This window comes from Limanda limanda, chromosome 3, assembly GCF_963576545.1.
Source record: "Limanda limanda chromosome 3, fLimLim1.1, whole genome shotgun sequence".
Classification (NCBI taxonomy): Eukaryota; Metazoa; Chordata; class Actinopteri; order Pleuronectiformes; family Pleuronectidae; genus Limanda; species Limanda limanda.
The window spans coordinates 16269102-16413280 of NC_083638.1; the positions used below are offsets into that span (position 1 = coordinate 16269102).

The window sequence follows — 144179 nt, forward strand, 5'->3', positions numbered from 1 at the left end:
TATATCCTGATGAAGCAGACACAGGTTTATTGAAGTTAACGGTCACAAACTGACTTGTGGTTTTCCAGTATGCTGTTAGTCGCTCTGGGCTGTAGGCTAACATGTGAAGCAACAGAATAAGGCTGGAGAAGCACGGCAGACTATCAGAGTTCCCATCTGTTGACACAAACAGACAACAGAGGTTTCTTTGGTAGGTACAACGATGAAGATTGAAGTAAACATGAGTTATCTTAGGCTCTCTTTTTAGGCCGGTGCAGGGCTGAAAACCGTTTATCCACACTTAAAAAATAACTCTTCAAAGGCCATTAAATGTCACTGTGAGGAAATCTGTGCTAACCAGACATCAGTTTGTACAAAAACATGATTTAAATCAATTCTGTCTTTATACAGTCATTTATATATGACTGTATAAATTTAAACACATCAGACTAAACTCAAATGGAACATGGGTCTTAAATAACAAAAAAAACCTAGTACAATTGCCTCTTAACTCTCTACTGTTGTAAAATAGTTGTAATCTGAGCAGTTGCAAGGTCAAACAAGGTGAGATTAACCACAATGGAAAACAATTTCATATTAACAGTATAGCACATCAAGATTAACTCCTTCTACAGAATCAAAGTGCTAACCAAACACTTCACTATCACTAAAGTGCTAGCTCACATAGTTCGATCCCTTTAACAACTACTGTTAAATAAACGACAGCAAAGTGACAACTGCTCCTTAAACACACGTTTGATTGTAGTTATTATCATTATTCGGCTGCTACCTAATAAAATCTGGAAACCTACAATTTCTGTTACTTATATACTTACAAAGGCTTATTTTATGATTGTTGGACAATGACACTGTATTGGTGATCTGAACAAAATAAAGCCTAATGTGAGCAAACTGTTAAAACACAGCTCACAAATAAAGCCACGATTTTTTTTCAAAAAATGACAATAGCAATATTTCACATCACTATCGTCTATAATCAAACGCTTAAAAGAATCTGATGACTTGCTATTATTGTACAGGGCAGCATCGTAGACTGTATACAAAGATGGACGACATGACAGCTACCAAGAGTGAAGCAAAATCACCTTGATAGCCTCCTAGTGACTGGCTGCAGTACATGCCATGAACCCCACGTCATCCATGTTGGTCCATGGGACATGGACTAAAGTAAAAAGTCAAAGTACGAGTTGATAAGATTTAAGGTCAATCTTCGATACTGTAGTGTCTTAAATGGCGCTGAGACTTACTCATGTTTTGTCGGCCATGTGTATTAGCTGGACTTTGATACCACAGCTCCACACAACAATAATGACACCACAGACTCTGGCTCCAATTTATGCCAAAAGTGCAAGACGGCAGCAACTGTATCCAAGATATTTAACAGGAACAAATGGAAACACATCATCCATCTTTATATTCAATCTATGGGAAGCACCGAAACCTCTCCAGGGTCAAATAGCTACTGCAACAAAATGTCATATGCCACATGTGTCGTTGATTACAACATCAGAAGAATTCAGGAAAGTTGTCAATTACTTTAAAATATGTTACATTATCTTTGCTCTACACAGCAGATTCCACACATCGGTCTAAAAATTATAAAGAAAAAAAATGTATGTTTGCAAAAATTATTTTACTGGATCTACATTTGCTAAGTGCTGCTCAGATTTGCTCACACTTACTTTAACATCCCAAAACACACACACACACACACACACACACACACAAACACACAAACACACAAACACACACACACACACACACACACACACACACACACACACACACACACACACACACACACACACACACACACACACACACACACACACACACACACACACACACACACACAAATGCAACCCAGGTTCCTGTTACAGCTCCAAACAGCAGTTATCAGTCTTAGAAGTGACAATAACAACATTTAATCATCACAAATGTTGTTGGCTTTGAAATGAATTGACGAGACGAGCTAGACCGCACCCTCGTCCCGTCGCCTTCTCTCAAAACCTTTAAGACAACAAAACGTGCAGGTCAACAGAATGCACACCCCAACACATCAAATTCGGCCTAACAATAATGTCACAACACATAAATTATACAAAAATAAAGGCAACTGTTATCGGTGGTTGATTAGGTGAAGTCTGTCAGACTTGCTTGTCCCTTTCAGTGTTTAAATTAAACCCTGTTGCTGTGACTTTGTGTAAAAATGATAAGAATAAATAATTTCCCAAAAATATGATTTACTTCTTGCAGTGATGGTCGAACAAGGCTATTCAGGGGACAGTCCATGGCTCTGTGACAGGAGCTCCTTCCTGGGTAAAAGCTGAGTCCATGGTGGGAACAGGGCTGCCACATTTTTCCTTTTCCCTCCTCTCACCGTCTCTCCTGACCTGCCTCTGTCAGTCTGTGGTACGTGTCCCATCTCAGTGGAGGCCTGTGTTGTGTCCTTCAGTCTCTCCATCCTTCAGTTCGCCTCACTGGCTGACAAGGAAACCTCCCATCCAACGAAACTTACAGGCGAACCAGCGCCGCAGAGGGCAAAAGTATTCAAAGTGGAACTGCTGGAATTCAGGTGTCTTGCGGATGTCTCTCAGGAAGGCTATGTCCAGGTCGGACTCTGTCAGCATGATGAGGAGCAGCAGCAGAGCGAACAGCAATCCTATAGTGACCAGGAATAGACGTAACACGCTCAGGACAAACTTGTTCAGCTCCTCTGCGTCACTGGGTGGCGACGGCCTGCTCCTGACCATACGCAGCGCTCTCCTGCCAGGCCCGAACTCTGCCGTCTGCTCTTTCTTCGATGTTCCCGCCTTTGCCTCCTGCTCCTCGTCGTTGCTGCAGGTCGATCCGTTGAGGTTACGAGCCGATGGCATCTCTGCGCGGTGTTCAGCCACAGGTGTGGGCAGCATGCTGTCTGAGGGGCTGTAGGCCTCGTCGGAGATGACTGCTGACGTGCTCGCCTCGCTGCCGTCTATCAGCTGGCGCCGGGAGTACATGAAGGAGTCACCGTGGGAGACAGAGCGCACAGGCGTGGAGTGGGCGCTGTCTCGAAGGGACTCCAAACCTGAAAACCAACAGCAGAGGGTTCATGATAGATTATCTGACATGACTCTGATACCAAAGTGGGAATAAATGAGTTTAAAGATGATCTCCTCCCTCACACACAAAGAAAAAACAACCGTACCATAAAATAATGGCACTCAGTAGAGCACATAGCTCCACCAAGTTCTGACAGTCCTCTTCCATTCATTCACCACTTATTCCATTCATTCACACCTTATGCAGATCATAAAATCCGTATTGCAATCGCTTTTCGTCAAGATCCATTTATTATTCTCCAGGAAATCGAGGAAAATGACTAAAGAGCCAAAAGAGTAAAAAGGTGAAAAGATTTTCCAGATCCACACCAAATTTGAATGGATTCTTTCCTGATCCATGTCCCATCGTTTCTACAAGTTTCGTGGAAATCCGTTCAGTAGTTTTTGTGTTACCCTGCAGAGAAACCAACAGACCCTCCCACGGAAATGGGTGAAAACACAACCTACTTTCAGAATTAACAAATCATTTGAAGGAAATCGATTCACACAATTTATTTTTGCAATGAATTGAAACATCATCTAATCAAATCTCAAATTTATTACTGGAACAAATTCACCAGAGCATTTTTTCTTCCGATATTAGACTCTGTCTGTGCACGTCAAACCATAGTTTACTTTTCCATTTTCTATTCAGTAAACAGGAAGAGCATGTCCTTGTTTTTGAGGCAACTTAAAAAACATTTCCACTTTTCATTTAATTATTTCCAAAGTGAGATTCACTCAGCCCTTTCGATTTAGAGGCGGGTTTGCTGCGCTGCCAGAACATCAGGAACACTGTGTTCACTGTGCCAACATTTATTTTTCGTATATATGGCCAGAGGGGGAGGAGGATTTAGTTTTACATGACTAAAGGCTCCAGTATGCTTCTACGTATCCGTTTCTCGGAGAGGGCTCCACGAGGGTCGAAGAGTCTTTTTGATTTTTACCTCTCCGACCACCGTACGTTGAAAAAAATTCACCGCCAAACCCATAGGTGGCGCAACGGAAGACGAGCTCAGAGAAGCCTACCCCAATTTTGGGAAGAAGAAGTCCACGTGTGTCTGTTTACATCTGTTAGCTGGTCTCCCACACACTGAACCATGGCAACTAACAGAACTAAATAAAGTGACACCCAGCAGGTCAAAATGCTGATGTAATCGTTTCTTAGCGCAGCGGTTCCCCAGTCTTGTTTCCGAACTGTGTTGCTGATTCCACAGCTTGAAGCTCCGTGTAGCTTGAAGCTAGACGGAGCTAGCTCCCCTCCCAGCTTCCACACAGTCGGCAGGGACTCCCGACACTAACTACTACCCAGTGTTTGCTTCTAACCTGACGGTATTGTAGAAACAGTGTCATGATAGAAGTGGAATTAAAGTCGTGACGGCGGGTTTTTGCACCGTTTTAGAAAAGACGTACAAGCATAAATTGGCCTTAACTTGTCATTGCCTATTCTAAAGTCACAGATCCAATTGTCCCATCATGTAATGAAATACTCAACTCTGACCCTAAAGTAAACAGGAAACAGATCAACGACCTCTGAGAACATTTTCTATACCATCACTTAATCCTAATCTACTCTAGCAGTTCAAATCACAACATATATCATCTTAAGACACTTTACATAGCCAGATCAAGAGCGTACAAATTTCCATCTTATTGTATAGTTCCATAATTTGATGTGATACTAAGGGAATCCCATAGAAACAAACCTTTGAAATGCACTATTTGAAATCAGAGACAGTTTTCCCAGCTACTCTTTTCAATCCTATTCAGAACAATTCATAGCTGTTTACCTGCTGGCTGGCAGCCATGGAGCTGGGGTGGGACAGTGAGCCTGGAAGGGGTCCTGGAGCTCTGTCCCACTCCAGGACCCGAGCCTGAGCTCAAGGATCCCCCAGGGAGAGCAGGGACGATCGGTAGGACCCCCAGGGCCTTGCCCAAGAGCCGGGGTCCCATGGACAGCACGCGCACCGTCACATCTCGGTAACAATGGTTGATCATGCGCAGGTGAACGTTCATCTTGGTCTTGATCCGGATCAGACACTTCACCATGGTGAAAAAGGAGCAACAAACACCTGCGGAACCTAAGCTGCCTTCCGACTCACTGCTCTTTTATTCTCTTCTTTATCTCTGTCTTACAACTGTTTCTCTGCTCGTTCCTCCCACCGCCTCACCACAACCGCATCGGCAGGCAGCCAGGGTAAGCAGCACCCCCTCCTCCCATAGGCAGGCTGACAGCCATAGAGACACAGAGAGACGGACAGAGACTGAAAGACAAGGCACAGGAATATGTTCCACTTGGGCCACAGTTCACCTCGGGCCCCCCCCTGCTGTCAGCTGTGACACACACAGCATGGCCGCTGACAACAGGAGCTATTTTCAGCTAGAGATAATATTACCAGTGGACATACCAGCACAGACAGAGCAACCGGACAAAACACAGGGGTTCCTGCTCTCTGTGTCAATGACAAGAGGGGCCACTGTGACTAAATACCCGTTTTTATCTTATTGTAAACATACTAAAAGTCCATTTGGTTTCATTCAGGCTATTAAACAAACAGCAAACTGACTCACAGTGGCAGCGCCGGTAAAAGGTTAATAGCCTGTTGGAGGAAAGAGGGTAGAATAAGTGCCCTTTATGAACTGACAGCATGACTTTCTCATGTCAAAATAATGCCTGAGGCTACAGGCTGACGGGCGCTCCTCAGTCTGTGTGTGTGTGTTTCAGAAGGCAACATTACCAAGACAGGAGGGGGGAAAAAGTTTCAGATTTTGTGAGTCAATACCCGTGAAATATTTGCACTGTAGGTGTTAAATCCACTGCAGATCAAATCACGTGGAAGGGGGGGGGGGTAACACACACTAGGCAACAGTCAAACAAGATCCTCACGGTGCACTGATGGCTCCCAGCAAATTGAATTCAATATCCGTTTCTTTAGTTTTTACCAATGCCTGGTAAATTAAATTTGCTGGGAGCCATCAGTTTTTTGTTTTAAAAAAAAAAGAAATTCACATATTAAGCCAGCTGTAACACCTGAGCTCTAGATGATGCAATTGAGAGTGAGATAATTTTAAACAAAGAGCCCAGGACCTCAGCCAAGAGCCTTGGTCCCAGAGACAACATGTGGGCTAAACCTTCACATCTCAATAACAGTAGTTTCTCAATGGTTAAGATATCTAGCAGCAGCAGCGTTCAGTCAGGACAAGCAACCGTCTCAACTAGTTTAATTAGAAAGGAGAACGTTTCTAATCAATTCGAACAAAGTGTGGTGTATCTCAGAACAGCTTTCTGTCCCATTCAGGATCTTATAATCTACTGCCCACCTGTGGCAGCAGCAGGCTACTGTCTGACTGCCAGTCTTGTGTCTGGCATTACTGCCATTTTCGTGGGCGTGGCTGTGTCCTGTTGACTAAAGCTTGGGCTTTTCAAGCAGAGGACAGAGCAGGATTTTTTGAACTTTTGCACATGTGCATCGTGGATAGTTCTGGGATCTTAACGGGTGAGTATAGGTATAGCTACAGATGCATGTGCTTGACAAGCTGCCATTAGTTATGATACGGTACGGACATTATTACAGATGTGCGGATATGTGAGGAAACTGTACTCACACATTACAAAATTACTTTCTAAGTGTTAAGATGCGATGATTTTTGAATGTTCAACCAGAAGTTTTTATCTACTCTTGTATCTGTGTGTGTATTTTGTGTGTGTGTGCAAGTGTGCTCTACCTTCCATGATGGAGATGTGCACAGCTCTACGTCGGGTCCTGGGTACACTGGTCAGACGAGGGCCGTGGGTGATGGACGGACAGCTCCTACTTGGTACCATGCCGGCCCTAAATAACAGAAACAGGAGCACGTGGGACTCTTGGATACAAGAGGGTTTGAAATGTATGAATAATTCCTTGAAAATATGAAGATTGACATCTTACCTGTGGATCTCAGGAGGGTCTCTTTTAATTTTGGCACTTTGTTCCATTACCTCCTTTGCAACTTTCCCACTGAGAAAACAAAGACACTCTTGATCAAACAGATTCATACAAAACAAGCAACTCAACTCCCAAAATATTTGCACAGTTCTGTGAAAACTTATACAGAAAGTTGTCAGTAAGTAACATGTAGTATTGTTCAATGATAAAGTCCCATCTGTGTGTGTTTGATACCTGTATCGGAAGCGACTCCCCTTGAAGAAGAGATTACTACTGGACACAGTTCGGACTTGACTCGACTTATCCAGCCTGTTAGTGAATGGGGAGAAAAATCATGAATTCAATCTGGAACAAAGAAGTCAATGTTGGCAGGCCGTGCAACTCACTTGAAGAAGGCCTGATTCTCGACTCCACACTTCCACAGATGCTTACAGGCCTCAGGTGTCGGTGCAAAGTAAGTCAGTATGATCTTCTTATCCTGCAACAAGTCCAGCACATGAACCCATATGTATAATACATGTGTTTGACTGAAAAAAACATGAAGACACTTTTCTGATACTGATGGATGTTAAGATTATTTTAATTAAAGCTCCTAGATCCTTCGTCAAATTGACATTTCCTCCATGTAAAGAGAAAATGTCTGTAGCCGTCCCTGACATTAAAACTTTCAGAATTACTGAGCTCTTGGATACAAGGTATAATCACCCTTTGAGAATTTGTAGAATATACAGTATATTAACCAACTCCCACACTCTGCTTTAACACACCGCTGAATCACTTTTTTGTCCAATCATTTTTTAGTTACCTCTCTATAAAGGACAGATTACTTTAGCTCCCAGCGACAGTGTCTCCGTGCATTAAACAAGGCCACAGTCATTTAACTTCCTGAGCTCCACAGGCCCGAAAAGGCAGCAATTTAATAATGCATGCACGCCTACCTCCTTCTGATTTGCATAAATGTGGAATGTCTTTGCTTCGAACTTGAGTTTGGTCACCTCCTCCCTGAGATAGAAAAAGAAAATGATTGGAAATGGAAACATGATGAAAAAGTCAAATAAAAAGAAAGACAGAAGATGAAAGGAGGAGCAGAAACAAAATCAAAGGGGGGCGGCGGAGGCAGAGAGGGAAGAGAGAGAAGGGGGCAACAGCGAGTGGAGAAAAGGTGCTAAAATATTCATTTTGGCTGGAGGCACATTAATAAACCCATCAGTCGTTCATTTCAGAGGAGAAAAGTGTAGACACATTGATTAAAGAATATTACAAGAATCACAAATTACAAGAATAACCTGCAAGAGATGAAAAAACAGATTTCTACAACAACACACCTCGGAGTCTGAAAAAATGAGCATTCAGCATCACAGCTTGTCGACTGAGCAGTCTTGAAAAAGTGACTCATATTCTACTTTTGGTTTTGTTCACTCTCATTTGTGCAACACAAAGATACGTTTGCAGACAAATGTTGCTCCGGCTGCATGAAGCCATCATCACGACACAATGATTAAGGCCAAATCACATTTAACTCACAGCAGCGTTCCTGGCAGACTGGTACGAGCTTCATCAGAATAAAAGCTCCAAGCCTGTTTTGGGAGTTTTTTGGCTCATGGACATGTGGCTCAGAATCGATCAAATATATTTTATCATAATAAAGTAGTTGCACATTTTCAGATCTTGGATCTATGTTTATTCCTCCACAACATTTCACACAAGACATAAGGCCTCCCAGACATTTGATAAAATGACTGATTAGGTTTATTCTATTTGAAGATTTAAAGATAGGAAAAAGGAAGAATCTAAATCCTAAAGAAAATGAAAAAAAAATACAACAGTAATAATTTGGATTTCATTTAACTGGGATTAGGCCACACACGCCGTTTGAATTGATTTTGTGATATTCTTGTACTGGCACCTTAAATAACACTACCTGAAGCATGTCTGTTCTTTTGAAGTGAGTAAAGTTGATCTTAATGAATTAATGCAGGAAGGAATCCTAATTTGTGGATATACGGAGAGTTAATTTGCTCTTTAATTGTTGTATTTATCCATTGACACGACAGCCTCTAAGACTGGCTCTCTCTTGTGGCCAGAAACAAACACACATGCTATGACCTTTAACTTAATTATCTAGCTACTAATCTTACATACATGTTCTCACCATGTCCAGTTATAACTTTTCATCTGAACTCACCAGTTGAGTAAATGGACCCTCCTGTTTCCTTGCAGCACAGTGAATCCAAAAGGAGTGAAAGCCAGAAACGCAGGGTTGCCAGACACATCCTGACAGACAGAAGCAGAACTTTAAATATTGGTGAGATTTGACCAACTAAAAAATACTTTCAAATTTAAAAAACATAACTTGTTTTTCCTCAGAAGCTTCTAATTACAGAATAGGTTTATAATACAAAGACCACCTTGCATGGATGAGGGTCCACTCCATATGTCTCCAGCATCTGAGCCTTTTGGAGGAAGTTGAGCTCTGACGTTTCAGGACTCTGACCTCTGGAAATCAATCAAACAAAACAATAAGTCTGTTAATTGGATTGTCACAACCATCTATCAACTCAGACATCATGTGATTGAATATGTGATTATCCCTAAACTGAAAAATGCAGTAATAACCTGCAGCACAAGAGAAAACTTGTTAGATCTGGCAAAATGTATTTTTTTCCTGCTTTCATGATCCAGTGCTTCAGCAGGGTGTGTGTCCCTATAAGGAATAAATCTGAACTCGTAATCTTTGTCTGATAATCAAATATGGTTAATGTGTCAAAAGAATAATACTCACGCTGTGTGATATTTCAGAGGCCTGTCTGATCCAATCTTTCCAAGGACAGAGACCAAAGCTGTTACTAATGTTCTTAAAGCAGCTGTAACCAGAGGCTGATACCAACCAAAAGAAATAAAGGATTAAAAATCAGTCTGTTGTCTCTCTAATCCTCACTGAGAATCAAATGTGGGTACACTTAATCTCAGCCGAACCATGTGGGTCTGTAGTTTTGAATTCTGCCAGCCTGGTTATAGTTGAAATAAGAAAAAGCCATGACGTCAGGCGGGGGGCCATGTAACAAAGATAAAGATAGCTTAATTTTTACTGCACACAACTTCTCTCATTGATCGGGGTCTTTGGACTACAGGAGGCAAAAGCAGATGCCTACACATCCTGCTGTGACACCAGTCGGACACAAGGTCGATATATTTGACTATTTTAATATTTTCCATTTTTAGAACGTTCTTAATTCACAGGCTCGAAAGCAAAGCAACATTAGTGAACCTGACTGAGCAGCCCGGTCAGTCGCCTGATAAAAAACACTGCGTCAAGAAAGAGAAGCCTGACATACCAATCGTCCAGGAGACTAATAATACAAATGGCATCAATTTTAGATTTTCATACAGCACCTCTCACACACCAAGGCCAAGTGCAAAAACATGTTCCAATGGAAGTGTCACGTGGGATGGCCCTACTCATATAGAAGGATCTGTGTGGACTGTGGACCCACCCATCCTGTACCATGGCAATCACATGATACACCTTTACATCAGGATTCAGAAACCAACACTTGTGAAAGTCAAACTTTGACAGCAAATATTTTTGATAAGAAAAACTGCAGCAATTTCTTTTTATCAATATCGTGAGACGTTTTTCTTTGTATTCCATTACTCTGCCAATAGCACGATTGTATCTATCTGTGAGCGCCCTGACCTTGAATACTGTAAGTACTGCGTGTTTGAAAAGCACTCAGTACATACAGTATTTGAAATACACAAGCAGGAGACCAAGAAATCAAGGTTTTGATCCGCATTGCTTGAAAGACTTAAACACAAACTGATTGGAGTGTATTTTGCTCTTTGCTGCATGGCAGAAACTGTTAAGAACATACATGAATGCAGGGAGAATGTGTGTGGACCAGTACGTTTTATAGAAGGAACTCCCGTCTACATTCATTAGTTAATCAGCTGACGTGTCTGTATCATAATGGCTGCCAATGTTCTCTGCAGTGCTGCAGCCAGATGTAGCAGCAGAGTTTCCTAACTGACGCTTGATTACAGATGGTGGAGGAAGTACATGGAGAGTTTTGGCTCCTTCCCTGCTCTGCAGTGAGAACTGCACCAACCCAGGCAGCCATCACTGTTGGAAACTACATTTACAAGCCAAAATCCTCCAAGTTTATATGCACAGTAGAGATTATGAATTCACAAGGGATGACATGTGAAGTCATACTCTATAGAAAGGGAAGGTTAGTCAGCAGTTTTTCATCTTTCAACACCTTTTACACACAGTCAACGCATCAGGAACATTTGGGGTGTACTTCAGAGCTCAGACTGGAGGAGCCAGGGATTCAAACCACCGACCTGCTGGTTACTGGATGACCCTCTCCTGAGCCACAGAGTGTAAAATTATCAAAGAAGTAAAAGTCTTGCCAATGTTTCACCTCACCGCTTCTGAAATCTGATTCCTGCCAGCTGAGATGGTTGACTTAGATCACACTCTTTAAACACATTCATTTTACTGGTGGCGATCACCTCCCAAGGCAAGGTCCCTCCAAAACTGAGGGCAAACACTTGCAGTCTTCGATCTGCAGTCAAAAGGTTCTTTGCACCGATGCCACTGTTGAATTATTTACCAAACACTGTAGTGTACGGGACGCTGACGACCAGATCAAAACATGTGTAGCAGTCTGTGTCTGCCCTAAAGCTGCATTCTGAGAGGCACGCAGAGAGTGAAGGAAATCCTTATAACGTAGTATACACACACACACACAGACACACACACAAACAAACACACACACACACACACAAACACACACACACACACACACACACAAACACACACACACACACACACACACACACACACACACACACACACACACACACACACACACACACACACACACACACACACACACACACACACACACACACACACACACACACACACACACACACACACACACACACACACACACACACTCACACACACACACACACACACACACACACACACACACACACACACAAACACGCCACATCAACACAGGTGTTAACACAGCCCATTAAGTAGCTCTCCGTTTCTTCGAATATTTAATTGCATAGTAAATGTGAGATGTCATCCTTTGGTTTGTCGAAGTCCCAAAAAAATCATTATATTTCCAGACTGTTTATAATCTGTTTTATTTAACGGTGATTTTAGCATATAATATCAATATTTTACTGAAAAACTAATTTCAAATTTTTTCTTCTTTGACGCTTTATGATTGACTGATTGTGATACTCCAGTGTTACACCCATAACGAGTGTCGACCTCTCATGGGTTAATTCTTAAAAAAAACCTGTAAGAGCACATGTAGGAGCTATAGCGCCTGCTCTCTGAAGGAGGACACACAGGGAAATGGACAGGTGTCACCTTACATCAGCTCAGTCTTGTGGATCTCAGCAATCCGCCGCTCCAGCTTCTCTGAGTGCTTAGGGAAGAACTGGAACTTGGAGCTGTAGCCCTCTGGGTGTTTCCCAGGGTCATGGTCACCAATTTCGGCTGGAACATAGTAAAAAAAAAAGAGGAGATAACAAAGGAAATTTTAGGATTTTTCTTTTTGTTTAACCCATTTATTTCCCAAAAAATTGTTACTGAAATCTTTAAAATGCATTGTAGCCCAACCGTTATCTTACATTTTATTTGTGTCCAACAACGGTGAGCGATATCCCTTTAAGGATTTTCATAATACATGGACTGGCTGCTGGGTTGTTGAGTTTTGTGCTCTGCTCTGGGCATTAAGATCACAAAATATCTACTGTGGTAACATGCAGAGAGGCACAGTTTACGTAATGTCTTGAGAGAGGTTTGAAGAAGTAATATCAAGACCTAAAAAGCATTGTTACATGAGCAATAAAATTATGTGATATATTCTTTTCTGCCAAGAGCAAATGGCGATGGTGGGCAAATGGCTCACTTACTGACTAAAAGGTTGTTACATTTATAAAATTAAAAATTTGACATACAAAATGTTTGATATTCAGAACTATTTTAGTAAGTTCTTTATATCAAGATTATTTTATTTATTTCTTTGTAATTTTTAATTACTCTGCCAGGGGCATGTTTCTATTTCTATTTCTATATGGTCGTTCTGAGAAAAGCTCACAGTACACAAGTACACAATATAAAAGGTAGAAACAAAGAAATCAAGGTTTTGAATGCACCTTACAACATAAGTGTGCACAGTGAATAGGCCGAGGCCGACTCAAAGAAACTCCAAGCATCAGGTCTCAATCTAACAAAGATCCTCTTTGCATAAAAGACTTTCTACGCCTGCTGACTGTGGTTTATTGTGTAGTATATACTTAGTCGTTTGAATAGAGTATCTTTTAACAACATAGATGAATACACTAAAAATGTGTGTGGACCATTACGTTTTATAGAAGGAGCTATGTTGCCAATATTTATCCACATCTCCACTTATTAGTTGGCGTGTAATACCTCCTGCCAGTGTTCTTTGCAGTGCTGATTGCAGATGGTGGAGAAAACACACGGAGAGTTTTGGCTCCTTCTCTGCTCTGTAGAGAGAACTGCACCAACCCAGGCAATCATAACTAGTTTTTTATGGCGCAAGTAGATGTAATGCTTTCCCAGGTGATGACATGTTAAACAGTGTCAAAAAGTGTGTGTAAGCCTTAAACACCTGATGAAGACATGCTATATAGAAAAGGAAGGTTAGCCTTTATGATGAGGTTTTTACCAAATTAATAGATAACATGTAACAGTTATAATTGTGAAATGTGCCTTTAACATACTGTGTCGCCTATGACAGGAGCAACGTCATCTGCTTTAATCATTTTCCTTAAATTGCCAGGAAAGGCTGAACTGTAATAAATGTGCTTTAAATAAGTGTTGCAGAAGTTCCAGCACCTCTGTGGACAAGATTGAGGTTTATTTGCCTACAAATAAGCCAATATCAGCCAGTGTCTTTCAGTATATCGATGCTCTGTATGGTGGGTTAAGGACACACACAGAAATATGTAAATCCTGGGATTGTTAGAGAAGGAAAAGGTTGGCAGGAGCTGCTTGGCAAGAATTGACAGGTGAGCTGCTCCTACTCGCCTCTCAGCATGTTGATGAGCCAAAATGACAAAAGAAGCCAAAATGTTAAACATTTCTGCAGAACTGACAGACTCTCCGTTGAATTTGAATAATAACTGACAGTATATTTTTTTGTGCTGTGAAGGGTTATTAAAATGAGTAATTAGTCAATTCATGATAAACACAACAGATTCTCAAGGTATAAATCAAACACAAGCAAAGAGCCTTCAACATGCTGTGCTTGCACAACACCCACACACACTCTTGTTTGTTAACAAGCCAGGGTCGTATGGAAATCATATAGTCTACAGAAGGTCATAAACATGAATATTACATACAATTCCTGGAAATATGGTTTGAGGTGATGATTGAGGAGCACAAGAAGAATGAACAATGAGATTTAAAATAGCTTATTTCAGATTAAAGCAATTCTCAACATTTAGCATTTAGCTGAAAATGCATCAGTCAGAGTGAGAATCTGCAACACGTGTGTTTCTAGTCAAGGTAGCAACAACCTGTCTTGTCAGGATATGTTTGTGCCTTTTTGGGAATTGCTTGTAAATACAGTGTAGCTAAAGTCTCATTTCTTAAATGATCACATTGTCGTACCTTGTAATATGTGGGCAGCCAGCAGAGCAGCATCTGACGTCTTGCACAGCAGGCGACCGTGGTACAGATCCCTCTTAACCTGCAGGAAGACGAGATATCTGTGGAGCGGAACACAAATAAACTAATTGGGGTCATTATTTAGTTAGGGTCAATATATCGACAGCTGGACATTAACAACTTAGGAGACTGTTAGGAGAAGAAATATCTCCAGATAGTAAGTTAGGACATGAGGTTCAAACAAGACAAGCCCAGGAACAATCTCCCTAGAACCAAATTGTTGGACAGAATAATATTTTGACCTGATGGCAGTGTTTAAGAAGTCAAGGAATTGTGAATTATTTTAGTATTTTAGTAAATATTAATTTAATGGTCATCCAACCAATACATGGTGATAACAGGCTGAAAAACACATGACAGCAAGATATTGGTCTTAAAAACAAAACAAAAAAATCCATCATTATATAGCTAATGATGAAGGAGCCTTTGTGTTTACCAGCCTACTTCGGATGTATGATATATATTATATAATAAATAAATATCTAATAAATGTAGGCTAGCAACAACTACATTAGTCCAGAGCCTTTTCACAATCCATTTACAATCGAATGACAATTACGATTAAGATAATATAATTAATGTATGATTATCAATCGGAAGTTATCTTCTGGACCATTAGACACAGGACATTTTAGCTGTCTCGAGGCAGAACTTGAGCTAAAGCTTCAGAGAACTGACAGTGATATAAAATATGATTGCTGGTTCGCACTGAAGTCCACTGGGGCAGCTCGGCTGGTCTCGTCCCTAACATCCACAAATTACTTTTATGTCATTTTCCCAGACAGCAATTTGTCCCCAAGCAGCAAAGCAATAGATAGTAAAGCAGCACTAAGCAATGCTAAACGTCAAATAACAGTTAGAACCTGATGACATTACGGGATGTCTGTTGGTTTTAAATATCAGATGAGTTAATTTGAGTTCATTTGTTTGCAGTTGTCAGTGGGTTAATTTATTATTCACAAAGTAAGCAGATCCCAAGAAAATAAGAGTAATACCAAATGAGGAAACTGTGCTTCAGCTGGTGATCCCCATTCAAACATGAATCCTTATATATAAATTGAACCTTTTTGTTTGTCTGTGTGTGGAGCGCAAATCTCGCAAATTCTTCAGCTTATCGGCTTCACACTTTGTGTGTATTGTATGTGTATTTCATGTGTATTAATTGTAAATTGCCAGAGGAAGTGCCAGGTTCGCCGCGATTTGGACACTTGATACATTTAACATGAATAAAACTTGAATAAACAGGTGACCAGCGCTCAGTAGCAGTCAGTAGGGGTGGGGCAGTGTGCTGCACCTCTGAAATAGCTGATATGCAATAAATATAAAAAAGTGCTCTTAAGTAAACCATTCAAACTTATATATAAGCCACATTTGAACAGTAACAAAGCAAATTCAATTTTATTTTATGAAAAACATTGACTATAAAATCTTAATTGCAGATAGACCAGGTAGGATGAACCCAAAGTTTTCTTTCTTCACCCATATGACACTTGCGGTTGTATTTTTGTACAGGAGTCAAAGTTACCTATGAGGAAACACCTTGTGATATTTCTCCCCGTTGTCAGGGCTGTTTTATAAGCCAGACTGTTACTGTCTCTTTAAAGTTTAGGTTGATATAGTGACAGGTACACTTGACCTCAGCAGGGGAAAAAAACGCTCAGACTAACCATCCTTCTCATCAAACAATCTTTGATATGTTAGTTTGCGCCTGTTGTTTTTCTCCTTCCACCATGTTTCAGTCCTGCAGGAAGCTGGAACCTGGTATTTAGGATTTCTGAGAGATGCCAGAGGAGCTGTGATTTCACCTGGAGATGCTTAGAACTGTGAAGGTTGACGTCCCAGTGAGTTCATGATTGTAGCTCATGATGCTTATTACATTAGCTACTAGAGCATGCAGGGATTATGACATGTGGCTGGTACACATGAAACCAGTTCACTCATGAACATGTGATCATTTTGTTGTGTTCCCTCTGAGCTGCGTACTGCCGCTTAAACCATTTAGCTTGCAGGCTAGCTAAGTGCTGCACGTGAAAAGATGTGTATGAGGCTCTGCAGAGCTGCTGCGTCATTTCCCTGTACAACTGTATGTATATAAAATGTGTATTCACTTTGAAATGTCAATGTTTGGACCTTGAAGTACACTGTGAGTATGACATTTACATTGAGGTTGAGTTATAAAAGAAGAAAATTATTTTGAAATGGACAAGGACATTTATTTATGGGTTTTAATGAGTAACTGTCTTTTTTATTGAAGAGGTCTACAGCTGGAGCTTGAGTCGACATCAGTCTACAGTCTCATCTGCCGCCATCGATCAGCTGCTATCCAGAAAGCCTCCATGTCCTCTCAACGTCCTCCTGGGACGTCCTGATGGACATTCATTGAAGAATGGGCGGTAGGACTTTTTGTGTACGCTCATTTTATTTAACTTTTTTTAACGCATGTTTTATTTTCTTGACTTATTTGAACTTTAAAAGTTTCCTGAGATCTCAGAGTTTTTGGTTTGTGATCCAAAAATTACTTGGCCAGTAGAAAGTTAAGGTTTTATGAGGATATTTGTACATTTCTTTGGGGATTTTTCAGCATTCTCTATACTCCTAGTGACTTACTTGGAAACTGATTTTGTGCGTTTCTCAGGGGTGGATGTTTAATGTCTACTAAAGCAGACAAAAGAGAAGATAAGAGAACAATACTCCCTGGTTCCTGATCAGATACTCTGCACTATCCCAGTGGGGTTACATGTGTAAAAGACTTAATATTGCCAATCTAATTGTTCATGTCTCCACACTGGAGGCTCTATGTTTTCTTGTCGTCTCAAGAACTTCTGGAGGGAATTTCTTCAAAAATAACTTTTTTGCCTTGTGACTGTGTTCCACCTCAGAGAATCATTTTAAATCTGGGACAGATGTTCACTGAGTGTGACAGTTTAAATGATTAGATTTGGGTGGTCATAGTTCAAGGTCACAGTGGCCTTACAAAATATGTTTCTGGCCTCCTGAGCATGATCTCTCAAGTCTGCCCAAGGGAATCTCTACAAATTTGGACCAGTTTTCACTTCACACTCAAATATTAATTGATTAGATTTCAGTGGTCAGAGGTCATGGGGACCTCGGGTTAGTCTGGCAAATAAGGTATGTAGACTGAAACTGTACTGGTTGCTGGAGGCATACAACCACAGTGTAAAAATTCTAGATTTTTTTAAAACAAGCATAAAATAGGATCGTAAACGCAACATAAAAAAACAGGTTTAATGTTGTTACCTGCCCATTTACTATACTTGTTTGTCTGTGAAAGCCTCCGGTCTGAACAGACTGCGGGGGATGGAGGAGCGCTCCCTTGCCGGAGCTGAGCTCTATCAAAAAAAGGGTTGAATTGTGAATAAGAGATTTCATTGCATGGCAACCAGTGGAGGGATAAGATTTTGAGGGATCTTTGTGAGCGCTCAGTATTTGGCAAACCCCTCACAGCAGTTTGTTCAGCTGTCAAGGATGCCACACACAATATAATAGTGGTGAGGCGCCAGATGACACTGCAGCTTATAAAAAAAGCGTGAAGAGTCAAATCCCTCTGCACACAGGCTCACTATGGAGCTCTGGATGCTGTTATGAAATTAAACTTGGTGGTCTTTATTTTGTAGCTGTATCGAAACCAGCCTATCTTAACAGTTCAGACAAAAACACTCGGCTTCTGATCAGTTTATAAGATGGCTACTTCCACTCAAAGCAAGTTGAAGGGGAAAATATTCTTTTATTTTGTTATACAACACTTCAATTTTCCACTTTCTACTCTATAAATACAATAAGCAATTATGGGTAGGAAGATACAGGGTTTGAATAAGGGAAATACAAAAAACTGCTCTTCTGCTGCTGCCATTTTTCAATGATGTAAAATCTCGATGCAGAGACATAAAGTCCCATCAGCAAATTGTAAGATATACCTTTTAAGACAAAGAAGATAATACCGGACATGAAGACATACAAGTATCCCAAAGCTAGCTTTGCTCAATGTCAGCATTTTTAGAATGCTGCCCCAAAATAGTGATACATGTTGTTGTCATCCCTATTTGAGTTTAAGCAGTTTATTAAAGAATGTTAAAGTCAGGCCTCAGCTTTTTCCTGTCCTGTACTCCTCCCCATCGAACATCAATTCTGCATGTGATGTTTGATGCCACAAGACAGACAAACCAACAGGTAGCGGCTCTAAATAAATAGAACTGGGAATTCTAAGGATGTTCTCATGTGGCAGTGTTTGTAAAAATATTTACTATATGTAACTTTGTACTTACTCAGCCCTTTTTAAATATACGGGTGCCATAAATGTACATAATACAATTTACAGTTGGTGATGCATAAATATGCAAGAGACCTTTAGGTTCCATTAAATTTACTTTGCCTCACAAAACTTCTCTTTCATTTCCCGTTGACCTTTTGGCTGTCGGTAAAAACTCTATCTGTACGTCTGAATTCTTTGATTAGTTGCAGTTTCCTTGTCCACTATTTTAGCCATGCTTACCATATTTTGTAAATGCATGTGTGCAGATGTTGAATGAAGAATGTTTGTCTGTGAGAAGGGAGAGACAGTGGTTACCTCTGTGTATAGGTTTACACCCTCTTTGGTCCTCCAGTCAGATTAAATAGCTTTGTTCCTGAAGACTTATTGCACATTGATAAACCTTCATTCAAACGCTGCTAAGCTCCTTTGATTTGTTTTTTTAACTGAAATGATGCAAAAAAAAACTTAGTAAGAGAAGTTATTGAAAGAAAATTGACACTTGAAAGCTTTCCCACACTCAAATATATATTTCATCTCTAACTCCAGCCTTCCCACCTGCTCTGAGCCATCTTGAAATCTTACCTGGTGATTTCCTCTCTCAGGGCAGCAGGGTCGGGGGGGTAAAACTTGACACGCAAACACATAGTGAATGGAGGCTGGGCTGCAGAAGAAAGACAAGAATTTTCAAGTATGTTCTAAATTTGTTTTGTTATAATACCCAATTTGAAATCGTTATGTTATACAGCTTTCTTGCTCCTTCTCGGCACACAATAATATGGCATGTTATATTAGATACTTACATTTCATTTGTTTGGCAATTGACTTTGAAAACTCCAACCAGTGCTGAAAGAGACAGAAAAAGAAGATCTGCACTTTGGACTTTAGCTGCTAAACTGGAGGTACTGATTGCCCAGCACCTCAGCATGATGACTTGTAATCTGTAGCTGGAGGGCACAGCACAATTACTCCCATCTCTCGGCCCTCTGTTCATTCAAACTCCCACCGACACGGAGAGGAGATGTTTTGAAGGAGCGCTGTTTTCTGACAGAACGACGACCATTACATGTCGTGAACCGGCTCTGATCATTGAGATGATCACACGCTGACGATAATGAGGCACCGCCCCACACAATGACGCTACAGTACCTTTGTTTACTATTTATTTTTTAGCGATGCCTGCATCCACATTCTCTTTAAACGTCTCTCAGCTGGCTGATATCTTTCCTATGAAATATGGAGAAACTTTAAAGGTGATACGTTTTTAATCTCTAAACCTATATTCACAGTTCAAAAGTGCATGATAAATAAAGACATAGTGTCCACTCTGCAAATTCACTTTTGGTCTCCATGAAGTGATTGGTTGTGTTTATTACTTTCCTGTGAGCATCACAGACAGCGGCTGTTTTTCTTTTTTTATGGACTTTATTTATTTATGGCTATTGTGAAGAGGATTTCAACAAATACGATAAAAAAGAGTTTCAGAAACTAATTTCCAAGGCTATCTTTAATTAAAGGGGACAAATGGCATATTTGTACTCGTGAATTACCAAAGAGTAAAATGTGAAGGTCCTGTGAAAAAACAAAACTTTGCAGGATCTTCACCGCCACATTATGTGACTCACTGAAATTTTAATTGGGTTTATTCTTAAAAAAGAATACTTACCCTCTGCTTGTCTGGGTCAACATATCTAATGCCAAAGTAGTCTTTCTCGAGCAGGTTGAGATGGTGGCAAATCAGATCAAACAGGTACTGTCCCTTGGCATCCCGCTGGAAGAGACAGAATAACAGAAAATTCAACGCAGGAAATAGAAACACAGGACACCACAGGACTTCATTCTAATATTTGCATATTCACAGACACAGTTAATAAACCCCCAGCAAATCAATGGTGCATAATATATGTGAAGGCTCCACTCAAGTGTCCAGGTTTACAGGAGCAACTAGCATCACACATTATGAAAATAAAGATGAGATTTTCTTAAAAAAAAATTATCTGTGCTCATCAGGAAGTCCAGTCCTTTTGCAGCCTCTAAGAAGTCAAAACGGCCACCAGAAACAGTTTTTAATATTTAACCACTCTCAAGGGAGATATATAAGAACTATCAAATATTCATATCGAGGCAGCAGCCATCTGTGGAAGCTTTGAGACATTTATGCTGCCAGAAAAGACCTGAGAAAAGCAGTGAGACAAGGTGAAAGGAAAAAATATGCAGGCCAGGGACAGGAAGCCGCTGTCACACCGTCCAGTACAAAAATCTGACTAGTTTTTCGGTAAAGAAACTGGTAATACAACGATATATTTGTGATGGTTAAACAATCTCTGAAATGGTCACAGTATTGGAGAGACTAAATAGTTTGTCTTTGATTATTCTTTAATTTTTCTATTCGTACTATGACAGTAGAGGAGGAGAAAACAGGCCTGTTATCTTGGAACTAGCAGTTCAACTCAACATGAGCTGTTTCCTCCATGAAGCTGGATCTACCCCAAAAGACTCATTAGACTCATTTCAATGGAGTCTTGATTAAGATTGAACTGCAAAAATAAGGTGCAAGACAACGAGGCTGCCACTAATACACAACAAAACGTGAACCAGTAATTGGAATATTGCAGCGCAGGCAGCAATATTTTACAGTTAATAAAGACACTGCCATTTACTAACATAGTTGTAGTCCCCCAAAGGCCATTAAATGGTGGTACCGATCTGAATCAGGAGGCAGATCCAGTAAATATTGTTAAACATTTTAGTTAATTTCTCAGAGAACAATTTGTGCATCTTGTTTTGGGGATAAATATTTATGAGAATAGGCAATTTGGTTCAGATCCAAATTAAAATCATAGGAGGACTGTTGGTCCTTGGTGGCAGTATGCATGAGGATCTGTTTCTATGCTTTAACTCACTCACTACAAAACATGTCTGCTGAACATTGTTTCTGTCAGAAAATGTTCTTGTGCTGCTTGTTTGGCATAACAACTCTGCTGAAGAGTGTAACATTATGCAGAGCATTTGTCCTTATAACAGGACAATTTAGCTGCAGGTAACAGCTGTAATGATGCTCGAGATTTGTTCTCTTCATCTCTGCAACCACGTCCCTGCAAACACGGCTAGATTGTCTGGTCTTTACTGTCTTGATAGTCAGTTTCTCTTGTAAAGTGCATCATTATGCATCATCTTTTCTTGACAGATCCTCACACATAATAATATTAGTGTGTTTTTCCTTCACCCCATGTGACCTGACAGGCACACAGCTGGAAGGGACCGCCCTGAAGGACAAGATTGTCTCCATTATTTTCTTTTATCACAAAAAATGTATTGCAGTCATGAGAATTACTTTTTATTTATGAGTGTTCTTTTCGGATTCATGAATCATCTCAAGGGCTGGATATGGGGTTCTTGATCCCTGTTTTATGTCTGGAGAGGATCTCTTTTAGTGTTTATCACCAAGGAGATTTGTGCAGGCCAGCATAGTGAGTGCCTGCACATCTAGTGGAAAGTTTTCTGTATCATCTGTACTATAGATAGAGGATTCAGCTTTTCCTTCCCCTGTGGTAAAGGACACAATAAAATATCCTACTCTGCCTTTTAGAAGAGACACTGCATTCAAGCAAGTGACACAAAACTGCACAGTCAGAGAAAATCAAACGCAGATATATGAGAACGGAAGGGGGAACAGAGAGGAGAAAGACTGAAACCAAAATAAGAGAGGGAAAGAAAAGAGAGAAAGGGGAGAGATACAAATGAGGCCATTTGACACTGATCTGTCCTTGAATAGCACATCACAGCTCAGCAATCAAAAAGGGAACAAGAGAAAACCTGAAATGAGGGATCAGTCCATGTATGAACCATTTTTAGATATGACCCCTGTTCAGAAGAATTAAGGATTTCATGTCGTCATGATAACTCATTCTGAACCCAGGTTGTCTTGTTTCATTGAGCATCACATTATGTTGCTCCTTGTGACATAATTTCATTGAATCTTTACAGCACGTATTGTGAATACATTTCAAAACCAAAATGTAACTAAAATCAAATCAAATCTTTGCAGATTTAGAAAAATAATGGTCTAATATGAGTCTGATGATGAACCTGGGAAAGAAGTGTAAGAATAAGTATAACCTAAAAGATAATATCACAATAAAAAACATCACAGAAACATCATGTATGTATAAATTAAGTCAGGGGATGGGATTCATAAATAACAAATGTCTGTTCCTAGTGTTTTTTAATGAAATAGTTGCGCCTGAAATTGACTACAGCAACTCAACCAAAGCGAAACCCCCCAAAAAATCTATCAGTTCTAGTTGTGTCAAGCAGTGCACCAGTGGCCAGACCTTTCCCTGGCTGCTGACCCTCCATCGCCTCTGTCAGTGTGTCTGTATGTCACTGTCACCACACACACCAGGACACATCAGTACAAGCCTGCTGAGCAGCCCCACAGCCAAAATAGGAACAAACGCATCCATGTTCACACACACACACCACACACACACACACACACACACACACACACACACACACACACACACACACACACACACACACACACACACACACACACACACACACACACACACACACACACACACACACACACACACACACACACACACACACACACACGCTAGTAGTTTACACTGTAGTGTAAACTACAGGAGGGCAAAAAAAATTATGTGTGCATCATTATGTTTGTATATGAAATGCCTCAATGTGTATATGTGTTTGTGTGTGTATGAGAGAGCTAATAACAACAACAGAAAGACAGGGCAATTTATTATAGAGCAATATTTCCGCAAATTACTGAAAAGTGATCAAATGCATTAAAAAAAACACCAATGAACTAGATTGGCACTAAGTGGACTGCATTCCTCTGCAAAGGCACAACAGCCCCTTAAATCCAAGCAAGCTGCACCAAATCTACACCGCTCATAAATATCAGACCCCTAAACATGCCTGATTTCTTTCATCAAGAACCATGAATTATTCACTTAGAAAACGGTGAAAATGTTTAAAAAAGCCCTGTCTCACAATGTTAAAGAAAGTGAAAAAGAAATGTCCACTGCACCCCCCAAATCTGGATCTACACCAATATTGAATTGGTTCTTCCTTGACCCAAACCAGGTCCTTCCAGTTTTGTGGACATTTGCTCTGTAGTTTTTGTGTAATCCAGCTAACTAACAGACAAACAACAAGCAAATGCCAATGAAAACATAACCTTCTTGGTGGAGGTATAAATGAGAAAGAATGAAATGCCTTAAAAGAAGCAAGCTCTCACCAGCTGCAGTGCTTTTTACAGCAGCAGCACAGTTTAATCACACCAAGTTTGCACAGTGGTTTTATTAGCTGTTACAACAGAATTCAAACAGTGTGACTCAATGAAGGACTTGGAAGTCTTTTATTGTGCATCACAATGAGAGCAGGCAATCCTGTTGTTGCAGATTATTTACCTGACTCTGCACTATGATGCAGTTTGTAATGATGGGATCGAAGTGTACGCTAACTTTGCCCTGCAGTGCTCAGTGTCTGGCACGACTAATCAGTGACGGAATAAAGCGGCGGAGTTTCTCTTGCACATATAGGCAGCTGGACGAACACTTGTAATGTATATGTGGTGTTTTGTTGCATAATGATGAGACCCACTGAATTTCCGAGAGCTGACCGGGGCTCCGCTGGGATACAGAGGCAGGCTCTGAGGCAGAAACATTATTGATCTGGAGCTAAGCGTTCTTCAACATCCTTATGAGACTTTACCTAGAGCCAAGCTGCAATACGCTGCTGGCTGCTCGGAGGTAATTCTATATGTGTGCAGTTAAAACTCTTTTTTATTGTTTTTGAGTAGATAAACTGAAGCTCTATTATGTGGTTTGTGGTCATGTGATTTCAGAGTGGGAATTGCTTCTCTCACTTATCTCTCCCTCAGGTTTTATTGCTGCGGAGGAAATAATTAGATCCATGCTATCTTTGGATTAAAACCCCTTTGTTGGAAAACACCAGGAAATAAGGAAAGACAAGAGCCTAGAATTTAGATAAATGATCCCAACTTAAGTATGTATACATTAGGATTTGGAGTGTGATTCAATTTTGTTTTATACTCCACATAAGGACTGTACACTGACCATTGTGTATCATGAACTCATTCTTAATGAAGTATCCCATTGTGTTTATAACTGTTCCCACGCCTTAATGTAAATAATACACCATACAAAACTACAAGGGTCTCTCGCATTAGCCTAAAATTGTTTATCATAAACTTTTAAATTATACAGACAAATCTAAGTCACAAAGTTTTCATGTGAGTCTTCAGGACTGTAATAAGGCCACAGTAATTGTGGAGATTTATGGAGCTGAGTTGTAATCAGTAATGCTATGTCACATATCAGAGTAAACAAAGCGTGGCCTGCAAATTGCCTACTGTCATCTCCCCACACTGTTGTGTCGAAAATTGGAAATAAATGAACCTAATAATAATAATAATAGCTTGAATTTATATAGCGCCTTTCAAGAGACCCAAGGACGCTTAAGATGTGTCCATGGGGACATATGTAAAGCTTTTTTTGAAGATGGTGTTCCTAGTAGTCTCACCCAGTTGCCCAAACAACTTCTCCGAGTAATTTATCTAAGGCGAGCGCCACACTTGGCTAAGGTTGTAACATTTCTTACTAAAAATAAGATGATATAATCTTTAGGCTAAATCAACAAGTTAAATGGATTTATATTGTGATAAACATATCTGCAGTATGAGTTTGCCCAGCTACGAGCAAAACCACCTGCATTATAACCAGGAACAAACAGCACTGTCCCCACAAGCACTTTGTACAATGCTATATTATGGCACTGTGCATGCTGGAAGCCTTTGTTTAATAATGATAATAAAATAAAGAAGCTGGGCCATGATTGCCATGTCAACCTCCATTCACTTCACAGAGAAGTCATTAAGGTTAGATGTTTGATTCATATATCTTCCCTGATCAGGACAAATGGATTGCCTGGAGGCCCTGTCCTCTACATATTGTGTGCTAGAGTGTATGAGTTTGCTTGCACCTTTGATCATAACTGAACTCAGGAGACAACATAATCTCCAGTAACAACTCATTGATGTGGATTTTAGTAGAGGTGGGTCAAGTGATTTCAGCACAACTTGAGGTCTCAGAAGTAAAATATTGGGTGTTTTAAAAGAGTAGGCCTTGAGTATACTCCCTTTAATTAGCTTCCCCTGAAAGTATTAGAGAGGAGAAGTGTCATTGTTAGTCCAACTCAAGAGGAAGAATCTATTCTTTTGTGGAACAAGTAGATCAACTCTGTACTTGCAAGGACACTAGAGGAATTAAAGAATTACAACCTGTCAACACATACTTTGTGAACTTAATGAAGGCTTACAGTCCCTCCTCTCTTCCCTTGAGAGGTCTAGTTGAGGAGTAGTTTCAGAAACATAGGGTCCATTGAAAGGCTTTACTGGACTAGACCATAGGGTATTTTTTCACTGTCAGTATAAGGAAGAGGTATTTTCCAAAGGTGCTGCTGTCTGTCAGGGCTGCAACTTGCTAACTGTGACAAAACATTTTTATGATTCATTTTTAAGGAAACAATTTCAAGGTCCAGCGTGCATTGTCTCGGTGTCACAGGGTTGTTTGCAGCTGTGTGCGAAGCAATTGGAATAAAGATCAGCTCCTCATTGTCAAGTACCTGGAAAAGTGGGGGCTGGTAAAAGTTGCTGAAGGTAGCAGTGGACTCGCAGTGGATTCTCGTGGTGAAGAGTAAGCGTCTCAGAAGAAGCTCTCCGTAAAGATGTCAATTTATGATCTAATGTTTAGGGAAGAATATTTCACCTCTGAATTTCTGGGCACATTCCATCAGAGGTAGGTTGAAGAACTCAGAAACCAGTATCTTTGTATTTTGAGTTGCAAGACGCTAGTTGAGGTGGTTTGGCCATCGAGACCCTGTTTTGGAAGTTTTAAGGTAACTGCCAGTTGTATTAGCTGTCAGGTTTAAACCAGCATTAAGAGTAGTGGCAGTTAGTGTTGTGTCGTTTTGTGCACATGTTCATGAAATACTGTATGTTTCTTGTTAGTCTTCTGCGATTGGTTAATGATAAGAGTAGTAAAGGTTTAGAGCAGCTGTGATATTAGCCGCAGTGAGATATCACAAATGAGATTAGTGCAGACCTGTCAGTGGGAGACGAATGTATTAAACAAGCAGAGGCCTCTAAGTGCTTTGTGGAGGCATGCGCAGCGTTTCATCACAGCAACAATAAAAGTGATAAACGGAGAGCTGGAAATAACCCAGACTGGGGCCAAATGATCACCGCGGTCCTTAGCGAAGCGTCAGCAGCGGCACGCCGCTCTCAGCACGGCCGGGCCTTGCGTCATATTAATTATTGAGACAGGTTCCATATCAGCTTGGGAAATACCACATCAATAAATGATGGTGTAATTTCAAGCTAGAGGATGGAAATTGCAACAACTGAGCAAATGGACCTGAAAGGTTACTGCTTCTATAGCAGCAGCATTGGTGCTTAACAGGGATTGTGTTCGTGTTACATTACCGAACAGGTCTGAGCTCCTGGTGGCACGGGATTAAGTCGAGGAATGGTTATTTGATGTTTTTAAACAACACCCGCTTCTCAGGGGCTCAACCACAAGGTGGATAGTTGGTATATCTCAGTCCCCCAATGCTTTGATCTTTAACCTGATCTCCACTGTTGTTTAAGTTCTTGCCTTTGATACTGCCAGCAGGAAAGCCTGTTTACAGGCTTAGTATAATCTTATCACATGGTTACTTTCCATACTCCGGAAAGCAGACGTACATGTATAGGTGAAAGACTGTAGTGGATGCTCCTGTCAGTCGGCAGCTGAATAGTTTAAGAAGATTTACACTCAACATGGCTTTCCTCTGCTCCAAGAGGAAGCAATTAATATGTTTTATAACAACACTGCCTGCAGATTTGCGGAGTAGTTTTTCATGGTTCGTAAATATTCACATGCATTTGTGTTTTATCTAGTTCACAAAATGTCACAAATGCACACATGAATTTATGTGCCGTATGACTTCAAATGTAATAAAGAGCAGGAACCAACACAGGGAAATAGTGCAATCCAACGCATTAGTATATAAACCTGAATAAAGTGGTGATGTGTACAGCTATATTCATACAAGATTACCTATGTAAGTTAAGTAATTAGCAGAATATGAAAAGTGAAGGGGTCAGCACTGTTGCCTCACAGCAAGAAGGTTCCGGTTTGAATCCCGGTTCAGGCTCATGTTCTCATTGTGTCTGCATTGGTTTCTTTGGTTACTCAAGTTTCCTCCCACAGTTCAAAGACATGCAGACTTTTGGTCAGTTGGGATCAGCTCCAGATTGGTTCCCCAGGTGGAATCAGGTGGAAAGACCTAACCTGGCTCTCTCCAAAGTTCAAAAATAAACCTACCAACACTTGTAAACGCCAGTGATGAGTCAGTTTAAAACCTTCCTACAGTATTGCATTATTAAAGACAGAATCTCCTTCAGAATAAAGTACTCAAAAAACAAAACTTTGCAATGGGTCAACAACAGGCTTTCACCAGATAAGATATGTATTCTGTGAAATGCACCTTTTCCCCTTCTTTCTTATGTGCTTTCACATGCTCCTACAAACCCCTCAGCTGCGGCAAGGAAAGACAGCGATCCTCTTAAAACGATGTTCACTATCAGCAGGCTTCCATCTTATTGCTCTTGAAGTGGCCAAGTGGGACTCACTGACGCTTGGACCAGTTTCACAATACCTGGGAACTTGGGTAAATCCTGTCAAATCTAGATAGAGGCTTGCGCTCCTGAGGGTTCCATAACAGGATACCAACCTGGGGAAGCCGGCCCAAGAGCAGGAAACCTGTGAAAGTCTTTGGGGAAACCACACTCATAGAAACCTAAGCTTTGATGCACTGTAGAGGGGTGTTTTTGTAGGTAGAAGAGAAGCGAGGGGAGGAGTTAATGCATTGGACAGAGGAGAGGAAAAGTAAAGAGAAGCACAAGAACACAAAAGTATAAGCGTCACAAAGTGTCATGTTATTTGTTAGCAATCTCTTAGGCTTTTGTCCAGGAAAAGGGCAGCGATGTGCATATACATGAAATGAAGACATTTCCTCTCTGTCCTACCTATACGCCTCCAGCTCGAGGGACTGAGCAGTGCACTTACTCAAGAAACTTAAATCTTTACATCTAAGTCAGGAAATTTGCAATTTGCATTCTATTTTCCTACGGGTTTGTCTGCAAAATTATTGTAGACAAACTGAAGACCTCCCTTACACTTTTGAATGTGTGCCAGCTACACACCGCACGCAACTTCCTTTAAGGTGGATCGCAGAGAAAAACCTAAAACACTTAATTGCTAAAATTTTCGTATTCTTAATGATGTTAATATCGAGGATAACCTACACATTGAAAAATTACGTGGGTCATGTTTCGTGTTCTGGTTTCTGTTACAGATGCCCTCTCAATTGTGATGGAGAGAGCTGCCTTTGTTATATAGTAGAGAATGGCTGGTATGACATTAACAGATACGCCAAGGACAGAACACACAGAATCAATTACACTGGCACCTATAGGCATATGATGCCATGTCCTTCAGCAGAGATAGTACACATTCACTGGAATCCCATTGGTATCTGTGGGGGTTCTGTCTTGTTTTTTTCTTATTATTTTCACATATTAACTATTCATACAATTTTAGCTACCAGAGCAATATGATGTATTCTGTAGACTGTATATAAATATGTTTAGAGAAATGCAGCTACAATATTTCTGAAATGGGTGCCGCCATGTTATCCTTTTGACGTCAATTGGAGTCTACATAGTAGTAAGCGTGATGTGGAACCACAGTATAGAGGTCCCGCCATACACACTTGGAGTTATTCTCAGTTATCAATAATGAAATTTCACCCAAGAACCATAAATAATTGAACATAGATGCGATAAGGACTACCTGAAATGTTTGAAACAATCTTTTGGAAAAATGTACTTTTACCCTTTAGTGTGCTCCATGCCTCATCCACTAACATGGAGGATCTGAATCTGGATCAATCTTTCAATTTTCCGTCTTGCGATTAAATAACTTGGTGTCAAAGGGCGTTTACTATGTTGTTATAACTCATTCATCAGTCAGGATCCAGTGAAAGGATCAGGTTCCCTTGTACATATTTTATATGCATATAAACATCGATCCCCAGTGACGTTATTTCCACTTCCAAGTAGCACAGAAGACTTGTCAGGCCTCCAGGTATAGTCAGCACATTATCTGTCTCGCATTAAAATATCACTGTCATTCTGAGCTTGGCCTTTAAAGAAATGAGGGGACACTGTAAATTGGATTCACTAAACTGTGCCAAAATCTGGAACATTGCTCCTGATCACAAGAGACTCTCTGCAAATAGAAATGTAATGGCCTCCACACTTCCATTTCTTTATAGCTTTATTAGGTTTTCTGCATGATACTCACTTAAGTCCTGAAGCTCATTTGAACAAATCTGCAAATAATAACCATTAAACCTGTGATCCCTGTTGTCTCCATTTGTTGTTTCAGTTTTCTAACTAAGTCAAGAAGCTAAATTAGATTTTTCCTGTATTTTCGTCCTGCTGTATCTGGGAGACAACAATACAATAACCTGTTTTGTCATTGTATTAGTCTCTGCTTCACTTGGTGCAGCTTAAGCATCACTGAAAACACATCCGTTACCATCTGGTGTCTGTCAGGGTGTAAAGCATTGCTGGTAAACGCAGACATCTGCTAGACAGGCTTCAATAGAAATCGTGTGACAGCAGAGCGTGCTTAGGGCTTGCACTCAAATAAAAATCAGGTAAACAATAAACCATCATTCATTCAGTCCAATTACTTTGAAAGTATGATGTTGTCTGCATAGTAATGGTAAGATGGTTCTTCCAGGAGCCGTTGTGATTGTAAGAGAAGAAGCGTTCGCAAAGCAAACCTTTTTCCATAACAAAGGTGAACCTAGTGCTGGTGCTACTGTTGGTTGGTAGTTGGTTCAACTTGTGAACAGCTTGTTTTTCAATGGGCTATAGCCAGCATAGAGCCATCTCATTACATCACTGTGCATGTCAATGTATTTGTGTCTGATTTCCCAATAATATTCCACTAGCTCGACATGTATATTATCACCATGTCTTCAAGCATCAAGCTTGAAGAGCATAGCTATCAGAAATAGTGGACTACAGCTTCACCTTTTAAGTGTTTGTCCTCTTATCTCTTATCCTGCTGCAGCCATCTCTCTCTGTTTATGCTGCTCCAACACAGGCGTATGAAGCTCCCTCTAGTTTGGTCTGCTCTTCAGAAATTATATTATATTATATATAATATATATTATAATTATGTTTATTTTATTTCACCCTCACTGTATAACCGAAATACACATACCATTTAATATATATCCCTGCACTTCTTTTCTTAGACTGTCGCACTGTTTGTATTTTGTATTGTTTTTGTGACTGTTTGTATTGTATTGTTTTGTTTTGTGATGTGTATTCTGTGTAAGCACACTGAGAGCCACTTTACCAAGTCAAATTCCCTGTTTGTGCAAACTTACTTGGCCAATAAACCTGATTCTGAGCTGATGACCAAAGAACAAGGAGACAGTTTGTCTCCTCCATGGAGATGCTGCTTCACTTTGGCATCAATATAAAATATTCAGACTACACACGGCACAAGCTGTTTATTCTTTTTAAAAGGGTGGTCACGATGTTTTGGTTGGTCTCATTGGTCACGATAATTTCATCTATAGCCGTAGTATCCTTATTGCAGAAGTAGGACCACATCATTCACTATGCCATAGTGAACATTATTTATCCACTGTGTATATATTTGCATAAGACCGACACATCTGAAGACAGTATAGGTAAATAAAGAATGAAAAAGAGACCTCCATGCAGGTCTTCCCTCCATTCTAAATTCTAGAGCCATTTAAAAAACGGCCCTATGGTGGCGATGGCTTCTTTGTTCTATGTTCATGCAAAGTGCAAGAAATAAGTGGGAGGTTAACTGCAGTAAATGCCCGAGGTCACTTTACCCGACAATTACTCAGCTTCGTGGGCCTTATAATGGTCGTCCATTAAAGAGATTAACTCAAGGAGCACTGCTGATACATAGATGTTGTTACTTGGCTGAGCAACCATTTGGCTTGCCGTGAAAAGGTAAGCGATATGACTCATAGCATGAGATTGTGGTCAAATTAGTGAATGTAAAAACCAATTACACACCATTTTAAAGATTTGCATACAAATGTTATGTGGCAAGTAGAACACAAGTAAAATATGTATAGTTAAGTTAAGTATGAAGATTTGACAAGACCCGAGGATACATCTCTAGATTCAACTATTTCTCTCTGGAAACACTTGGCTGAATGCTGTTAGCAGCATTGAAGGTCAGGACTGTAAGTTTAGAGCGCTGACACCACAGACAGTGGGTCGTTCTGTAGAAAGTGCTAACAGGCAATACTGCTGCCCTGACCGAGCAGTGAGCAGGTCAAATGTGTTACTGATCGTGACCCATGATGGGAGGAGGCGCCCAGCATATGCTGCACTTGCACCCAGACAAGGATTCAGGAGAGCGAGGTGGGGATTCAGAGTTCACACACTCGGGCAATTTGGCTCATTTATATCTTAAAGCTCTGCTCACACATGCACATGGCGCTGCATTATCATATTTCATCATAGCACCAGATGGTGCACACACAAAGACCCTCAGACAATGTATTGGCCATGTATTCTCAAAAAACAAAGGTTTTTCATTATTTCCTCATACTCCACAGAATGCACCACCAATGCATCAAACTTAGATGAATTGGTTTATCTCCTTTGGGGACAATGTGACCGTCAGTGCACTGTCATAACACAGAGGATGCTGCCAGGAGGATTTAGTGAATGAGAAAACTGAGCCAGAGCAGCAGTGAAACAGCTTCCCTCTTGTACCGATCTGTTGATGAAGGCAGCTGGTCTAAAGGCAAACAGGAAACCTGAGAATAAATTGAATATGATTGCAAGAGACTTGACCTTGTTCTTCTAACTAAAAAGACTGACAGGGCTGGTGGGTGTGGGTGTGGTAGTCATGTTGTGGGGACTAATATCTGTTTAAACAGTATGGAGACCAGCTCCCTCAAGGGCACACAAAAGTAGAGATTTCATAGAGTATTAAACGTCAAGGTGAAGATATCTTTTACAGTTAGGTTAAGGTGAGGCAAGTATTTGTTATGTTCATGTCATTAGTAAATGAATGTAACTGAATGTTCTCTGAAGACATGAAGACATAACTGTATGTGTGTGTTTGTTGTTTGCTAAAAAACTAGAAATTCAACTTGCATAAGGATCATGTATTTCACTAGAGAGCAACCAAATGTCATAAGAAAAACAGGAGGTTTCACACAATCTTTATTTCTGAAACGCTCAGTAGCTTATATCACATTTTGTTTTTCTTTCTTCATGTCATCTATTACTGTTAAAGTTAAACTGTTTAAGACCCATTTTACATCCCAACCACCACAATTATTGATTATGAATGAATAATGAATAAATTGATGTTTACCCTGTCTTATTTTCAATTCAATCACAATCATGTTTCACGAGAAAATTTTAAATTATCTAAATCTAAATTCCTGCTGAGAGCAGGGCAGTTTTCCTGCACAGGCGAGTGCGAGAGTGAAAGAAAAAAAACACTCAGCTGTTGTTGGTACATACAGTGCTCATGAGTGGCAGGATGAAGGACACTCGCACTATGACCAACTACACAGTACTTTCAAAACCCAAATGACAGGATATTTCAGAGCTGCATGCTCTGAGGTCGAGACGAGAAATCATCAAGCAACAGTAGCTGCTTGAAACAAAAAAAAGTGATGACAGCATTTACTCACAGGTAGGTCTTCGGTAGTCATCTCGGCAACATTATTGCATTTAGTGAAGAAATACTGACAAACCAAAACCAATTAACATAATCAGGTGTAATACCAGTGTTACAAATGTCCACTCGGAAATCCCAGAAACAGATTGTGTTTGTCAGCAGTTATTTAACACAGTGGGGTGAGAATGCCCTTTACTTTATATGGAACGATTGTTTCTAACTTATGATGACTTGAAATGCCACTGTTCTGAAAAAAACATTAAAATCTGCTGCTTTTCTAGGTTCACTTGTTTCCCTCTACTAACCAACTGTACACACAATACTACAATGTTATGCTTTCCAAGGTTTTATCCCTGTGGGAATGCATGGCCCTCTGTGCTGTATTCATCTCATCCATATAACCACAGCATATGAACAATGATTGACTACCCACACAGGACCTTTAACACAGCATATACGCACAAACATAAAAAACACAGTGTATCGCACAGTGTGAGATCTTGCACCTTATAGAGTCGTGTTCTGAAATAAGTCAGTGGACCACAATAGAGAATAACAAGCTCATATTCTCATATATCATCCATGAAAACTCTTTGCTCGGCCTATATCGAACACAACAAACAATTTCTGACAATGTGTTCATATAATTTGCACTTTAAAATTCTCCCTTGATTTATGCATTGAGCAGTTAAGCATGCATAGGAGTTTATTTTGCAGAAGTAGCACCAAACAATATGTTTCTATGTTAACAACAATCATTTGATAATAGACCAGGAGGCCAGTGAAAGAAACAGGGAAAAATATATATATTAATTGAATAAAAGATGAAATGATGTATTACACTGCATTGGCTGATAAGAGATCTGATTATTGGCACAGTTTCAAAGACCACAACAAAGGGGTAGGTCCCATGCAAATCGCAATATCCACAGATTGGTTTGGTTAAGAGGAATAAAAGTGGAATTTAGTTCAGACAAAGAAGTTCATGCAAAACATTTATGCATGTAAGACTTACAATAAGGGCACAACTAAATCATCACCATTATGGTATAGTCCACATATTTTTAAGTAATTATTAAAAGAATAGAAACAGTAAAAAACAAAACTATTGCTGTGTTGCTTTTGAAGATATATGTAACGACTCTTCAACAGCTGACAGTGAATTAAGTTGACAGCAATGGGAATCATGGTGTCTCTACAACTGCAGAGTGTGCACAAGACAAGCAGTCCTCCTGTCTCTTAAAGGGATAGTTCAGCGAAAAATTAAATTTCACTCCATCTACTCAGCACTATGCCGATGGAGGGGTGAGTGAAGTGTTTGAGTCCACAAAACACATTTTGAGGTTCAGGGGAATACAGTGTTGCAGCCAAATCCGACGCTTTTTCAGTTTATCCACTGGCCCATATAAGATGGAAAATGTACTCTTCCCTCTGATAGTGTAGCAGTTTTGTCCCTTCATTGTCTGATCATCACCAAGAAGTAGTGTCTCAGGGCTCTTGTCTGTGTAACATAGGGAAACGCTCATACTATCGATGAAAGGAAGGGGAGTGCAGAAATGTCAGTGAGAGATCAGGGATGTTTCTCATGATCAAAGTGATGGAAAGCCAGCTCATGCACACAGAGAGCAGCCTCGGTGCATAAAGAGTACTGAAGATAAGCAGAATTATTTTACTGCCTTTCCCAGACTGGAGGAAAGAGACATTTCATTGTATTTTATATGCATTACGCACCCAGCTGTCTGTTATACCACACCTTGTACAATTACATCCTGCGGTACAGACTTATATAGAACCTATGACATCAGAATATTTGTAGACACAGATGAACAGCACATCAGCCTTCACTGGCTCCAATTGACTGCAAAGCTCATTCAGTTACTAGTGCAATCTAGAATTTGCACTAGTATCCTGAGATGAGCTCAGTCGTCTTTCATGGCCGCTCTCACCCTCCTCCAGCTCTGTCACATTGTATCTCCAGTGTCAGACTCAAATCTCTCAGACGACATGAGTTACTGCCAACCAACTCATAACTGCATGAAGGTCTAGTCACATCACATCAATATATTCAGCCTGCTGGATTCCATTAGCACAAGAGCTTCTGACGAGCACACACACACACACACGCACAAGCACACACACACACACACACACACAAAAAGTAGAAAATTAGCACAGATTAACAGTAAACCTTTTCACACTTGTACATTTATACATCAGTGAGTCCACAATGAGTCTTTAGGAATATTCTTTTGTCTCTGTTACAACCAGTTAAAGGATAAAGTGATAACAGTCAGAAGGTGTATCTGCATATAAAGTAAGCTTTAGAATAGCCTTTAATGTAAGGGTTCAAATTGAAAAGCTAAACTGAAATAGAGCAATGTAACATAAAGCATAGTTTCAGGTTATGCAAAAGAGACGCAACCCAGGGAAAAAAGTATTGTAGTTCGTCACTTCACCACGCTGCTGCTTGATGAGCTTTTTGCTGTGAGTGCAAAGTAAGAAGTGAAGCCGACACAATTGAGTGTGTCAACATTTTTAATCAGCTCGCATCCTCGACCTGGACCGAATCATATTTATAACCCACTGAAACACACACACTTTGTATTACTGCTATAAGGGTTGTTTTTTTGATGAATCCCTAACACTTTAATTTGTCAAAGCTCATACTGCGTGGTGTGTATTTCTGATGTAGTCCTTTTGCTTGCATCAGTCAGCTGACATCTCCTCTACCTTTACTGTAACTACTTACTAATGTTACTTAGCATCCATCCATGTAATGTCATGGTAACGCTCTGGGAAAAAACACTTAAGTTAATGCAAACTACTAGCTTCAAAATGGAGCATTGTTCGCTGGCTGCGTACACAATCCCAGTGGCCTGCATCTATCAAGAAGGATGCAAAGGAAGCCAGAAAACAGGGTTTTGCTGAGTCATCAAAATACAACTCAGTTGCAACCCAGCAAGTGTGCCAGCTGAAAATAAACATACACATTCAGTATCAAAGGAAAAATGAGGACGAGCCAGACTATTACACCAAGTATGGCTGCTTTTAGTAAATACACAACTGAAAACACCATCTGCTAATAGAGAGTGGTTTCTTTTTAATTAAGATGTAATGGCAGCGATGGAGACTAATGTTTTTGCATCACAGTTTTTTATAAATGCATCAGCAGGTGGTTTGCCTCTCTGCTGAAGTGAACCGACAAAACATCTACGCCACCATAAATTTAACATGACTGGATCCAGTTTGCAAAACATCACTTGGTGCAGTGGAAATGAGCCTAAAATATTCTTCAGTCTCCTCAGGCTTGTTCTAATCTTAGATCATCATTTAAAAAAGGGTATAGGGTTTATTACAGAGGCCAAGTAAGAACCAGATTTGAAGACAGACTGCTAAGCATTTATTTTAACACAATCCCCATGCTTTGCAAGGGCTTCTTATTTCCAGGCTGAAAGGATAAAAGGTTCATAACTACTCACATTTAATAATAGTGGCGCTGGATACAATTCTGGGACTGGACCGCACACATATTGAAACACAGCAGATATAAAAACAAAAGCTAAGGAGGCACATGCATGCATCAACGCATATTTGAAGACATGAAGATGCAAATTTGAAAACACACAGATCACAGTGAGACGGGGCCTGGAGGTGTAAGAAGATAACGGATAAGCCGACTCCTGAGAGTTGGTGTGTCTGAGGGTTATTGTAGGATTATTGCTTTAATTTAGCTGAAATAAAGAAAATTACACTTGAGGCCAACATTTAAGTGAAAAGCTATGCTTCGTAATTATTGGCATTATTGTACCTGCTGTTCAAAGAGGCAGCACCTTCTCCATTGCTGCCAGAGGCAAACAGCAGCCTGTGACAGGAACAGCACTGCTGCAGCAGCATTCAGGATCCCAACACATGGCGGAGGAGACAATTAGCTGCAGAGATTCACCGAGCCCCCGAGAGGACAGCAAGAAGTCATTCTTATTCAAGTCACACAGCCCTGAGCTCAACAAAACATGCCTCACACAAACCACTCTCTGGCAGAAAGGAAAAAAACCTTAAGCCATGATTCTTATTGTTTATGTTTTGGCCCCACGCAATGTCCGACAAGCGAGAGAGTTCAGGGAGTGGATGTCATCACTCAGGACACCTTCACAGACAGCAGCAGCAGCAGCAGCAGCAGCACGTAGGGCGCTGCTAGTGTTTCTCTTTATGTTCGATGATTCATGTTTGTTTTCCTGTGTAGGTAGCTTAGCTCCCAGCCTTTTAAAGTTTCTATTTGCTTTTCAAACTACAAATGACTGACAGTTTGTAAGGCTGCCAGATTAAGTCTGAAGTCTTAAGTGCAGTTTGATAGAGGAGGTCAGTCTGCCGGGAGCTGCAAGTCAGACAGAGCTGGATATAATCACACAGGGGGTCAGGCTGGCTTCATGTGTAAGCTAAGCCTCTTCTGAGGGCACATGCCCAGCTAAACCAAACAGCCACACCAGCCTTCCCTTGGAGGCCAAGGTAAGCAGTGCCAACATGGGTAAACAGCTCAGGCAACCAGTGCCAAACTTTCAACTCACAACTCATCCTCCTGAGTGTGTGTCCCAACAAGAGCCAGGAGCAAAAATTGAGAGCAGACGAAACACACTTTGAAGGGGATTTAAGAGCTATAGGGACTGATCGATAGGCTTTTTTGTATTGCATCTGTTTTGGCCGTGAACACACATCATCTGTACTTTATTGCCACTCAATGTCCACTTGTGAGAGCTTTTGATAACTAAAGGGCGAATATGTCTACTGTTCTATTTGAGACATTTGGTATAGAGGTAATTTCTAAGAAAGGAGATATGTGTTTTCACACATTAGAAATAATAAAAAGCATAAAAAAGGAAAACAGTAATTGACACATGCACTTATATTGAGACCTAGGTTTAAAATACACTCATCAAACAAAGTAAGGGATATCAAAGTGATTGGGAATCAATTTCACCAACTTTTGTGCAAAAGAAAGTGAATGCAGGTGCAATGGGGAAGAAAAAGCAAGACAACCCTCAAAAGGGGAGTGGTATATATATATATATATAGAGAGAGAGAGAGATGCCGTATTGAATATTACGCTGCCTACGACTTCATCCAGCATGGCCGGTTTGGTGGTGAGTCAGTCACTGCGGTTACATGTGTCCGATTGGAACCCGATTTCTGGCGTTGTCCAGTTTCAATCGAAGATCCATGTCATGTAACTCCACAAATCTAGATTTCTTGTGTCCGACTGAAGTCGGATAACCATCCCCAGATAAGTAGATCGGATTTGCCTGTATATCGGACAACGCGCGCATGTAACTCTGGAAGCTAGACAACAACTGGAGATGACGTCTTTGCGCATGCTTGAGATCCTGCCCCCCCCCCCTCCCTCCCTCCCTGGCCATGATCCGGAAGTCGACAGTTAGATAAAATGTCGCTGCCCGGTGCCGGCTGGCAAAAACAAACAAACAAACCATTCTAATCAAATGCGCCGTTCGCATTCGCAGTACTCCTAGAGTAAACATGCACAACATCATGTAGAGGGACGTAGCTTCACCTTGCTCTCCATTCGTCATCTTTCTCGCACGCTGAGTTGAAGGCTGTTGTTGTTTTTTGTTGGTAGTCACCACTAGCTGTAATGAAAACAGCGCCACCTATCGTAGCGAGGTATGAAATGCTTTCGGACAAGAGTCGGATTTCTCAGTGCCATGTACCCTGAGATAGAGCAGTTAACCCCCCATGGATAGAGAAACCGGGCGCCAGCCGAAATCGGGTTTATGCCATCATGTAAACGTAGTGAGTGATGGTTTGGAGAGTCATGTTCTTGGTGGTTTGCACAGATCTCCATGTCATAGCCAACGGTTCACTGACTGCTGTTAGGTACCGGGATGAAATCCTCAGACCTTACGAGCGATTGTCAGACCTTATGAAATATTTAGTCTGACTACTTTGGTTTTACAACCCCAAAACTTTTGGTTCACTCACCGCTCTCAGCATTACTTTTCGTTGCAGCAGCTTTTTTCAGTGAACACCTCTCAAAACCATCCTGCTAAGCACCAAACAGCAAACCAGCACACCTGGGTACATTTATCAGACAAAGATCCAGATATTATTCTGAGGGTTTGGCAGTGACCAAAAACTGAGCTAAAAGTGGGCGAACATTGCCACAGAGTCGAATCACATCTGTGTAAAAAAGGAGAGCTGGTATTACGTGACAGAACATAATGCTTGATTCCAGTGGCACGGTCGCACTGGTATGATAAAGCTGGTATCACACAGTGGGGCAGCATTATGTCAGCTTTGTTTAGTTCAGTATAAACAAGGAAAGTGAGCGTGAGCATTAATGTTTCATCTGAAAGTGAACAGTTAATGTGTGCAGTGTTGCTGCTGTACAGCACATGTATCCAACTGAGTGCACTTGAATAACCTGTACGTTTTTGAAGGCAGAGCTGCTTAGTTTCTTAGTAATAGTCCGACTGAACATTCATCATTGCTTCACTGCTGTAATATTGAACGAATGTCTAAAGAACAAATTACGTGAAGTTTGCAGTGAAATAAAAAAAACATCTCCTCAACAAAACAGATTCATTGAGAGAAGATTGGGTTCTGAGGCCTCTGTATCATTATTAGACTGGGTTCTCTGTGGCTTTTAAATGCTAATTGACTTTTAGATGCATTCTGAATGTCATTGACCTGGTTGGTCATGGAAAGGCTAACGCTAACTCTAAACCTGACATCGAAATTACCCCAACATATGACAATTGGTGCCTTGGCAATGCCCTTGCAATAAACAGAACTATTACTTGAAACATTATGGATTTGTTGTGATTAAAAGCAGCATCACACTACTGTGGTAAAACATTTTTTCAAGAATAGTTTTATTCCTGCTGGTGGCAATATTATATCAATTATACAAAACAATTCCTGCTCATTGCAGCTATGTATTGAGTGAACATATATGTTGTGTTGATCACCTCACTTAGCTCTCAACATAAAAGCTAACAAGCATTTTTTCCAAACTGTTGAACTGCTTCTTAAACAATGTTATATTTTCATAATAAAGCCTACTCTGTCCTTTACTGCCGTTGTGAGGATAGGTTCTCGGCATCCAAAATGCACCAGCAAGGACAGGGGCAATAATAATACTGAGTCTCTGGTAGATAAATAGGCAGGTCGGCCATCAAACAGAGAGTCTGAATTCACGATGTACACAAACAAAATATGGGATAGTTTCGATCAGGAAGTAGTCACTTGTTGGAGCGTTTTGATCTCTGGGATGAAAGGAAGCATTCGACAGCCCGAAAGGAGCCTTTGAAATGGGACAGCCTAACCGTGGACTACCTGAATGTTGAAACCCAGAACAAAAACTTATCACTGCTGCATCTATCCACCCATCTGTCCACTATCTATACCGTTTATCTGCAGAGGGTCACTTGGGGGGCTGGAGCCAATCCCAGCTGACATTGGGCAAGAGGCAGGATACACACTGAGGGAGGAAGCAGGAGTTCCTTGAGAAAACCCCTGCAGACACAGGGTGAATATGCAAACTCTGCACACAAAGACCTCTGCCAACTCTGCTAATTACTGCACCACTGGACTGCACCACTGGTCCTCATTGCTGCACACTTTGAGGCCCAGTTTATCAAACTATTGATCAACTCAGAGCTTCTGTCATCTGGGTTTTGGCAGCTGGATTTAGGTAAAAGGGATCTATTGGCAGAAATTGAATATAAAATAATTCTAATGACGTTTTCAATAGAATGGACACCTTTATATTAAACTACTTTATATAAACATCTGGATCGGGTCCTCTCTATGGAGGCCGCCATGTTTTTTAAAGCAGCCCAAACTAGACAAACTAAACCCCTTTGAGTTTTTACAGCTGAAGGCAACCACAGGTTCTCTTCCATGTTTGGAAGTGGAGGGTGAGATGAGGAGAATTCAGCTGCCACATACAACTTCACCACTAGATGTCACTAAATCCTATGCACTGAACCTTTAAGAGAATACTGTTTAGATTGGCTTAAGAGTAAATAAAACTGAAAGTGTGAAAACACAAGGACAGAATTTTCATGTTTTTTAAATCCCCAGCTGATGGACCTATCATGGCCTTGGATGAGAATAATGTTGCTGATTTATCACATACTTTACAACCCAAGTCTTCTCTAACATTAGCCAGAATTCACTATAAGCACTTTTGTGGTGGTTTATTCCTGCAAGAGCAAATTAATGATCCATCTGAATTCACACAGGTCTGTAGGAAACCGGGGTCATGCATTTTTGCAAAGTCAGTGCTCACTGACTAATTAATGAGCTCCAATATATATTTATATATATATTTTCAGTACAGAGGAGAGAAGGGAGGAAAATGTATATGATGTACAAGACAAGTGCTGAGAAAAGCTTCTGTCAAGTTGTCAGACAGGGATGTATTTTGTCATGCAAACACATGTAGATGCATAAACTGAAAACATTAGATCCTGTTTCATGGGAAATGCAAAATGGACTGAAACATATAAAAAATAGATGAACTACAGTTGTTGTTTTTTATTCAGTCTGATGCCAAAGCCTAGACAGACATCATGTGAAATAGGCATTTTTCAGTAAATATAGACAATTATCTCTTTATTGTCACACAATTAGGATCATTTTGTAGAAAGTAATTTGGAGATTTCCATGATATGATATGACATTAACTGGTCAAACTTGTGTTTCTCAATGAATGTGATGTGTGCTTATTAAAATGAGGCAGGGAACAATAACATTTCTATTTTTCATGATTTTACAGGGCTTCTGAGACCTCCCCTGAACTGCCAAAATAGGTTGTTCAGTCTAAAGTGAATTATATTAATTAGAAATATTGACTTTGGTGACGTGTTAAAGAATAACCCTAGATTGTGACATCTCTGCTCATTTATTCGTTTTGGGATTAATGTCTTGGTAAATTGATGTCCAATAGGGGACATTTCATTAATTTAATACAGTAGCTGTCTCCTTACCTTATAATTAATACTCCGAATTTTTTAGGTCCCTTAAAGCCACAGAGAAGTGTGAACAATCTGCTCATTTTCAGGGGGAAACTAAGGCCACTAATATGTTATATATACTTATATTAAGTTGGATGTGCAGTGACTAAATGTCTTTTTTCTTTTAAACTTGATGCTGTAATCAAGGTTAATCGTGATCCATTCCGATCAAGACTGTAATCAAGAGAGTATACAGCAAACATTTTCCTTAGGCCATAATGGAAACAAGTTAATATGTGTCCTGGATAGGAACCATGTAGACACAAGAGGTACAGTATGAAGAGAATGTTCAGACTGGAAATCCTGCAAATTTTTACACAAAATAATGATTTCATCTTTGCTCTGTGGTCAGACCTATCTTTTCCCCCCTGTTGGTCTCTTTACCCATATCTTCCTGGACCTCACCTTTCATTTTGCTGCATTATCCTCCACCTACTGCAATTTATTCATTTTTAATTCCCAACACCCATGAACATTCTGCAGATATGTGCGCTGATGTCATAATTCTTATTTTAGATCTTCTCAAAAATGTACCTGAATTATGTAAGACCTGGACGTAGGGCAAGAGGATAAAGGTAACATTCATGGCCAAAGTGAACATATAATATAATGTTTTAAAATGTATATAAATATTTATTTCTTCATGCTATAACATTTGAAGGCAAACCACGTGTGAAACACCTGACGTTCTCTCTTAGCCATCAATCTTCTCTTCCTTGTTTTTCTCTCCTCTCAGTCTATTCAACCCTCACCTGATTATAATGACTTCCGTCCTCAACTATCCCCTTTTCAGGAGACCCGAGGGCCCGAGATACGCTGCACACACATTAATGTTCAGTCCAGCTGAAGTTCACTCAGGCTGGAAGGTCACCTTGACCTCTGCTGAAGCAGGAAATATATGAGGCCTTCTGGGATACACTGTCAGGTCGGCAGCAGCTCAGGCAACTTGATGAATCACGTAGCTGAGGGACACAGTGGAATTCAAAACGCTCTTGCACTTGTCTGGCAGGGACAGGGGTTAAGAAAAGGGAGCCAGCAGTAGTGAAGCTACACGAATGACATGCTTGATGCTGTCGGACCTTTTTGTACCAATCACAACCCCCTGCTCTGCATGTGCACATCCCAGCCAGCTGTAGGTACGTCTCGTTCATGTGGCCATCTGTCACTGACATCCACAGGGACCCAGCCCACATAACAGACTGTTAACCCCGTTTAAAGAGTGCCAAACATTTTAAGGACTAACCTTCCCCAAGGCAAGTACTAAACTGGGGTAAAAGAGGCTTCAAGTGGAGAAGTCAGCTACAGAATCTCAGAAGGACCGAGCAACATCTCCTATTTATGGTCATCAAGATTTTCTTCTATCACTTAGTAATGTGAAAAAACGATGCTTTCACATTTATTACTATAATTATTTTCTTGTGTTTCTTTCAATCACCTTCCTTCATTACCATATTATTCTGTCCTTTCTGGACTTCTTCATTACTTAGAATGTTTCCAAACATGAACTTGTACCTCATAACTGAGTCGCTGTTTGCCGTTCACATATGAAGAACACAGCAGGAGATTGTCTGGGTCATATGCGTTCACAACAACAGGAGAATGAACAATTGGATGAGAGGTAGCGTTTGAAGGAAGCAGGACATGATATAAAATTCAGCTGTGGACTACACATGTTTGTGTTTACAGCAAATCGAAAGCAGCCCTCCATTGTTATCAAATACTCACAAGTGTTCTACATGTATGGCCCCCCTATTTTTATTATTTAGAGATACTTATTCGTTTTGTCCGTTTTTTGGTTTTCCAGTTTTGCTTCCATCTTGAGTTAGAAACGTCATCAACATGCCCATTCACTCACTTTGAATATTCTCAACAGATTTTTGCTGGACATTTTTTTAAGGTCTGGCAGGAAAAGTTGCCAAAAATGTGGGTAGCAACTGCTGTCATTTGCTTTTTTGCATATTAATCCTCTGGGTCAATTCTGAAAGCAGCTATAGTATCAAGTAGAGCTAGAATTTGTCAGTATTTTTATTTCCAAATATTAATATGACAAATTTCTGGATTAATCATTTGATTATTTGATCTACAAAATGTCAGGGAATAGTGGCATTCTGCTCATGAGAGCTCAAATTAAAACTGCCTTTGTTAGAAGAAACAACTGCCCAAAATCAATTTTTCTCAAAGCAGTAAAGTGTCAGATTTGGGAATCTGGAATCATAAAATATTCACAGTTATTCCTTTGATTAAGACTAAATATGCATGAAATCCTGATATAAATGTACCCCAGTGCATCTGCTTAGACAAACATACACAATGCGTTTAAAGGAGCCTTTTGCCAGACATTGTCTTGAGGTAAAAACAATAGATTCTACATTAAAAATCAAATTGAACTAGCTCCTGTCTCTATGTATGTGATCATCCTCTTGTAGTAAGACGAGTTTAGAGTGAGGGTTTTGGCATGCGTAGCAGTGTGTGTAGTCACTGTTGGGCTGCCGCAGAGCTTGGCCAAACACCAGCCTGACGACAGCAGCTGGAGAGTAGTGATGTAATAATCTTGTTGCCATGGAGACCTGTAGTTCCCAACGTCTCCCAAAAAATCCAAGGGCGGTGGAAAGTCACTGGGCTTTGCTGGCTGGGCCACAGTGACGAGATAATACACAGCTACGAGAGTGGGACATCGGAACAGACATCACTGAATAATCGTCAAACTAATCAGCACAGTACAAACTTAATGAGTGATCATGCTGGGACAGAAAACCTGATATAAAGTCTGATAAAAAAAATTAAAAGAACAATGATAGACCCCACATCATCATATTTATTGGTAGGGTCGGGACAAGACGATTGCAGGATAAGAGAAGCATAAATGGTAAGAAGATGGTCATGTGAGCAAGTTAGCCCTTCAAGCTAAACCGACATGACCTCTTGAGCTTCTCCCATGATGTCGAAAATGCTGGCTTGGGATTGGCAAATAAATCATCCGATCAAACAGATGCTTCGGGAACATGCTTACGGCAAAGTTGTTGGAAAGGAGGAATACCTCCTTTTCAAATAAGTCTCCACTGCCTTTCATCATTTCAACTTTGTGGAACAAAGTATAAATGCAAGAAAGTTTCACAACAGCAACCCATTTATTATGGGTTCCTCTGAGTCTGCATCCCCCCTTAATTGAGGCAGCGAACCCCTCCAGTCATTCGATATACATGATTTGAGATCCAGATGAGGCTCAGGAGAGACAGAAGCAAAAGATGGAAAAAATTGGCTGAGATAATAAGGGAAAGAAAGCAAATGGAAACAAAGGAAGATGGAGAATAAAGCAGCGATCGTAGCAGACTGCATCTCATAACCAGTTTAAGCCAAGCGAATTGTCTCAAAACACAGAGAATGAAGTGGTGCCCTTGCCTTGATGTCTGAGGCCCAGAAACAAAACTCAAAAATCTAATTAGCTGTCTCTTTGTATAAGAAATCAGTGTGTGAAACTATTTCATTTGATAAAAAGCTATGGAAAAAAATATTATTTTCTGGAGATTAGATATTATTGCCTGGACAGTAGAACAAAGAGATCTGAGTATTTTACTCCCACAACAGTTCATTTCCTCTCATACATTTTAACTGCTAAGAATTCATTGATAATCTGCTGTCACTTCAAACAAAGAGGAAAAGACAGGGAAGCACACAGTTTTTAAGTTTCAATCAAATTAAAACTTATTCTTACTATGAAAACATTATACCGTAATTGAAAAGTTGAGAAGAAGCTGCCAGAAATAGGTTATATTCAGATTTTTTTTATTTTTTTTATAACCAACATAAGTGCCGTTAAGTGCAATGCCACATGATAAACCCTACAGGTCTTCAGGATTTTGAAGGGTTTACACCTGCTAAATTCAGAGTATCATTTTTTTAATGAACATTTGCAAACTAGGCTAAATAGTGGGATTGTCCCTGGTTATTCAAAAATATATATTCCTTTTAAATATGCGGGGTGTGACAGTTTAGACCACTGTCCCTGTTTGGCTGCCTGTCGGCGGCGCGCATTGATGGATGGTGTGAGCGGCAAGGCCCTCAAGCATACATTCTCTTTGTTCAAACACTCACAAACAATCCTACCCGCTCACCACGGCTCTGTACTGCAGACTAAAAGAGTCAGGGTGGGGCTGAGGGCTTTAAATATGGTGTCAGGAAATACCTGCTGCAACTGATTGGACTGATTGGCCATGTTTGGGCCAAACCATTTTCCCTTGTGTCAAAGGGGGACACTGGACATTGACATTGGACATTAATGAGTGACAATTTTAAATGTACTAGTGAAAATCACTAATCTGCTAAATGAAAGTAACATTAACATGCATGCTGTATTTTTTGATGAGTGTATTCATGGTTGGTTGGCAAAATGCTCAGTATTATAATCCCCCTGTTGATTGGGCCTGTCTAGTGGGAGGGGCCATGGGGTATATAAGGGGTGAGCTGCTGTCCTTCTGACAGTCTGCTGCATGCTGTTGCCGGAGGAGGTTGTCGGTGTTGTGCAGGGTGCTCAGCTCTCCACGGAATATCTACTGAGATGTTTGGGTTTTGGCCTCCTATGTATGTTGTGCACTTATTTTGACACTTTGGGAGAATAAATGTTGTTATAAACCAATTTGCAACTGTGTGCCTTGCCATCTTTGGGTTTGAAAGTCCAGTCTTTTTAAGGTTACATTACCTTCACCCGAGGCGGGGTGTGACAATTGGTGGCAGTGGTGGGATGGCAGGCCGCAGAGGTTTTAACAAGCCTGGCAGAGGCAGAGCGAGAAGTGGGTTACGATCCCAAGTGTCAGTGCTAGCAACTACAGAGGAGGCTGAAGTGGTGGCCAAACAGAGGGCCATGGCTATGGAGCTGGAAGGGGCGGCGGCCATGGCTGAGGATCATGACGGAGTTGGATGGAACACCGAGGAGTCTGATGAAGATGTTCAAGGATATGAGAACTTGGGGGCTAGGCCTAAGCGGGACAAAGAGGGGTCTAGAAAGGCTAGGTGGTCGGCTGAGCCACCGAGGCCTACAACAATGCCAGGTGAACCTACACTGGTTGACATGTTCAAAGACTTTTTGATTGGCCAGCAACGTAGGGAGGGTGTATTGGTCCGTGAAATTCAGCAGTTAAAAACTGCCATTACAGTGCCCAACATAACCGCCTCACCTGTTAGCCAAAATGCTTACCCTCCTCTTAACCTACCTTCTGATGGTAGTCTTCGTGTGCAAATGCCTACAGACACACAGACACACACACACACAGCCACTCCCAGATCTCAAGCTTCAACACCAAATCCCCCTCCGTCTCCGTCCAGAGATTCTTCCAACACACCGCTGCGTCCAGGTCCAAAGATGCTTCCTTTCCAAGAGGGAGAGGACATTGAGAACTTTCTTGTGCACTTTGAGCGGATCGCTCGCACCTGGGGCTGGCCTCCGTCTGAATGGGCTTGTCGGCTCATTCCCCTCTTGACGGGTAGAGCCCTGGATGCCTACTCCGCGATGGAGGAAGACGACTCCAACGTCTACGCTAGCCTTAAAGAAGCACTCCTTGCAAAATTCGACATCTCTCCTGAGACATACAGACTTCAGTTCCGGTCGACCTACATACCTCCTGGTGAATCTCCCAAGGAGACTTATAGCAGACTCAAAGGACTTTACAGAAGATGGATCAAGCCAGAGCAGCGGTCCAAAGAGGACATCGCCGAGCTTCTCATTCTTGAGCAAATGCTTCGCATGCTTCCCGACGAAATGAAGACCTGGGTCAAGGAACATGAGCCAGAAGATGGACTTACTGCGGCTAAGCTTGCAGGCCAGTACTTGAATGCTCGCAAAGGTCTCAGAATGCCAAGGCAACAGAATACCCGAGTAGCTGCCCAAGGGGCAGCTGACGTGTCTCACAAAGGAGGTGAGCACAGAGCCATTGGTCCCGTGAGTGTTCCAGGCACCTTTGGGGAGAAAGGATTCTGGAGACCGGGTCCAGTGAAGGATCTCATCTGCTACCACTGTCAACAGCCAGGGCATTGGGCCTCAGTCTGTCCTCTGAAAGGGCCCAAACTGTCCAGCTTCTGTTATGTGCCACATCCATCTCTCCCAGCTTCAGTTGTGGCACCGTTCCTAGCACCAGATCCTGAACCTGAGCTTGAACCTGACACTGAGCCTATTATGATCCCAGCTCGTGTTAACGGTCGTCAAGTGCAAGCACTACTTGACACAGGTAGCTCTATGACACTGCTTAACCATTCCTTTGTCTTGCTTGGCAATCTTGACTATCGGCATGCCACCGCCATACAGTGTGTCCATGGTGATCAAAGAAGATATCCAGTGACTGATGTGACTGTCGTCATTGAAGACCAGGCTTTCTTGCTTCGTGTGGGGGTTCTTGAAAACATGCCCCATGACATGATCTTGGGCAGGGACTTACCCATTCTCCCTGACCTTGTGCATCAGGCACGCCAGAAGCGGGTGAAGTCCAATTCAACCCCAGCCATTCAAGAGGCTTATCCAGTACTTACCCGTTCCCAGACAGCCAAGACAGGGCTGGAGCCTCTTCCTGACTTGGACCCTTCTTTATGCCAGGCTGGACAAAAGGGACCCCGGAAAAGCAAACGCCAGCGCCACATCAACCTTCTAAAGGAATGGAAGGAGAGGAAAGGATCTGTGGAAGGAACTGACGTCCAGGACAGTCCAGAACTTGTGGAAAAGGGGATGCTGGCACGGGAAGTGGGAATGGAGGATGCCGAAGAGGATACAGATATAGCCATGCTTACTACATCACAGCAACCTGACGTGAGTCACTTGCCTGCACAACCAGCCCTTGAACTCTTGCAGGTGTGTGAGGAGTTCCCAGACCTTTTCAGTGGAAAGCCCGGGAAAACTCCATTAATCGAGCATGTCATTCGGTTAAAGAACCCTACCCCTATCCGTCAACGCCCATACAGGGTGCCTGAGCGAATGACGGAACCCCTCAACAATGAGATACAAACCATGCTGGATCTAGGAGTGATCGAACCCTCAGACAGTGAGTGGTGTAATCCCATTGTTCTTGTTCCAAAGAAAGACAACACTATACGACTCTGTAATGACCTACGAAAAGTGAATGCGGTTTCTAAATTCGATGCTTATCCTATGCCACGAATTGATGAACTCCTTGAGAAACTTGGCAAAGCTGTGTTCATTACCACCCTTGACCTGTGTAAAGGATATTGGCAAGTGCCTTTGGAGAAGGAATCAAGGGAGTACACTGCCTTCCGTGGCCCAGAGGGTCTCTATCATTACACAGTCATGCCGTTCGGACTCCATGGAGCCCCTGCCACTTTTCAGCGGCTTATGGATCGAGTTCTGCAGGGATGTGCCCAGTTTTCTGCGGCGTATCTTGATGACGTGGTGGTCTTTAGTACTTCCTGGGAAGACCATCTTATTCACCTGCATCAGATCCTGTTCCGGATCCATTCCGCTGGCCTCACACTTAACACCCAGAAATGTGAGTGGGCCAAAACGGAGGTTTGCTATCTGGGCTACCATCTCGGCAAGGGCCAAATACGTCCTCAGGTGGACAAGGTGAAGGCAATCCGAGACAGTCCTAGACCACGGACAAAGAAGCAAGTCCGGTCATTCTTGGGGCTTTCTGGGTGGTACAGGAGATTTGTGCCACATTTCTCTACCATCACGGCTCCTCTTATAGATCTGACTACCAAAGCAGCCCCTAATCCAGTGAAATGGTCAGAAAGATGTGAAACTGCCTTCTCCAATGTCAAAGCCATCATGTGCTCTTCCCCGGTCTTGCAAAGTCCTGACTTTAACCAAAGATTCCTTGTTCAAGTCGATGCTTCTGGTGTGGGCCTTGGAGCCGTCCTAGCACAAGGAAAGGAGGGTGAGGAATGCCCTATTCTCTATTTGAGCCGTAAACTGCATCCCAGAGAAACTAGGTACTCTGCCATTGAAAAGGAATGTCTTGCAATCAAGTGGGCATTGGACAGCCTTCGGTATTATCTTCTTGGAAGGACCTTTGATTTGGAAACGGACCACCGGGCATTGAGCTGGATCTACTCCATGAGGGATAAGAACTCCCGTGTCACCAGATGGTACTTGGCAATACAGCCATATTGCTTCAATATTACTCACAGAGCTGGAAAAACGAACTTGCTTGCCGATTACCTGTCCCGCCTGCCTGAACTTGCAGTTCCTGGAGAGGAGGGAGGTGATGTGACAGTTTAGACCACTGTCCCTGTTTGGCTGCCTGTCGGCGGCGCGCATTGATGGATGGTGTGAGCGGCAAGGCCCTCAAGCATACATTCTCTTTGTTCAAACACTCACAAACAATCCTACCCGCTCACCACGGCTCTGTACTGCAGACTAAAAGAGTCAGGGTGGGGCTGAGGGCTTTAAATATGGTGTCAGGAAATACCTGCTGCAACTGATTGGACTGATTGGCCATGTTTGGGCCAAACCATTTTCCCTTGTGTCAAAGGGGGACACTGGACATTGACATTGGACATTAATGAGTGACAATTTTAAATGTACTAGTGAAAATCACTAATCTGCTAAATGAAAGTAACATTAACATGCATGCTGTATTTTTTGATGAGTGTATTCATGGTTGGTTGGCAAAATGCTCAGTATTATAATCCCCCTGTTGATTGGGCCTGTCTAGTGGGAGGGGCCATGGGGTATATAAGGGGTGAGCTGCTGTCCTTCTGACAGTCTGCTGCATGCTGTTGCCGGAGGAGGTTGTCGGTGTTGTGCAGGGTGCTCAGCTCTCCACGGAATATCTACTGAGATGTTTGGGTTTTGGCCTCCTATGAATGTTGTGCACTTATTTTGACACTTTGGGAGAATAAATGTTGTTATAAACCAATTTGCAACTGTGTGCCTTGCCATCTTTGGGTTTGAAAGTCCAGTCTTTTTAAGGTTACATTACCTTCACCCGAGGCGGGGTGTGACACGGGGGAAATTTACATTTGTAATAACTTGTAATAGGTGTTTATAGTCTGTATGTGCCACATATTGCATGTCCTATTGACCTGTCATTTCACACATGCACAACACAGCAGGAGATTATCTCCGCAACGCGTTTGTTTTGTTTTCTTGTCTGTCGCATTTTAGAAGCGTCATGACCAGAAAAAGGCAGAAATCAGCTGCGGACCTTATAGAAAGGCGATGGAGGCACCAGTGTTCAGTGGAGCAGTGTCAACCCAAACTCATCCTCAAAACCATAAAGCTCTTTTAAAACATTATCACTAATAAGATAGCAATGATAAAATGTGCAGATATGAGGCTCTATTGCATTGTTTCAAACGGTTTTCAGCATAACAAAGGAAGCCATGGAACCATCACATCGAGTTTCAACTCTCACCACAATCTCAATTCACATTCACGACTCCAAAGATGCATTTCAGCAGGAAGCATCCAGCTGCACAGCGTACAATTCAATTGTGTTTACCACTAATGGTGGGTGGACGCTAATTACATCAGTGTTGAAACAACTTAAGACATAATCTGCAGAATAAAATGATTAACTTTTACATTCTGGTTCAAATGTGGGTGAATTCAGCAGCTATGAATATTGACTGAGGATATTGTTGAAGGAAAAATAACAACAAGGAGAAAAACACTGGGGGAATCAATTAGTATCTCTATCTCCTTTAGTAATGAGAAGCCTATTACCAAATATATTCAGATTGAAGGATGTGGAATCTGATTGGTCAGAACTGGACAGTTCAATTCTTGTACCACTCCTGGCCTTGCTTTACGTTCATTAGAGAAAAAGCTTATATTATATTGCACATATTATATTGCAGAAATGTAGTTGTTGCATATCAGGTCACTAATCAGGATTTAAATCCAAGTCTTTAAGGGCTTTCAGGCTGAGGCAAAGCGATAAAATAAAACTCAAATACAGTTGTAAGTAGATATATGTAATAATTTCAAATAAAAGCTCCTCTGAATCAGTTTGAAAGTGTCAAAAGGCTTTAAAAGGAGCTAGTGCTCAATAGAAAGGTGACTCTCAAGCCTCCTTTTCTTATCCTGATAAAAATCTTAAGAGTCAGATTGTGACAAAAGGCACAGAGAACTCATCAAGGCTGAGAGTCAATTAGATTTTCTGGGTACGTCCAAATCCATATTTCATACTGTGACTATCGGAGCTGCAGTGATTGATGAAGAATGTGTCTTGGATAGATTCATTGCCTCCTGTGGTGATAATGGCAGAAGCCGAAGGTCTGACTGAGTGATGGTGATGTGTGTCTCTGTCAGTTTGTTTCTCTCTGAATATGTCTCCAATCAAATATATTTCTTACTGTATACCTGAATGAGAGAAGAGGATGTCTTAGAGCAGTTTGAGGGAAATGTCATTCAGAAATAGCTTGGACTAATTTAATTTTGAGTTTGAAGAGTCTTTCAAAAAGCTGTAGTCTTTTTATCAATTAACCTCTTTGCTTAAATTTAATTTATTATTTTATTTGAGCACTCTCTGCTTTCAGACAGATGTCCATGCATTTTTGACCACCCCTTTTTGTTTATGTATCTTTTAGTTAGCAGGATTATGAAAGACAGTTTACCGCAAAACTTGTGGTACAGCTAAGGAAAGAACCTGTTCAATTTTGGTGCAGATCCAGGACATTTGTTTCACTTTCGCTGCAGTTTCCCTCAGAGTTCAATAAATCCATGGCAGTAGCATGTGGGTGCACACGCACAAACGCTGCTGTCCCATAAAGTGACAGGTACTTAGACTAAAGACTGAAACACAACTTTGTATTGATAGCACAAGTGAATTAGTGAGTAGCCAGCCAACAGCTCTGTGAGTAGTGCTGCACACAGCTTTATAATGCAGCAATGGAGCAAAACTAAAAAAAGCCATTCAACTTGAACAGAGAACAACATGTTACAAAAAAATTCTGCAGTTTAATGGAGTCAGTGCTGATATAAAATACCACATCAGGCCCTCTCAGAGACTCATTCTCATACTGAAACATCTCTGAGACATATGAGGACAAGAGAAAAAGAAAGAGTCACAGATGTATGAGAGAAGACAGCAGAACGATTTTTGTCTCTGTGTGTCGGTGGAAGAGCACAAGAGGGCAAGAGGGCCAGGAGGAAACGCAAGGGCACTTGACTGAAGTGTGCTCGCGCTGTGTATGGAAGTGAGCTGATGATGACTTAGACAGGGGATGAGCAGGAGCAGGGGATAGAGGAGCAGTGCTTAGTAGTCCACGCACATAGAGTTGCTCTGCTATTGCAAGGGTTTAAAAATAGACCGCAGCAGACTTGTGGACTGTGGAGCTGAGCTAAAAAGAGCGGTGCTGTAGTGTACAATGAGGGGGGAGCCAGACTGGTTTGAATAATCTGATGAGTAGTCACGATAATTATTGACTGGATCTCACCAGTTAAACACAGAGCATTGGAAAAAAGGACGTAAACCAAGATGTGATCTGAATCCGCTCAGAATGTGTCCTGTGTGTTCTTAATTGATAAAGGGAAAGCAAAATCTATGAATGGATAATTTATTCTTAATCTAAACGTCTGTTATAACTTGTTTATTACATTTACAGCCATTCCTGCAGTTAACAACACAGACCTAAACAAGTAAGATTAAACATAGACCTATTCCACCCGACAAACTTTTATAGGCAGAGCAGCTACAGAAACATCCAAGCGAAGAAGTTTTTTTTAAATCAAATATCAGAAGGTACTCTATATAAAGACATCATGTATTAATAGGAGGATTTTTTAAGCAATTTCAACAGCACATACAACTTACTATATCACAAAGAGGTTAACTAAAGGTTAACCAACCAACATAAGTGCCGTTAAGTGCAATGCCACATGATAAACCCTACAGGTCTTGAGGATATTGAAGGGTTTACACTTGCTAAATTCAGAGTATCTCCATCGTAAAACACATTAGATTTAACAAAAGCTCTCTCTCCTGAAGCTTGTGAAATATTGATGAGTCTGGTTGAAATTCATATCAGCACAAACCTGAGTTTTTTCGATTTTTCTCACTTGAACTTGTGAATGAAAAATTTGATCCAGCCTTTCTGAGGAGGAGACTACAGGTCTGACTTCACAGCCAAACTTCATTCTGTTAAAATCTAAACAGGAAAAGGTTGTTGTTCTGCCAGTGAGGTTGAAAATCTGGGTCAAGTCACACATCACATCTCTACAGATTTTCATGTTGTGAAGACATGTTTTTGTCAGTATTTCAAAATAACAGCAGGTTTTGTCCTTTCTCTATCTCTGTGTAAATCCAGCACTTCAAGTTCACATGAGGTTTCAGCAAACATACATACAATTTTTGCCACTTTACATGTAGTTAAAACGAATGCCGTCTAATACAACAGTCCTGCAATAAATACAACCTTCATAAACGGTTATATTTTTTATATAATTGTTTAGGTTTTAGTGTCATTAATGTTGGAGGTTGTTGTGTGGAAGGCAAGCCTATTAAATGTATTTTATTATACAATTGTATTGCATTATACTGAGACGTGTTTAGTTCACCCTCATTTACAATGTCAGTATAATGCAGTGCACATCCTCAACAACACAGGAACTATTGTTTTTTTCTGTCTGAATGCATTCAATTTACATTTGTAATTTGTTGTGGGAAAGCTTTTACATTAGGTGGCATTGCACTATATAGCCATAAAGACATTTATCTGCTCACAGCTTTACGTTTCTGCCATAATATGACCCTAATAATGAAGACTCTGATACTGAACACTGATACTGCGTAGCATTAGCATGGACTGGACTGCAGTCCCTGGCCTCTTCCCTTAAACTGACTCTGAGGATCCTGCAGGAAGAGCAGCAGACCGCCACACATTCCCAAGAGAGGACAAACAACACAAACACAATACACACCACAGACCACAGCTCATGGCCTGGATCAACCACACAGACACAGGCACTGTACATTAGTATATGGTAAACCTATATGCATGTATGAACCAGGCTGCTCGTGTGTTTCCACTGCTCACATCAGTGCACAACACTGCAGAATTGAAGTGACATTACTCTCTGCTGATTTCTGTCTCTGAACATTGGTGGATTTGAATTGTGTCTCTTAGCCGCAGAGTAATTAGCAGACACAGTGTGTTACCCTCATGAGAGTCCTGGAGTCATTACAGACATCTTCATGCTGTTAACCATTCTTCAATGTAAACCTTTCTTCCTGAAGCCATGCACACCCACACACACGCACACACACTCACACACACACACACACACACGCGCAATTGAACACTCAGAGGACACCGTTTTCTGTAATGCGCTGAGCCAGCAGCCATGCAGCCGTACAGGATGTCAGCATTCGTGTGTAATTAAATCTTTTTGCTTTAGCTGATACCCACAAGTCACCAGCTACTTGCATTTGGTGCCATCTGTTCTTTATGCATCAATTTACGCAGATCAGATATGCAGCTGACCTCATTGTTTCATACTGACACACAGTCCCTTACAAACACTGTTCTGTCACAAGTGGGGAGATACACCTCGGAGTAAACATCATTGATATGGTGAATAAATATCAATCTTAGGAGCCAGCAGGAAGTGGGTCATGAATAACACATGAGGCTCATGTCTGTCCAGAAATCACTGCAGAATGATTTCCAAGTTCATCACGTCCGAGCATCGGTCGACACAGATTCCCTGTTGAGTCTGAACACATCCTCTCCTGTGACTCTTCAACAAGCCTCTGCTTTTCCCGTCTCTACCTTTCAAGTTTGACATGAAAGAAGTGAGAGAAGAGAATCAAAGGGGAGAGGCACGCTGGAGAAGACACCAGCATGAAGAGGAAACCGTGCCCCTATTTCGGTTAAGTCTTTAAAGACTTCCCTGCTGCACAGCCTGTGCCATGGTGAGAAGGATCTCTCTGCCAGGCGGATATGAAGCAGCCTTAAGGGGCTTATACACGTTCATTGTGCTAATCTTCAGTGCTTCATGAGACATGGCATACCACTAAAGCCTAACTGCAGCTGGGCCTGATGCTGTGAATGAAGTTGTTACAGAAGTGAAGAGATAGAGGCATTTTCAGACATGAACATGTGACATGAAAGATATGAAAAATTTCCTCACAATTAGGTCCGGTTTGCCAATCACACATGAACAGTGCAGCAGGAGATTCTCCACTCGGACGTGTTCACAACAACACAGAAATCTCTGCGGCATTCAGGCAGAGGCAGAATGTAAAGTAATTATTCTATGTTTTTGTTTCAAGCACATCAACACCAGCGTCTGCTCTTCGTCAGTGTCTTCTCCTTGTGCGGCGCCACTTTTTCATCCTGAGATATTTGTTTTCTTTTTGTTTTGTTTTTCATTTTTGCATCTGCATGTAAGAAATGTCATCAACATCACCCGCTGTGATCTCACATGGGGGCTGACTGGAGAAAATCTGGAGGGTCTCACTCTGACATTTGTGTTCTCACCTACAGCCCCTTCGGAGAATGCCAGAGATGATCTGGACTTCAGTGCATATCTGAAAGCAACTAAACAACAGAAATACTAACTTTCACTCTGGTGTGAGAATCAGGCTATCAGCAGTGTTTCACAAGATGTCTAAAAATACAGAGAACTCCTTATAAAATTCCCCATTCAGCTCCTTTAGCTTTCACCTGGGAGCTTCTCAATCCAAGCAGAGTTATGTTATCGGTTCCTGAGCAGATCTTCCATTTCCAAACCCTTTTTGCTTCAGTGCTGATCCAGTCCTGGTAGTCTGACTACATAATCCCCCTGAGGTGGAACTGCTCGTCTACAGGCAGCGGGGTGATTCAGTTTGGCTGGTTACAGTCTGGCTGCTGCTTAGTTCCCCACATTAAACCATAATCTCCTTGATGCCTCCCAAATATGACAGGAAAATTACTTAATTATGTTTCAGCTGCAAAATTAAAAGCAGCCATACAGGGGACTTCTGTTCACACAATGCTGCACCGAAATTCTGCAACACTGATCGTTCCCATTTTAATTAAACTGATGAGGCTTATAGCTCGACTGGCTGTGAGCTTGACCTACTCTTCTGCAATCACATCTTCCGTTCCCACTGCCAATATCAAACAGTTGTCTGCACTCGTTTCTCCCAGTTTGGTTCTTCAAGGAATCAACAGAAAATACACAGCACCAATCTAGCATATGGAGTTCATCACTAAAGAAATAAAGCAGTGGATGAATGTATTGCATGTGTTTTCTTGCTGTAAAATATATGTGTGAGGGAAAAACAAGATGAAAGAAATGATAGATAGAAGTGAGTGGTTTTGTGTTCATGCACATCTAGTTCAAGTGCTATAGACATAAGAGCAAGAGCAAAAGATTCATCCTCATAGCAATCCATCCAAGAGTTGTTGAGATATTTCAGTCTGAGCCAAAGCGTTTTATCCATCCTTATAGCGCACGTGCATGAAAGCTAGGAAACCACAGTGTATTCAATTTCAAAGTATTGACTCAATTTCATACTTGCAGCCACACTTTTAAGTGTATAGAAATGGTTGTAATGCCTAACAGCCTCCTGTGAAATGCATCTAGCACCATCCTTGCTGTGTCACGTATAGTATGTCTTTGCTGTGTTGTCTTCCAGTGTCGGGTTCAGTCAGGCCAAGCTCATTAATCTACTCAGCCGCAGTGGTACTGGCTGAGAGAGAGGAGTGAGATGGAGACAGAGGGAGGAGGAATGAAAGTGAAAAGGAACAAGGAGGGGATTTCGTGGAATTCAGAGGCCAGCAAGGACACAAAGCACATGAAAAGAAGAAAAAGAGAAGAAGCCAGGACAAAAAAGAAGGGAAACCAGATATAAAGCACAAAAGGAGGAGAGTGAAAGACACATAGGCTGTATTCCAAAAGTCTAAATAATCCCCTTTCCTCATCACTATTCCTAGACCCGGATGGAATACATCACAAGGTCAAGGAAAGCTGTGAAGGAGAAGACGTAAAGTGTTAGGAAAGGAGTTAAGATTGGAGTTAGGAAAGGAGAACCACTGGGCGGATGAAATCCGACTCCACTTCCACTGAGCTTCCACTTAGCATTTTTTTTAAACAACTTAATTTATACCAGAAGATATGCAGAAAATGTGCAGTACTCCGTGCTGTGTGCTGACAGTTATAACAAAGTTTTCTTCTAAAAATCATTTAAAAATCTGTTACTCACAGAAATAAACAACTAAAGAAATTTAATTAAAAATGACTGGAAAACAAGACTCAAATGTTGAAATAATATAATAACGTGAGGAATCTACATAGAGATAAAAAGATTCTGTTCATTCCACAATCAGGAGATTCAAATAACCTTTACACAAGTATTGAGTTCTGATGATGTGAATGTGAAGTTAAATCAGATTGTTGTACACTGGACAGAAATCAGTAGCTCAGACGATCATGTGAGGATTTTCATCAGTTCTGGATCGTGCCAGGAGTATAAAACAGCTGTTGTGGTGTGTCAAGGTGCAAATGCAAGGTTTTGTTCATTTAAATGCTGCTGCAAAGAATTGTGGGGCGTCATTATCTCCTTTCCTTTCATAAATGGTCCGATGTTTCTTATGCAAAAGGAGACAAGTTAGGAAGCATTGAAGCTCCTTTCCTGACCCCCAAATGGACGAACGCAGCCATAGTTTAGGGGAGACACAGAGAGACGGAGAAATGATGAGTGCAGTAAGAGCCTCCAGAGTAAGAGTATGCAAAAGAAGCTTTGCCTCAGATTAAACTCTGGATCCTTCAGACTCTTCTGTGCAACAAATCCAATTACGTTACTATGAGGCAGCCAAGTGCTCCATGTGTATCTGCAGGTTCCCCCATCAGTGCTGGTCCTGATCAAACATGTCATGAAACATGTACATCAGAGAAAATGTTTACACACACACACACGATCCAGTAACCTCAACTTTAGATAAACAACTTTAATCATCCTCACCGGCACAATTTCTGAATAAGAACAGAACATGGAGGCACAGGCACCTCTGAGGTCAAACGAATTCCCTTCACACATAGTTCTCTAACCCACTGCAGATGACAACAAATCAAGATTATTAGGAATGAAAACATATTTTAACATGTATATTGTTGACTAAGAGATTTGTATTATCCTGAAGCCTTAATAGAACAATCAAGTTCAAAGCATCTTAAACTGAATAATCTAGTAACAAAATTACAAGCTGAAATAAAAATGAAATTAAAAATTTGATGATTGTCTGCTCTTTACACAGTACTATTTTTAGTGTACAACGTGTATGGTCTCACGAAAACATGCAGTCAGTGGGGGTGAGCTGGGTTGAGCCACCACTGGAGTCATTGATATCACTTTCATAGCCAACAGCTGAATGTTCTAATCTGAAAGCATGCCAAAGCCTTGAGGGTTTATTACACCTTTTCCTCCACATTATGGATTAACATGTTATTTAAGAGGGAGCCTTCATATCAGGAGGACGTGCTTCTTGCAGAATTCCGCAGCACATGGTAGCGAGGCTGATAGGCAGGAGGTCTCTCTAACACACATCCTCATTTTATTCTATATTAAGCCTTTACTGGTGAGAAATATATCTACTTAGGGGTCCAGCATTCCCAGTCTGTGGATGAAATGGGTAAACAGCTCAGCCTGATTATTATGCTTGTGAGCTTCTGGCTGGCTGTTTGAACATCAGGTGAAATGTATGTTTGTCTGTCCAACAACCTTTATCAAGGAAGGCTGACTGAGCTTTAAGGACTTTTTGGCATAACTGTTGATATACAGTGAAAGGTGCTACGTGTAGCACCTTTCACTCTGGTGTGAGAATCAGGCTATCAGCAGTCTCTCACAAGATGTCTAAAAATACAGAGAACTCCTTATAGAATTCCCCATTCAGCTCCTTTAGCTTTCACGTGGGAGCTTCTTCATCCAAGCAGAGTTATGTTATCGGTTCCTGAGCAGGTCCGCATGCGCAGACTGAGAGCCCCGATCAAAGACATGTTGACAGAAGTTGTTGAGTGAAGGCAGGGCGTTCATGCATGTCCCAGCTGATCTATAACTCCAAACATTCAACCCAAATCACAGTTGGTTGTCCACTGAGTAAATACGGTCCCTATATTTTTGGCAATTTCCCAAAGCTGCCGTACAGAGTAAACTATTGATTATTTCACATTTATTTTAGAACCACATTTATGCGTCAGCTTCATTTTAGGGAGCAGTCATGTCATCCATCTTTTTAAACAGTCTATGTTGTGAGCAGGTTATCATGCTGATGTTAACATTAAGGTAAAGGCAGTGGCGTTTTGATATCCACAGATTTATAAAGATTTTTGCATCATCCTCAATTTGTTTGTACCTGGATTATCCTGGACTTGGATCATGGTCCTATACGATACATGTGTAAGGTGATATATACCAAGGATGAATATAGGAATGCTGTAGTTCAGTGTGAGTAGACCATTTGTCCACTTGTCAGCCACAAAGGAGAAAGACATTTTCCCTTAACTTTCTTCTTCCAAAACAAACCATAAAAGGCATTTTCAGATTCGTATTTGGTTATGGATTTGTTCAGAACAATTTAAATCATTAAACCTATGCTCTGATTTTGGTGTAAGATAATGCTTGAACCTCATTTTAGGGTGGAAACTTTGAGGTGAAGACAACATAAGCAAAAGAACAGGCCCACCCATGTATGAAAACAAAATATGTTACAAGCTCTGTTCTAATTTTAGCAGCACACACCAAGAAGAAAACAATACAAGTGCAGGGAGACCACTCAGGAGACAAGAGCAACCTATTTTAATAATGCATTCACAGTGCAAAAGGAGTGGAGCTCCTTCCAACTGCTGCATTTGGGAACGTTCCCTAATTTCATTTGTGAGCTCTGCAGGAGCTGAGCTGGTGCCAGGTGTCTCAACCACTAACTCACAGTGATGAGGTATACGTCTCTCTGGATCACTGCTACTCTGACACTCATCCTGCTTTCAATCTCTGATGTATGTCTTTGGTACGTGGTAGGAATCGTAATTTCCAGTAAATGGTTTACCCAGTATCCACATTTAAGAAAGAAACTGCCCGACGCTTACCTCCCCGGATGATTAAGCCTCATTGTTCCACATTAAAAACACCGAACCAAGGTCCAGATATTGTTACACTGTTAAATCTGGTTTGTTTCAGTTTCACATTTCACTTTAGGAAGCAAACTTAACAATTGTCCTGTTGTCATCAGCTACAGTATGTTGGCTGCATTTACCTATACTTGACGTTGATACGCTGATGTCATTGTGTTGTCAGTATCCTTTCTATTTGAATGGAGAAAGTGAACCAGTTCATTTTGTAAATTTTCCGACTGTAATATCGTTATGATATTACTTCCAGCATCACCAACTTCAGGCTCAGTAGTCGATACTTGTTCGAATGCTCCAAATGAACGTCCTCGTCATTCAGACATTATATCATCAGAGCCGAAAAGGATCTTTCAAACCTGGGCAACTCAGTTCCTGGAGAGACCCGTACGTTTTGTGCTTATTTTTCTTGTTTTGTTTATTGCTCTCTCAACTTCCTGCATTTGATCTGAAAAATCCAAACCATCCATAAAAGTGTTTTTCAGAATGCAAATAATCCAAACCATGGTTCTGTTTGATTTGGGCCAAGACGACCTCATTTGGTCGGACTAAATTTGAGTCAATTTTTGGGTAATAATTTAACTCCTCTGTGTTACCTAATGAGATTATGCAGCGTAAGACCATATCTGTGTAATCACAGAGCCCACCACTTCACAAGTCAAAGCTTAAAGGATACAGCTGCCAAACAAAACATAGATCTTAATTATCTCTGTATGTACTAAGCTTTTTAATTACAGTGATATTGACTTCAAAGTAAGAGGTACTCTTTACAGGTAATCAATAGCCTAATGAGTTGGTATACATGGAATTGCCTGGGCTGCATTGGCCAATGATAATGAAGGAACGTGTTACCCAGTGCAGCAGTGTGGTTCACTGATAATGTTACTGATCGTTTTGGAAATCAGCTGAGCTCTATGGAAAAGTATATAAATATATAAACCATATCTGGCTCTGGCAATTAGATAACACTTTGGCTATTAGGGTCAGCTCATCAAAAATCTCATCATCTGGCCAATCTTGAACCCAGAGATATAGGTCCTATTGATAAAATATCCTATTGTGATATACTCTATTATCATATATTTGTAATACTGATATATCATGACATAATACATCGGCAGCACATTTTATGAAAAAACAGGGGGGCCGTGGATTAGCACGTAGAGCGAAGTATCCACTTACTGGGTCGATCTATCCTTAAACTGTGATCCTCATCACTAAAGGCTGTTTTCCCCTCCACATTAAATAACACAGTTGCTGATGATGCCCACCAACATCACGTGGCTACACACAGGCCTTCTCCTGATTCTCTTTCTCCACAACAGGTTACTCCCGACTGCCTGGGGCCTCTCAGTGCCCATCAAGTGTTTTTAAGTTCTCTTCTCTGTACCTTCCACAGTTTACCCACAGCAGTTCACCCTCTCCGCGGCACAGTCACATGCTATGCCTCTCTGCTGGCTTCCTCTCCGGTTAACCCTCTGTCAGCAGAAAAAGCACTGTGCAATAATCCTGGGTTGAGGCTTTGGGAGATCATACTATGACCTGTGGATGCGAGATGCCTGGGAATATCCTGATGGGCTGAATGTGTCAAAAGAGCCGGAGACTTCAATGGACATGATTCTGCCCATGCTTTCTGGGTATGATGTTATCAGCAACAATGTCACTAGAAGGTAAAGGGGGAGGTAGCCTACGCAGGATGGGTTGGATAAATGGGTGGTGCCGGTGGCAGTGGAAAATGATGAAGCTATAAAATGTTGAGGCAAGGAGTGGGGCTCTGAGGAGTATGTTTAAAAAAAAACAAGACATGTACCTCATCTTTGCCTTCACATTAATGTTTCTTTCCATTTATGAAGGTCATATCTACCATCTTTCCCCTAACAGTCCAAAGTGTAGGCTAATTGAGCTAAATGGAGATGGAGATCAGATGGTTGCTGAGCCCCATGAGGGCCCTTCATTCTGGGCCACATCTCCAAGGTGTGTGGGAAGGAGCAGCAGGTATCTAGTCTCCTTCTCAGCAAACCAACCATCCTGCCGTATGGTCACCGTGAAGATATTTAGATAAATGACAAATGATGCGTCCACTCATGCTGATTTAGCTTTACAGATGAATTGTGTGGGATATAATTAATGCAGCACTCTAAATGCTGGGTTTGCATATTCTGATGCCAGAAAATAAATGTTTTAGTTGTTTCTGTAAACAATAGACGATGGTTAAGCCGATGATCCCATTCATTTATGTTCCCTTTTAAACCAGTTGTGCTTCATCAAGAGTCCCATAGTATGAAATAATGGCATGTTCTATTATTTCCAACGGTTGAAATATTGAAATATGCCAATAGAGAGCTAATCCCTCTCAATAGAAGCCTCAGCACAAATTAAGCATTCTGTTCCTGCTGTGTGCTTTCAGCTTCTAAAAGAGTGGGATCAGCAGATCCTGACAGCCAAACACTTTACAAAATGACTGGGTGAGCTGCTCAGAAGTCAAGAGGGAGAACAAGTGCGGGCTGTGCGTTGGTAAACACAGCTCATCACAAAAACACCAGAGACACCACGTCTACTTCAGATCAGCAGAGGGCAAAATTGCGTTTAGCTTGTTTTACCTTTAAAACGGAAAGTTAAGTTAGGAAGTTGATCTAAAGTCCCATAAAGTCTTTTCCCGTAAAGATGAAATGAGCGGGAGCACGGAGCTGCTGTTGTTAGCACTGTCGCAGGTTCAAATCCCAGCTTGACCTTTTGTGTGTGGAGTTTACATGTTCTCCCTTTGTCTATGTGGGTTTACTTTGGGCATTCCGGCTTCGTCCTCCCACAGTCCAAAGACATGCAGATTTGGGGATAGGTTAATTGGAGACTCAAAATTGTCTGTGATTGTGAATATGAGTTTGAATGATTGTTTGTCTCTGTAAGTCAGTCCTACGATATGCCGGCGACCGGTCTGAGGTGAACCCCGCCTCTCGATCCATGTCAGCTGGGATTAGCTCCACCGCCCCCCCTCGCGACCCTCAAAGGATAAGCGCTATAGATAATCAATGGATGTTTGAAATGAGGAGAAAGAGGACAGTGTGAATGTCACAACCTTATGACTATGTACTCACACCCGTTCCACATCAAAACATGATTAAACGTGGATTTCATGGAATACTACTTGCTTCCCACTTGTTGGCATTACTCATTATTTAGTCAGAGCTAGGAGGAGGACCTGCAGGGAAAGACCTGAGACTGACGTAAACTGTGTGTCCCCAGAGATCCATCACTTTTAACTTGTTAGATGTTGAAAGGTTTGCTTTTTCGTTTGCCGTCAGAACCTAGAACTGAGCGTGGTGGTGATGGTCTTTGTGTGCTGTCATCTCTAATTCAGCATCATCGGAATCCCTTCAAGGAACGATCATCAAACGCACAACTCCTGCAGCACGCACGACCAGGTGAGGTGATGCACGCAGCAGGCAGCAGCTGCACACCAGAGACGCACACACACTTGATTTAGAGGAGGTAACACACATTAATCGCCTGCTCCTACTCCTCCACACTCTTCTTTATAAACACACGGTCTGTTTACTGACTCCAGTGATGTCGCAGCTCCATTCTTGCCAATATAACGATGGATTTCTTTTTAACAACTCAGAGTAGAAGAGGAATACTCTGACCAAGTCTACAACAAAGAGAGAAATAGGTACAGAACCGATTGAATCACTAATCCGGAACATATGGAGGATCTCTGAATAAACCTTTCAGGGAAACAAAGCACAGCACTGACCTGACTATACCCTGAGTGACCAGACCTGACCACTCCAGTCAATCCTGCAGGAAATCTGGCTTCAATTTGAGAATAAGGGAGGTAAGAATCATTTCAGAATTCAACAAATACTTGAAAGTGGCATTGTTTTAAAGCTTAACACTTTTCAACCCTCACATTTAATAAATGAAGTCTGGAGAAAGAGCAGAAATTGAATTACTTCAGCTGTCTGAAGCAAGACAAGGCTACACAGTAGTAACCTTGTGAGTTTTTCATACATGGCTGAAGACAAACAAACTAGAATAGTAGGCAGAGGGATCCAGAAAGTCTGGATCAGTACGTTCTGGTTTCAGCACCTTTCAGAAATTGATTTATTTTAGATTATGAACTGACGTCCTACTCTGGTCAAGCGCTGCAAGAAGAGTGGCTCTTCTGGATCTGACTGTACCCTGGGAGAAAAGACAGGAGGCCCATGAGTTACAATGAGTCATCGGAATGAAGACATTGATTTGGGAAGAGATATGCCGCCATTAAAGTTATCTCCACTATATAAGGATTTTATTTTTTTATTGATGATCAATTATGGAGGGAGAGTTCCCTCTGCAAACTGTCCAGACATCTGTCAAACCCAGGGTCAGTCTGAAGGGCAAACAACTGAGAGCATGACATCTGCAATTTGTTAACACAGATTTATCGCCATCCTCCTTTTAAACTAAATAGAGTCTTAAAAAACATTTCACTTTCCCTGGATATGGACCAGAATTTCATGTGCCTCTGCTGCCTCCTGTAGTCAGAGGACCCCCGCCCCGAAAAGAACAATCTGAGCCTTCCAATTAAATTGATACAATTATGCAGATTATTCCACAATGCATTCAAATCAATGCGAATCTGCTGAAACTGCAACTGCTTATACGCAGACATACATCAATATTGCTCCTTGTACTGGAAACGCATCTAATACATCTGACAGTCCTGCAGGTTGTGTTATGCGCATTCCACGCACCACATGCATCACGATGGGGTTTCCACAAAGGTAACGTGTCTGACGCAAGCAACATGGTAACAGACACCTGATCATGGCCACAGCAACGTCCCCATACTCACTGAGTGGATTCAGGATGGATGAACACCTGCTTCATGTGGGGATGATTTTTGCATTGCATGACAACCACCTCATTACGCAAACAGCCTCCGTGGAGGTGACGTGGTGGGAGACAGGCGGCTGCTCACTGACCTGGATCGTGCAGGTGTACTCCGAGTCGTCCAGCAGCCTCACGGTGCACTCGTACTCCCTGTCCAGGCTCCGGATGCTGCTGCTCATCAGTCGGCTCAGCATCTTCTCGGCCGGGACGAGGGCGCACGGCACATGCACAACGAACAAGTTGATCTCTCTCCCGGCACGTCCACGTTCCACCACGTCCCCGGTGTCCGTCTGTGGCGCAACACCTGGTCAGCGGCGGTGGGGCATCCTTTCAGCGGTGCGTGTGTGCGAGAGAGAGGGAGAGAGAGAGAGAGAGAGAGAGAGAGAGAGAAAGAGAGAGAGAGAGAGAGAGAGAGAGAGAGAGAGATGGAGATGAATGGCAGAGACACCCCACGGTTCTTCAGTCAGTGGAGCAGAGGCATGCTGCTGCCGCCTCTGCCAACAGAATCCATTTTTCCCCTCCCCCTGCTGCTCTGGGGCTGAGGTGGGGGGGGCGGGTTTGGTGAATGGCAGCCCCTTCAGCCAACGGAGCCGCAGTGACAGAGACGATGACTTCACACAGTTTTCAAGAGAGGAGTAGAAATTCCGATAGGCAGGTGCAGACAGCGCGTCGTGACCGAGCAGCAGAATGAGAAGAAGAGCGCGGCCACTGGAGTTGCATGAGTCGAGCCACAACCCGGCTGCTGCAGGAGTTTGATGAACGAACTGACTCTCAAGCATTGCTCTGGTTTGCAAATAACCTAGAAACGTGCCGAAATACAACTGAGGTCTCACATTTAAAGGGATAGTTCACCCAAACAATTATAAGTATCTCACCACTATGCAGGGGTGGGTGAAGTCTTTGAGTCCACAAAACACTTTGGGAGTCTCAGGGGTAAACAGCGTTGTAGACAAATCCAATATAAGTGAAGTAAATGGTGACCGATTTTCAAAAGTATAAAAACAACAGAAAAGCTACTACTAACTGAAAAGCTGCTACATGCCTCCATACTGTTCGTGTGGTGTCATCCAAGTGTCCACAAGCCCTGACATTCAAATTCGACTCAAAAGGAGGTAATTTACATGTTTTTAACCTACTTTTTGGTTGAATTACCCCATTACTGTCTCACATTTAGATAACTATAACATGTGGTCTTTAAGGTCAGTGTGTAAGATTTAGGTGAAAGGGATCTATTGGCAGAAATTGAATATAAAATAATCATCATCTAATCATCTAAATTGTACAAATTGTTGCTTTCTTTACCCTAGAATGGGGAGTTTATGTTTAAATACTTTATATTTATATCGTGAGCAGGTACTGTCTATTGAGGCCACCATGTTTTTTACGGTTGTCAAACTGGACAAACTAAACATCTTTTAAGTTTCTATGACAATTGAAGGCTGTCATATAACCTCGTCCTTATTGTCTGTCTTAAAGCTTTGTGTGGAGGGATTTTCTCCATTAATACAGTTTAACATTCTGCATGAATATAGTTAGGAGACAGATCATTGGCGGAGCTACATTAAGTCACTAGGAAGAGAGTGTGCAGTTTATTTGACTTTGTCTCTATCTAGTGGTGCGTTCTAGTGTAGGTAATGAAGGGATTTAAAAGCTTCCTCGTAGTGCCACCATCCTCGTGTTTTTGGATAAAGGCCTGACTTTAAACTTTGCATCAAGTTTGACACAACATGATGTCGCCCATATAAATGTGGGTCTTTTAATGTAAAAAAAAAAATTCCCAAATATTGTCAAAGCAGTATTGACAATGAAAGGGTTTGACAAACCATCACTTGCACCATACATTATTTTCTCATTATAACAAAAATGGTCTTATCTGCTGTGACTTTTTCTTCTCCCTTTTTATTAAACCTGGACAAACTCAAATCTTGGGAGCAGCTTCAAGTTCAGGACTGAACACAGTCAAAGTTAAACATTCCGCTGGAGAACCATTGAAAAGACAGCAGGAAGTTTGATAATAAGAAGGTGTGGTCAAAGTATTTAGTGCATTATTGATGTTCTTAACTAAAGTGTCAAACTTGTTTGCTGTACCTTTTGCTGACTTGCTAACATATATATTTTTATCTTACTTTTAAACATATTCAAAATAAAATCCCAACGTCCTCTGTCTCCTGCTCGACTTCATGGGCTCTGAGCCTGAAGATTTATAATTAATGAACTTCCTCTCAGTCACTTTTTATTTTTATCTTGTATCTGAGTGATGATAAAAAACTAAGCTGCTATAGAAGAAGCAGATTCTCTCCTTCAATGATCCACAGCTGTCTGTGACCTCGAGCATTGTTGGCGTTTTAGTGACCCCTGGTGGATGGAGTCACGCACAACCATGTGTGTCGGGCAACTCTCCTCTGGTTGGCTGATTCTGCTGCTGACGTAGGAGCACTTCCCGTTTTGTAGCAGAGTCACTATCTTGTGTGTTACCAAACACAACTCAGCACGCTCAGAGCTGTAACCGTGAAAGGAAAGTGCATTCAAGGTAAAGGATTTCTCTATAATCGTGCATTTTTGTTGTTTTAACTTGTGCATGTGACTCACTGACTGCCTCACATGTTGATATCATTGTTTTGAGTGTGTGTCGGTGAATCTGTGCAGTGTTCATGCAACTGAATCCCCTGGTGGGTCTCACACGAGAAGAGACCAGAGATGTAGGGCTGGACGATATAATACCAAAAGAAACATGTTTCATATCAGTTGATATCGATAATTATTACTATAGATGTCACATTATTGTTTCTTTTAAGTTTAAAGATGTTTGCTCCAGAGTCAAGATTTTTAATGATTATTTATCAGCAGAGAATGACAAACACTTTATTATCAGCAAAACATTTTACAAATCTGAGGTAGATTTAGATATAATACATAATAAACATATTGATAAATCTAACATTTGTACTATTCTTGGTGAAAATTAAATTGCGATGATAATTGAAATTGTTTTATTGCACTGTTGTGTTCACAGGCTCACCAACATGGCTCATATCTGCATTCACTGGTTCCGCAAGGGACTGAGGCTGCATGATAACCCAGCGCTCCTGGCTGCTCTGAGGGACTGTCAGCAGCTCTACCCTGTGTTCCTCCTGGACCCTCACCTCCATGACAACATGTGCATCAACCGCTGGAGGTTCCTCGTCGGAGCCCTGAAAGACCTGGACTGCAGCCTGAGGAAGCTCAACTCCAGGTGCAAACACTGGGAAGGGAACCCTCTGAAATATTGAACACAAATTAAGTTAAAAATTGCTAATGTAATTGTAATATTTTCACAATATGTCATGTTCCACTTCTCCAGGCTGTTTGTCGTACGAGGCCGACCAGAGGACGTTCTCCCAAAGCTGTTCGACAAGTGGAAAGTAACAAAGCTGACCTATGAGTACGACACTGAGCCCTACAGTCTGGGCCGGGACACAGCAGTGACCGCATTGGCCAAAGAACACGGAGTCCAAGTCATCTACAAAATCTCTCATACCCTTTATGATATAGAGAGGTACCCACACAATCTTTGAGGGTTTTTTAAAGGTTGGGATATAACATTCAGATGGCCAATATGTATTTTTTATAACCTCTCTGCAGGATAATTGAGGAAAACGATGGGAAGGCTCCTCTTACTTATACCCGAATGCAGGCATTAGTGAAAACTCTTGGTCCTCCGAAGAAACCCGTCCCTGCGCCAACCGTGGAGGACATGGCAGGTGGGCCACGACCAGAAACACTCGATAATCACTGTCTTTGTTGAAATAATCATTCAAATGAATTTGTTTAGATCAAGTTCATCAAAATGTGTAGATTTTTAGCACTGTTTTGTAATATGTATGTATTTATTTCCTGTGGCACAGAGGTGAAGACTCCGTGTTCAGAAAGCCATGAGCAGCAGTATGGGATCCCTGCTCTGGAGGAGCTCTGCCCAGACGCTGCAGCTCTCGGAGTTGAGCCATTTCCAGGAGGAGAACAGGAGGCTCTGAGGAGACTGGATGAACATATGAAACGAACGGTATTTCACCTCCTCCTCTTATTCTGCATGACTTTGCATCATTTTAAGCAGTTTCAGACATTTACTCTGTCCGGACAACTGGGTTCGAACAATTGCCTCTAGGGGTGGCACCTGGTTCGAACATGCAGGAGACAGGACATGACGTATGAATACTGCTTTTGTTTTTATCAACACTGGCGTCGGCCCTAATCAACAAAAGCTCTCGCAAAAAATCTCGAGTTCATCTTTGTTTGCGTGTTCTTCGTGTTAACCACCACTTTCTAATATTGTTTTTGTGTTTTTCAATTTTGCATCGGTTGTGTGTCGACATCAACACGGCCATTTGCACACAATGAATTCTCGGACATTATTATTCTTAACTCATATGGGCACACTCTGACATTTCCAGACAATTAACTGGGGGGCTGGAACTGACTTGGATGTTTGCGTTCTCAAAGGGAGACCCCCCAAATCATTTCAGGAGACAGTCTGTTGAGTTTAGTGCTTGTCTGAAAGCAGCTTTACTAACCAACACCCATTTCAGTAACAAAAATAATTTAATTTAAGCTCTGCTGTCATGTCACAAACAAAGTAAATGTCTGATTCATGTTTCTTCTGATTCTATATTTCAGAAATGGGTGTGTGAATTTGAGAAGCCCCAGACGTCTCCAAACTCTCTGAGCCCCAGCACCACTGTTCTCAGTCCGTACGTCACAGTCGGCTGCTTGTCCGCTCGCACCTTCTGGTGGAGGCTTGCAGACGTCTATCAGGGGGTGAGGGTCACCATCATTGAAAAATAAAATGGTCAATGATGCTGCCCAGTCCACACGGTCCATAATGGTATCAGAAGTTAAATGAACACATTGTTTCATGTGTCCTCTTTGCAGAAGAAGCACTCCGATCCTCCAGTGTCCCTGCATGGCCAGTTACTGTGGAGAGAGTTCTTCTACACAGCCAGTGTGGGTATCCCAAACTTCAACAAGATGGTGGGCAACTCTGTATGTACTCAAATTGACTGGGACACTAACTCCGAATATCTGGCTGCATGGAGAGAGGTATTGACATTTGAATCTATAAATCAAATGGAAAAATGGATTCTGTTGTATCGGAAAAAAGTTCATTACAATCCTTTCATTTTATCAAATGTCCTGTTCTATAAATAGTTCCTATCATTGTGTGTTTTCCTTAAGGCTCGGACTGGTTTCCCATTCATTGATGCCATCATGACTCAGCTGAGACAGGAGGGCTGGATCCACCACCTGGCCAGACATGCTGTCGCTTGTTTCCTCACCAGGGGAGACCTGTGGATCAGCTGGGAAGAAGGACAGAAGGTGTGTACATGGTCTTGCCTTCATCGCTTCTCTAGGTTAACTTTTATGTGTGACCTGATCTCTAACAAAGAATAAACAAGAAACCCATGCAGAACTGATATCAGCTTTTTCTGGACAGAAAATGTCACATGCTACAGTTTAGTGATGATGCTGAAATGAACATTGTGAATGTAATTATATTTCAACTATCACCTAACAACAACATATGCTATGTATTTAGAGCTGAAACAATTTCAGCTATTTAGGATTAAACAAATGGAATACAAACGTAAAATCAAATTGGATGAATAACTGCTTAACACAAAACATGAGGCCTGTTGGTAATAAAGTGCATCAGTGAACATTTCTGAAGCCCATTACACGGTACCCTATCACTACTCAAGGGGTTTTGGGGCTTCTTCTTTATTTCCTCTCGGCGTCTCCAGGTTTTTGAAGATCTCCTGTTGGATGGCGACTGGGCTCTGAATGCTGGGAACTGGCAGTGGCTCTCAGCCAGTACCTTCTTCCATCAGTACTTCAGGGTCTACTCGCCTGTAGCCTTCGGCAAGAAGACCGACAAGAATGGAGACTACATCAAGTAAGATCGCACACTGAAGTAGAGCTGGACAATGTGGCCAAAAATTATATCAAGATAAACATTTTCAAACCAGTTGATGTCGATAATCATCACGATAAATTTCATTATTATTTATTTTAAGTGTAAAGACTGATTTTTCTCTGCAGGAAGTACCTTCCTCTTCTAAAGAAGTTCCCAGCTCAGTACATCTATGAGCCTTGGAAAGCTCCTGGCAGCGTCCAGCAGGCAGCAGGATGCATTGTGGGTAAAGACTACCCACAGCCTATTGTACAACATGAGGTGATCAGCAAGACAAACATCCAGAGGATGAAGTCAGCTTACGCAAAGAGATCCTCAGACAAAACTGATTCACCCACTAAAAAGCAAGGTATTACACAAATACTGCTATTAGACGTTTAGCTTATTTGGTGTTTGTTAAGTTTACAGATGAAGTCGTACTTCTTCAATATGTCTTTTGTTCTGTTTTCCTTGTAGGTATAAAGCGCAAGGGTCCATCTGTTGTCGACATGATGAAGAACAAAGGAAAAAAAGAGAAAACACCCTCTAGTTAAGTCTAAGTAAATCACTGTTAGTGACTATTGCTTACAAAAACACAGGGTTTGTGTTCTTCTTGTGCTAAAGCTTGAACTGGGTAAAGTCTTCTTGTTTTTCACTTATATTGTATACATTTATTTCTGAGGAGAATTGTTGCGTAAGATAACGTCAGGTTAGAGTTATACTGGAAGACTTAACACTTGAAGGCATTAATTACATATAAAAGCATGAAACATTTTAATAAAACATCAAGGGAAACTTTCTGTATCTTTATAACAAATAAATTGTAAATTCTATAAAAGTTCTGAGATTGAGAGCATTCACTTTTACCACTAGAGGTCACTGTTAGTCTACATGCAGGATGATCTGTCACAAGGCTGTTCAGTTCATTCATACCATTTATGTATAGAAGTAAAGACGACCAAGTACAAAGAATCCGTGATGATAATAATTTAATTATAAGGACTTTTACTTTGGCAGACATATTAAGTTCGTAACTATCTGATGAAATCGAAAAAACTTTGAGAAGCAGACATTTCTTTGGATCAGCAAAAAACTATGCCGATAGTTTAAGTTTTTTTCCTAGGTGCAATGAAATCAAACTTTATTTGAAATTTTAAGTATTTAGTTGATCAATTGTAATGTACCGTGTTTACATTTTATTTAAAATAATTACCTTCAGGTTTCATTAATTCAAACAACTATGTCAAACATTCACCCTCTATTTTTTTAACTCATTTCTAAAACTGAAATTTATCCCATTCATCACTGTTGCCAGCAGCTCCTGTTTCATTTTCTCTCCATGGAAGATTAACTCAGAGCCACGAGTCAATATAGAACAACATGCTGTATGTTTATAGACTGCATGTGGTCGACTGAAGGCAGCGTGAGCAGTGCGGCACTACGTAAAGACAAGATGTGTACGAGAGAGCGCGGGGCACACAGCTGTCCTCGGAAGTCTTCTCCTGTTTCTGCTTCCTTGGAGCTGACACTGGTGTGAATATCCAGAAGATGATGTCATGGACTCAGCAGCGGGCCAGACGTCTCTACAAAGCCAGGCTCAGTTTCCACAGAGACCTCTCTAACATCAAAACAATCTGCTGTCCGTCTGCATGGACATATGGGGGGGGGGTTACACTTGGCACTGGGCCACCCTGCTGTTGAACTCTCATGACACAACCACAGAACATGTCTGACCCCAACAAGCCTGACTGAACTGAAATCATGCAACTGTGTACAGATTTGTGAGAAATTTAGAAATCATCCAAAATATAATCTGCAACTTTGGACGTAAAGCATTTCAAATCAGCCTCCTCATTGACCTGTGATCAGAACGACAACTAAAACTATCTTGACCTCTATTCGTCCACTGCAGTGCCCCTCTCCCCCGTCTCCCAGTGTGTCAACACCTCACCACTCACACCATCTTGGATCTGGGTGCTTTAATATCCCAGTTGGATAAGGACGGCGTGTTCCCATGCAGCTGGGGTTTCATGAAGCTTTAATATTAGTGGTTTATATCAATAGCTTATTTTCTGCATAGGCAGCAACATCAAACACTTCATTTCCACTTTCACAGTAAATTTGCGAGTTTGATGAAAAGCAAAAGGTCCAGCCGGCACGTTGTAAAGAGATGAGGCTTTAAGTTCTCTTTCAACTTCAATAGAAGCATCATTTGTAAGAAATTAATTTGATCAACTGAGCTTACAGAATAATATGACCCCAATCAACCACTTGAGAAGACAACAGAACCAAACAAAAATAAATATTGGCCATTATTCACTCACTTGAAGCAGGAGCTGCTTCATTGGCTTAAAGTGAGTCAGTTCAAGTTTACATGATGATTTTTGTAAAAATTAACCACAAAATCCCATTCTAGTTCTATGCTCCGGTGTAGCCAACAAATAACAAAGCTCCGTCCATCAACAAAAGGTCCCTGTGGTGAGGCGACTTTACCAGGTGAGACGTTTCAAACAGCCTCACTTTAACGGCTGCGTCTGTTTAATTGCACAGAAAATTGAAACCGCTGCAACTCATTTTGTCGGACTGAAGCCAGGTGTTCTCCTGTTGTCATGTTACGCTTAAATGAAATGGTGAGATTTCTGCAAAAATTACACAATTTGTCAGTCGTGCTCATGACAGAGGAGGAACACAGGGGGACAGGAGGAAGGCGTGAGTGAAAGGTTCACGACCACACGCTGAAAGGTCGCTATGTTCTTCCATGGAGCTGGAAAATAAATGGTGAAACTGAACCTGCTTCATACCTTTTTATTTTTTGGCAACCAGCTGTCTCCACCGGCACACACACAGACACACTCAATCTTGTCCTTCTATATTAGTGAGGACATTGACTCATTGGATAATCCATTCCCAGGCCACTTAACCTAAACTAAACATTACATCATGCTCACCTGTGGTATGCATACATGTATATAAAGTTATGTCAAATTATTACATTACATTACATGTAATTTAGCTGACGCTTTTGTCCAAAGCGACTTACATTTTTAGTACACTCAAATTTCATTTATGAGGGGCCATTTAGGGGTTCAGTATCTTGCCAAGGACACTTTGGCATGCAGATGGGGAAGGCTAATTAACTCAAATAATAGCTATCCTTAATATACTCTTATCATGAATTAAATTTTTTTTATTATTGCTGTTATTCATTATTATTTATTCAAGATATGTGGTATTAACAGCATTCTTTATTTAAAGCCAGGGAAGAGGATTTATTGACTTGCATATTTATTCATTTTTGGATGGGATTTCAACAAATCAATCATGGTTTTAATGCAGGACTTTGAAAGTGACTTCAGCACTCACGGTCCACATGTACCCAAACTCCCAAAAGCACTCACTCAGAGGATTATGTTTTAGCCCCAATTGAACCAAAACCTGATTCTAACCGTAAAAGCAAGACTTCATCCTCACACAGATCCTCACTTCATACTCAAAATGTTTCTCACAAAAGTAAAACACACAGACACACAGACACACACACACACAGACACACACACAGACACACACACACACACACACACACACACACACACACACACACACACACACACACACACACACACACACACATACGGTCATGTCTCCAGGACTCCAGCCGACATTGCATTAGATTCTATTGACATCCTTTGATTTGCTGGTAACTTACTCTAACCTTGACCTGAACCTGAACCTAAATCTAAAACTAAAACCTACCATTAACCGTAACCCTAAACCTTTACCCGAACCTGAACCTGAACCTTAACTTCAATCTAAAACTTAACCTCAAGTGTAACCCTAAACCTTACACTGAATCTTAACCTAAAACAGGTCTTCACCTCAAAATGTAATGATTTATGTTTTGTAAACTTAGATCCCCATCATGAGAATTACTTTGGCTTCACACGATCTTGTACTGCTATCTTAGAGAGGACACTCATTGACATAATGCATTCCCTGGCCTCTTGCCTCAACCTTAACAATCACAACTAGATGCTGCTTATGCTACACACACACACACACACACACACACACACACACACACACACACACACACACACACACACACACACACACACACACACACACACACACACACACACACACACACACACACACACACACACACACACACACACACACACTTGCACATATCCTGAACAACAACAGTCCTGCAGACCTGTATGTGTCCATTACCCCTCTGGCTCTAATGAATGGTCATAGTCATTCACATTTGCCCTGCAGTAACCTTCCTCCATCCCTGCTGGAGAAGAAATGATGTGGGGTCAGACAGATAATGGTATAAACAGAGCCAGAGGTAGTGATCTCAGGGAACATCTCCTGTCGCCCCTCTATAGATCCACCAGACTCAACCACAACAGGGTTTTTAAACAGGCTCTATAGATAGATGGCATGAGGCAATGAGCATGCAATGCTAAAATCCTGTCCCCGCAGACCCAACCCTCTGAATTCAGATTTGGAGAGGGATTGTTCAAACACTGACGTAGTGATTTATTCTGAGTATAGGGATCATCAAATGACGTGAATGACAGGAATACATCAAAACTTCATGGAAATGCTACTGTTTGATGTATGTCCAAGAATATTTGATCATATATTTTGTCACCTCCGCAGAGGAAGTTTAGTTTACGTCTGTGTTTGTTTGTCTGTTAGCAGGATTACGCACAAAAATACTCGATTTACATGAAATCTTTTTTCTTCACTTTCTTTAATATTGTGAGACGTTTTTCAACATTCAACATCGTTGTTTCTTTCAGAGGATAATTCATGGATGCAATCAGGCCCAGCTTAGATAAAGTTAGATATTTATCCAAATAAAAATCTGGATCTAGTGAATTTAAATGTGGTTTCATAAGGGGACTGTTGGGCCTTGGCCGGATGTATAAGTGCCATTTTGGTTTATTTAGTTTAATCCTATTTTTACGAGCACAGTTGCAGATCTCTTTCAGATTATTACCTCCTAACTATCTAACAACAACAGTGAACATCTTTTCTGTATTTCTGGTTCAGGATCTAGGAAGTCCCCCTCCCACCAGGAGAAGTTTATTCATATGTTTAAAAGGGGGAAACACTGTCAGAGGGAATCACGTGACCGACTCCCCCAGTCTCTGTGGTGTTTCCACACCCTGTCGTGCTTTGATCTCTCTCCACATGCCCCATCCAGAATATCTGGACCACGCTGAGGCAACTGTGTTTTCGAGCCCCCTCACAGGGAACTGGCAGCCAGTCACACACATGGTCCTCCAGCCCATACATGTCTATCACTGCAGTGTGTGTGTACGTGTGTCTGCTCAGGGTGTGTGTTGTATGGGAATCATCGTGGAATGCGATGTGAAATGTCGCACTGCGTGTGTCCATTAAAGCTCCCTCATTGTTCATGAGAAGATCTATGAGTTTGTTTATCTCATTTTGAAATGAAATTCTTAATCTTGGTGGTCGAGTCGTGGCAGTTTATCCGTTCGCTGGCAGGGAAAGTGAGGGAGTCACAGACGATGATTAATGGATGGAACAGAAACATTTAAATAGCTTGACAGACGGCACACAGGCATGTGTGATGTGACAAGTGAATGTGGTAACATGAGCTGTTGATTGCAATTGATTTATCTGAACGTGAATTATTGAGAACTCACTCAGGGACAGTGATTAACAAAGATCTCGTATTCACACTGCATCAGTTGATGATGAGTTGGAGGGGTCACATTTTGTTTACCATTCTTAAAGATAATTTTGTTGCGCCTTTTTCCTCAAACATACAATTATTTAAAATTGTCTTATCGTCATTTTTTGAGGAAAAATATCAACAAACAATCCGTATCACAGGATAACCTATAGTTTAAAAAAAACAACAGGTCTTTTGTGTGTGTGTGTGTGCGTGTGCGTGTGCGTGTGCGTGTGCGTGTGCGTGTGCGTGTGCGTGTGTGTGTGTGTGTGTGTGTGTGTGTGTGTGTGTGTGTGTGTGTGTGTGTGCTGGCTGGCTTGTTTAAAGATAAGAGCCCATAGCTCTTTGGCAGTCAGTGGGATGTGCCTATATAAGGCTGTTCTATTCCTACTGCTTCATCTCTGGGGATCTACTGCAATTGTCACTCGCGGGACAATGCATGCCACAGAAATATGGTTAGGCCTCTCCATTTTATATTATAACCAAAAAACAAACTTTCAGCATTTAAAAAAAACAAGATCAGTGAATTAATGTTTCAACTAATGGAGTTTTTTCTACGGTCTTGCTTCGGCGCCAACAGGCCCTTGTGCAAAACATTACTCCACAGTTTTATGACCAGAACCTTGTGCAACTGTAAGAATGTGCGGCTCATATTAATGGTAGTAAAAGTGAAGGCCTCATCTTCCTGATTGACAGGCTCATATGATTCTTTATTATGGTGTGTACACATGAGCTAAAAAGTTTCAAAGGACCGCTGACCGCACAAATAGTCCCCCTTTTTTTCTGAGCACATGATGTCCATTAGGAGAATAGAAAAAACAAAACCCTCACCCTGTCTTTTATATCCTCTCCTCCTATTCAGGGAGCTACCAAATCTGGGATGACCTTGTATGTTGCATGGGATACCTGGGGAAAGTTCTTCTTCTAAAAATATTTTAATTGTTTGCGCAAAAGCTTTTTCCCACATGTTTGTTTTATCTGCTGCTGCTCTTTGATTGTTTTTTACATAATGGTCCAAAGGGAAGTTTTGGAAAGTCTGATGTGCTCTTGTGCCTATTTGCAGGCCAACTATAAATAGTCCAGCAGCCTACGCATGCTCATGTTGGATTGGAAATCTCTGTGCCTTAAGTCAGAGCTGTGGGGTATCTGTCAAAGGAGGGAAAGAAACTTGTGGACGGTGAGTAAACTGTGTACAATAGACAACTGAATGCTGTTTATGTAACTAATGAACAGAGCAGATCATTGTGTTTATTTTAACCTGTGCGTCTTCCTGTTCCTCTGTCTATTGACACATTATCATCTTTCATTTTTTCACTCTTTTGTTCTCTCTTAGCTTGAATTTCATCTCCCAGAAAAGCCAGAAAACATTTTTTCCGGAAGACATATTGTTTTATTCCTCACGTGTCACAATATCTGGTTAAAAATGGGTTCACGGAGGGCACCAACTCGCTCCAACTCTGAGAATGGAAGATCCACCAACGGGGAAACAATTGTTGGCACTAGTAGGTCCGGCGGCTGCAGCTACCTCTCCAACGTGAGGCCAGAAACCAGGTACAGATTCTTCACTGACTCCGTGGGCACCGGAACACGTCAACACTTCATGGTTTTCCTAACCTGGGATGAAAGTGTGCGGCATGTTATTTCTTTGCTTTGTTGCCATGGTCACCGGAGTTTAAATATACTGCTGATTAAGAACAGCATCTCAGTTATGCACCATGGGGCCCATTTCACATCGTGCAATCCACTGACAACAGCTTCTGCATGGAAAGATTTGTTCATGAAACGGGAGCGCTGACCTTCAGCATGACGTGTTTATCAATAAATATTGATGGATTCTATAGTTTATGTTTCAGGGCAACATACCTGAACATAACCAGTGAGTTCAGCATGCAGTTTTACCTCCAACAAGGAGGATTTCATTGCTATTTGCTTGTGTCTGTCTGAATATTACCCCAAAACCAAACCAAAAGTTTCATGAAATTTGGCGGAAGAGTCAAATTCGAATTGGTTCTTCTTTGGGCATTACCAAAAGAAGAACCCATTCGATTTTAGATCAGATCCAGATTAACTCTAGGTGGATCCAGGATTTTTTTTTGTCTTTCTTTAACATGGCATTATAGGGCTTTAGCCTTAGCAAAGGAAGTATGTGTTGTCCAGCACCCTGCTATTTATCTCTGCAAAGAATGTTTAGTTGTCTTTAGCAGAATAACACTGCCATTACACTGAATTTAAATCCTACTGGGTGCCATTGTAGTTGCATGATGGACTTTCACTGCAAAATCCTGTCACAGGATCATGTTGTTGCAGGAAGTAGCCAGTTGTAATCAGAAAACCTACTTTTCAACCAAAAACAAGATAAATTTCCTGCAAAACCTTTGTTTTAAAGTTATATTCAAGCTGATTACTGATATTATTTGCGTTGCATGTCTGTAGATCAGCTTTGAAATCCATGAACACAAACATAAGAATGACGTGCACACATTAAACCATGCATTTTATTCCTATAATTAACAAGTGTGAATGTCTTTATCGTTACTGTCTTGTTTTGTTTGCTTAATGGTGAGCAACATGCAGTGAAGTGTAACCCTATCCTTAAACCGTGCACTGACCCAGCACTGAAATGGATGTCAACACCAGACATTGATCAACTGCACTTAACACAAGCACCATAATAATGATTCTGTAGGATATGCATGCAAGCCCGATCACTTAATATTATACTGTGATCTCCATGTGATGTTCCTTGGGCATTTCCACATGCTATAATGGTTCAAAATTCTGTTTTCACACTATTTATAGTGATTTGCTAATTTCTGGAATTAATTTCATCTCAACTGATGAAACCTCCAACTAATTACTCTGGACTGTATATTTTATTTTTGCTTATGTGGTTTAGGAAAAACCACAAATACGCACAATGTGGTTAACGGCATCAAATCAGAACATTTAGAAAAATGAAATTTAAGAATGATCTGGATTTTAATCTCCAAAAAACCCGATATAATTAAAATAAGCTTGTCGACAGCTCCACATAGTCTGTACTTGCAATGCTGCTGACCTTCACAACACAATAATGAGGGATGCCCTCTGCCTTGTCTTACAGGAGCACATTCTCCAGCGTGATGGCACAACTGACCGAGGAGACGCAGCCCTCCTTCGAAACGACCCTCAAGTCAAAAGCTGTGTCAGAGAAATGCAACGTGAAGTTCTCATGTGTGGTTACAGGTAAACACATGATTCAAATGTCTTACAGTTTAAATCCCTGTGTGACATAATTGAAATATATTGCAACTGCACACAATAACCCATTCTAATCAATAATAAAAAAATTCTGAATAGCATGTGCATAAGATGGTAACAACTAAAAGGAAGTGGAAACACAAAATTACGAAACAACAACATACACATGGATTTATACTTACTGAGCATTTGACAATCATTAAGATTTCCAACAAGGCTATAACAAGGCTAACAAGACTAACAAATAAAGCTATTTCATTACTCAAGAATACATTGCTCTTAGCCAATATAAACCAAACTTCTACTTATGTTTATTTGATAAAGAAATTGTTTATCCACTGCCCTGATATCCTGAAATGTTTTTTTATTTTTTTTTCAGGATACCCAACCCCTCAGGTTACTTGGTATAAGGATGATGTGCAGTTAGACAGATACTGTGGCCTGCCTAAATATGAAATATTCCGCAACGGACAGAACTATTCCCTGCATATTTACAAGTAAGTATGTTTCAAACCCCTAATATGCATGACAACCCTTATTCTATCAAGATATTACCATGATCAACATCGTATAATTCTGTTCTTTCTTTACATTATAAGAAACACTACACATCAAAGAACAATCTGACAAAAAACATTGTATTAAAGCGTTGTTTGTATTAATCTTATCTTTCTGTATAGTCAAACAAATATTGAGACGGCCTAAACCTAGTAAACATAAAAAAAACAGCCTATCCCCTTAACAGTGCTCTTGTCATCAATGATTACTTTTGTTGCATCAGTTAGTTTTCTTGATCTATTTTAATTGATGTATTTCATTTTGAACTTAAATGGTCTTCTTTTGCAGTTGCACTGTGGAGGATGCAGCTATATACCAGGCCTCGGCCATCAACAGTAAAGGTATCGTGTCCTGTTCTGGGGTTCTGGAGGTGGGTGAAATGAACGAGTTTAAGATCCACCAGCGCTACTTTGGAAAGCTCAAACAAAAGGCTGAGAACCGGTGCAGGGAAGCAGAGGGTAAAGAAAACCAGGAGCCGCTACGAACCATCAGTCCCGACCGGACGCAGAGGAAACGCCGCTCCACAATGGAGGCCTTCCTCAGCACGCCGAGCTCCACGGAGGATGAGGGCACTGAGGAGAACCAGCCGGCTGTTGCTGCAGTGACCGAGGCCAGATTACAGGAGGCCACTGTGGAGGAAGTTGAGGAAAAGCCAGTCACTAACGGACAAGTGGTAACTGAAAATGGAAGCAAGGGCGGAACGTACATACATGATGGTGGACCCAAGATTTTGAATGCGCACCAACCCAAAACTCCCTTTGTCAAGAAGAAGATCAAAATTTCTAACTGCGCAAAAATTGCAAAAGCAGATGCACTGGGAGAGAGGAAAGGAAAGCCTGAGGAAAGGAAGCCTGAGGAAAGGAAGGCAAAGGACGAGACCTCAGCCTCTGCAGCTCCAACCTGCAGAGATTCAGTACCGTGTAAAGGGAATCAAGAAGAAGTTATGGAAGTAGAGACGATTTCTACTGCAACAGCTGTGGATCCAAAATACAGAAACATGACAGAACCACGTCAGAAGTCCGCAGCAGAGAAAGCAATCCTAGTTAAAAGGCCTTCAAAGGGTGATAACGTATGTCATGTGCCTTCACAGATTGGGCAGCTCCCTGTTTCACTATCTCCTGCTGCTCTTACGTCTGAAGGTCAGACCGTGTCAGGACCTGAGGATAATTATGTGGCAAAGCATGTGAATGAGGCTGGACTCAGAGGCCAAGAGGAGAATGTGGAAACGCAGAAACAGAGTCCCAACCTCAACCTCAACATGACCTCAACACGACAGTCAAGAGTTGCATCGACACTCCTACGCACAACTAAGAAGGACGCTATTAAAAGAGATATTAAAGCCATGGATATTGATGAGAGTTCAGATACTTCCACTAGTGTCACTTTGGGACCCAGAGACCTCACGTCAGGTGACACACCGTGTGAAATCAGGGCTGCTTCGCCCGAGCGTCCATGTGAACAGGCTGGAGATAAGCCGTCTGAGAAGGAATCACGCCCCTGCCCGAAAAGTGTGCCCGCGCCGCGCACCGTCCCGCAGAGTGAGGTGAGCGCTTTCGCATGAGCTCATGAGTGCTTTGTCCTGCCAACACAGGCTTCAACACTAACACAAGCATCCCGGAGGCTATTTATAGCTGCTTAGTGCTCTGTGACAAGAATTAAATGACGCATGCGTTGACAGCTGCTTATGGTACAGACAGGTGACAAATTACAGGAAAACCCCCCAAAATGAGCGGTGAAAGAGGCTGACAGGGCAGATCTCAAGCCAGTCTAATGTCGATGGGAGAATTTAGACCAATATGTGAAACAGAATCATCAGCCAACATTGAGCAATGTTTTGTAAAGAAAGAACAACAAAGTATCTTTCTGCAGAGTCTGTCATAACATTGAGGGGATGAAGTTTTATTGAAAATTCTGGTGAACAACTTCAACGTAGGATAAGTTGTGAAACTAGTATCTTTCTAACTGTAACTTTAAAACACTGCTTCATTCTATACATCAATTCAAACATCTACTGTTTTCAAGGCTTTAAGGTTTAAATGTGAGTTAATTAACTTGAGATTTTTAAATTTGCTCTACTTTCTAAAGTAATGTCAACATGTTACATCCATTAAAAAATAACATTGATCTGTCTAGTAGTGTCCAGGGACTTGTAGACTTGTGATACCAAAGGGCACTGAAGCATACAGTGGCCCAACACCTCACTCAGACACTTCATGTCGCTATTTCCTTGATTTAGTCACCTGACTGTACATTGATGCAGCACATTTGACATTTTCAGTTCAGAGGTGTGAGAGACGACCAGAGCAGCATCATCTTAAGATAAAAATGTTGACAGAGCAGAAGGGGGTTAGCTTAGCTTAGCACAAAGACAGGAAACTTGGGGGAAACAGCTAGCTTGTTCTTTTAAAATACCTTTTTTGTTGGTTTTACACTTAACACCTACAAACAATTCAACAACTAAACAAAATATAATGTGTTGATCCTTGAGCTTTAGAGGTTTAGTCAGGCAGATTTAGTTACCACTGAATGAAACCATACAGGGTGTTTCCCCTGTTTCCATCCTCTGTGCTATTTTAAACTCAGTGGCTGCACGCTGTAGCCATTAAATATATATTTAATCACCAGATAATATAAGTGTATTTATCTTCTAATCTAACTCTAGAAAGTATTTCTCAAAATAGTTTTAGAAATATTGTTTAGAAGTCAAATGGATGGTGTCGTGTGGACAATACAACTCTATTAATCCTGAAGGCAAGGTATAGGGCAACTAAAAAACATTTAAAGAGCTGTTCAGTTGTGTTGAGCCAAAAGTCCAATCTCTTAAAATATAAGTAAAACATTTCCTACAATTAATAAATACCACAAATTAGTGTAAGTAATAAGAACAATATAAAATCTTTGCTTCAATAGAAGACTTGTATGCTACACGGTTCTCTCCTCAATCCCCTGTAAACATTTTGCTGGTCTGTGTTGGGAATCTTTATTGTGCGCTGCTTATGCAATGGTCCAGGCCTCAGTGACATGGTTGAACGCTGACGGCACTGAGACCTGAGACAAAACACAGCAGGGCTGACGAGCCTCTTGAAATGACTGGCATACCTTTCTGTCTCCACTTCAATATAAAATAGCAGCCTGGTTTCTGAATAGGCTTCACCATGGAGGGAAACAATCAGAAATACAGTTTTGTATGTGATCTTAAAAGCTATTTTAACAGTGAGTTCTGTGGCTGCTTTTTGAGGCACAGTTAAATGTTAAATGGAATCTGAATTTAGAATCAAGGTAAAATGAATGTACAGTGCCCTCATAGCAGGATGGACCACATGCTGCAGTAACTAACTATATCTTTCTTTTTGCCATTCCTTTCTCTGTTTGTTTCATGGTTAAGCTGTTGCTGTTTTTAAGACTACATGTGTTTACCCATGTCCTGCATAGCTGGGGATAAGGGACTTACAACATGGAAACATCTGCTTGTGCTCTGTCCCAAGGTTACTCAGGCCCGTACAAAGAAGAACAGGAATGATGCACCTGTCAGCCCTGTGCCTCCACCCAGCCATGGTACACTGGAGGCTCAACAGCCAAATAAGACTCCTTCAAAACGACAGACGACGAGGAATGACGTGCAGACTACGTCTGTGCAGCGTGGTCTTCAAGCACCTATTGGCAAGATGACACAGGACATATTGGATCATTCCAGAGGATCAAATGAAAGCCAAAGAGTCCTTTTAGCAGACTTACAGAAGCCAACTGTTGAAAGTCTGGATGGTGGTGCGGACACCCGAGAGTGTAATGTTTCATCCCTGGCCCTCCAGTGCCAAGCAGATACGGCTGTAAAAACAGTTGAAGACACAGATATACTAGTAAATGATAAGTTAGAGGGCAATGAGGTAGGTAATGTATTAATGCAGTCTGAGAGTGTGGCCCCAACTGAGAAGATAGTTGAGATGGAGACTGAAGCGGCTACTCCACATGAAAAGAGTAGAGATGCTCTGGATAAAGACGTGGATGTTGAAATTGTGGAAGCTTCTTCCAAAGAGACGAATGAATCAAAAGTGGTGCAGGAAAATTGTCCAGAATTGCCGACTGTAAAGCCAAATGTATCTAAGAAGGTCCTGCCACAGTTACCAAATAACCAAGAAAACACACAGGACCAAAGTTTAGGCTTCAATGAAATTCCTGAACCTGTGTCAAAAGTCATATCTATCGCTGAACTTCTTAGATCTCAATTAAAGGCGCTTGATCCCACTCTAACATATTCAGTGCCAGTTCAAGAACCAACAGCAGCTGCTCCAATGACATGTGAGGGATTGAGACATGATGACGTACAGTGTACAGTGGAAGTGAAGATGTCAACGCCTAACAGCAAATCTGAAACATTTACTGACGATACTCCCCCAACGAACGTAAAGGCAACACCAACGGCGGTGTATCTTCAACTCAATGCAACTATAGAGGAACAAATTCATACTCCTAGTAAAACTTCACCACCTCTTCAGGCGCCACAGAAACAAAATGAAGGTGTTGTGGACACTAGGCAGGAAACTGGAGCATCACGTCTGGTTCCTTCGATAGATTGTCCTGTTGTTTCACTCACAAGTCAAGACAAACTTCCTCCCTCAACTGCTGAGGTTGAACAAGCCAACAGACCGGCATCAGATTCAAACCTCTCTGAAACAGTCAGTAAAGAACCTGGGACTATAAGGTCCGGCAGTCAGGAGTCAAATATTATGATTTTTAAGCATGTCCAAAAGGAAGCTGCTCAAGGCAAAGAAGTTGAATCGGTTAAAAGGTTAACTCCAGAAATTATACTCAATGGCAAACCTGAAAGGGAGATTACTGAAATGAATTCCACAACACTTTTAGATCCCTGCGGCATGAAAGAACAGAACACAAACACGAGTTCTTTGCAGAGTGTGCAAACGATTCCCATTCAGAGTTTATTAAGCACAGAAACACAAGAGAATATCCTGAAACTTCTTCAGCCGGACAGCTCTATGGTAAAGGAGGTCTCAAGGAGCGACTCCTTAATCAGTCCAACTCTTGAGGCCAGCCCTTTGCTAAAGAGAAGAGACTGTGCTTCACCAATTCCCTCTGCTACTCCACAAGAGCTGGCCTCTGGGGCCCGCCGCAAAATCCTGATACCCAAGTCCAAATCCGAGGAGGCTGCAGAGGCTACATCTCCTGTCGATAACAAAGCTGAGAAAAAGGAGGTTTCTACACAGAACAACAAGCTTTCCCCGAGTCCTGTCACGCCCTCTGTGTCTCCAAGCCTGTCTCGACGGGCAGCTCTGCTTCAGCCGGCTGGTGAGCGGACATCTCCTGTAGAAAGACGTTCTCCACTCTTGAACAGGAGAAAGACAATGCTCGAGACTGAGGCCTTGAACCAGCAACCCACTGAGAAGACCAACAACCTAAAAACTGAGGAACAGGGGAAACCTACAGAGAAGGACAAACAAGACCCATTCAAAGGTAAAACTATCGTCATGAAAACACAATTTCACAGACTGATCTATACTGTTTTTTGAGGAAATATCTATAGTGTTTAGATGTATGAAGGATTAAGCACAAGATAATTACAGATTTTTTATATTGGGAAAGCACCAGCTCCAACATGACCTACCGTGTAACAACATCCAACTCTTTGCGCCTTTCCTACGGTTCATTAGCTTACAGCACCACCTAGCAGAATTCTATAACAATTGAACACAACAATGTCCCATGAGAAGTACTTTAGTTTTTTATGAATATCCGATACAATATAGTGTTTGATAGTCTTGCAATATATGAAGAGGTTAGATTTGAATTTGATAGCTAAGTTTTTCATTTACAATTTTAAAAGATGTGTTATTTTTCTGATTTCCTGTAGCAACAGCATACACTTTATATAGCAGAACAAGCTTCAGTAATGAGATGAGCCAGCATTAGCATATTTGTATAGGGCATTATCTATATATTTAATATCATTAGAAGGAAACTGAGATCTCAGTGTGTGTGTGTGTGTCTTGCCTGTCTTGTCTGTCTCTGCCTCCAGCTCCTCAAGTTATCCGCAAGATCAGGGCCGAAACCTTCTCCGACGCCTCAGGACACCTGAAACTGTGGTGCCAGTTCTTCAATGTTCTCAGTGACTCTACAATCAAATGGTACAAAAATGAAGAGGTGATCACGCAGATTAAAAGAAGGTGAGTTCTTGTATTAACATTTTTGGAAATGTATTACTCCTCATAAAATATTGTGTTTTGTTATGTTTTTTAATAGGGTAAAAATTGGAACAAAATATATTGAACTTACTGTAAATGTGTTTCTGGTATATTCAGTTTTACTGTATTTCCGGTTAAATGAAGACTTCTTTATTTTTAAAGACCGTTCTTTTACAGATTCGTATCATTTGTGACGTGTTTCTCTTTCAGTGCAGGGGATGAGACTCAGGTGAATCTTGCCATTGTTCAGGCATCATCCAGAGACTTTGGTGTTTACGGATGCTCAATCACAAATGAATATGGGACGGACTCAACAGACACACTGCTTAGTGCAGAAAGTATGTTCTCTTCTTTACATTTGCATGTATACATTTTCTTTTTATTACTTGTTAATAGCGCCTCACATTGTGTTTTTTTGCTCTCTCAGTTATAGCCGGAATGTCCCTACGTGAGGATCTTGGTGGTAAGATACAAGTTTATATGTCTTAATCCCAGATTTTTGTCCCAGCCTGATATGCCCATCTTGCTGTCTGGCCTTGTAACATCAGTTTGCATTACTATCATTGTTGCTGTGCAGTTGGAGAAGAAATCGAAATGACGCCCCTGATATTCACCAAGGGTTTGGCTGATTCTGGCGTCTGGGCCAACAAATTATTTGGCCGTATAACGATGCAGGAGTCACACATCGGCTATGGCTGCTCTCAAAAAGTTTGGAGGGCAAAAGTTATCTATGGCCTGGAGCCTGTGTATGAGTCTGGTAACACATGCATCATCAAAGTACGTAACCCTATCGCATATGGAGGCAAAGAAGAAAGAAACCTTTTAGAAAGAAACCTGGACATCATCAAGCAGGTATGTAGGGAAGCTTGGATTTCACATACTATCCATGTCATCCTAGATTTACCGAAAATGAGTAAAACAGTAAGCTAACAATTCCGGCATCAAACTGAATCAGTCAGGTGTCGGTCCTGCCGCCCACATATGGATTACTGTTGCACAAATTGAATTAAATTTAGATTTAACACATTTACTTGTGTAGGTTGAGCTCATCTTTACTGGCTGTCCTCCAATGTTCTGCCCACAGCATTGTAAAATCCAGAACCTGGCTCGTGAATACTGCAAAATCTTTTCAGCTGAAGCAAGAGTGCTTGATAATTTTGGCTCTTCTCTTGAGTGAGTACCATCAGTTTAGTTATAACATCCTAGGTGTTATTTTCAGCGCATGACACACATCACCATGATCTTTGTTACACAGGGTGATTCCAGTCTACCTGATCTACCGACCAGCAAACACTGTCCCCTACGCCACAGTGGAGGCTGATCTGACTGGAGTCTACCAGAAACACTCTGTCCTGGATCACACGGGCAGATTAGACGTGAAGACTAGTTCGGAGGTGGCGCAGAAATGCTGTGCCCTGCAGCACTGGATCTTTCAGTGGACCAATGGCAACCTGCTCCTCACTCGGCTGGAAGGTAAGGGACACCTGAGCCCAGTTAAGCAATTCCAAGTTTGTGGATAAGGTCGTTCAGACGACATGATAACCTGGGACAGAGGATGCTGTGAAACAATCACTACCTAATTTGCTTTGTTTGTGTTAAAATCAGTATATATCCTTTATTTAACAAGGTAAAACTGTAATTTAGATTCAAATCAATACAACCTTCAAACAAATACAGCTGTCATACACTACAAACACAAGTTCAATCTTCCAAGCAGAATTTCAATACAAACTTTTAAGAGCATTCACAGTATGAGCTATTTTTTTGATTCTATAAAATGTACTTAAATTCTTCCACAGTAACCAGCTCTCACAATTCCACATCCTTCTGTAGATTATTCCAGGAAGGGCGGGCAACATATTTAAAATATTGTCAGAGTGCAGGCCATGTTGATTTAGGCTTTTACACATGCATGTACACGGGTAAGGAGCAAACAATACAGGGGAGAGTTGTGTATAAAAGTAATAATCCAGTAAAAGTAAAAAAACGTTTCCATGACAAAGTGTTGTCTTTCCTGGAGGGAGACACAGGATTTATTACTAAAAAGAATCTTGGAAACAAGGATTTTAACATGGAATGACAAGTTCTGATCAATAATAATAATAGTATCCAAAAACTTGTTGTGGCCATTCCCCTTTCCATCCCTTGATCAATTGCCTTATTCTGAGAATTCTATGTCAATATTTTAAGCCAAAAGCATGAAGTTGTCTGCATTCAACACCAACTTAAATTGAGTTAAATGGTAGCAAGCAACATCAAAGTCAGACTGCAGGAATTCAAGGGGTTTGTATTGTATAGGAAGTGAGCATGTGAAGCTTTATGTTTTCTTATCATAAGTAATAAGGTAAAATACTGCATGCAATAAGGAAAAGTGTGAAAGCAAGACCTCTGAGCCAAACTACTTCATTATTTTATCTTCCCAACCCTCATCCAGAGGTTAGAGAATATTATACCTGTTTATGCTGATCAGATTTTAAGTATTTGTGTGTTGTGAAAACACGACATACTTAAATATTGTTTTTCATATTTTTAATGGTTTGTTAGACTTAATGGGGAGTAAATTAACACTGCATGCCTGTCACGTCTGAATATACCACATGGATAAGAGAAAAAATTAAGTGATTGCATGGTTTTATTTTTGCAGGTGTTGACACCAAGCTCACCAATGTTGGGATTTCAGTCAAATCCACTGGGTCAGTATATTTCCATTGTGTTGTTTATGTAAATTATGCTTTGAAAACCTGCATTTTAAAGGTAATTAGATTTGTTCCCTTCTGATCATACAACTGTTTGATTTGGTTTTGCTCTGTGGTTCTGCAGGCATCAAGGTTTATCTGTTGAAGGGAATCCCAAAGTTTTTGAGCAGTTCGTCTCCCAGCACCAGTGCAACTACTTCTGTGGTCTGCTGAGCCTGAGGTCACTGAAGGTCATGGACGCTTTACTGACACCAACAAAGCCCAAAGGCTCCAGGAGCCCATTGCTTCAACGCAAGATGGCTGCTGGTTCCTCCAGCCCCCAGGCGGGCCGGAAAGCTGCTGGCAGCCCCAGACTGCCAAGAAAGACAGAGCAGGACGGCACAAAGACCCCAACGCCACAAAAAGCTGCAGATGCTCCCAACATAGTTAAGACAGACACAGAATGAAGATCTCCACAAACACCCAGATGGAGCTGGAGGGATGGATGAAACCCCTCAGACCCCAGGGAAGGGGATGAATAAATAATAAGACTTGATTTATTTCTAACAGCCACCATTCCTCGTCATGATCACTTGTTGTGGACTGATCCCTTCACATGTTGTGGTAAATCTCCACAGGAATGTATGTTGAAATGCTGTGACTGAAGCTGTTGTGCAATCAGAAGTATTGGCTTGCCCTGGGTTTGTGTTCTATAAACCCATGAACCCTTGGTTACAGGTGCCAGTCAGAGGTAAGTGTTTTTGTACAATGTGATGACATAAAACATTTTGGACTGAAGTGGCTTTTTCTTTTATAGTCACCTTTTTAAATGCAATGGAAAAAACAACAAGATATATGGGGTTGGAGAGCACATTCTAAAGGCTGGAGGAAAATAAAATATTTTTTTCTATGTATCAATCCAAATGTAGCCTCAAAATCCCACTGTTGTACAGTGGTTGGTGCTTCAGAGCTTTTATATTGTACGCTGCCATGTTGACTTGCTGTTACATTGCACCACATTTTCAGAAACTGCACCTTTGAATGCAACTGGCTGTAAAATAAAATATATATGAAGATATATTAAGCCTCGTACATTTGGAGGAACTGTGAAGTGCATGACATGTGCTTTATAAATTCCAAATGTCATTCTTAATAGAAATGCCATACCGCATTCACTCATTATCAAACATACCGTCCAAAAAGATAAGAAACCCGGTGTCATCTCACTGACTCCGATTATCTGAGAGGACTCTGTCTCATTTATTACTGGTATCATTACCAATGCGACCTTTATTTATGAGCTTCTATTTTGGGCAGATTATTTCAGAGAACAGCACTTTAACTTTATCTTCTCCAGTGACATCAGGATTTTGCAGATGATGGAGAGCTGATCTAAGTTGTAGAATATCACACTGTCTCTTCCCTATCATGGAAGTGGATCATACATAATACAAAGGTCATTAAGCATCAAAATTAAAGCCTCAAGCTTAAATAAGACTGAGAGTCCACAGACGTGCTTGCGGCTGTGGGAGACAGATACAGCAATGAAGATGCTCCAGAGCCAAAACATAAATAAATTCATGTTTTGCGGCCAATATAGGTTTAAATAAAGTTGTGTGGTTTAGTCTCATTCCCAAGGTCTTTACCTTTGCAGGTATTTAGTTATAAACCAAAGTATTGACAGATAAAAATCAGACCTGATGACAAAGGACTAAAAGGCAAGTGATTCCCCGAACCTAACACTTAATCTTGAGGGTGACATGAATGTGTGCAGCAGATTTATTATGCATGCCATTGGATGCCTATTGAGCACTACCACTCAGGGGCAAACCGTATCCCTGCGCAGATACTGGAGAAGTGCTGCTTGAAAAACCAATGTGTGCTTGCAGGGTTAAAGGCTTTAACTTCATTATGATAATCATTTGTGATTCCCAGTCATTAGTGAGTCATCGTTTATGTAAGCGGTGGCCTCACGCACACGTGTGAACAGTACCAAGAAGCTAAAGGAACACGTCACAAAAGACGCTCTGCATCACTTCTGAAGATGTCCTTCAGCATTAGATCAGATGGTGTCAACAGTTGAGTGGAGATCACAGGATTTTTTCGTGTTAGGTAGCTGTATGATCCTGTTATACATATTTCCTACGTACATATTTGTGACAAGATAGTAATTAAATTTAATCATGATATGTCAACTATGTTGGCAATAGGACAAAAATAGGTGTGCCAGAAAAACACTTAAAATGTAACTATTTGTAACAAGCTCTATGATGTCCTAATGCTTTTTTGTGATGCTTTTGAGCAAAGGAAATCTCTAAAAGGGGATTTACCTTCTACATCTTAATTTACACCACATGTCCACTGATACAAGACCTGGTCCCCATAGGGGACATGGATGTATGTTTGGAGAAGCCACACAGGAACTATCCTGATGATGTCTCTCCGAGGTAACAGACAGGATCGATAGTGACCGAGGCGTGATAACAACACGTAGAGTGGTGGGCCTCTCATGACACAAGACGCTCCTGCCACCTACTGTTAGTTCAATCACCATGCCACATTGCCACTGATCAAACGCAAGGTAAAGGACAATCCTGCTCACATGCACTGTCAAGTCATTTAAATTGTTTTTATTTGACCAGAATGTCTGGTTGACCTGTGACAGTGGCGAAGATGTTCAAAGCATTTCTTAGTATCTGAATCATATCTGTTAACACAAGATACATCTGTAATTACAATTGATTTGTGCGACACAGAATTTTCAGATTTCAAACTGGCAATGACAAGCAAGCATAATTGAATACAAAGAGAAAATAAAGAATAGTACAATAAACCTCATTTATAAGTCAGATTCAAAGGTACATGTCAGTAAAAAATAAATACCGCACAGAAATACAATCATCACATATCACAAGTACAAAAGGATAAAAACACATGGAGATTTTATTCCTGTGCCTCAATCGACAAAAAATTGTTGTTTTGAATCGAATCGAAATATAAAATTATGCATAAAATTCTTCAGTAGAACATGAAAGGTGGGGACATTGTTATGGTTTGCATTTTCCATCTTGGAAGCTTGAACAAAATTATTGGTACATCAGTTTGCATGACTAGCTGTACCACAAGGGTGCTGTGAGGTGGAGTACTGTATCTAAAAAGTGCTGTGTCAACATCATCAGTACACAAACAGTGGCTTGTGCATACAGTGTCACTTCACAGGCTCGATTCCCGGTGGCAACCATGGTCTCACTGTGTGGAGTTGCATGTTCTCCCCCTGTCTGTGTGGGTTTTCTCCAGGTACTTCGGCACATAGCCCAAAGCAGACTGGGGTTGGGTTTACATAGTCATGTGTGTGAGTGTGAATATGTTGTCTGTCGTTGTATGTTGGCCCTGACATACAATTAAAAGTATTAATAATGTACAGAGAGAGTTATCCACAATACAGACAAAAACGTGATCTCCAATTATCTCAAATCTGTACCTGACTGTGTTTATTTTGTAAGATTTATTCATGTCGTCATTAACTCTGTCTATAAGTTTGTCCTACATCAGACAGGGAGACAAACCTTAATTCAACTGTTTCCTACGCGACATTAGTGGAAAACCTTATGAGTGGAGCGGGGAAATTACAGAGGGAAGATGCACCGGCACAGCTCTTCATGCTGCACTGAGTCGCTCCATCATGAAGAGCACAGGATCACTAGGAGTAATCTCAGCATTGATACCCAGGATAGGACACGGCAAATGAGAGAATTGCTAGTCCTCAACTGAAGAGATTTTGCATGTACACTTAAGGCCTAAGTAATTGCCATTTTATTTAATAGGACATAATGTTGAGTTAATGCAAAGCTCTCGCACCAAGAGACTCGGTCTGTGGCACATTAACCACGTTTGCAGCATTCAGCCTCACAAGCAGGCTCATTATGTGGCAACATGTAAGAAAATGCTCCACACAAAAGATCATATTTGCATTTCAGTGATTGTTTGGACAGATACCTGCAGCCATGGCAAAAGGGAGGAGAGAATGCAAAAGGTTATATGAGGATATAGAATAGTATATTTGCGTTCAAGCAGACGATATTTATACATAACCCTGTGGCACAGTCAGTGAGAGCTCATTAAAGAAAAGGCGCGTAATAAATAAATAAAAGGGTGAAAACAGAAACAGCGAATGGCAAGTGTGGTATCTAAGAACCTCCCTCTCACAAGGCTGCCTGTGATTCTGTGACGTCCCATCGTTGTGCCTGGCTGACCTCAATTACCATTGTCATGCCGAGGTAGTTGTGACCATTTAGGCAGATTATATGAAAAGCATCACACATCCCTAAATGTCACAGACCAGATGGCATTTGAAAAAAGTTTTATCTTCAGTCCTCCAAAAGTCGCCGGCCGCCAGTGCTCTCGGTGCCATCGCCGGGTTGACAGTCAGTGCTGAGCTGATCAGATAGCTTTTGGTGACTATAAAAATGGCATTCAGATTCCTATCCTGCATTATTTCCTCTCATCGGAAGTTCTAAAGGCTAACCCTGAATGAAATAAGTTGTCTAAGTACTGTATACAGTATAGACTCATGACTAATAGGGGCGTGCTGTCTCCATTTTCAACAACTCCTGAAGATGACCTGGATAACTGAGAACCGCTAATGTCCTCTAAACAATACACAGAGACATTTTGATTCCACTATTCAGCATGGAGCTCACAGTCACCTCTTGTGACATCTGAGTGTTAGGGATTGTCTGCAGTATCTGCAAAATACCTGTAGAAATTCCACTGGAATCTGGATTTATGGGGTCATTCATACTCAAGAGGTCAGCAGAACATCTAACAGCTTCAGTGGATAACAGTAAATTACACATACAAAATATTAATTATATCATAATGGTTCTCTTCTCACAATATAACACAGCTCAGAAACGATCAAACATTAGACTTTGATGGAATTAGAGCAGGGGATATCACCTCATGAATTATTTCCTTTGCATAAGGGGAGGGAGTTAGTGATGGTGGGGGTCGTGGCATGCATGATTCATGACAATTTTATCTTGGAAATACTTGAGAGATCATAGCAATCATTTGGAATGTACACTGTCACAAACTGTTAATTGAGCTTTGCAATCAGTATTCACATTTTGTTGATTTACATTTAGGTTCAATGTAAGTATGAATTCAGACAGTCAGAGCCTAGTTACATTTTATTATTTATTAAAGAAAATTAAATAGCAATTTGAGGTGCTAGTGGTGAAGTTGCATGTTGCAGCTGATTACCACTGAGCTTAAAAAACATGGCAGCCTCCGTAGAGAGGACCCACTCAGGATAAATAGATGAACAGATGTGATAAATAACTGGCCTCTGTGTGTTTATAATAGTAATAATATGAATTATTACATAATTAGATGTATATTATTTCTTGATTTGCTATTTTAAAAAGTTAAATGGCCCACTTGTTTATGAAAAAGTTAGAAAATGGCCGGACATTTTAAAATCCTAAATGTGAGTAATTTCCCAATGCCTATATTAGCCTGACATGGACCTTGTTATTATTATGTGAACCTGTGCCGTATCACAGGAAAACCAAACATCAAAACACAATTCATAAAAACACATAGTGTGCAAGTCATATGAATGCAAACAAAATTCATGACTTTTCCACGTTGGACATATGTGTTACGAATAATCCAGGTTGTGTCAACAAACCAAAACTGGCCAGTAGGTTTCAGGTGTGTGGTGAACAATTATGATATCATTCAAATCCAGTGGAACGCACTTCCTCTAGGAAATTAGATGTGCTCTACAATAAAATAAAGCAGTTAATAATTAGTCGTGATGAAAGCTTCGCACTTGTCAACAGAGATTTTGCTCTTTTGTGGGTCACATTATGACAGCGTTGCATACAAGAGCGCACAGATGTTAACTAAAGCTGTAGTGGAAAGTAAACTCATCTACATTCACTTTAGGCATCGTTTTATTTGCAGACAAGAGTTAACCAACGATTAAAGGCAGTTATTAGTATGTCATAAATTATTAATGCAGTGATTGTTGTGGTTTGATTTACACTAGTTACCCACTGAGACATTATATCCACATCACTGATTATAATCTTTACTTCATCTGATTCCCAAGAACAGCAATCAGTATTTTTAAAAGAACAATGGCTCAGATGACCATAAGTAATCTGAAGGGGGTTGTTGTATCATATCCAGAGAGAATAACCCGATTTTGAATGTGTCTATCAGCTCAGTATTTCAGGTTTTACTAAAATACCCTCTTAGTTTAGTCTCACATCTCCTTCTCATCGACAACCTTTGTTTCCTTAAGTCACCTGTTAGCAACAAAACAACCACTGATTACTATAAGCTAACTGCCCAGCACCAAACAGCAGCGTTTATTAGTAAAGAGAGAAGGGAATATTAAGTCAAATACTTTTTTTTTTTCCTCAGTAGATTGTGGAAGACAGAAACAGAGAGTTAGGAAAATGGTGTGTTGGAAATGTACCAGAAAAAGCCGGTAGACACATAGAAAAGCTTTATACTATCAAGAGGTAGAGGTGCATTTACATACAAAGATGTAGAAATGGTTTACGTTTGAAGAAGTAGAAGTGATTGTATGTATTGATATGTATAAAGACATATAGAGGTTGTCAACGTATAAAGATGTTGAAGTGATTTATGTACAAACACAAAGAAGTGACTTATGTATAAAGACGAAGAAATGTTTAATATATTAAAACATAGAAGTGATTTATGTACAAACACATACAGTGACTTATGTATAAAGATGAAGAAATGGTTAATATATTAAAACATAAAAAGTCATTTATGTACAAACTTATATAGTGACTTATGTATTAAGATGGAGACATGGTTTACCGACATAGAAGGGATTTATGAAAATAGATGTTGAAGTGATTTATGTATAAAGAGAAAGAAGTAATTTATGACTAAAGATGTAGAAGTTATTTATGTTTAAATACTATTTCAGTAAGGCCACGTCTCTCTCTCTCCCTCCCCCCTCTCTCTCGTATCCTAAGCTGACACCTCAACATAGCGCTCACCGGGAGGGCGGGACTTCCGGTTGAGCGCACCCGGAAGTCAGGGATGCGGCGTTAGCGGGCTGTGTGTGTGACCGTGCATCATCCATATGCTCGCTAGTTCGGCGGGTTCCGTATGATTCAAACGCCGTGTGCCTCTTCCCGTGTAACCATGATGTCTCTAGGCTTTCTGGACGATGTTCGTCGCATGAACAGGCGGCAGGTAGGACCCGCAGCCTCGCGTCACTCCGCTCCAGCCATGTTGTGTTGTGGGAGCTAATGGGAACTAGCATCCGAGCGCTTTGTATCCCTGCAGCCTCACTGGGACTCGTGTTAGCCTCACATCAAAGTCAAGTGCTCGGTCCAGCTGTTTAACATATAGTGCTTCAGCTTTTGAAACGCATTGGAACTTCTGTTTTTAAACATATACTGTATATAAAGGGTTCTATATGAGTAGCCTCACGGTAGCTAGCTCGTTTCCTCCCCTCAGCACACTTCTGTCATGGCAGTGGGAGCTGAGGTCTAACGCCATATGAGCATTCGTGTTATCCAAAATAAATCCCATGTGTTTTTTAAGTTGGGGCCACGTTATACCTGACTGCTCATGATTCTAGTTCTATAGGCCGGTGTGTGTTCTGCAGGGCTGCTGCTAACGGAAGTGTGGTTCTCTGCATTGTGTCTGCAGCTCTATTACCAGGTGCTGAACTTTGGGATGATAGTTTCCTCTGCGCTGATGATCTGGAAGGGACTGATGGTGGTGACTGGCAGCGAGAGCCCCATCGTGGTGGTTCTCAGGTGAGTTCACTGGACATGTTGAGAGTTGAGGTTCTTGTGCTGCCTTGTTTTGACGTGTGTAGCCTGAGCAAACGTCACAGGGGGGTGGGTTCTACTTGGACACATTCGTTTAGCTGGAATAAACAATATAAGCCAATAAACAACGTTAACCAACCTTAATTTGACTACCCATCTGAAATCAATTACTTGATTTTATAAATACCTTTACCTTACCGTGTATTTTGGTTTATAAATCTTATACCCTAAAACCATGACAGTTTTAGGGTATAATGTTATAATGGTATAATGTTAGACAAATAGCTTTTATCATTCAACCACAGTAACACAATTATGCAATATAAATACAATATAAGTCCATACTTCTAGATCTTGGAGGCAGATTCAGCCATTCTGGTGCACATTTTGAAATGGGACTTCTCTACAACCTCTTTACAGAACCACCTACTGATTGTACATGATTACCAACAAACACATTGTTTTGCTGTGTGATGATAATTGATACTCTCATGCATTTCTTAGTTAAATTATTTTTAAGACAAAATACTCACCACAACAAGTTGATCTATTTATGATACTGTTAGAATGAGGAAGATGAAACTGCGCTGTTCACAGGATGTTATGGTTTGTAACATCCTGTCACTGTCACTTTTCTTAGAAACACATTTGTCGATCCGTAAAACTGTCATTTAAAAAAAATTTAAATGTGCATTTAATTGTCAAATTTTATTCATTTAGCTTTTAAATAATATTATCAATATATCCCAGTCTAAACTATGGTAGTCTGCATTTGCATTCCCTATATTTTTGGGGTCCTTATTAGTTATGTCCAAAGAAGTTGTTAAAGATTTAGGTGAAATCGATCAATTGGCAGAAACTGAATATAAAATAATTCTAGTTTCCTCATATTGTTAATCAAAGGTGGACATGTAAAAATATTGAAATGATGATCTAAATGTGTATTTACCATTCATTTCAGTGGGAGTATGGAGCCAGCTTTCCACAGAGGAGACCTTTTGTTCCTGACCAACCGAGTAGAGGATCCCATCAGAGTTGGAGAGATCGTAGTCTTCAGGATAGAAGGCCGAGAGATCCCAATAGTACACAGAGTACTAAAGATCCATGAAAAGTACGACTGCACCTGTTATTATTGTCCATGATTATTCTGTCGCATACGTGTGTATCAAACCAGAGATTAATATTAATAGTATTTAAATAAAATGCTCAGGGACGCCCGTAAGATATATCACAGTTGTTATATTTCCTCATCTACAAATAGAGGACACCGTGAAGGTTGTGGTCTAAAATGATGCTGATACTTTGTTCACAGGGAAAATGGAGACATTAAGTTCTTGACCAAAGGCGACAACAATGCAGTGGATGACAGAGGCCTCTACAAGCAGGGCCAACACTGGCTGGAGAAAAAAGATGTGGTGGGACGAGCTAGGGGGTAAGTTCTTTGGTCAGGTAGATGCACAACAGTGCAGATATCTTAATCACATATTCAATACACATAACATAACTGGGAAATGACAATCTAGGGAGTTCAGAGACAAAATCTTTATTTACAACAGTATGTGTTGACAAAATAACAGCAATATTTGTATTCTCTTATTGCATTAATTACCTGATAGTCACAGAGGTTATTTTGTTTGAAGACAATCTGTTAAGGTCACCTGAAAAAATAAGTAATTTCCCATCTCCGCTGTTTTAGATTTGGGGATTACAGTTGGTCTCTTATGTTTTGCTAGTTAATTTACACTGAACAAGATGTGACTGGAGTAGTTCATCCTCTTTATCTGTCCTTGTTCATATGTGTGAGAAGGACAGAAAGGACACTGAGCCCTTAGGTTTATAATTGGGAACCTTCGAGTTTCATTTCATTACAGCAGGGTTATGTGTGTAGGGCTGCAAGTCATGATTGTTAATTCTCTATCTTCTTTCCATGTTTTATTTGACTATATGTTAAAAAACTTAACATCGTCATGTCATCTATATAATCGGGAAGCTTGAAAAAAATGCCTACTTATCAAAATAATTACCTCCGCTAAGGTGGTTATGTATTCATCAATTTATGTGTTAAGCAACATTATATGTTACGCAGGTATGTATGTCATACATACTTGCGTAACATACATTGTATGTTGTGCAAATGTTCTACATTTTCAATGACTTTTCACCGAATAATTCATGGATCTAGATGAAAAAAATAGAGAAGTTTAAGGTCTAATATCAGCTGTCTGAGACGTCTGGTCTCATATGTTATGCTAGTAAAAATCTTTTATCTTTTTAATTTAATTTTTATGTGTATAACTCAGTATCTCAAATCACAACATTGCCTCGAGGGGATTTACAGTCTACTCCCTCCACCTTCGATTTGGAAGAGAAGAATGACGGGAGGAATAAAAAAGCAATACATCTGAGGAAGAGTAACACAGGAGGGACCCCTCTCACAGGATGGACAGACATGCAGTAGACTTTTTGTGTGCCCAGATCAAAACAGCACATTTACAATATTATAGATCACATATGAAGAAAAGTGATCCAGATACATATGGAACAGCTTTCTCATTGCTTGAGTTGCCGTGGAATTTCATCAAACTGACATATTTTATGTTCCAATTCAATTTCTTGACCGTGAATCTTTGTCATCTCCAGGTTTGTGCCATACATTGGAATCGTCACCATCCTCATGAACGACTACCCCAAGTTCAAAGTAAGTCTGTCGACCAGCTCCTCATCAAGAGGATCTGCTTGGCTCTGTGTTGTGTTAATGTTTCCTGTGTTATTCTAACTGCTCTGTGTTTTCATCTTGCAGTACGCTGTCCTCTTTTTGCTGGGTCTCTTCGTGCTGGTCCATCGGGAGTGAGGTACCCAGACTTCAGGACTCAAAAAGGATAAACTACGTCCAGGAAACCTCAGTCATGCCTTTCAAAACAGAATTTAGTTACAACTTTGTCAAACCCAACTGGCTTTTTTGTACCATTTGTTTGAACATTTTGTAGAACTGTGGATAGGGTGTTTACATTGAAAAAAAAAAGAAGCCAAGCTTTAAAAATATTTTTGTGAGGGAACAAGGATAAAGTAAGTTGATCTTCATTCCCTCAGAATGGGAAACGGCATTCTTAAAGGTGAAATAAGTCTTGTTTGTTTCCTGTTGAATCGTTTGGGGGGATAATGTGTGAAGTATTTTATGAGAACTGAATTTGAATGATATTAAATATGAAATCTGGTTACCATCTGAAAATTTGTTTTATTTTCCTGTTGCTCTTTAAAGAGAAAGTTACACAAAAATGTATCTTTAAAGTGACAATATATTGTTTTATAGTGAATTTTGTAGTATTTCATGAGTGGCTGTTTAAATATTCAATGAAACCATACACATCGACCTCAGTCAGATTAGGGTCAGTTCACAGAACTGTGCCAGACATAATTTGTTGCTCACTCATTTTCTTGTAAATGAAATGGTTTAATAGTTTGATGATTTTTATACACAGTCAATGGAGAGTGGCTCAGGCTGTGAGCATTAACCCTTTCTCCTCTCTTTGTTTTACATCCTGTGAGCACACTTATTTCAAGGTCTTGACCTTCTCTCTAAAGTGCCTTGAGATGATGTATATTATGATTTGGCGCTATACAAATAAAATTGAATTGGACTTATGTGTTCCTGCAATCAAGGTGAAGTCTACTTGGACCATTCAACACAAGCATGTTATCACACAGTCACTGTTGATACATAGTCATATATAGTCACTGAAGAACTCTTATACGGATCCACCTGAAACTGTCAAGGTTGTTGATCTCTGACTAAGATGATTGTGTTGGGGTGCAGTTTTATTGGACCTCAAAGACCTTCCCTGTTATGTTACCTAAGTGCTGCTTATTACTGTCATTTTCAGCAGCAAATTAAGCTGCATGGTTAAACCTCATCTCCAAGAGCCACCAAACTTAAACCTCCAAATTACTCACTACAGGTTTGTCATCCACATTTGTCACTTACACGGTGTCACTTGTGGAATTGGATTTGCACAGTCAACCTTTCATTTGAGGCCATGGGAGAACAGAGAAAGTATAGGCCGTAGTCTCAAGCCATTTCCGTCTGGAATTAATTTCACCCTTGGAGCTGTAAATGAGCTGGACTGAGCCTGAGATGCAAATATCCATCACAGCTTTTAGGAACAGTGCAGTGTTTCATAGAAGCGCGGCTGTCTCATTTAATCTAATCTGTGAAATTTAGTGAGAATGAAGCCGCGATGGTCAGACACTTTTCTAATTAGGCCGACACTCAAACATGCAGTATGTCTGAATGGTCAGGTATGGTGTGTGTGCGAATGCCAAAGGTTACGAAGAGAGCAAGACGTGAAATGCAGCTCTTGCTATAAACTTGCAACTTTAGCACCAAGAAGTGACACAGAGGCCGTCGGTCTTATCAGCTCTAAATTAGCAGTGAGAATCAGCAGGTTCTTGTCCTCAGAGGACTGATCGTGATCACAGCAGCGTGTTGCAACTGGCCAAATGTCATGTTGCTCATTGTGAAGGGCCAGGTCCTGAGAGAGGGAGGATGGGGGGGCATGGGCTGGTAATTACTATATGTGCTGCTGTGGAGGGGAGCATGAGCAATTCCCTGTGCCATCATCTGACAGAACAATTTACACCAACAATGCCCAGGCTGTGAGAAAATGTTATTCTGTTCTAATTTATTGAGGTTTTATGGAGAGCCGTGTGTTGTGCAATATTTCATAGATTTATTATGAGCCACAAGGATGTAATGAATGTATCTGAGGGGAATTTCTCTCGATGAAATACGAATATGCTGTTTGTGCAGGGTACCTCTATCAATATCACTTACATATTCATCACATTAAAATATATACACCATAAGACAGAGAGGTACATAATTAAACCTCAATGTATTAACCACAAACTGAATAAAACAATTGCTGAAGAGTATTGATGATCATCGTAGTGTGGAGTCTATTGAGCAAACATCCCCATCTTCTACAGAGCTGGAGCTGGATCGTGCGGTGCGTAAAAGACGCACGGCCAGAGACGCGCTCTCACGAAACTTGACAACGCGTCGTCTGACAGCATTTCTGTTTTTTTTTGTGCTGCAGGCTGAATAAAATTGACACGCAACGTAACGAGAGCCCACCCCGGCCAGGATACCACGTATAAAAGCATGATGCGACCGAGCAATCCACAACCACCAGGAGGAGACTCTCGGAGAAGGATCAGTTTGCCACTTTACGCGCTGAGATGAGGGGCTTCACTCTGAATCACGTTTGCCAGTGTGGCTTGTTTACGTATCTTGTCTTGTTTTCCTTCATGTCTTTCACCGATGCAGTCAGTTTCGACCTGACTGAGCTCAGGAATAAAGTAGCAAAAATTAAAGTGAATCCAAGAGGCAATCTTTGGGCTACAGGTAAGATCCATCCCACAATCGAACTCACTGTGGACAACACTGTTTTATTTGTACTGGATTCCATCTAATATGTTTTCCGTATGGGCTACAGGAAATTCATGTTTACAGTGTCATGCTACATTAATGTGTATATGTGACCTTATTGTATTGATGCATGTGCCAGGTCACTAAAAGGCATTTTTCTTCCTCCCTCACTCCTCACAGAATTCTAAGCCACTTCTAATGAGCGTTTTTTCTCTGACTTGGCAGGACACTTCATGGGGAAGAAGAGTGTGATGGATGCCCCCCTGATGCCCTCAGCGGAGGGGCAGGGGCAGGATGCGCTGGACGTCTCCTTCCCGGGGGAGCAGAGCGCGGTCGAGGAGCTTTTCCAACAGTTTCTGCGGGTGGCGTTACAAACGCAGGTGGACACGCAAGAGAGCCGCTCGAAAAACCAGGCGAGTGTCACTGATGTCTAAACTTTTAAAGAAAAACCCATCACAGTAAAACGGACTGAAATGACGATCCTGTGTAACTTGATGTTTCATTTTCAGGAGGCGGACTTGTTGATGAAGATTTTAGAAAGCTACATCCAAAGCAGAAAGTGATACAGGAGAAGAAAAGTGTGGCACGCATGAACAACCTGAGCTCCACTGTTAAAATAAATCCATTAGACAACAGAATATACGGTCTCCTGCTCATCATGGTTGTAATTCACTGTATCTATATCACTTCTACTTCTGCAGCTCATTTGCAATACAAGTAAATGTCATTTTTTTTTCAATTGATTTTGAAGGTGGAATTTCACATTGTCTCATCGTTTAAGAATATTTATATTGAATAAAAGTATTATTTGCACTGCTGTGACTTTGATCTGTGATGCATTATAGATAACTGTCTACTTGCGTAAAGGAGACATTCATAATTTCATTGTGTCCTGGATTATTATAATCATCTAGAAAATATTCATGCAGGACAATAGAGAATGCAGAAGACAAAAACCAGAAGATGCCACAGCCCAGTCGCCCTTTAAATACATAGATGGCTCCTTGAATTAAATTCTGGCCCCTCAAAGATATGTCAACTATTTCACTGTTAAACTTAACATTGAGTCACCCCCTCTGTTTTCTCCACATGAACAATCAACTGATAACTCACCCTGATTGTTTGGCTGATAAAAAAAACATTTCCAAACTAACACTTATATAAACACATGTGGGCAGCTTATATAAATCACACTGTCTGAACATTTGAACATGAAGTCGATATTATCTTTTCTACTTTGCTTGTCCTTCACATGAAGGGATGATCTGTTCTCTCGATCGATATAGTGGTGAAGTGAGATGCCTCATGCAGCTACATTGCCCCGGGCAAATCTATTGAATCGGTAGGCTATACAGCTATTTTCACTTCTGCTCCCACAGTTCCTCATCTGCTGAGTCGTGTCATTTTTAAGGTGGGAAACGGAGAGTGGTGTGTACCAAGGCAGTATCTATTCAGGTGAGAGAGGTGCTTGTGGTGTAGTGTTGACATTTGCCTAACTTCATAATTTCGGCCCAGTGACAAAAGAAGTAAAACAAAAATGACACTAGTATCAGTTGTCACTTTGAAGCAGACTGACACAATAAATCCATGAAGATTATGTTCAATTTATTTTGAAACTGCTTTGCAAATATATTGAATTGTGTGGTCCTTTTGGAGGATGTACTTTTGAGTTACACTAAGGTGTTTGTAATATTGTTTCCACTCCTATTGTAACGATCGTGAACATTGCATCCATCTGAGTAGATAACTTCACACCATTATACAAGGATGGAGGAATTTTTGGTGAAGGCTCTCCAAATAAACTGAAATTTTAATCTAAGAGCCGCGATAATTCCCAACGAACCAATAATCTATTTGTCTTTTCTGTGAGTTTTTCACACAAGAAGTTGATTTTGACTCCTCCATAATCTCACATTTTAACCAAATGTCATTTTTGGCAAACAACAGCCTGGAGAGAAAGGAACTTTCAGGGGCACAACATTGTAAATAAGTTAGTTAGTAGGCTGGTGCAATTTCACAAACAAGCCTCCTCAATAGGATAAAGGAAAAATAAGTCGCTATAGAAAAGCACTACAAACTTGCATCCCGACCTCTGATGGGAAACTCAAAAACATCTTTTTGGTAAAGAATACAAACAATGTTCTTGTTAGTAAACACTTTGTTAGAGCTATTAGATGGACATTGTATTGTAAAGTCGTGGATCAGCAACAGTATTTTATTTCTTCTGTCACACAGATAGAATTTTCATCACCAGCCACAAACGCTGTCTTTTAAAGATGTATATTTAACATCTCCATAATTAACATGTTAATCTGTTGCACAGTGCAGTTCAGCGTGTTGAAACATTAATAATCAATTATCGTGCATGTATATATGTGCGTGTGTGACTGAGTGGATTTAACTGCTCCCTAATGATTTAAAAGTGCAGATCCCAACATGTTGCAGAGTGTTAACTGTTTAGGAAGGTGACGTCTCCACACAATTTGAGCATGCACGCATCTCCCATGTTTGCTTCCTCCCTCCTGGGGGTGAGGAGAGAACCAATCTAACATCTCTGGGCTCTCTGTTTACTCTGCATTGGCTCTGTTGCTCATATTAGTGCTTTGTGCCTTTGTGTACTTTCTCGGATTTTTTCTATTAATCCCCCTTTATGTCAACCTATACACATATGAGCAACTCTAAATTCACAGGAGCATGATGCTTAGTAAAAGAAAGAAACGTCTTAAAATCTAAATTTTCTTCTTCCTGCACAGATATGATTTCATTAAATGTTTTATCATCATTTATTAACTCACCCTGAATAAATCTCTATCACTGAGACAGGAGGGTATGGAGCTAGACTCTGAAGCAACTGGGTTGTGTATGTTAATATGAGAAAAGGAGCCTCTTATAAGTATTAATTTTACACTGAATTATATATAACAATCACCAAGTATGGGACAACGCAGAATTTCATATTTAATGTACAGCGTGCCAAGGGGACTCTAAACTCTCTCTGGTGATATGATCAAAATAATTCAAATTAAAAGCTAATGTGGCATTAACACTGCTATGTTATGTTTAGTTGGGTCACATAATATGGCTTTTAAATAAAATATTTGATACGGTTTATTCAATTTATAGAATCTTTTACACCGAATCGCGAGGCAAATTAAAGAAAAAATCGAAACAGTTATAAATAATTAAAGATGTCCTCCTCGTTAAGAGGGTAAATGTAACGTCTTTCCTCTTTTCTTTCCATATCAACATTGTTGTAACTACATTAAACATATACTGTATCACCCAAATCTCAGTGTAAATCTCACCAGCCTTAAAATAAATGAACTGCTTTTTATCTTGCTTCATCAGTAAGTATACTGTATGTGTCATTGCCTGAGCTTATACAAAAACTTTAACACAGCCACAGACGTATTCATTACAAGGCAATTTGTCCTGGTCAGAAGTCACATGCAAATTGTAATCTTTGGTATTTGTCTTTGCCTCCCTACCTATCTGTTTGTTTCTTGTCCTGGTTTAATAGAGACTGAAATTGAAGCCCTGAGGGCGGCTTGATGCATAATTCACACAGTGGATGTATGTTGTGTCAACATAAGCAGCCTCAGCTTCTGCTTGAGTGTGAAAGTTGTTTGAACACTACAAAGCTGACAGAGACAAATGCTGCATGCTGTAACTCAATAAAACCAAGCAAGGCTTTGGGCACAGGTCCCAGTCATTATTGATTGAGTGCTTCAAAGGTACCAATTTTCTATTCAATAATCTATCTTGCCCTCATAGGAGCTGCATGGGCCTAATAGGTTTTGAGTAGAGACAGTCAGGAAATATCATATGTGTCTCTTACATTCTTTCATTTTTGCTCAGGCACTGTGTGGGTGCATGTGTGTTTATTATTATGAATAATTCAGGCCCGGGACAATATTGTATTTTAAAAAGCCTTGTATAGCATCCCTGGGACTGAACATCTGAAAAGTGTGCATCGTCAGCATGGCATGTTTCATATAGTTGTGTGTTCTAACAAACTACTTGCACTTGATGCACCCTCCTCCCACACACGCTACACTAGTGTAAAACTAACAATCATACACTGCCACCCTCCGGCAGTGAGACCCTTACTACACTTACAGGCTGAACAGGCCCATTGGAAATACAAAGTGTTGAAAAGAGAAGTATCAGCCTCCATCACACCTGAGCTGCTGTAGGTCTGGATACATTCATTCATGAGAAATAATTACTAATTTCTGGATAAGCTTGACTATTGTACAAGTACAATATACTTAAAATACTGTCCTTTTTGCCTTTTGTCAAACTCTTCTTACTGCACATGTACATCCCAATGTGTGGCCATCAGTATGAAGCTGAATATCATCCTTGTTGTGTAAAGAGGGATTATACGAAGAGAAAAAAAGAGTAAAGTAGTGGGGCTGCAATGAGAAGACACAAATTAAAATTGAATGCATTGTGTAAATATTAACCCAGTTTAAGGGATCAGTGCGTGAGTGAGTGTTTACACAATTGTATGTGTATTAACATTGCAGACATGCACTTGATAGAGAAAATACAGTACAGAACAATAAACAGACATGCAGATAAATAATGAGGTGAAAAAAAAATATATTACGTCTTGATATATTCTTTAAATTCATATCGAAATTCTGTCAAATTAGGGGCATAGTTTGCTATCCTGCATTAACTGAACAGAATCATTAGGTTAATAATAAACTTAATGTTATAATTCTCAGCTCTATCTATCTATCTATCTATCTATCTATCTATCTATCTATCTATCTATCTATCTATCTATCTATCTATCTATCTATCTATCTATCTATCTATCTATCTATCTATCTATCTATCTATCTATCTATCTATCTATCTATCTATCTATCTATCTATCTATCTATCTATCTATCTATCTATCTATCTATCTATCTATCTATCTATCTATCTATCTATCTATCTATCTATCTATCTATCTATCTATCTATCTATCTATCTATCTATCTATCTATCTATCTATCTATCTATCTATCTATCTATCTATCTATCTATCTATCTATCTATCTATCTATCTATCTATCCATCTATCTATCTATCCATCCATCCATCCATCCATCCAACCAACCATCCATCCATCCATCCATCAATCTACCTATCTATCTATCTAAAAAAACGAACAGTTATATAACGATAATAATCGTTATTTTTATTAACACAACAATACATTATTATAGCTTCATCGGTGGATCAGCCTCCATCAGCCTGTTTGTTTTGATGATGTCATCCGTGCATGTGACCTCTGCCCCCCCCCTTTCGATGGCGGCCATGTGATTGGTGGAGCCCAGGAGAGCGTGCAAAGTGGGCCAGGACCTATGGGCAGGACCAGCCGAAGCCATTTTATTATCCCAGCAGCAGAGCAGCAGGTGCACCAGTAAACACAGCTTCTGTACATAGTCACATTCCCAGTCTCGGGTTCCGGTGTAGGCTGCAGGCACGATGGGACAGTGTGGGATTACGTCGTCGAAAACCGTCCTGGTGTTTCTCAACCTCATATTCTGGGTAAGAAAGCGACAGACGTGTGAACTGTGCAGCAGCAGCAGCAGCATCACTGGGGCCAGGGATGGAGAGCCATGCTAATGCTAGCTAGCTAACTGCGCCAGAGCTGCGCTGTGTGCGGATTGTGGGAGACACGAGCTGCTGTGGGACATCCACTGGGTTTATAATGTAGTATCAGTATAGGGGGCTCGAACACTAATGTGTGTAGCTGGCTGCAGGGTTTGTGTCTGTGTGTGTGTGTGTCTGCCGCCCACTACCTGTAGCCATGACGTTATGCGGCAGCTTCTGCAGCTGAGTCAACCCGCACAGATACATGTGTCACATGGTATCAGCTGAGCTACATTCATATCTGTAATAACGATAAACTGAACTTAACTAATTCACCACCATCTATCTGTATGTGGAGATAACAAGTGGCCCAGGTCACAATGCACCTGTTCACATGTTCTTCTTCTTCTTCTTCTTCTTCTTCTGCATGATAATAATCCATGTTTGTATTTGTTTGAACATAGTTTTCCAAAACAAGTTATTTGTCTGTAAAAGTCATATAGTCTTTATGCTGTCCTGTTGCTTTGATCAACTGTTAAACTGAACTTAGATTATTATTATAATCAAATAAAAACAAATGATCAATCATTAAAAAAGAATATCCATTGTTAATGAGACACAGTTTAACATACAGCTGTGTAATAAAACAATTATAATAATTGTCACGACATAAGTTCATCAATCGCAATATAACAAAAGTCACATATACGGATATAATGCTTATTCAATTCAACTTTATTTGTATCGTGCCAAATCCTAAAATACATGATCTCAAGGCACTCTACATACAAGGTCAAGACCTTAAAATCCGTAGAGAAACCCCCAAAGTTCCCTCAATGAGCAGCACTTGGGGGGGATGAACTGTCTCATTAACTTTAGAAACCTCTAGAACCAGACTCAATGTGGGTGTGGCCAACTGCCTCAACCGGTTGGATTGTAAAAGCTTAGTGAGAAGGCATAACAAATTATTGATCAACCTCAGGATTGTGAAATGTTTGTTTAATAAAAAGTGTCTCTGCTCATAAAGAAAAGTTTAAAACCACAGCCTACACTCAGGATCTATCCCCTAACCCTAAAAGCTTAAAACTGAAAAGAAATATGAATGTGAAATATTTAGGGAATTATTGATATCTACTGATAATTACTGACTTACAATTCAGTGTAATTGTCATGTGTGACTCATAGAGCAAAGAGCAAGTCATTATCAAATGAAACCTAAATGAATAAAAGAGGAGGCCCCTCTCTCTGTCACCCTCTAACTTGTTTCTCTCTGTGTTTTAATGTGCAGGCTGCAGCTGGAATCTTATGCTACATTGGAGCTTATGTGTTTGTCACATACGACGACTATGACCACTTCTTCGAAGACGTGTACACTTTGATCCCGGCCATCATAATAATAGCCGTGGGGACTCTTCTCTTCATCATCGGCTTGATCGGCTGCTGTGCAACGATACGTGAGAGCTCCTGTGGTCTGGCGACTGTGAGTGTGGATTGTATTCACTTGTGCTTGCACTGCTTCTGAACTTACCTGACTCCTGGGTCCCTGAACACTGTGTCTTTGTTGTCTTTTCAGTTCGCTGCAATTCTCCTGCTGGTGTTTGTAACAGAGTGTGTGGTGGTGGTGCTCGGCTACATCTACAGGGCAAAGGTAAAGGCCGCCTCACTGGCACAATAGAGCCACACTTTTGATCTCTGTGTGATTCAGACTTTAGTACAGCCTTTAAAATACAACACACATGAGCCTCATCTCAGTGTGTAACTCTCTCTTGCATGCCTCTACAAGATGTTTGTGTTAAGTTTCATGCAAGTTTCCCATGCATTATGAGATATTGGTGCAAGCATGCTGCACTAAATGACAAGGTATTAAGATGCTCAATAGTCCTCAAACATTTTGGTGGCCACCTTTAGAATATTGATGTTTGGTACCCAGTCCAAATCCCTGAGCCGGGACAGTAACAGCAGCTGTGTGCTCGTTCCAGGTTGAAGACCAGGTGAATCACTCCATCCAGAAGGTTTACAACAAGTACAACGGCACCAACACCGACGCTCCCAGCCGCGCTATTGACTATGTGCAGAAGCAGGTGAGTCCAAAAAGAGTCTGCCTATTTTCATGCCTGTTTATTGTTTTGATGGATGTTTAAGACTGAGAGACAAATTTCAGATTGTATTCTCGGTAAAGATTGTCGCTCATCCTTCTTCTCTGTTCTCCTGTTAGCTTCACTGCTGCGGCATCCACAACTACTCTGACTGGAGGAACACTCGCTGGTTTAAAGAATCTAAGAACAACAGCGTCCCAGTCAGCTGCTGTCAGCCCGGCATCAGCAACTGTACTGGTATTCTCACGCGACCATCAGATCTCTACCAAGAGGTACACAGTTCCTCAATGTAGGGGTACATCAGCTACAACCAGAGAATTGTAGTATATTTGTCAGTGGCTCAAAAAGCCTTAAATTATCTGATGATATTATTCTCTGATGAACAGTTTTTTGACCTTGAAAGCTCTTTTAAGGTAATTTATTTTCTGTCTTAGGGTTGTGAAGCTCTTGTCGTGAAGAAGTTGAAGGAGATCATGATGTACGTCATATGGGCTGCATTAACTTTTGCATCTATACAGGTAAGATTTTAAATAAATAAGACAATATCTGACAGTTATCTTAAACCTAAGGCTTCATCCATACTAAAACGATCTCCTTCCACATACGCATTTTATTTCTTTATCAGTAAAAGAACCCATCCAAATGAACTCACCAGAAATGCATATCACATGACCTTTCATTTTCACTGGATATGTGCGTGCTGGTGTAAACAGGAAGTAGATTGTTTGCTCTGCAACTCGTTTCTTACCTACAAAAATACTACTCACGAGAAACGACAATGGTCGAAAAAACGATGAGGGATTTGTTTTCTTCAAGCGATGATGACGTGAAACTGTGACTGAAAGTTAGTGTTTACAATGTTTTGCCTTCATGGCTTGTAGGTGTGTCTTGAGGAAAAAGCACGTGACTGCTTCGTCTCTGGAGTGTTTCTAAAATTCTCCAGAATTGTTTGACAGCAGATCTTAACATAACAACAATGATGCGTTTAAATAAAACATAGAAGAGTGGATGCAGTCTACAAAACAACTGAAGACAGTTTGAGTCGTAATCACTCAGTCAGCTGCCTTATTTGCAAAATCCAGCATCCTTACTCCAAAAGTTATTATTACACGACTATTTTAAAATCAAGTCAAAACCACGTCTTTTGGAAACATAAGTAAAGCTGCAGACGTCTCAGTCAGCAGGAAACTGAGCTGTCAGCAACTCTGACCTAGTTGTGGTCGCTGCTGACCAGGAAACCACAGATCCTAAAGTAGTGACAAAAGTTCTTCTTCTGTGATTACACTCATGTTATTTGCTGCCTCAGGGACTAATGACTTGAATAACAGCTTCTCTTTCGTTCCTGTATCGTGTCAATGCAGATGCTGGGGATGCTCTGTGCCTGCTTGGTGCTGTGCAGGAGGAGTCACGACCCGGCGTATGAGCTGCTGGTAACAACCAACAACTATGCGTGAAGGTCGCGGCCAGTCAGCGAAGCACTCAAGAAAATCAAAAAAAGAGCGTCACCGGACATGTCCACAGTAGATTTCAGCCGTAGTTATATAAGCTCAAGCACACCTTGCACAATTCATGATAAAGTAGCGAACACGGTCGACGTGGTTTGGGTGGGGGGGGGCCTCGAGGCGAAAAAAGCTGTTATTTATTGACATGCATCGTAAGTTACTGTTACTTTAAATGTTATTTTTTTCTCCTTACAAATACTGAAACACTTACAAAAGCCAAAGTTGTGAATGGCTAATTTACATTTGTGATGTTGATGTTGAATTGTTTCTATTCCTTTAATTATGACTACGTGAAATTTGGGCACTTCCCCAGTGAGGATGTTGAGTGTGAGTTCCGACTGGGAGCATGGAATGTACTGAACTAGTTTGCACTACGGCTGGAGCTCTGGAGATATTCCCCAGTTATTCAAATGCGAGGTTTTGTGTTTAAAAGAACATGTCGTGTATTCCCGATACCTTGGCTTGACCAGACTTTTGTGAACATGTTTTACCATGGAAAAAAAAAAATTCAATGTTTTTCTCTTTCTTTAGATTTATTAGTTTTTGTTTGTGGAGCACTTCTGTGTTCAAAGCCATTTTTGCATATACTCAAATATTCGGGCTGTGAATGATGCACATGATTCTGTTTTGGTGTGGATGTTCTCTTAATCTAGCTTCACTAGTGAGAAATTCCTAATATTTACATTGTGAATCAACTTTTCAGTCTCCAGTGCTTTTAGTTATTATCAGTGTTACTTGAACATTTCTGTACGTGTAGATTCAGTTAGACACAGCTAGAAAATTCCTTCTATTTAGTTTGTTAGCTAAAAAGGAAAAATGACGTTTTATACATCTTTGTGAACTTGTACTCTGTTTTAATATTTTTAAGCTGTTTTAGTTTACCCCCCAAATGTTTAGCGAGTGCTGAAGAAAAAAAACGCAAACAAAAATTGTGTATCGATGGGAGAAGAGGCAGGGGACAAATAAAGTCATACATTTTAATGTGATGGTTTCATTGCAACTTTATTAACACTATGTACTATGTAAACAACTCATTTTTGTTTGCTGATCTCCATGATCCTCCCAGCAGTAACAGACAAATGAACAGCGCAGTGGAAGACTATGTGGTCAGATCAACACAGAAATCTAAGCGTTCAGGTGAGGTGTGGTGCAGCACACAGAGACAGGATGTCCGTTCTGCTGCAGAGTTCACATATCTTTAGTGTACAGCACAGCCACACGGGGGTCGGGGTCAATTTTTTGCATCTGAATTTGAAACATCTAACACACCCACTACCGGTGAATCCTGTTGTTTCCTCAGTCTGACGTGGAGTTTTTACAAAGGACCTGGCCGGAGATTGTTCGCAGAAAGGCTCTCACTCTGACATTTAGTTTCACATATAATACCCGGATAATGTCCGAGTTCAGTGCATGTCAGCTGTAGTCACATGTGACAGGGAGGTTTAGGAAGGAGGCGGGTCAGACTGTTTACCTTTATAACACAGGAGCTAGGATTATAAAAATGTTGCTACAGCGTTATGATTGATTCACTGTTAAAAAAAATAAAAAAGTCCCTCTATCATGTTTAAACAACCAGTAATAACTGCTAAAGGATGCTTTCAGTACAGTTTCATAATACTTTAAATCAGGTCAGACTTCAGATGCGTTTGTAAACAACACTTAACAAGGACGTTTGACAAAGGACTGTGTATGTGAGTGAATCTATAGTGATGCACAATATGTGTTTATGTTCATCTATGTAGTTATGCAAATGTGACACAGGAAGCAATGACTATTTTTAAGCACATGCATATGTTGGTGTGTGGCAATGTGTGATTTGGCATTGTGCGTGTGTGTGTGTGTTTGTTAGTGTGTATGTGTGTGTGTGTGTGTGTGTGTTCAGATTTTGCCCAGGTAGTTCCCTGGCACCAGTCCAGTCAGGCCGTCCCTGTCCACAGTCCACCAACCATCTCCTCCTCGCTCCAACACTCGGACCACGTCCCCTCTGTCCACAGACAGCTCATCCTCCTCCTGACCAGTTCATGTGAATGAAGACAATTAGAGGTGAGTCCCACAAACACAAACCAGCCTGTTTCTGTTCTCTTACCTAAAGAACAACATGATCTTGTCAACATTCTATACAATCACAAATGACAAACTTAGGTTCTTGTCAAGTTTCATCTTATTAAATAACTGATACAAATAAAATGATACAAAGTGATCACCTGTGCAATGTATGCATAAAGCACATTGTAGCTCTCTTCATCAGCTGTAAATGTGGCCAGTGATGTGTCTTGCTGGAGGCCCGTTAGAGGCGCATATCCTCCATCTGAAATCTCAACTGAGCCATGGGAGACATTTGTAAAGGCTACATGTTAGCTTCTCTTTATAGTTTAAAGCATAATACCTTTTATACATTATATTAATAATTAATGCAGTTCAGATCTAAAAATTATTTGTCCTGATTTACATGTTTATCTAATGTTACAAAACCCCAACCCTGAATCCCATAGAGGGTGATGTGTTCCTGGAAGCATAGAAAGTTGAAAGAAACATTCATGTTACTTTTATTCTTTTAACCTTTTTATATCTGATTAATACAACTTATTTGTATAAAAATAATTCACTACTACCACTATCATGATTCTATTTCAATATGATAATTTCAGTTTTAAATCTCAAGCCATACACTGTGTTTGCTTAACAATACATATGAATATGTAAATCCATAACAAAAAACTGTATACAAATCCACTTGGAATAAATACAAAATGTTTGTTGTACTTCGAATCCAAAAATTCGTAAACATAACTACCTGTACAATGGGGGAGTGAGTAACTTTAGTACTAACACTCACCACTAGATGTCAGTGATGATCGAGCACTGTCCATGTTGCTGTTCGGGAAACTCCCAGGTGAAGAGTTTCTGTGTGATACGGGTTCAATGAGATATATGAGTATGTTTACCTGACACTCACATGTATATATTTAATAATGGTCTAAATAGAGGAAGGTACAATAGAAAAGATGAAACCGATAGCAGGCGGCATTGTTTGACTACCACAACAGTCCTATAATACCCTGTCAGGTTTCAGTAACAATGCTACCTCCTGCTGATTCCTCCTACAAGCTACAAGCCTATTTGTGTCACACCTCCTCATCACGTCCTCTCCTCCTCTTGCGATAAGTGCTGGGCCATTGCTGTGTGCGGTCGTCTCAGTCGGGAAGTATCTCTCAAACACGATGGGCTCTGTGTGAGAAAAAGAGAAGTGAGAAGTGAAAAGTGTTGCACTGTTGCTCAGCAGCAAGAGAAAAGTTGAAAATTGATAAGCACTGTAGATAAAACATTGGTTCTCGCTTCTCTTTTCGAGTTAGTTGTTTTCTTTAAAGGGGAGAGGACAGTGTGACGTCTCACCTGGTCGCTGCGACCTCGTTCCTTTTGTCTCTATGAAACAGTTGTTGTCCGTCGTGATGTCACACTGCTCCAAAAGCTTCCTCACTTCCTCGTAGAACTGATTTGCAAACGGGAGACAATCTGTGTGAGATCAGAGCTGCTGATGTTTTCTGGTTAACTCAGTGGTTAGAGACTTTTCAGTTATCCATGCTAAAAATATCATTGACCACGTATGAGAAGCTTTTGTTTTGGCTAAATCATCTACCAATTGGTTGCTATTCTCCAGTGCGAAATAACTAACATCAGCATTGGTGTTCTGAATCAAATTCAGCATTTTAGCCTGCTAACATTTGCTAAATGGCAGATCCTCTGGGGATCATGAATGTCTGTATGAAATGTCATGATTCTGTAAGTCTTTAAAAAGTTATTGAGATATTTGACTCGGGACCAGAGAAGTGGACTGATCGACCACGAGACTGACATTAACGTGCACAGAGCCGTGCTACTCACATTGATATTCTTAAACACATTCATTTTGGTTTGGAAATGAAAGCCCTTTGTGGTGTGGCTTACCTAGATCTAAACCAAATATTAAAAACTCAAAATCTGAAGTGCTGAGGTTTTAAAAACCAATAAACATTTATATTGACTGTACTCTTCTGATAAAGTCATTCTGCTTAAATTCGATAATTGTGTAGTTGTGCAGATTTTGGAATTTAGTAGTATTGTCCTGTATCTTGTTATTTTTATAATATAGTAGTACAGTTAGGTGGTAGTTTGGTCACTGGGACTATACCATTGTGACCAAATTGCCATGTTTAAAAAAATTATATGACCATGGTACCTCGTGAAGTTGTAGATAAATATCAGGAGGAAATGCATTTAGCTCACCTCATCATCTTTGACACACTGCAGGGAGAAGTGGTTGCAGTGGTCCCACAGAGCACACCTGAGCATGCCGATTCGATCTCCCTCCATCTGCTGGAACACCTGTCAGGACAAGTGCACACCACTAGTTCCTACTGTAACTTTCCGAAGCAAGTGTAAGCAACTGATTCATTTCTGCAGTGACATGATGTGTGTGTGTTTCCAAGTATTTTCTCCTTTTATCCCTCTCTCTAACATTCATGCTGCATCTGTGCACACTGAAAATATGTATGTGACTGCATGCTCACTGGTGCACCTCCTCACTGGGCAGCAATATGAAGGTGTTCTGCAGAGTCAGGGGGATGTGGTGTGAGGCTGAGGGTCTGTGGAGCTTTAATCTGTTCTGTGACACCATGTTCCAGAGCGTTTCAGGCAATACCACAGTACCTCACATGTGCTTTGGTGTGTTTCCTCCCAGTCCTGGCGAACACTTTCCAGCTGCACGACGTTTTTGAAGTACAGCTTCTCTGTGAGAGTTGAAAGTCTAATTATAGATGGTTATGCTTAGTACTGAAACAGCTCATCGAACACACAGTGGCTCTGAGTCTCACCTGATTCGTTGGCTGTCTGTCTGCATTGCTTGGCCCTGTGACGTATCTGTGAAGCAAATATTACACAGGAAGTGACATGCATGATTCATGTGAAGGTCTGATCACAAACCAGAGAGACCAGGAACTTGAACATCAGAAGGAAATGTTACTCCTGCACCTTTCTTGAATATAATCAGGTTGATTTGGGGAATTGCTTGATGTTGAACTGTAGCAGTAAGGAGAACATGAAATGGACAGAATGGCCTTTTACACCTCAACAGGAAAAGAAGGAGGGGCAAAGGAAATGATAAGTTGAATACAAAAAAGAGAGGGAAAATCAAACATGGAGGGAAAGCATCTGAAGTGAGAGGTGGTGAAGGAGGCAGGGGAAAAAATTAACTAGTTTCTGGACAGTGGAGGCAGAGAAGCTGATCCCTGGAGGCTGAAGTGGATTTTAAAAACCCATCCAACCTGCTTGGATTGGACCGGGATCCCCTCTGTCCTGGATGAACCATACAAGCTAAGTCTCAATACATGCTTCCTTGATTCACTTTGCACAAAGGACCACCTAAAGAACACATATTTCCCTCCAGGGCCGGGTCTAGACAGGCATGTATGAGGGGGCAGCCACAAATCTTGAGGGAGCATTGTGCTTTATTATATTATTATTATTATAAATTGGGATTTAGTTTGAGGGGGCACAACATTTATTTGAGGGGGCCAGGCCCCCTCTTGCCCCTGCCTAGACCCGGCCCTGTTTCCCTCACTTTTCCCTTTCATTGGAGCCTAACTCCCCTTTCTAACACACATACACACACACACGCACACGCACACGCACACGCACACGCACACGCACACGCACACGCACACGCACACACTCACACTCACACTCACACTCACACACACACACACACACACACACACACACACACACACACACACACACACACACACACACACACACACACACACATGATCATACATCAGTTCCTCCTAGTTGGACGTTTGCATTGCATCTGTTTGTTAACTTTCCCAATGCCAATGTTGGAAACTTATTTTGGTACAAAAGCTTTTAATAAAACTGGTCTGACTTTACATGAAATAAGGTCTTTCCTAGACCGATTGTACCTTTTCTGAGTTTTTGGGTGTGACAGCAGATTTTTCCGCGCCCTGCTCGGCCTCGTCAGCCTCCTTGCTTCTCAGCTCATAGTTCCTCTTCGACTGGCAGAAAGAGAAACGGAAAGCAAGAACTGCAGGGTTTTGCCAAGGACTCTAAGACATGTGTAGTGTTTGTGGTTTATGCCAGTTATGTTCTTCAGTTTCACTATAAGAAATTGTTTTGTTGATTATAATAGAAACGTTTTCCTACCTCCATGGTCTTCTTGAAGGAGGAAATCTTTTTCTTATGAACCTTGTCCATGATGCTTTCAAACTATAAGGACAAAGTGAAGGATTTCAGTCTTGCATATTATGTTTTATATACATAAGGCCAGTCTAAGATATTAGACTTTACATAATGTTCATTAGGGAAATCAAACCTTAGACTCAGTAATATATAACAATTGACACAATAAGTCAGTTGTTAAGCAACATGAATGTTCCCTAACCTTCTTCCGCTGCTCTTTTTGACGTTCTCTGAATGTCTCGATCTTTTTCACCTCCTCTTTCAATATATCAGAAAGTTGCATGCGGAAGTGCCCGATGGTCTCCATTTCTGCAGCCAAAAATAACACAAGCAAACTCAATGATCAGAGGGAAGCTAGCAGTGCTCAGTGGTAAGGTTATTGTTTATTGTCCGGGGAGTAAACAACTGGATGAACTTACGTGTTCTTAATTGGTCGAATGACGCTCTCAAGGTGCTGGAAAAACGATGCACATGTCAGATCAGGCGTGATTCAGTGACTGTCTACAGATTCTTATAGGAAACAAAGAGGCTGATTATCTTTGCAAACCAAAAAGTCCCCAGTTATTTTTGGCAAACAAGCCTACTCCCATTTTGATTTCTCTGAAGACACAGAAGTTCAGTGCAGCTAAACTGTGGAACTGCTGCAGTAACAGTTGCACACTATCACATCAGACTTAACAGAAATCATCTCATCATTTGGATATAGAGATTAAATTGGGGCTCATGAGTCATAAGATAGAGTCAAACAAACAACCATAACAGAACATTAATGTGACCTTACTGTCGCTACTGTAAAAATTGAAAAAAATATTTTGAATTCTAATTTCATTTAATTCAATTAGCTCATTGTAAAAGTCATCTGTTTCTGTCGCTTTCACTCTTACAGTGTTGTCAGTGGCAGATGACTAAACACGAGAGAAATGTGAAAGAACAGAAAAGGAGTAACAGGAAACAGTTAATGACCCCTTTACATACTGCTAGGTAGTAGACCCACCACACACTCACCACTCCTTGTCTCTCACAGACATGTGTTTCCTCTAAAAAGAACCTATGGCAGTTGTTTGAGTCAGCAATAACGTGTCTTATGTATGTCTTAGTTCAATATTTAACCAATTGACTCATCAACAGTGGATATAGAAAGTACATTTCTGACAACATAGCACACATACCGAATGTGAAACTATGCATTTACCTAATCTCCGTGTGTCCTCCAGCTTTTCGAGCAATGGTCACCAGTTCCTTCCCGTACCTCTCCTCTGCCAGTGCCCTGTGCAGTGTGAACATGTGTTTGCATCAGATCGTCATCAACTAACAACAAAAAACGATTCCCAGTTTAGGATTAATACTGTATTAAGCTGTTCTGCTTGCTCACAAAATCTGCTTCATCGGCCTGAAACCACCTTTTGTTGGATTCAGTTACATCTTGAAGTTGACCTCATATGAATCTGCTGAATCATTGATATAGAATATTTGTAACTCACAGACGAACTCATTCTTTCCATATCCAGGAATTGGTGAAACATCTGCTTTGTATAACTGAATCATTATATATACATATATATATATATATATATATATATATATATATATATATATATATGTATTTATTTTTTCCAGGAAGTTCTTCCAAGACTCATATTTTTGAGGGTGCAACTTAAATGGCTCTTATGATTAAACCAAAAATTTCCATGAACAACATTTTTGGAAAAGTAATCTGACAACACAGTAGTTTTATCATTTAACCATCTTTGTGCAGCACGTTCTCTAGCAAACATCTCTCATGCTGGCACAGCTTTCCAGGGCAATTTTGGGATTAGGGACTCTTCATTGTGTCCAAAGTCCAAAATGGGGATTGATCAACCCTCTGGTTAGTGAACGACCCACTTTATCTCCTGAGCAACAACCATCCCTAATGCTGTATGAACTGATGCTACCTCATCTTTAAAAGCTCCTCCACATCTTTGCACATTTGCCTTCCATCTCGTAACCTTTGGATCACAGCGTCATACCCAGTGTGACAGGTCAGATCTGACCCCTGTATGGAAAAAACATTACAACAAATTAAACTCTGCAATGAACGCCGTTGCTTAACAACACTTGCAACATGTTCTTGTGCCAATCCTGGACTCACTATGTGGTAAAAATGCAGAACTAACTACTCACAAAGATAGTCCTGTAAAGGACTTGGTAACATACATAACCATGTACATCATCAAACTGGGATTTATGTGTAGATAGATAGATTATCAGATTAGATTATAATATTGTAGTGTATGTGGCACTTCAACACATCGAGGAATTACACATTGTATAAGCAGTTTGTGGTCTGTATGGTTGAATTGTCAGCAATTATGAAATCAACCGACATTTTTATTTTTAAGTTAAGATGTAATATCTATGGCAGTGCTGTCACAGACCTCCACAATCAAAGTTTTGATTTTGCAGAAACTTTCAGTTACATATGTCCATTAGAGTTTACTTAGGTTGTGAATTCAAAGCTAAAATAAACTAAAGTACAGAACGATTGTGAAGATCTCAATAAACCTCCACTTTTTCGCAAAGACCAACTTCATCAAAGCTTAAGACAAAAAAGTGAACTCACCCAAAAAGCATCTTTAAACATTAAAGGTGTCATCTCAGCTGTTGCCTGTTTTAAGCTGTTGCATGAACTTCTCCTCCAGGATTTTAAATAACGTTTATAAGGTCAGCTGATACTGAGCCAAGTGAGCTATGTTTAAAACCGTGAGCAGCCGAGATGTCAGTTTGTCATATTGAATGAGGAAGAGCTTATGTCCCATGATGTCACTGACCACAGTCAGCTCAGCCCCTGTGTGAGGCTGTGTCTCTCTTTCACTGTGGTTCGATAGACCAGGCTGTGTCTATAGGCGTTATCAGTCACGTATAGTTCATATGTGTCTGCTTAGATAAATGACTGTGCAGCGCTCTGTGTGTCTCTGGCAGCTGCAGGTCAACTTTATATTGGCAAAGAAATGTATGGTTTAATCTATGACTTACAGTTTGTGGTTGTTACTGTTAAGTACAGTTGCACCATGTTATGTTATCAGCAGTATGTTAACATATGACAAATATAATTAAAGTAAAACTACACAAATCTAACCCTATCAAATCTATTTTAATTATGATTTCGCTATTTGTTTGATATATCTCTCTTGATGCTTTTTTTCATGCATCTTTTTATTTTGAATTGACCTCAACATAAGTGACATAAAACAAACTCAATTATTACTAAAAAATATATGTGGTACATGTTGTACTTCAAACTATATTGTAATAAATATACATTACACCTGGGGATACTGCAGATTCACCTGCCATTTGAGAGCTGATCCCACGATGTTCAAATGATGTTTGAGACTTTTCCAAAGCCCAATCCCCCCTGTGAGAAATCTCAGAATCCACCAAGTCAAAGACAGTTAATGTAACCTGGAAATAATTTTAATTTGATTAACGGTTGTTTTGTATGTTCCCGTGGTTTCCACAAGAGGGAGACATAGACCTTTCTAAAACATCTCAAACACACCCAGTATTAGAGTATTAAATGGGATCAAACCACCTCATCACACAGGGTTAGTAGGTATTAAATGTCCACAGGGAATTGGGGGGGGGGGGGGGGGGGGGGGTCAGACATGAAATCCAGAATCTCTCAATCCTGCTGAGGTGGATACAAACGTGTGCCTGAGGCGTCTCTCAGGGACGACAGAGACACGTGAATGAACACATCGAAGCTTCTTATGGATTTTCAAAGTGTGGAGATGGACAGACTGTGGTGTCTCTCACCAGGCGCCCAGTGAGATGTGTGAAAATCTCTGGCTCCCTCAAAAAGCCAGGGGATCATTCTGTCACACACCTAACGACATGCTAAAGGAACAGTGCAGATCAATACGGCCAACTGAGAATAATGCTTTCATCTGTTTGTGAAAAACTTTGAGTTCCAATCCTGCATTAGTGGCATCAGAGAGAATCTGGTGAAATTTGAATGGGCCCCTCCTTGACCACACTCCAGCACTATAATTCCAGTCAATTGTCCAGTAGTTTATGAATGATAATGCTAACTAACTAAAAACTAACCTCCCTAAATATTTCAAATCCAAGTGAGCCGTGCGATTCTTAAATAGTTTTAATAAGTACTCTACCAAAGAAGTTGTTTATAGCCTGTTATTTCCACCTGTGTGTTGTCCACTCTTCATACCTCAGCAACCACACATTTTCCTTCTGCTTGATCTACAGCCATGGATCACAGCTAGACATCCTTGTGGAGTGGCCATGTTTGAGTTCAAGAGGGTGAATTCACATTTCCCACTTTGAAAAACCTGACATTAACCAGTAGAGCAGAGACAACCCTCCCAGACTGGGACTGACAAGTTTTCACAGTGAGAGGACTGTGAGTCTGTGGTGCTCGGCCGTCGCTGTGACCCCGTTTGAGGCCTCTAATGGAGGGACAAGCTCTGGGAATCAGCTGTGCTGCCCGGGTCTGAGCACACAGGGTTGCAGCGCACACACACACACAGACACACACACACACACACACACACTTTCTAAACCCTTCTCTCACTCCTTTTCTCTCCCTCCCTCACATGCACTCCCCTGGAGTGGCAGTTATTGAACTGTGACAAACGAGCCGTGTCAGACCAGCCCCCCCTACCTGGGGGATTGGCTAAATGACCTTTCCATTACCCAACCACTGCTGTATTCCCCCTCCACAGATAGAGTTACACACACTGCCACACAGCCCATTTGCCAGGACCGGTGTCACTGTCGCTGCCATTAGCCACGGCATCTTTCTCACACAAACCTTCTATTTTATCTAATTTTACCTAATTTTATTTTAAGGCAGCAGATCATTAAGGCAGCAGTGACACATGCTATATGTATATTGATTTTGATTGCCTATATTCACACTCAGCAGTAGAGTCTGGCCCATGTGCACGCTGAGTGATAAACATGTGATGCCAGAAACAGCTTGTGCCTGGTTGCTTTGGTTGTGTGCATGTGTGGGTCATCTGCACATTGTGTACGTGAGTGTGTGTGTACGTGTGTGTGCGTGTGAGTGCCTCTAGCCTACTGAGTGTGCGATTTAACGGGTTTTCACACATTCTCCATCCTTCACTCCTGCCAATCCCCTGTTGACCATTGGTACCAGTCCTGCATCTTCACAGATACATGGGGGGACGAGTCTGAGGAGGAGAGCAGAGGCAGTGGAGTGGGAGGTGGCGGACTGCAAAGGTTAAAAGTGGATGTCGAGAGCGAGAAGGAAGAGGATTGTTTGAAATGATGCAGGAAGAGAGGGATGGAGCTGACATGAGTGGACAAGGGAACTCGAGGGGAAGTTAAGGAGAGAGTAGTAAAAGTCAGAGAAAAGCAGTGAGTGCGGAGCTCGAGTGGTTGCTGCTGTTTTCTGGATAGGAATGCAATGAAGTGAGTCTTTGGCTACATCACTGGGAACCTGTTAGGAAGCTGACAGATGGGCAGCTAATGATGTGTAGGCACAAGGGGCAGGGACTGTAGTTGCTAGTGAGACAATCTGTAGTGGCTGTCATAATACAGCTGAAAACCAACAGCTGAGGGCGGCGGAGGAGGAGGAGGAGGAAGAGGAGGAGGAGGAGGAGGAGGAGGAGGAGGAGGAGGAGGAGGAGGAGGAGGAGGAGGAGGAGGAGGAGGAGGAGCAGAATCACACCAAGCCCAGAGAAGGAGCTGGGGGGCTTTCTCACGTTTGATCTACATCTGGCTTCAAATGAAACATTTATTAGCTGCCCTAATCCTCCTTATTGCTGCTAAGAACTCCTGCCTCAATCAATCTGATCCCTGTGTGTCTGATGAGGCCCTGATGGGATTCTCTGGACACCGGGATGAAAGCATGTGTGAACACACACGACTTGTGTGTTTGTTTGTGTGTGTTTTTCTTTCTCTGTATAAATCTTTGATGAGCCCGGGATGTTGCATTACGCGATCTTGGCAAATTTTTGTGTTTATCTGATGATTTTAAAATGGCCACGCCTGCTCGCATGTGTGTGCATTTATGAGTTTATAGGCTGGTGAGAATATGTGAGGAAAGGATTGTGTGTGTGTGTGTGTGTGGGTGTCTGTACATTTGATGTGTACTGGTGGTGACCTCTGTGACAGGGATGCGTGCCACAGGCAATTCCCCCTCTGCCCTTCTCCTCTCTCCCTCCCTCACAAGGTCTCCTCTATTGGATACTGGTGTTACACTTATTAGCTCGGAAGCCATTCTCTCTGCAAACTTCGCCCCCCTCACCTCCCTTCTTTTCTTTATATATTTTTTTACATCTTCTGACCAACTTCTTTCCTCTCTTCCTTTCTCCTCTCTTCTTCTCTCCTCTGACTTCAATTTTTTCCACCTCTCTTCTTCCTGTCGCATCATGTTGTCCTCCTTCCCTCTTCTCTCACCTTCCTCCTGCTCTCCCTTTCTTTATCACTCCTCCTCTTTCTCTCACTCTCTCTATCCAGCCACTGCATGTTTCTAGTCCAGCCAGTCTCTTGTGACCCAGGCTTTTACCACCCCATGCCTCTTGTGTGTCTGTGCTGATGTGTGCACTTGTGCACGTACCTGTGCTTTTACAGTATGTGTTTGCACTGTGTGTCCACGTGTGTGTGTGTGTGTGTTGTAAAGCCAGAAAGGGAAGACTGCTAATTTGCTAAGTGGTTTCATCCATCTGGTAGAAGATGGAGATTCTGCTTGGGTTCACTCCTCTGATCCAGGCCACAGGGGGAGTCAGAGTGTGGCCACATGCAGGCCGACACACCAGCTCCTGTCTCTGCTTTGTTGTTTTTGTTCAAAGAGTACAGACGGGCCGTGGGCGTGCATGCAGGAATGTGCAGGTTTAGTTTGTGTGTGTGTGTGTGTGTGTGTAGGCTTAAAAGGCTATAAAGTGAAAAGTGCCCTGGTGTTTGACAAACTGATTAAAGGTATCAGGTTCCACCTCAAAGCCTCTATCGCATTCATATACACACAGTTGAACTTGCTCGACAAGATAACGTAGAATAGTTTAAATAAAGTAAACTAAGCTGTCCACACCATTTTCTGAAGGCAACCCCCTCAACTTTTGTGAATAACAAAGGTTAGAAAAATACAGATTTGTCTTAAATATTATTTCCACACGATCATTTTGATGCTACACTGTGATTCTACATTCAAAAGTCAAGTCTCTTTTCCCCAAATTGTAATGGAACAAACATTTTTGAAACTGGAGCTGTAACATTTCACTGTGATTATTGAGTTGATTTTTTTCTCTCATACAGTTGAGGGAATCTGAACGCAGAAGGAGAGAGAGTCAAATCAAGGTTACTTTTGCAGTCTTTATAGAGCCACAGAAGAAAAGAACTATACATCTGTCCGTTAACTGAACTTCATGTATGAAATCAATTTAGACCTGTTTTCTTTCAACACATTGTATCATCCCTTGCCAAAATATTTGTTGTCACTTATTCAAGCTTCAAATTATCTCCCAGCACAACCAGGGCGATGCACATATCAAACAGCAGGTGGGGCTGTTGAATTTCTAAATGTGTTGTTGAGTGGCTACATGCATCTTCAGCAGATCTCCACATTCCTTTTGTTTTCTCTTCAGTTTCTAAAATGACGACGAGGCCTCCTGCTGATAACAGGCTGGTCTAGGATTTAATAAAATACATTTAGTTTATACATTCTATATTACTGTTTTGGATCTAATGTATCACAGTTTTATCTTGTTTTCTGCAGGGAAACAAAGGCCAATGTTTCCCCAAAGAGTTTGAAGTTTTCCTGATTATTTCTCGATTTCTGAACAAAAGAGAACCAGACTGAAGCTCAGATCAGAGACATTCTGCTGGTAATGGTCTGATGGTGCACTGGTGCTTAGGTGGTGCATACCGACATAGGATTTCCACAAGAGCAGCATCAGCACCTTTATGTGACAGTTTGCCTTTGATGCTGTGTGGCTGTGAGCAGAGCAAGGTTGGTTGTTGGCAATCCATCAGACAGTTTATTGCCACGTTAATGCCGAGGACAGCGCAGGTTACATTTAACAGTATTACAGAAGGGATGGATAAAGGCAGACCTGGATTAACTGAGGCTCTCGTTTATTTACTCCCCTTTTTCTTTACCTCCATCCCGGTCTACTGCTTTTGTTTATCTGATTTGTAAAGCTCGCAAAATATATGACAGGACGGCTAATGCATAATGAATGCAGCATGTATGACTACAGCGATGTGGGTTGTATACACACTAATGTATGTTTTGTAGTGATTCTGCAGAGTCAGCCAGAGTCGCAATCAGCTAGAGACTGATTATGTCGAGGATGTATGACTGCATCTTAATGCAATCATTTAATATTGAATTTAAAAAAGAACAAATTGCTTTATTGGACGATGGATCATTTTGCATATTATGGTCATAAATAAAATTTTACTCCACTGACCTCAACTGCATCTTCATCACAGTGAGGAGCAGTGGTGTATTTTTTAGTGATTCTTCCTATAGCATATTATCAGACTGATTGTAGTCCGGTTTTTATCTTTTATTTCCCACCAAACGCAAATTTCGGCCCTCAAACCATCTGAATCTAACCTGCACACATATATACATCCCCCCCAAATTTATAATAAATAATTAAATATATAACACATAAAAAAACTTGATTCCACATGATACATGACTGTTGGGGTGAGTGTGGCTCCATCCAGGCGCGAGTGCTTATGCAGGGAGGCAGGCCCAGGTATCGCAGTTACAGTGGTGTTGTGCTATGCGGTGGTGTGCATGATTATCGACCAGCGTGTCATGCAGGATAAGGCCCAGTGTGCCTCTGTTGACTGCTTTGCGGTCGGCACTGCAGGGAGCAGGCTTGTGGTTAGCCTACAGACAGCCAAGGCTGTGTAAGAAGATCAGTGTGCGTGTGCGTGTGTGTGTGTCATCTACTTTGTGCCCTTTCTCTGTTGTCTTCATGCTTTGTGTCTCTGTCCTTACGATCATTTTCTTTCTTATTACTTTTGTAACTTTTGTCTTTATTATTCTCTGTTCTCATTCAGTTGTCCGTCTCACCCTGCCGTGCCATTTACAAACACATTGATAAAACACACACACATGCGCTTTTACTATTAAGTCATGTGGAAATACTTCAAACATTTGGTAATGCACCTGCACTGTGGTTCTATACTCGTCCTGGCACACACTTCAATATGCATACTTCACCGACATGATATTTAATATATAATACTCTAACCCCTTACCCATCAGACTCTTCCTTCTTCTTTAAGTCTTGTTTTTTTCGCCCATTTTCTTTTTCATCCCTGCTACAGACACACACACACAGTTTGTATTTCTATCTTAGTGAGACATAATACATTCCCTAGCCCCTTACCCTAAACTTAACCAAATTTCTAACCGTAACCCAAACCTAATTCTAACCCTAACCCTCTTCCCTCAAACAGACCATTGGAAAAGTGAGGGCTAGTCAAATTGTCTTCATTTTCCAAAAATGTCCTCACCCTGTAGGGTCTATGCTTAAAATGGTCCTCCCACAGATATGAGTACAGGGACCCCCCCGCCCCCCCCCCCTCTCACACCACAGTGACCACAGATGCATGCAGGAGTTGGGCCCTGTGGCTGGAGCTAATGGATGGCTCTCATAAATGGCATGGAGCTTTGCACAGGGGAGGCAGAAATGGGGCGTTTGCCATGCTCTGATTCTTCCCTGTCCTGATGATAGCACCCGTTCCAGAGAGCTTCATCAATTCTTCATGGGACCCGGCGCTAAACACAAACAATATCTGACGGAGGTTTGCCACAGGCGTGCTCGGAGCACCCTGAACCTCCTCTGCCTCTGTCCCCTCTCTGTATGTTTTGCAAGCTTGAGCAGTTCTGATACGGTCGCGGTGGAACGGGGACATCTTATTCAACATTTAGTCGATTGTTTGATGTGATGTATTTAACCTCGACCGTGCTTGATTCTTGTCAGGACACACTGGAGCTATTGATTGTGGTTATGTTTGTGTTATTACACTTTTGGAGGTTTTTTTTCCTCCCGACACAAGGACGGACATAGAATACTGTTGCCTGTCTACACCTCTGTGTTTTAAAGTTGCCTATTTACAGGTATGACATTAATCTGAATATAGAAACATTTATAAAAACATCTAATAAACAAATCAAATGTATTTACATGTATATATATATTTGATAGGAGAACCCATGAGTGAGTGATCACAGATTTTAAGATGGTTGATGTTGACATAATTTAACTTCATGATAAAAAAATGATATGAGCTGCTCAAGTCTTTTTAGTTTCATGTTTTGTCTGTGTTTTAGTAGCATCAGCAAAAAATCATCCTAAACTTCGTCATGCTTCTGTCCGTTTATCTTGCAGTGACGTTTGCGTCATGTTGAATGAATTTGTTTGAATAACATCCAGAGCCCCTTTAACCCAGAGCATGAATACTGAATTCGTTTTTATCAAACACTCCTACAGCACCTTAATTTATGCCACTTCATACATTACAGGACCTGAGGCACTTCTCCCTGTCTTCCAAATGAGCCCTATTTGCATAATTTGTTTGCCAAACACATCCAGGCATCAATAATCCTGTTCAAATTAGGAGGAAGTTATGTACGCTCCTGTGCTCTGAGTGGGAATATTGGTTCATTATGTCGGTGTCTTGGAAGGTTCAAATTTTCTGGATTTTAGACCTTAGTTCTAAATATGATAAAATAGTACATACTAGGTATTAAATATGTTTTATGTTAATTTAATGCTACTTCCATCACTATTCAAATTTAGTATTTTAAGAGAAATGTTTCGGCAGCATGTATAGTTTGTAATATCTGTGCGTTGTACTTCTTTCTCAATGATATAGATATAACCACGCTGTAATAAAACCACTAACAAGACTACATTCTGCTTGGCAGTGGGAAAGACTGATTACCTACTGTCTCTACTGTGAGAGAACGTGGCGTGTCGAGGGTTATTCTATTAAGGCTCCTTCACCTTATCTTCAATTATTGGGAAGTGTCAGTAATTCAGAGACTCTGATCTTCCTTCATATATGTCGTACTTGATATAGGACTTATTCGTTATCAGATTCATTAAAAGGTCTTAGATTGAACTTGTTGAAACCTGCAGATCTTATTGTCGTTATCTTAAAACAAACAGGTGTATGGTAAAATATGATGTAAAATTAGCCGCCTTAAGACATGCACTGAACTCTGAATATTCTCCTGAAATGATCTGGAAGGGTTGTGAGAAAGCAAACGACCAAGTCAGTTGCTCCGGACATACTTAGGAGTTTCTCCCGTTGGCGCCTGAGTAAAAACTTTAGATAATGTCAGAATGAGCCCTGTGAGAATACAGCAAGAGATTAGCCCTAAGTTTCATCGCGAGCTGTGTTGATGAAGTTCTAACACACGACAAATCCGAAAAGAACAGGTGGAAGACACGGATGATGTCACCTTGGAAAGACAACGAGATTCAAGAGATCTTGTTGATGTGGGTCGATGTGCTGCAAACAAAATCATATGATCTGTGCATCTCAACAAAAACATTACAGTATGTTCTGCCTCCTGCATTCTTGAACCAGACGTTACCCCTCACGCGACATCTACGGATATTGTTGTGAACATGTATATGACATGTCTGACCAGAGAATCTCCTGCTGCGTTCTCCATATGCGAAAAGGCAAACTCCAGATAACATCCGGATCCAATCGATCTAGTTCATGTCTGAAAAGGCTTCATAGTAAGAGAATTGATTTTAGTTCTCCTGTGGTGACCTCACTCATCTGTCTCTGCTGTTGATGGCTGATGATGAGTGCGGTGAGATCAGATGTGTTACTCATTCATTTTCTCGGACGAAGCAGCTATTTATTTTACTCAGTGGAGGTGATAGCTCTCAGTCCCTCTGTATTAGTTCTACAGGCCCTAATTATAACAATGTAAATTATTTTCCCAGTGGAAAACTTATGGAGCTAAAAAACACCTTAAACTGATAAACATCAGATCAGCTACTATCATAGATCCTCATTCAAGTGTTTTTTGTTGTGTATTAAAACCAGTTTACTTGTCAACATTATTTACTATTGTTTATTGGCCAGGTGACTGTTAAAGAGGCAGATTATAGAAAATCACATATCCTGTCTCCTCCTCTGTAGCTGTTGCGGCCCCCATCCTCTCAGCGGGACCCCTCATTCATTACCTGATGAGTGCTCACCGGCACGGCCCCCTTCCCACTGTTAACCAGTATCCATAATAAGGAGCTGTGGTGGAGCGGACATCTTTCACTAGTTGACTAGTCATTAACTAAAAGCATTGTGGAGCTTTACTCCCAATTACCACTCCCCTCGCTGCTCACATAAATCACACATTGTCGTCTTTCACAAGCTCACGATTTTCCTCTCTCTCTCTCTCTCTCTCTCTCTCTCTCTCTCTCTCTCTCTCTCTCTCTCTCTCTCTCTCTCTCTCTCTCTCTCTCTCTCTCTCTCTCCAGCTCGCTGCCTGCTCACCCTGTCACACGCTCTCTTTCTCTGCTCCACAGGGGACTTCTGTCACCAGCGCACTCTCTGGATGCTGCTGTCGTGCCATTATAAGAGGTAACTTTACCTCCCAACCTGTCCTCCTTTATATCGAGTGCAAGCAGTGGGTTGATTGCAGGAGGTTTAGGCAAGAGCAACAATAGAGACCTCATCGTTTAAGCTGTTATGATATTTTAATGGTCTTCCATTACTGCATCGTTATCCTAAAAGCCAGCAGTCGCTGCTGTGGACTCTCGCTTTCATATCACTTTCATTAAAAGCAGGCCAGGACCATTTGTAGTGGCATTTAAGTCATTTGTTGTGTGTGTGTGTGTGCGTTATATAAAGGAGACTCGCTGAGGTGCAGTGTATTTTTATCTGGATCATCGATCTGTTTCAACCTTCCCTCCTCTGCTCCTGGGCGTAGAAGCCTTGACCTTCAGTGTGGGAGGTATCAGTGAGCCATGTGACCTCCGCTCTGGGCCACTGCCGCTACACCACTCTCTCACACTCAAACAGCAACACACACTCACAAACACACACACACACACACACACACACACACACACACACACACACACACCTGCTTACAAATGCAAAAAGTCATCAACAGTGTGTCATATAAAATATAAAATATAGGAATTTAGGTGTAAAGTTCCCTCTTCAACCATCAGTCCGCACTGTCCGGATCGCAATTTCCGCAAACACAGAGGAGAATCTATTCCCTTCTTTTCACGTGAAAACACAAACCCCCCCACACACACACACATACAGACGAAGGGGGCCAGGGTCTCGAAACACAAGATTTCTGTTGTCTTTGTTTGTCGTCAGCACCTTCTCAGGCGGTTGAGGTTTCGCCTTATCCGGAATCAGCCGAGCGCTGCAAAGGAGGTACGTCTGTGTGTGTTTGCGTATCAGAGAGTGAGTATGTGTAAGGTATTGTGTGTCTAAGTGTGCGCAGGGTGAGCAGGCTGTCTCTGTGTTTTTTTTTTTGGTGTGTGTGTGTTGGGGAGAAGGTGGAGGGCTCAGTAGCTGAAGGGCCCTGTATTGATGTCCGCTGCCTCCCCCCTGAGGCCCAGCTCTGTGGGATAGTGTGTCAGTAGGACAAAGACATGGCGCCATCCGTCCTGCTCCACGGGCCAGTAACTAGAATTAATTACAAACCAATCGAATCCGCTGCAGCCAATTGGTAAACTAATTGGTAATTTCAGCTGCCCATCTAGTCATGGAGGGGCATCTAGCTGTGGCCAGTGGTGGTGGTGTTCGAGGTGGGGGCCACTCAGGTGGACTTTTGCTCTCTGTAGCCGGGCCCGAATATAGTCGACTGTAGTTACAGTGTTACTGAAATCACTGAAGACTCCAGTGTGCAATGACTTCAGTCGGTTCAAGCCAAAGCAAACTTGTTCCTTTTTTGTTGTTTTTGACCTTTCATTTAGCGTTAGGATTAAGTAAAATGAATGAGTTTCTACATTTAAAGTAGACTCCATTTACAACTGGTATTCAAATGCATTTTGTGTCCAGATGAATCCAAAATATCCCAGAACCGAATGTTACCATCTTGTGCATTTGGAGTGAGAGACAATGCTTTAGCAAGTGGAGGATGGTGAAGGTCTAGTGTTAATAGGATAACAGTCTAGTGAAAAACGATTTCTATGCCTCAGCAACATTTGTGGCCAGAGGCTTGGTGCTTCCTTTGCAGTAACTCCTTGCTTTTCCGCCACAGGAACCAGGGTCTGAATAAAGTTCAAGGTAAATCTTTTTACCCCCAAAAAAGTCCCTGGTCGGGGGGGCAGTGCCTTTTCAAAAGTATCGCAACCTTTGGGGCGGGGCTTGCAGGGCTTAACAGGGCTGATTGGTTGGGTACTCGAGCATTAACATTTTTGGGCGGTGAATGGTCATTGTCATTGCGACCTCATAAAACACCTTTTTTCAAATGCTGATCATGGACTATGACTACTTCAAACGAATGTCTAGGGGGGAAAAAATTGATTAAATGATTTCATGTCCATGAGGTCAAAGGTCCACTTTACAGTGACATCATTATGTTCTACAAATGTACCTAATACCTTTTATTAAAATTGATAAATTCTTTGTCTTGGAAGACATGGATGTAAACTTACTATTGACATATTAGTGGTACAATACAACAGCGATAAATTACAAGTGTTAAATCTAGTTACATTATGTATGTTGATTATTAAGGTAACGAGAAACACTGTTTCTGAAAAGTCAAGCTTAATTCTTGAAATATCACCTTCTGTGCTTCTGCTGCACAAACCATATTTCCTCCACCTCCATTGAAGTGTGGTGGCAGCCGAAATCTCAGGCGAGGTGTATATGGTCAGATGCTGTTCGATCATTTAACAGGATCTTCACTGACCCCTTAACCCTTTGATACACAACATGGGTCAAAAGTGACCCGATGGAGTTTTAATTGTAAATATCTTTGCAATAAATGAATTTCATCATTCAGAATTCCAGGAATTCCTCAATTAACTTGTTTTTGATCATTACACACTCTTATTTTTATTTGTCCTTATTTACTTTTTTAATAAAAATCATTTTTGTATCACTACCCCTCTAAGGCACAACATGGGTCAAAAATGACCCGTATTCATTTCACATGTTATTTCCTGCATGGCTGTGCTTCTTTGCTATATCTTTTAAAATCTATTTATTTAATCATTTAATGTTACAAAGTATTAATTAAAATATCTTGTTTTTGATTACCACACATCATTATTTTCATTTTCTCTGTCTTAATTTTTGAACTAAAATGGTTTTTGTATTACTGCATCAAGTTTACACACATGGGTCAAAAATGACCCATGTATGCAAGTGTGAATTTGATAGGAACCTTTGATTTGTAAATGTTTGTAGTTAGGAACATGTTTACTGTGGACAACTTTTCACATGCCACACTTGTCAGAACTACTTGTCAGAACTAAACGGGCTGCTTTTGCACATCTGATTCATGTAAGTCTTGTTTTACAATTGTTTTACCTAAGAAAATATTTGATATCTTGTGAAAAGATAACTTCACATAACATTTGAACATTATTTCCCTCTACTGGTGGGTAAAAAAATATGTCCAATATTATTAGCTAGCTGTTAACATATTCTCTTTTAGCTAGCTGATGTTAGCTTATGGAAGCTAGGTAAATTCTAGCTAACGATAGCTAGGTCAACATGATTTAGTTCTGACAAGTAGTTTTGACAAGTGTGGCATGTGAAAAGTTGTCCACAGTAAACATGTTCCTAACTACAAACATTTACAAATCAAAGGTTCCTATCAAATTCACACTTTCATACATGGGTCATTTTTGACCCATGTGTGTAAACGTGATGAAGTAATACAAAAACTATTTTAGTTCATAAATTAAGACAGAGAAAATGAAAATAATGATTTGTGTCAATCAAAACCAAGATATTTTAATGAATACTTTGAATAATTAAATGATTAAATGAATAGATTTTAAAAGATATAGCAAAGAAGCACAGCCATGCATGAAATAACATGTGAAATGAATACGGGTCATTTTTGACCCATGGAAGGGTAGTGATACAAAAATGTTTTTTATTAAAAATGTAGAAAAGGACAAATGAAAATAAGAATTTGTGATGATCAAAAACAAGTTAATTGAGGAATTCCTGAAATTCTGAATGATGAAATACATTTATTGCAAATATATTAACAATTTAAACTCCATCGGGTCATTTTTGACCCATGTGTGTAAACTTGATTTAAAAATACAAAAACTATTTTAGTTCATAAATTATGAAAGATAAAATGAAAATAATGATTTGTGGTAATCAAAAACAAGATATTTAATGAATACTTTGAATATTAAATGATAAAATAATTAGATTTCCAAAAATATAGCAAAGAAACACTCAGCCTTGCATGAAATAACATTGAAAGTCAATACGGGTCATTTTTGACCCATGTTGTGCCTTAGAGGGGGTTTGCATAGCTTGTGTATCAAAGGGTTAAGTGAGAAAATATGTTTTTCGTAAATGGGTGAACTAACCCTTTTTAAAATGTTCTGGATCCCTCCGAGTCATATCTTATTTAAACAGCCAGCACTGGGCAGGACATTTTCCACTGGCCCTCGTCTGCCCTGGCTGCTCGTTGTCTGTGTTGTAGAAATGGTGGACGTGAGGTTCAGGTTACGTCCTGCTCCATCGTGGCCTGGTAAGAGGGGACACAATAGAGCTACTGCCCCCACTACCCCCCCCCCAAACATTCCCCACAAATAGCCCCATTAGCCGGGAGCGATGCCCCTGTTCTTCCAGCCCATTCAAGGATACCTTTCAGCATAAGTAATAGGTAATACCAGTGTGATGGAATCCCGGGAGATAAAGCTGGTCAGAACAAGCAGACATTTCTTGGGAGATCTTCGGCCCGCTTGTGGTTTCCGTCCCGATGATGCTGTTGATCACTCCTGTCTTAGAATAGCGGAGAAAAGTTCTCAGAAAAGACAGCTGTCTGTTTTTCAGCAAGCCGTCAACATGTCTGGCTCTTGCCGTTTGGGAGGAAGTGCACGAGGGAGGATGAAAGCATGTCACGGTGCCAGGTTTCTGCAGGAACATCAATCTCCCAATTAGGCCTGAAATAACCTGGTCTGACCTGACACTTCCTGTTTGCCAGGGGAGGAGAGAGAAAGAGAGAAGAGCAGGACTGGGAGGCAGAGGGACGGTGTGAGAAAATAAGAATTTAACCTGAATGGGAGAGAGAGAGAGAGAAAGAGAGAGAGATACCTGACCGATCACATTTACATACTGTGCCTGTGTGTGAGTTGACTTTTAGACCAATTTCAGAGAGTTGAGACAGCATTGAAAAGTAAGTGGAAGCAGTTTACAGAATTCTTTGTAGTCTTTGCCTACAATGACACAATGTTTAAACAACGAGGCACAAATGCTTGTAGTAATGCTGTCATGATTATATAGCAACAACAAAATTAATGAGGTAAACTGGTTAATTCTATTAAAATAAAAAGTACTTTATTCAAAAATGTTAGTGGATACATCAACGTCAGACACAAGCTCGTCAACAAACCAATCAATATCAATTATAGGTCGACGAAACCACGACATACATTTGTCATAAAAAAATCTCTCTCTGAATTGCAATGCGAAACTAAAACTAACCAGATCAAATGTAAACAATGTTACAAAGACATGAACCGTGTTTCGGACAATTTTTTTTGGACGTTCAGTTGTGAAAGCGCCCTAAGTACTGGATAAGTATTTATTTTCCTCTCATAGTGCAGTTGGAATGTTGAGAACGAATAAAGTGCGTATGTCAGGCTTTGGCCAAGAGTTACAGCAGCAAGGTATTAATCTTCCCTAAACTCTTCATCTGCAAACATGTAATTTCTCTCATGAGTCAACACTGTGTCTGTCCAGGTAAGGCTACTAAAGTTTAACAGAAAAGTACGCACACACACACACACACACACACACACACACACACACACACACACACACACACACACACACACACACACACACACACACACACACACACACACACACACACACACACACACACACACACACACACACACACACACACACACACACACACACACACACACACACACACACACACACACACACACACACACACACACACACACACACACACACACACACACACACACACACACACACACACACACACACACACACACACACACACACACACACACACACACACACACACACACACACACACACACACACACACACACACACACACCTGTGTAACTTGCATCATAAACATGGCTGGTCAATGGGCTGAGCAGTATTTCATGGTAATCCACCAGTTTATTGGCTTAAACAAAATGACCAGTACACTCATGAATTGATTAAGACACAAAAGTGCAGGCTTTTAAGTGTAGGGAGCCCCTCCCCTAAATTGAGCTTATAGCACAGACTCTACATTGATTGTTTTACTAGTGCTCTGCATTGGTTCTGCCTTTTTGTTTCCCATATGGGATTTAACCTGGTTTACTGATGTAAAATGTATTTTACATGAGCTGGTTTGTAGGATTACACAGATTGTCAATAGGGAGACCATCACATTAACTGGTGCTGCTTCGGGGAAGCTTTCTACTGATGAAAGCTAATTCTACTCTGCTATTCTAAAGGAAAATAAGCCTTTAAATTTAAGTATGTGTATATATATATGTATATTATTTTTTTGTTTCTATGATACTTGAGTGTCAGTCATGATCTTGACTCTGTTCAGCACGTCAAAAATGTTATCATAAAGCCCCTACTGGGTTTATGGTTTATAGGAAATCAAAAAATGTGACCTGAACTACAGTTTTACTGAGATCACAGGTTACAGTTTCTGAAAGAGTTGTGTCCACAAATCAAAACTTTCTCTTCCCTGTATAAGATGTGGATTTTGCTTTAGGTTGGTTTTCTCCGAGAGATCAAGAGTTTCCACCTATTAAGTTAACACTGCTGATCTGTGCAGGATAAACAGGAATTGCAAACCAGATTAGTGGCACCTTCCCCTCTCAGATGCCCAGTCTGCACTGTTAGGATCTCCCAGTTAGGCCCGTGGAGGAAAGATGGATGATCAATGGCTTGTCTGAAAATCATTTGTTTAATCTGATTTGTAGGGATTTTCTCTCCTTCAGCAACGGAAACGGTGGATGGCTGCGAGAAAAAAAAAACTGTGGTGGGAGTCGGCCGAAACATAGGTCCAATATGGACATTATTCTGAAACCTGACACTGCAGGAAACAGATATTGATCATAATGACCATTTACTCACTCTGTGGCTGCGTCGGGGGGCAAAGAGAAGACCTACCAAGAAGATCCTACAGTTAACCAGAAATGGCCTAGCAGTCTTCTGTACTGTAGACAGACTGTGATGTCATTTTCTTCGAGTTATCAGTTTGGTGATGTTCTGCATTTATCTTGGTGTCATCAAATACAATGACAAGGCACAAACCTACAAAGTATTGATCCTAATAAAATAACCTTAAGCCATTTGTTTCACCAACAAACTGATTTACCTTATTCTTCTGTGCCATAGAGCTCCATATTTGTCCAAAAATGATTGAAAAAGATTAGTGAGCCAGCACACTGTTGCACTAGGTGATAAATTCCTTTACTATAGTTACCAAATCCATAAAATTGTTTTAAAAAAGTTTGATGAAAACTAGACTTGTCTGCTCTTTTGTGGAAATTTAGTAGCATATTCTGATGATGGAAATGTTTAACCATTTTTTTAAGATTTACATTGTTAGTAGGAATGAATGGGCCCTTTCACACCTACCTTGTTTGGTTCCGACCTTTTGACCTACTTAGTCTGAACCAAAAATACAGATGAAAAATACAATTATGTCTGTTTAACCCAGAATAGGACACCCTCAGTGTTTCTACTCAAATTCAATGGGCCTTGTTGACAATGACAGAAATATTTAATATCCTGGGCCTCATCCTAAAAAAGATTGGATTCTCTTCATGATTTATGCAAAATTTCTGAACATGATAGACAAATATGCACCATTCTCTACATTATGATGTTGAGATAATGCACATACTTTTTACCACCTACCATGAGAGGGAGATGTAGCCATATCCTCTTCTTCTCCGCAGCGCCCCTCTTCTTGTTTTTACATTATTCACATCCCAGAAATCTGTTGGCCCAGACACTACAGCCCTGGCTTTCAGCTGCCATTAGTGTCTCCATTTCTTTTCCTTTATAAGGCTCCTGAAACTACCTGTGATCTTTAAAAAATTCATTGGAGGGGCCAAATGCACCAACGAGTCATGCATGTAAAAAAAGAGTGGCTAATGCCCTTTCAGAATAGCCCAGTTAACCATGATAACTGCCGAACTTTTGGGGTTATGTTTCATTCAGGGCTCTCCTCTTGACTGCCCTCGCACATCGGCCTGAATCTATCTCCCTCTGGCTCTGTAGCCTATACTGTCACTGCTTCAGGAGGAAGAAGAACAAAGAACAATGCAACAAGCTGGTGCTTATTTTGGTTAGATTGCACCTAAGAGGGTCGCTGAGCATCTTCATCTCTGGGATTTAGAGCGATAAGACCCCGAGATAGAGGCAGAGAGAAAAACAACACATAATCAGATTATAATCCCATTATGACACCATTTTTTGGTCACATGCACGGATGTCATTCTGCAGTTCTTAGTCAATGTATTATTCATGGGAAAATGTATAAACAAATATTTATTTTCTTCCACCAGCCTCATCCAGGGAATTCCATCAGCATTGATCTGGACATGCAGAGACAGACAGGATGTACAGGATAACACTATGAAGAAGGAGGCATGGAGTTTAAGAATGGAATTCAATTTAATACTGTTGACTTTCAAATGTGTAGACTCAATGGAGAATGATGTGTGAGGAAAGACATGCCATAGGAGTGAATGTTTTTGTGTGTGTGTTTGTGTGTGTGTGTGTGTACTTGTACAGATATGTTTGTGAGGTCCGTTTTGAGCCCACAACCTACAGAGTGAGGACATTCTGTCCGGTCCTCACTTTGTATTGACTGTTTCAGGGTTAAGACTTGGTTTTAAGGTGAGGGTTAGAATCAGGGTTAGGGTTAAGCATTTAGTTTCAATGGTTAGGGTAAGGGGCTAGGGAATGCAGTATGCCAATGAGTGTCCTCACTGAGATGATGTACAAACGTGTGTTTGTGAGAGAGGGAGAGGGGGGGGGGGGGTGGGGGCTATGATGTCAACAGAAGATCAATACAGTATGAGAAAGGAGAAAAAGTCTGTTTGGGTTGATCATAAGGCTCATGTCTCCATGTGTAAGTTGAGAGTATCACACAGTGTGTGTTGGGCAGATTGTGTGGTCTGAGGGATGCTGGATTTACAACACATCTGGATGGGGGGTTTCCCAGGACATTTAACAGTAGAAGTTATCTTTAGCTCCATTGTAGATTAATGCAGAACTGTTAAATCAGTGATGGAATTATTGAAGGGGCTGACCACGGTCACAACCAAGGTTCATGTCTTTATTCATATTTGTTCCAGTTAGTTTTGGTTTCACCTTGTAACTGTGAGGAGACTAAAGATTAAAATGAAATGCTGTATAACTGACACTTTGAGAGTTGTGGTTAAGTACCCACTCATATGTACAAATACATGTATATAACAAACCTAATTTCATGAAAATTGATTAAAAATTAAATAAGTTGCAGTAAGAGTTTTTGATGAAAAATGCCTGGTCCAAACTATCAATAAATTGTTTTTCACAAGATCATCTCTTTTGGTCGGTCTTAAGTTTGGTCCGAGGCACCTTTCACACCTTTTTTGTTCGGTCTAAACTGAAAAGTCAGAAGGTCCGGAAAAAACAAGGCAGGTTGTGAGGTACTTAGTTTTTCTCCATTGAAAATATAAGGCCACTCTTTTCAAAAATGTTATCAAATACAATAGAGTCAGCACAGCTCTTCTATTAAAACCATGGTAACTAGTTTTAATGAGGAGACTGAGTGGTATATTTCTTTTAAACGGCCTTGACCAAACTTATTTTAATAGTTGCAATTTTCATACAATCACTTTGTCATATAGAAACACAATCATGGTATAACAGCCAACTACTCATCTGTGGCTCTGCTCAAATTGTAAATAGAGAATTAAAACATAGCTTGATAAAATGTATTGTAGGACATATGCCACAGGAAATAAATGTATTTGGGTTAAATGTAAGTTTTCTTAAACTGAATGGTTTAACTGGCTTTTCAACGGTCACTATTTCCATTCCCAGCAGTGAAACCTAAGACACTCTTTAATGATGCTGCTTTAGTTCTTCACAAACTGCAGAGTGTTAGTGATAACATCTCTTAAAACATACTATGAATGCATTCGTACAGTGTGATGAAACATGTATAAGCAAACACCCCAGCTGCTGCACAACAGACGCCTCACAACGGAGACATTTCAGCCCTGGCAGGGTGAGAGATGAGGACTGAGGTAGTGGAGTGTGGGGGGGTTGAGGAGACTCCCACAGGAGACGGTGACGCCTAAACAAATTCGATAACCTAACCTTGTTACCCCCGAGTCGCATGGCACTGGCCTCCATAACACCCCCACCTCCATTCAAAACAATAGCTTTAAGCAGACAGGCAAGACAGGTTGTGCATAATATACACACTGATGTGCACGCATGTTCACACACTGAAAGCCACAAGTGCACACACACACAGACACACACACACAGACACACACATGCACAGGGAGTGTAATGAATGAGTGGTTGTGAATGGATGGCTGTATGCACTTAGTGCCGGGTGTAGCCAGCCTTGGCCATAGATGATGAATTGACAGCAGCTTGTAGCAGAAGCTGACGGGCCGTGTGAGAGGAGCGGAGGAGGAGAGGCAGTAAAAAATGGAGAAGACACTACCACACAGTGCGACAGCGCTGAGTACAGAAGATGGTGGTGGGGAACGATTTAAAGGAGAGGAGAAGAGAGAGGGAGGACTCCGTGGGGAAGGTGATGAAGCACGCAGCTCAGGTTTCCTGTCTCTGATGTAAGGCCAGCCTGAATCGATGGCTCCGCTGGGGCCCGGCCAGCGCACTCCAACCTGCCTGCTCTCTCCAACTCTCACTCTCACCCGCCCTTTGCCTCCATCCTTTTTTTTTTTTTTTTTTTTTTTCACTTGCTGTTGTCATCTGTCATTTTCGCCCCATCTGTCTCTCACTCTTTCTGGTCTCAGTCACAACAAAGGCCACTCAAGCTATTGTTATCTCTTTGTCACATTAACAGACACACCACCTCTTCTAGTGTTTTTCCCTCAGGTAAAGTGCAGCCTCTCGTTTCACAGCAGCACAGTCCGGTGTGAAATTAGGTCTCTTGAACATCCACAGTAGGACACTGAGGTCACCTACTCTGTCTCAATGAGAAATTTAGATAAAGGAGAAAAACCTGAATTGAAAAGCATTTAAAATATCAATATTATGGGCTTGTCAATAGAATTTATGTAAGGTTGAGGTCCGACAAAATACATATTTTGTCTGAGTCTTCTGAAATGACACACGCAGCTCTGTTTTCTGTCCAAGGGTATGAGCCATTTTTACATGTTTTCTTTCCAGAACTGATTTTAACATCTGGTATTAAGGTTTAACATCTATAGCACAGTTTTGTTTTGATGAGATTTTGTTGCTCAGCATCTGAAATTCCCCTTTTTTGTTTAGGACTTCTTTACAAACCCTAATTTAACAACCCTAATTTTAACTGGTGACAATAATTATAAATATGTAATTTTACTTCCCCTTTTAAAATATCATTAATGTGTTTTTGTTGCATTCATATCATTATTGTTTACAAAAAAATAAAGAGAAATACAGATAAAACCAAATCCCTATTTAAAAGTATCTTTCTTTTGTGAGTGAAGTTTGGTTTAAAACTTGCTGAAACTCACTTTATGATTTTACAACTCTATAAAAAAGAGTAAACGTTCTTTGTTCCAGATATTTTTGCACCAGTTGTAAGTGGTCTCTGTCAGGGTGGCATGTTGAGGCCCAACAGTGGTGGGCTGCCCGTCCCCTGTTACCACCCAATCTGGAGTCTCAGCCCACACTGGGAGAAACAGCCAGACCAGCCTCCTTAGATTAGTATCAATCCCTGAAGACCATTAAAAAGCCATTTGTCTCAATACAAATGGCAGCCTGTCATACGCAGCCCAAGTGTTACTTGTTTTATTTTAACCCTGTAGCTTCTCCTCTGTTGGCCACAGTACTGCTTGTGGGTCAGAGTCTTCAAGTAAATCTGAACAGCAGAACTGGTTCCCTCAAGTCACTTCTACTGAACGTTCATTTGTTCATTAATTAAG

The 144179-nt window shown here is 40.9% G+C and overlaps 7 protein-coding genes across 7 annotated transcripts; 5 read left to right on the top strand and 2 right to left on the bottom strand.

Annotated features, from left to right (window-relative positions):
* Positions 1 to 2477: 2477 nt before the first annotated feature.
* On the bottom strand, positions 2478 to 67027 carry LOC132998913 (FERM domain-containing protein 5-like). Its single transcript, XM_061068660.1, has 14 exons — positions 66926 to 67027; positions 20675 to 20779; positions 19812 to 19854; positions 19594 to 19672; positions 14685 to 14782; positions 12413 to 12536; positions 9415 to 9502; positions 9192 to 9280; positions 7945 to 8008; positions 7393 to 7484; positions 7241 to 7315; positions 7010 to 7078; positions 6807 to 6913; positions 2478 to 3067 (listed from the first exon to the last, which is right to left on the bottom strand). Exons 1-14 carry the CDS (start codon positions 67025 to 67027, stop codon positions 2478 to 2480), a joined length of 1725 nt encoding a protein of 574 aa, XP_060924643.1.
* A 2278-nt stretch (positions 67028 to 69305) lies between these two features.
* cry5 (cryptochrome circadian regulator 5) lies at positions 69306 to 73541 on the top strand. The gene is made up of 11 exons (XM_061068048.1): positions 69306 to 69363; positions 69847 to 70065; positions 70174 to 70368; positions 70455 to 70573; positions 70718 to 70872; positions 71484 to 71624; positions 71739 to 71906; positions 72042 to 72182; positions 72608 to 72759; positions 72906 to 73126; positions 73234 to 73541. The coding sequence occupies exons 2-11, from the start codon at positions 69857 to 69859 to the stop codon at positions 73308 to 73310; spliced, it is 1578 nt and encodes a 525-aa protein (XP_060924031.1). The 5' UTR covers positions 69306 to 69363; positions 69847 to 69856; the 3' UTR covers positions 73311 to 73541.
* A 6354-nt stretch (positions 73542 to 79895) lies between these two features.
* LOC132998131 (alpha-protein kinase 3-like) lies at positions 79896 to 91606 on the top strand. The gene is made up of 13 exons (XM_061067631.1): positions 79896 to 80023; positions 81576 to 81697; positions 82092 to 82209; positions 82559 to 83813; positions 85756 to 87736; positions 88299 to 88446; positions 88675 to 88802; positions 88892 to 88927; positions 89042 to 89316; positions 89549 to 89637; positions 89720 to 89937; positions 91109 to 91157; positions 91285 to 91606. The coding sequence occupies exons 1-13, from the start codon at positions 79896 to 79898 to the stop codon at positions 91604 to 91606; spliced, it is 4869 nt and encodes a 1622-aa protein (XP_060923614.1).
* A 6599-nt stretch (positions 91607 to 98205) lies between these two features.
* On the top strand, positions 98206 to 102206 carry sec11a (SEC11 homolog A, signal peptidase complex subunit). Its single transcript, XM_061067839.1, has 6 exons — positions 98206 to 98390; positions 98853 to 98962; positions 99939 to 100088; positions 100290 to 100409; positions 101618 to 101675; positions 101778 to 102206. The coding sequence occupies exons 1-6, from the start codon at positions 98304 to 98306 to the stop codon at positions 101826 to 101828; spliced, it is 576 nt and encodes a 191-aa protein (XP_060923822.1). The 5' UTR covers positions 98206 to 98303; the 3' UTR covers positions 101829 to 102206.
* A 2009-nt stretch (positions 102207 to 104215) lies between these two features.
* Positions 104216 to 104968, top strand: LOC132998050 (neuromedin-B-like). The gene is made up of 3 exons (XM_061067535.1): positions 104216 to 104381; positions 104631 to 104818; positions 104915 to 104968. Exons 1-3 carry the CDS (start codon positions 104216 to 104218, stop codon positions 104966 to 104968), a joined length of 408 nt encoding a protein of 135 aa, XP_060923518.1.
* Positions 104969 to 109804: 4836 nt separating this feature from the next.
* On the top strand, positions 109805 to 114582 carry LOC132998331 (tetraspanin-3-like). The gene is made up of 7 exons (XM_061067902.1): positions 109805 to 109958; positions 111292 to 111483; positions 111577 to 111651; positions 111983 to 112084; positions 112219 to 112371; positions 112534 to 112617; positions 113461 to 114582. The coding sequence occupies exons 1-7, from the start codon at positions 109896 to 109898 to the stop codon at positions 113551 to 113553; spliced, it is 762 nt and encodes a 253-aa protein (XP_060923885.1). The 5' UTR covers positions 109805 to 109895; the 3' UTR covers positions 113554 to 114582.
* Positions 114583 to 114600: 18 nt separating this feature from the next.
* Positions 114601 to 122537, bottom strand: LOC132998332 (proline-serine-threonine phosphatase-interacting protein 1-like). Its single transcript, XM_061067903.1, has 15 exons — positions 122438 to 122537; positions 121770 to 121870; positions 121028 to 121102; positions 120255 to 120289; positions 120038 to 120144; positions 119800 to 119862; positions 119559 to 119651; positions 118452 to 118497; positions 118288 to 118367; positions 117865 to 117963; positions 116995 to 117091; positions 116733 to 116829; positions 116438 to 116505; positions 115806 to 115921; positions 114601 to 115611 (listed from the first exon to the last, which is right to left on the bottom strand). Exons 1-15 carry the CDS (start codon positions 122468 to 122470, stop codon positions 115480 to 115482), a joined length of 1242 nt encoding a protein of 413 aa, XP_060923886.1. The 5' UTR covers positions 122471 to 122537; the 3' UTR covers positions 114601 to 115479.
* Positions 122538 to 144179: the final 21642 nt, after the last annotated feature.

Coding starts and splice junctions, on each gene's coding strand:
- cry5 (XM_061068048.1), top strand. CDS start 69,857: ATGGCTCATATCTGCATTCACTGGTTCCGCAAGGGACTGAGGCTGCAT. Junction 70,066..70,173: donor CTGAGGAAGCTCAACTCCAG/GTGCAAACACTG, acceptor CCACTTCTCCAG/GCTGTTTGTCGTACGAGGCC. Junction 70,574..70,717: donor AACCGTGGAGGACATGGCAG/GTGGGCCACGAC, acceptor CCTGTGGCACAG/AGGTGAAGACTCCGTGTTCA.
- LOC132998913 (XM_061068660.1), bottom strand. CDS start 67,027: ATGCTGAGCCGACTGATGAGCAGCAGCATCCGGAGCCTGGACAGGGAG. Junction 9,281..9,414: donor TGGACCCTCATCCATGCAAG/GTGGTCTTTGTA, acceptor TCTGTCTGTCAG/GATGTGTCTGGCAACCCTGC. Junction 3,068..6,806: donor GCACATCTCCATCATGGAAG/GTAGAGCACACT, acceptor GTTGGTTTTCAG/GTTTGGAGTCCCTTCGAGAC.
- LOC132998131 (XM_061067631.1), top strand. CDS start 79,896: ATGGGTTCACGGAGGGCACCAACTCGCTCCAACTCTGAGAATGGAAGA. Junction 81,698..82,091: donor GTTCTCATGTGTGGTTACAG/GTAAACACATGA, acceptor TTTTTTTTTCAG/GATACCCAACCCCTCAGGTT. Junction 89,317..89,548: donor ACCTGGACATCATCAAGCAG/GTATGTAGGGAA, acceptor TTCTGCCCACAG/CATTGTAAAATCCAGAACCT.
- LOC132998331 (XM_061067902.1), top strand. CDS start 109,896: ATGGGACAGTGTGGGATTACGTCGTCGAAAACCGTCCTGGTGTTTCTC. Junction 112,085..112,218: donor TTGACTATGTGCAGAAGCAG/GTGAGTCCAAAA, acceptor TTCTCCTGTTAG/CTTCACTGCTGCGGCATCCA. Junction 112,618..113,460: donor TAACTTTTGCATCTATACAG/GTAAGATTTTAA, acceptor GTGTCAATGCAG/ATGCTGGGGATGCTCTGTGC.
- LOC132998332 (XM_061067903.1), bottom strand. CDS start 122,470: ATGACACCTTTAATGTTTAAAGATGCTTTTTGG. Junction 120,145..120,254: donor ATTCGACCAATTAAGAACAC/GTAAGTTCATCC, acceptor TTTTGGCTGCAG/AAATGGAGACCATCGGGCAC. Junction 116,830..116,994: donor AACGAGGTCGCAGCGACCAG/GTGAGACGTCAC, acceptor TTTCTCACACAG/AGCCCATCGTGTTTGAGAGA.
- LOC132998050 (XM_061067535.1), top strand. CDS start 104,216: ATGAGGGGCTTCACTCTGAATCACGTTTGCCAGTGTGGCTTGTTTACG. Junction 104,382..104,630: donor AGGCAATCTTTGGGCTACAG/GTAAGATCCATC, acceptor CTGACTTGGCAG/GACACTTCATGGGGAAGAAG. Junction 104,819..104,914: donor AGAGCCGCTCGAAAAACCAG/GCGAGTGTCACT, acceptor TTTCATTTTCAG/GAGGCGGACTTGTTGATGAA.
- sec11a (XM_061067839.1), top strand. CDS start 98,304: ATGATTCAAACGCCGTGTGCCTCTTCCCGTGTAACCATGATGTCTCTA. Junction 100,410..101,617: donor GTGGTGGGACGAGCTAGGGG/GTAAGTTCTTTG, acceptor TGTCATCTCCAG/GTTTGTGCCATACATTGGAA. Junction 101,676..101,777: donor ACGACTACCCCAAGTTCAAA/GTAAGTCTGTCG, acceptor TTCATCTTGCAG/TACGCTGTCCTCTTTTTGCT.